The sequence below is a fragment of the Trachurus japonicus genome, chromosome 23 (assembly GCF_045865225.1).
Source record: "Trachurus japonicus isolate A0001 chromosome 23, Traja_1.0".
Taxonomy (NCBI): Eukaryota; Metazoa; Chordata; class Actinopteri; order Carangiformes; family Carangidae; genus Trachurus; species Trachurus japonicus.
In genome coordinates this window covers 13,030,566-13,144,076 of record NC_140929.1, presented here as the reverse complement: position 1 = coordinate 13,144,076, position 113,511 = coordinate 13,030,566, and the positions used below count along the sequence as shown (strand labels likewise).

The following is a 113,511-nucleotide window of genomic DNA, read 5'->3' as shown; positions in this document are numbered from 1 at the left end:
GAGATAATGAATCACCCCCCAAAAAAGCCTCAATCTCAGTATCAATCCATCAACTAAGAAACATCAGAACATCTTCCTTTCTTATTGTCAGTTGATCTGATTATAAAACTCTAAAGAAGATCAAATAGAGCTGACAGCTTGGTGTGAGGTTTTATATTTTCAATAGATATAGACCATGTGTCTTGAGGACAATGATATAATATGGGTTTTCTATATGGTTATTATTTTTTGTAGGCTTTCTGAAAAGTTTTTTAAGTTTTGTTTCAGCAAAGACACAAAACACAAAGCTTTACATTAACAAGAATTATTATGAGATTAGCACATCTGAAGGATTGACCATGTTGTGCCAGTCAAAATATGGCAACAATCATTGGATGGATTGCCATGAAACGTGGTACATATACATTCATGTCCTCTGGAGGATTTGCAACATCCCTAAACATGAACATGTTAGCATGCTATCATTAGCACTTGGCAGCACAGTGAACGCTCATGTTTGAACACTGTCACCTTATTTGACATCTCAAATGGATTACAGGTGTGGGATTAGAATTATGTGACCACAATAAAGCCCAGTAATACTAAATCAGTTTTGATTATGTTGAGTAACTAAACAAAGCTGTTGTATCAAAGGATTTCTGTTGGAAAGAAGCTTGACCTCACCAATAGGTTGATCATTTTTGGACATTTATTTATTTTTCTCTTTTTCCTCATAAAGTGATTCACACACAAACAGAAATCACATGTACATGCTCTCCAAAAGCAGACATGTACTACTTATATACATCGGTGTCATCTGGCACAGAGAACACGATGAAAGAACAGGAATTATGCTGATATTATTAAAAAGATTTAAACAGATTATTACTCTATTTGTCCTTATGGGCTGTCGAGTGACAAGTTACAGTTGTACTCCAGCCCTGTGCAGGACAGTTGTATGAGCAACACAACAGGAGGTAAACACATTACTGCTTTGGTGAATCCAGCTTTAGTGATGCCAGTATACACATCACTGTGTTTAGATCCAACACTTTATGGTAACTTTTTTATTTTCTATTACAAAATACTTTTAATTGCATTCTAAAAAAAATCCATGTTATATTTATATAGAATTATTGTTTTCTAAATTTTTTATACGCAGTCTTAATAGTTCATAGTCATACAAAGCATCAGAGTCACAGACATACACTACAATAAAGAATGAATATAAAACACGACATAGATAATATATTCCAGCTGGTAAATAATTAAGTGTGCTTATTGTTTAGGAGTGTTTACTAACTACATAGGTGTAATTAAATAGCATGTGTTTCATCAGCTGCAGAGGCCACTGAACTGGTCATACTCTCTGTAGGTCAGGTAGTTCTTCAGTCGTGGAGGAAAGGACACAGCAGCCATGGATTCAGGGTTATTCAACGTCCTCAGGCTCATGTGACCTCTGATTACCAGTCGACACAAGTGCTGCAGAGACCGTGGCTTACCTGGGGACACACAAAAAAACATACTTGTGTTGTATGTTAAGGGAAACTTAACCCACACTGGAGCATGATCTATGTTTTTCTTTCTATCCAAAAAGAGGACTTGGAAGTTTTACTCAGTATGTCAGAAATCTCATCCCACTCTGGCCTCTTCTCCAGGATGCGAGTAAGGTCCGGACAGATGGTAACATGGCCGACGTAGTCCAGGAGCATCCTCACCACACTGCCCGACAGGTGTGTCAGCCAGGACACCGACACAAACTCACAGAACTGAAAGAGAGAAACACAATCGAGGATGTGATTTATTGTATTACTGGATTATCGGCTCATCGGTTGTGTCTCTGTATCAGCTCTTTACTGTGACGATGATGGGTTGACAGTAAAGTTGGTAGGCTTGGTTGTGGAGGTCAATCCAGCTAGTATCCATTTCTTCACTGTTACCATGAAAACACTGGAAACATCTAGCAGAGACAGAGTTGTAGACATGAAATGTTTAACAACCCCCACTCACTCACATTTCAACACATGGTATCTATTTTGAGATCAATTCAGTTTGATCTGTATTACTGTGTTGACTAAGTCTGTTCAGTTTTAGTGTTTTATTTTTCATTTTACAGGAGATAGATGTACCTTTCAGCTCGATATCCACTGTTGAGCAGCAGTCGCATCATTACAGAGTCTCTGAGACAGTACTGTAGGGCTGTGGGGAACGTGGTGTTACTGATCACTCTGAAGTAACAGTTCACCTCTGCTCCATATGACAGCAACAGCTGCACCAGCTCATACCTGAGCAGAAAGGTCAAAGGTTAGTTGTTTTTTTTTTCTCTTATAAATGAAGAGACACACACACAAACACATGTACACTGAACACCTCTCGGCCCGTATAGCGACCAGGATGCATCGCAGAGGGTCCAGGTCAGTGTTCGCTCCAGCTGCCAGCAACGTCTCAGCACACGTCACATCACCATTGGAAACAGCAAAGTACAGAGGAGTCTTCCTGAGGTCGTCGTAGGTCTCTGTCAAAAGATAAACAAAAGATCAATGGGCACACTATTGCTAATTTGCTTTCATTAAGATGAATATTTTTCACACAAAACAATGGTGTGAATGTAGCTTTAGCTTATTTGCTTCAAGTCGCATAAGTTTTAGCATTTAGAGACACCATTGTCGCCTTTTTTTTTTTCTTTTCTTTTTTACAATGGACAAGCACACAAATGTGTGAGAGTGTTAAAATTGAGACATATTGCCTCTACTCATGCAATAAAATGAGCTGAGTGTTTGATTTAGGTGTTATAGTAGTATATGTGAGTCCTACCAGAGATGTGTGCATGCAGCAGGGGATTAACATCATATCCTTTCTGTATAAGCAGCTCCAGACATTCAACCTGCCCCCCGTCCGCTGCCGAGTGCACAGGGCTGTGGCCAGAGAGTCGGATAGCTCTCTTTGTGGTGATGGGGATGAAAGTCCTCAAGGCTCTGGAGGGTGAGAGACAGAGGGGGGAGGAGGAAGACAGGAAGAGAGTGAGGGACAGAAGCAGTGAAAAACAAATGGCAGAAAACAGGACATAGAGAAAAATGTTCATTAGATTGCGGTTTGAACTGCAGTGTTGGAACTGACAAACAGCGATAAACAGAGGGCTCTTTGTGGAAAGGGCTACAGTGAAAACACTGCAGAGCAGTGAGTTACAGAGAGAGACATGTTTTAGTCGACAGTTTGATCAGATCAGCCACAAAATAAGAGGAAAAGAATGTTAATTTGTCTTGAACAATTTCTGTCTCTTTGAATTTCTTGGCATTGTTAAGCTTTTGACATGAGAATATTACCATATCTATTGTGGCCAGATGACTGGCAGTTCCTTCTTTTGCTCAGTGCACAGTTTCAGTTGCACAGCTTCAGAGAATTTAAGTTAACTTGCAGTATGTGTCCTTCATATGCAGCTCTGTGGATGGGCAGCTCGGAGGCATAGCTGGCCACATTTGGTTTGGCTCCATGCTGCAGGAGCAGCTTGATACAGTCCAGGTTGCCAGATCCAGATGCATCATATAACACTGTGTCTCCGTTGCTGGCCTGGGCGTTGACATCACCACCTAGTGGAGGACAGGGACAATACAACACAGTCTGATGGGCGTGAGAAATTGTTCTGTGGTAGGCTATTATTGCACTGTACATTGCTTTGAGCATGTTACCATGCTGTATGAGAAGGTCCAAAGCTTCAGTGTTGCCGTGCTCAGCTGCGATCCCCATGGGCGTCACCCCGTGTCCGTCTCGAGACGTCACTTTGGCTCCATGTCGAAGCAGCAGCATCAGAATAGCAGGACAACCCACCTGGTGTGAACAGGGAAGTCAAGCAGGAAGGAAAGATGGAGTCGAGGAAGACAGGAGGAAGTGTAAAATTAAGCTTGGATGATGAGTCCGGATTCTGTTTCACCTTTGCAGCTTCATGCATGGCCGTCCACTTAGTCAGACACACTTGCTCCACAAAGGCCCCACCCATGATGAGGCATAAAACCATGTCATAAGAGCTCTGTCTCACCGCTACAAAGTACAGAAAACACAAAGTGACATGGTGACAAATAAATACCAATGGATGTTCTATCTATGACAATTACTCCACAGCCGTGCTACATGTAGCATCTCTGAGGCTGGACTTAGCCACAGATGCATTTTGAGCCCAATGCTAAAGTCAGCACGCCAACATGTTTGCGTTGCTAACATGCTCACAACACTAACATCCTGATGTTAAATAGGTTAAGTGTTGTCATCTTAGTTAATTAAAGGGACAACGAGGAGTTTCTAATCGGTTATAAAAAAGTCTCACGTTAATGTGGATGAATCTCCGCTACCCACACTTGTTAATGGGCCCATTTTCGATAAATATATCATTCTGTCTCTATCGTTATTTTGTTATTATTAGTGGTGGCGGAGATGCTGGTCGAGCCGACCAGCGTTTCTTTACTTTCAGTTTCGCAACGAGTCATGAGAATAACGCCGCTGAATCGCCGTTTATGGTCGGAACTACGACGGTATGTGAACCTCTTTGAACCTCTGACTTTAATTATTGATGAATGAAAACATGAGTCCGTCTTGCGCCGGTCAAAAGAATTTTACGGTGCGCGCGGAGGCTCATAAATGTAGTGTGAAAACGCTTCGCTTTTCCAAAACTCCTCGTTGTCCCTTTAATACTAAACACATATTAAATATAGAACATTTTAATAATTTGTAAAATATTTAGTAATGGTTTTCTATAATAACGTATGCTGTATCCATACATACAATACTTAGACTGTTATTGGGGGATAAGTGATAAAGTGAGACATTGGTTGTGTTCAAATCCACTACCTCACTGTCAGTGTCTACACTGTCTTTCATAGCAAGTGCTGTGCATGATGTATATTGCATGATTAGTGACCATTGATTGTACACTACTTTTCACAATGCATCATGGGATACTGTAATTCCACTATATAGAGTATAATATTCCTCACGATACATTCAGCTAGCACTAAATACCCCCTATATAGTGGATCAAATAGGTAGTAGTAAGTTATTTTTCAGACACAGCCATTGACTGTGCGTTAGTAATGTGTGTGTGTCTGTGTGTGTTACCAATAAGCAGAGGAGACTCGTTCCTGCTGTTGGTGTTGTGTGGTGAAGCGGTGTGCTGCAGCAGCATGGTGACATTCTCCACCAGGCCGGCCTCCGCCGCCAGAGTCAGAGCTGTGTCCCCATCCTCCGTCCTCTCCTCCAGGGTCAGGTCGGTGGACGTCATTGCTACAAACACACCATTATGAGTCTACCCCTCCTTTTTTATCAAATTGCAGATGCTACCTACTCTTTCCTTTACACTTTACACTTAAAGCAGTACTAAAGAACTTTCAGTTTTGGTTGAGTTTGGCGGCGCCTGTGGACCAAAGCGGTAGTGTTTTGCCTGAAGGAAGACTCCATTTCCCATGAACACTAGCGTGAAGCCCTGTAAATATCCTGCATTAAAATTAACAGAAGACATCAAAACTAAGTTTCTGTTTCCAGTGGATCATTTCAAAGTGAAAACACAAACATAATCCATTGCTAAAGTGCCGTTTTGCCTGCTCCCTCCTTGTTGTGACTCGCAAAAGTGAAAGTGAAACTTAAGTGAGAGCAGGGTTCCTACCATGCTCCTCAAAGCTGCTTAGTGCCAGAGAAAGAGATACAGACCCCCTCAGACCATGACAGAGGTGTCATTCAACTTGTTGTAAGTCGATGTATCATCACAAAAGTTATGAAAATATTTTATGAAGGTTGAAAAGTTACTTAGTGCCGGTTTAAGCCTGTTGCACTGAGCTCTCACCCTGCAGCACCACATGCAGGATCTCCCGCTGTGGGTGTACGGCTGCTGCGTGCAGAGGCAGCCGGCCCCTGTCGTCTCTTTCTTTAAAGGCAGACACCCGCGCTGACAGCTCCTGCAGCGCAGACACGTCACCTGTGAAGACCAAATACAGAGAGCAACACAAGAGCACACGCAGGGACATACTATTTGTAACATTGATGGACAACAGTGATTCATCATGAATCTACACTCACAAAAACACACATTTTTGTTTATTTTGTTGATGTCTCTGAGTTAAATAGGAACCTTACCATTCTGAATGGCCGACATTATCTTCATAAAGGCTTCACTGTTTGGTTGTTTCCTAATGAGGAAGAATAGTGGGTCAAATTACAATGATACATCTTGATAATAGTGGTAATTCACTTTTGAGTTGTTTCCTTCGGGATTTGTGGTGAATTTGGCATCAGCACATTTTCTGTAAGTTGTGTACAACCGCATCAATAAATTGATAGGTAGACAGTGACATGTCAACCGTTTGGACCCTACCTGTTTGTCTGCAGCGGACATGGAGACTTGTAGGCATCTTGAATGCTCTCTCGAATGGCAAACTCAATCAGCTCCTCGTTAATGGCTTCCTGATCAACGTTATCCATGTCTGCAGGAGGGTAAAATGATTAGTGTGGGTTTCCCTGTGAACGCTGAGCTCATAAAAAAAAAAAAAAATAGTGCAGGTAACTCAGAACATCTGTCTGTAGTTTGAACATGCAACTTGTTTATCAGTGAAGAGCTGCATGCAGGCACCGTTCATGCACAAAATGGCGTCACATGTGAGTGGATTAGTCTAAATCAGTCACATCTGATCGTATACTGCAAAATTAGTTTCATTTCATTTCGTGTTAGTCCTGTAATTTTTCTCTCACCTGTTGATCTGAGCTTGTGCCCTTGAACGCTACCGGTCGCAGCCTGTTGTGTTTTTGTTTTGTGGGGTCCTGACTGAGCCGTCTGAGTTATTTTTAGACGTGACCTGCTTTTAGACGACCTGACTCAGCTCAGAGTGTGTCTGTCATGTTTTCACTGCCAACTCCAGTGAACAAAGTACTCCTTCCCCTGATTGCTACAACATGACTTCATTTTAACAGGGTCATTTCATCACATGTAAACAAAACACAGGGTTACATGTTCGTACGTACCTGTCTCACTTGTATCTGCAGGGCATTATTGTGCAAAAAAACTCTAATGCTCATTATGTTCCCACATTAATGATAATTTACCAACTCATCTGCTCCTCTGTATTTCCTAAATGTTTCCCTTGTGACTGGTATTGATATAATAATGGAAATCAATTATGGATAATAGCTTTTTCATGGATTCACTTCATCAGTGTAAGTCATGAGAAGATTATGCAACTAAACTTCTGCACATCTACACACACACACACACACACACACACACACACACACACACACACACACACACACACACACACTCAACAATCCAATAATAGCAGAAGTGTATTTTTGAAAACATGGCCAAAATAATATAAAATGATAAATATAAAGAGATAACAAAATCAAAAAATGATAGAATGATGGAATAAGCATGGTTGATGTCTGAGCTACCCTCACTTTGGGGGCCAACACCCTCCACATAACATGGACCTGTATACGTTTTATTTTCACTCTCCAAACAACAGCTTGGGGAATAACCTTGACATATTCTAAGCGAAATATTCCCTCGAGAACAAGCTCCCACTTTCTCCTGACGAACAAATTGATACGTGGGAGTTTATGGAAAAACTCTCAGACAGCGTCAGTGTGTGACACAGTGACTCAGCCTGTAGGCGGCCTCTCCACCACGTCAAAAGACTTCACCAATCTGTCTGGAGTGAAAGCAGACTGCCAGCCCATCCTCGAGTTTCACTACACGCTTAGCCATCACACACACACGCACACACACACACTCTCACACATACACACGCACATATACACAGATGAGCTCTTGTCTTTGAACTGAAAACACAGAATTTCATGCGCTGGATTTGAGCAACCACAGATTCCTGCTCCATATGAGGAAAAAAGTAAGTAATAGAATTGTTTTCTTGTGTTTATTTACATATATAGTTGGTCTGTTTGTGTGTTATAGAAGTGTGTTGATGCAGCTATTTCCTGAAGCTCAAGTCTCACTTGTGTTGGACTCATCTTAAAGCAGAATATTTGCAGATTGAAAATTTCACATTTGTTGGTTTGTGATTTGTGCTAAGTTAGCTGTACTTTACACATGTACATGTAATATATATTATGTATTAAAATGAGTACACAAAGTACACAAACCTACCTTATAAGAATAAATGGTAATCAAGGAAATAATCCTGTCATTTCAAATGGAGTTCAATGTCAAAACGAAACAAAAGTATTCTCTCAGAATGAAAAAAAGTTAATATTTCTATATTTATTGTCCTGAAAGAGTCCAGAGTAACTGCTTCTTATACTGCTGGTGCTGCACCATTTTAAAGGATGACACATGGACACAGTTTGCTTTCACTCAATATATTGAATAAAGGAGATTAGCACGTGTTCCCCCCCGGATCTTCCAACTGCATGTTTCCTCCAGTCTGCCGCTGGAAAATATTTTACGAGAATGAAAATTCCTCTGAGGGGAACGCATTCCTGCCTGTCACACTGGCAACTTTGATGTCCGAGCGTTCATCAGATTTGAGCTCATCGTCTGTTCAGTCACTCTTTAATTTGAATTACAGCTGTCACATTAAATGTTTGTAGTTGCTCATCACTACTGTGCATTTGGTCCTATGGTGTAATGAAGAGGTGGTTATTTTGATAAAATACTTAAATGTATCCACTATTGGTATATTGGATTAGGAGGACTACAATTAGCTAAATTATTTAATTCAAAAAAACATTTTCTTTCTTATTCCTATTCAAATTCAAATTATTCAAATATATTTAAATTAATATACAATTTGCCACTAATCCGAACCCAGTCTTATTATTTTGTCCAATTAGTAGTGCAAAAGATATTCAAGATTTTGACTAAACAAACAAACAAAAACAGCAAAATGTCCACAGATGAGAAAAAGGAACATGAGAATATTTAGCTAAGTGACCAAAATGATCTATTGTTTGACGTTATCGATTAATTGGCCGATAATTGAAGCTGTATTTCAGTTGGATTAGTGAGTGGCTAATGGAGGAAATTGGATATTCAACATCTGAGGAATGTAACATCAAACCAATGTGAAGACTAATGGCAACTAATATGAAGAAATTCAAGCACTCAAACAGACCTTGGTCACTAAGTAAAAGCACTATATTAAAAATTAGATGCTCTTAGGAGGAAGAAGAATATATAATGCATATAACATTGGGGAAATGTGATGTTTTAACTGGAATTGATGCACACATTGACATCTATATTAATCTGGCATTTTTTCCTCAGAACCGCCATTTCTTCCTTTTTGCAACACAATGGATAGATATTATCAAGGGATTAACTCAGTACTATTTGTTTTAAATATGAACACTTTATCTACTTTAACATAATGTTTTTTTGGAAGATGTTTTTGACAGCCTGTATCCCTAGAAAAGGGGAAAGTATCTGTGCTGTCCTATACCAAATTACAATCATGGAACCTTGAGCAAGGCATTGTGGGTGATAGCGTGGTTTTATTGCTAAATTTATAGGTGTGAGTGCTGCACAATATCCTCCTGTCTTAACGTATTTGTCACAATACATTAGACTTTACCTGCTGTGTAAAAACTCTGTATGATGTTTATGTTTTATCTTCCTCTGTTCTTCTTCAGATCTTGAGAGCACCTTGTCTCCTCTTGAGTCTGTTCACAAGTTTGAATCTCTGCTCTGGACAATTCGGGACACCGATAACTGACGATGTGACCAAGCTGTCATTATTGGTGAGATTAGTGAGTTGCCACGGACTCTGATACCTACATACCACACACAATATGGGCTATTTTAAAGACACGGTCACTGTGATGTAACATAACAAAATCTCTCTTTTTCATTCATTTCATTGTAGACGCAGAATATCCCCTCTGATTATGAAATTCCTGTTAGTTACATTCCCAAAGAAGTGGTACGTATGAGGCTTGGAAGACACAATGTGAAACAATCAAATAGGATGTTAAACCAAAGACGCTAACTGTTTTCTATACCTGCGTCTCCAGGCTGGTACGTGCTGGGTGGTGTTAAATATCTATCCTTTAGAGCAAAGTCTGCGGAAGCTGGCTAACATGTTTGGTGCCATCTCCTCCAACAAAGAAAACATAATCGTCTTCATTGCAATGCTGAAGAGTTTACGCTTCACCTATGAACACGAGGAACTGGTAAGTAACCTGTGAGTAATTTGAATGTGAGCCAGCAAGCAGCAGGACAACTCTAAAGCACAGACTGTGCAAATGCAGCTCGGTTGTAGGCATGAGTACATAATATTGTGAACATCCAGCGACTGTTTTGCACATTTAATCGTATAATTGGGTTATTTCAGGATTGCTTGTTGTCTGATCCCCCAGGAAACAGCAATGCAAGTCTTCCAGTGTCACTACCGGGAAGGAAGCTTAATGTCTGGTGTTTACTTTGACTACATCAAAGACGTCTTACATACTGCTGCTCATGAAACATCCAGTTTCTCCTGCAAGCCGCCACCATGCCTTAATTCACAACAAACACCAGGTACGTGATTTGTTTGCATTAAAATGTTAGATTTTGAACAGGCGCCTCAAAAACTATTAGTGGGAAGATACTGATGGGGTTCAAGGCCTCATAGCTGTGGACAGGAAACATGTAACCTTGAACGTACAGAACATTACACATTTTTAAGGGGCTCTAACTTGTAAGGTTCAAGCAGTTATCACTTGGGAAAGCCTTTTTTGCCACTTGATATCTCAGAAAGCAAGGCAAACTGGAATGACATTACTGTATGTACGCCCAGGGCCAACCAGAATCCTCTCCCCTGGTTCAATAAATAAACATTAAGGGGATTAGACTACCCACTATCGGATATCTTAAGTGTAACTGTATTCAGCAAAATGTCCAATAATCTTCTTGCCTCCAGGGAGTCAGGAGGACGGTCGGAGGCACAGCTGGTCAAAGAGAACGCCCTTGCTTCTGGTTCTCATCCCCTTCGCAGCTTGTGTTATTCTTGTGGTGTGGCTGGTAAGTGCACAAATCTTTATCTCAACTCTTTAAGCTCAAATGAAAGGAAATGTTGATAAATTAACAAACAGCATCACTCAGTTAAATTTCATATGACCCAATATTTTTGCTCTATGGCAAAATAGCAGTAAACTTTGAAGATAGCTGCTAAACATTAGCTTTTGAGCATGATCATTGTGAGTATGTTAGCATTTTGATGTTGGCATCTAGCTCAAAACATGGCTGCTAGTATGATTTGATTTGACATATTTAGTCTTCATCTGTAGTATTATTAAAATACAGTTAAAGCGTTAAAAAAATAACAAAATAAATGAAAACCCTGATTTATTGCAAGTATTGTAACACAATAAGCGCCATATACAGGCCAATAATAGCTTTTATTATTGTAAAAAATCAATAATATCAATCTCACAAAGCATGAATGGTGGTGATGGTTTCCAAACCACAATAACCATGTTGATCGTTTACAATTTTCAGCGTGTTCTCCATGCTTCCGTTTCTTCTTCTTCAATTCTCTACTGGGAGCCATTTCATAATTAATTATTCAGACAGGAAGCTGCCCTATGTATAGGCCTACATCATAAACTGTACATACCCCCAAATTATACTGGGTTGTTTGCGTTTTGTAACATTATGCATTATGAGAAGCCTCCACTAAAATAGCACTAACTTTTCCATCAACTACTTTGACTTGTGTGCCTTTTGGTTTCCGTGGGTCAGTTTTATAAAGCCTGCATTAAATGTGCCCTCGTTTTAGTGAGCACTCCCCGGAAGGCAATCTTTGTAAAGTTAAGAACTGCTCATCAAATATTCAGTAGTACTCCGAGGCTCGGTTATTACCTAATGTAATGATGCTCGCCTTTGAGATGTATTATCTGTCATCTGTCCATCACGGGAAACAGGATAAAGGAACACTGTTCAGGCTGTCAGAGTGATTTCCTATCTGTCCTTTTTCATTTTTTAGGTCAAGTCTGGCAGACATTTACCACTGTGCAGTACTGAAAATAACCAAATGGCACCCCCTGACATGATCCCAAGTGTGTCTGTCTCCATCCCACTTCAAACACTCACCCACGCTGCCGACACTCAGCCAGCGGGGGAGGTGATCCCTGAACATGAAAGTGGATGAAGCACAATTAATAAAGAGGAGAAAGAAATTTCAGACAGAAGTTTAACAACTCACTTTCCAGGTTGTTCTGTCATTGGCAGGAGCCTGCTGGATAGGTGAGTGTCGGTCTGACACTCGGCTTTCCCTCATCCGAGTGTGTGGACTTTGAGCTACGAGAGAAAACTCACCTGCTGTGAAGATGGGTGTATCACAATATTCCCCAGTCATTCTAACACTTAACCATCCAACGAGATTTTTTGTTCAGACTGTAGAGGGAACTGTTTACACAATGGCTGGTTATCTGCCAAAATGGCTGGTGAAGCACATTAATTGTCTCTCCTTGGCCAGCATTTAACAGCATGTGGCCAGCCTGTTCCGAGCAGACCAAGTTGATTTTTTTTTTTTTTTTTTTTTTACCCCTGCCCATTCTGTACTGCTGCCATTCAGGGGGTTCCTAGTTTACAGTTTGAGTTTTTTTTTTTTTTCAAAGTTATCACTGGAGCTTCATATCAAAATGATATCAAACTGTTTGGAGGACGTCATTTCATCCTGAGATGGGACTGTCTTGAAGAAGTTGGCTGTGTCCTGGTGGTTACAGAGACTGTCCTTCACTGCAGTAGAATCAACACAAGAGTCAATGCAACTTTCACCATATTAAAAACTAAGGAAAGTATTTGCATTTTAGTAAACTAAAATGCAGCCACAGCAGATTTTCTTATTATTGTTGACATTATTATGATCTGTGATCTGTCACAAATTCAGAAGCTGCTTGTCACAAACAACACACTAAGCAGTTCAACAAGCGTCCTACTTTGTGTATCAAAGATCTGACCAGATGGCTGATAGCCATCGCCAGAGGCACTTTCAATCCTGTCATTGTATCTGAAAGCTGTTGCCCAGTGATCTATAGCTGCTGCTCAGCCACAGTGAGTGTGTTAGAGTTTTTAAAGCCTTATTCACTGAGTCAATCATGTTCAGTCATGAGGACATGACTCCCTGTGTGAGTGTGTGCGCTCTCGTACTGTATGTGTCAGCGAGAGCGAGAGCGAGAGACAGCACAGGCAGGATGAGAGCGAGTGAGGGAGATAGGGACAGATAGATGGATGGACGGATGAGCTCAGCGAGAAGCATAAGGAGGGCTTGTTCTCGTCACAAAAGAACTGGCCGTAGGCTGGAGGAAATGCCAGTTTCAAACACGACTGATGTCGGCAGATCCCTATGAATCAACAGGCAAAGAATCTCTCAGACCGCAGGCTATGCAGCCTCATCTGCAGAGGATGGTTAGTATTCCAATAACAATTTTCTGCTTTCGAATGATTTACTTACAAAACATATCAATGAAATGTTGAATGACGTACGTTTTATTAAAATGTTTTCCTGTTGTTGACAAATTCTAAAATTTCTACTGTTGTGTATTGTCTTTATAGTGACCAATTTACTATAGCCTACTGTTTTAATTTTTGTATTTTGTGAAAGTGTGTGTAAAGTGTAGCCTACTGTATGTGAAATGTTTAAGTTATTTTGTCACAAGATAAATACCCCTTAACAAACTTAATTAACATTTTCCACAAGGTTGTATTTTTTAAATGATACTCATTCCAGTCAAAAATGCACAGAAAAAATACAGAGAACACTCAAAATTACTGTGAAGTACATGATCATCAGGGCAAATACTTCCACAATGGTGGATTATATTAACTTGGATGCCAAGAGATACATTCACCCCCACCCCCTGTCCCTCTCACCCTCTTTCTGATTTATGTGACTTTCTTTTAAATGTGTTCCCTTTGTTTTGCCTGTCCTACCCCCTGCAATAGGAGGCAACAATTGTGCCTCTTTAGGTCCATTGTCAGTCAGGTGCTTTGTGGCTGAGTAACTGGTATTCATATGACCCACAGTAAGAGCTGACATCATTGATTGCTGTCACTTTCTTCTTTCATGAAATGTTGGCATTATTTTTTGTCTACTCTCTGCAAGTGGCCTATGAGCAAAATGGTTTTGACAGTGTTATTATCTCTATATTTTGTAAGTGTTTGTCAATAATATAAAATATAGAAAGGTTCATGTTGTAATTGTTGGAAAAACTGTGGAATACAAAAAGTTGGGCCCATCCCAGATATTACAGAAGTCATCTACTCAGACCTCCCTGACCTTTAAAGGAACATTAATTTCAAAGATACATTTACTGATATAAAATAATCATGGCATCAATAAAAAAAAAAAATCGATGATTGAATTAGAAATAATAAAACTGTGTTTGTGGTTGTCATGCATCATCATGTTTTTTTTTTCCTGCTGGATTTGGTACACCTAACGCCTTCTGACTGGACTTTGTGTGTTATTCAAACAAAATTTGCTAATTATAAGTATATTCACAGCACTCAACGTGGCAACAATATAATAAAAAAAATCGAACTAAATGTTAACCATCATAATTCACAACGCTGATTGCTTTTCTGTGTTTTTTTTTTTTTTTTTTTTAATTCCCTCACTTGAACTTTTAAAATGCTTGTGCTTTTATTTTGTATAGAAACATCCGCCGGAAGCACTCAGACTTTTGTTTTGGAAAGCCAGCTACACGGCGGCCGCCATTATTCTTCCTGGCTTGACGTCAGGGAGAAAGACGGTTAAATACTTTTAAACATTATATTAGTCGGTAAACTGCAACTCCGTCAAACTACGCGGCGTTGTCGACCGACTGCGCCGTAAAGCGACGACGCATCTCGGTCGCAGGATGGAGAAACGGTCGGACACCATAGGTAAGTTGCTAAGCTAACGTTAGCAGGCGGTGCTCAGAAAATACCAAGACGCAACATGTGCGATGATCTGCAGCAGCAAACTGGCCGCCCGCCTCTGAACTAGTGCTCAACCTGCACATATCCCACGTATTATTGGACTAAAGAGTGGTAGGCAGTGGGGTAAATAGCTTTAGCTGGCATAAAGATAGGTTTCAAATAAAAAAACCCATCCATCTTCCGGATGCATCGCTCGGCCGCTGCACCGTGTCATATCAATAGCGAAATAATAATAACTCCCGCTGGTGGAAAAACTGTACGGCCTGCTCCTTCTGCTTTAAGTTTATTCGGTAACTCGGCTGCAGTTTGGCGCTCATTCTCTTCACGACTGCCCACACGCACACGCAAACGTGCACAGACACTTTCCAAGCCCTAGTAGTCTGTAACGATCAAACCGTGTGGACAGTCGGCGCTGCACCGCCCCCTACAGCAGGTCGTAACGTTACCCTCCGCCCGCTGCTGCCTGGAAGACGGTGCTTGTCTGAATAAGCGGGTGATATCCAGCTGCAGCCCCGCAGAAGGAGGGAAGCCTCCACCGTGGCTCTGGTGTGACGGAAATGACGGAGGGCGAGAAAAGAAGAATGACATAAAAGGAGAATAAGTTTGCACTCTTTTATTCCTCCTAACCCCCATAGCCTATGAATCTGTTCATACTCAAAATAAGTTAGTCTGCTCACAGCAGGTTGTAAGATTTTTATAATACAGAATTAATTGCCCACACTCAGCCTTACTAACACTGCTGTATTGTACACACACGCCTCCAGTGCAGAAATGTGGAGACTGCTGCCCACTGTGTTGTATTGAGTCCACAAACACCTGGAAGGAAACAAAAAGAACAGTGAAGCACAGGGGTGAATACAAAATCTGCCACTGACACAACTTTTAAGTCATGTACATCATATGGAGACAAAAACTTATATAAAAAACTATATAACTTAACCTATTACTTTTCCTCACCACACAATCTTTAAATGTAATTTGGATTGAACACAATGCTTATTTCAAATGTCCCTCTTTCAGTGTCCTATTTTATTATCCAAACTTTATATTATTTGCCAGTGTGTGTGGATAAAAGTCTTAAGGAAGTGGTGGAGAAGGAATACACTGCAAACGATTAACTACAGACAGTGACACAAAGACATCTGCAGAAAACTCGGAGACTAGTGGATCGGATTTGGACTGAAAGACAAACACAAGATGAAACACTCATTTTGTAAATTTGATTAAAGTAAAGAAAATGATGATCATTTTTTCTAAATATAAAGATTTTCTAATTAATTGTGGCTTCATGATCTTTACAGTTGTTGGAGGCGGCCTTCCCCTTGCTTCCCTTCGCTTAATGACCTCCCCTCTGCAGCTGACATATTCATACATATGGCAGGTCATACGGCAGCGAAACGTGAAGCAGTACACCAAAGTGGAGGAGTTTGTGACCATGGTAACGCAAACTGTCCCCGAGCTGATGAGTTTCAAACAGACTGCCCAGCTCTTGTTGGGCCTGAGGGCGAGGGTGAGTTTCATCTTTCATCTACTACGTATGTATGAACATCCAACAACAACACTTCGAGTAAGGAACAATTATTCAAACAAATTTAAATGGATAGGAATGAAACTGATCATTCACAATAATCTGTAGGCTACTTGTCAAGACTCGCTGTCGTGTACAAGAACAGAGGAACACTTTAGCCCCTGTGTGGTCGAGCCCTCCAGCTGTCAGATAGTTTCTTTAAACACCACATGCCTCCATCACACTCAGCTTGTGATGCTGCTTGCTCTCCAGGCCTCTAAAGTGGCATTCATCCCTCCAGATTTGTGTCTTAAGGTTATGGAAGATCAAAGTGTATGGATGCTCATACCACACCATGTTGATGAACTCCATATGTTTCCTATTACAAATCACCACACATCAAGAACAAGAACATGTGACATTATGGTGTTACTCCCCCAATGCTACAATGGTATTGAATTGTTATTTTGCTAATTTATTTCTTTTTCATGTGCTCTTAGATCATTTTGGATTTGCTTCACAAAGAGGGCCCACCAGATACCCGAGCCATTCAAACGCTCATAAATAAGTTGAAGATCACTGTATCTTCAGGGGTAAGACTGCACAAACGTTTTATTTATGATAAATATAAACAATTTTACCATCATAAAGTCTAGAATCAGATCTGACTGTGAGTATTTCCTGTGTTACAGAGAGACTCAGATGTGGAGAAATCTCAAACGAACTTCATGGTGCTGGTCCAGAATCTGCTGAAAAACCCTGCTGAAAGGAAGCGCTTCTTCCAGGTATTTTTTTTACAGTCATTGGTTGTCATCACATGAAGCTATTTTTCAGCTAATTTAGATGTGATAGTGAAAAGACGCTCAATCTGTGGCTGTACTTTTGGTGATTTGCTCCAAAATTCAGCTGCATTACAACACAGTGCATGTGGAGTTATAACTCAGTAAATTCAGGTTTTCTGCTCTTAATTCTTCAGTCACCCAGCTGTTAAACTCTTACCTCTCTCTGCAGGAAGTGTTCCCTGTTCAGTACGGCACAAAGTTTGACACGGCGCTGCAGGCTCTGACTGCAGGCCTGGTGTGCAAGCTGGAGCAGCTCCTTCCCGTCCCAAATCTGTCCCAGGTAAGCACATGAACCGTTACTGGATTTTTACTTTACTGGAACATCCTTTTGTACAATGAAAACAGAAATGTGTGATCCGAAGGTAAGAGTTACAATCAAAACTGCACCGTATATGCATTCATTATTTCCATTTCTTGCTTCTCAACTTCAGCTTGGTACCATGATCTCATCTGAGCCCTCTGTCCTGGAGGCATGTGGAGGGTTCATCCCTGACACCAAGGACCTGAAGACTCTCCTCCTACACCAGCAGGCCAAAGGACTCATTGGTGTTAAAGGTAAATGCTTGAGCTGATCTAATGAAATACAGAAGAGGAAACCCCCCACTTAATATTATGACATATTTATTTTACAACTTACACCACAGATGTACAGGTGGCTAAACCTGTTGCACATTGTCTCTGTTTGTGCAGCTACCATCTCCACATCAGTGGGCGACTGTGTACTTTCCTCACTCGCTTTCCGGCCCAAACCAGTAGAACCACCAGCACCTCCACCGCCGCCGCCACTGCCGCCACCACCACCACCACCAGAGTCACCGAAAAGATTGCAGGCCACCCTCCTTGAAACAAGTTCGGCCTCCCTCAGTGACAACGAAGATTTGGGAGTGATGTCAGAGGACCCGGACAGCCCGCCACCTCCTGCTGCTAAACCGCAGCCAGGAGAGCAATTCAGTGATAAAACGGACAGCGACACTCCTGCAAAAGAAGCGAGTGTCACAGCACCGGCTGAGAGTGAGAACCTGGTCCTGGAGAAGAGTCCTACACAGGACCAACCTGCCACGACTGTACAAAGTACAGGTGAAGATGGAGCAACAACAACACCAGAGAAGTCAGACCAACAGCGGGTGCCCTTCAAAGCAATCCCCTTCAGGGTAGTTCAAGTACCGATCAAAAACACCCCCACCTCACAGAACGCAGGCAGCCCGGGAACTAAACATGGCCAAAAGCCCCAGACCCAGCGCGTCACTTTGCACCAGTGGGTGTCACAGATTGCCACCAACTCGCTGTCTCTCCCAGCCTTGCCACCACTCCCTCCACCCAGTCTGAGTTCAGGAGACGACATGAGGCCAAGCTTGAGAAGAAAAAAGCAAATCAGGCCTCCAGCCGACAGATTTACCTGCAGCGTGTGCGACAAGAGCTTCCCTTACCAGTCCAAGCTGATGGACCACGAGCGCATCCACACAGGAGAGAAGCCGTTTGTGTGCACCGCGTGCAACAAGAGTTTCCGAACACAGGCGTTCCTCAACAACCACCTGAAGACCCACAGCACGGCCCGCCCTTACGCCTGCGGCCAGTGCGGCAAGTGTTTCACCAAACTGCAGAGCTTGACCAAACACATGCTCGCCCACAGCGGCCAGAAGCCCTTCTACTGCAACATCTGCAACAAGGGCTTCACGCAGTCCACCTACTTCAAAAGACACATGGAGTGCCACACGAGCCAGATGACGTTCCCCTGCAAGCACTGCAGCAAAAGCTTCCCGACGGCGTTCAAGCTGTCCAACCACGAGCGCTGGCACACCAGAGATCGCCCTCACATGTGCGAGCGCTGCGGGAAGAGGTTCCTCGTCCCCAGCTTGTTGAAGAGACACATGGGCTACCACATCGGCGACCGCCAGTACCTCTGCTCCCAGTGCGGCAAGACCTTCGTCTATTTGTCCGACCTGAAGAGGCACCAGCAAGACCACGTGCCCAAAGCTAAGATCCCGTGCCAGGTCTGCCAAAAGAAGTTCTCCAGCAAGTACTGCCTGAGGGTCCATCTGAGGATCCACACCAGGGAGAGACCCTACCGATGCTCCATATGCGACAAGACCTTCACCCAGGTCGGCAATCTGAAGGTCCACATCAGGTTACACACCAACGAGCGACCTTTCAGCTGCGACGTGTGCGGGAAGACCTATAAGCTGGCGTCGCATCTCAACGTCCACAAAAGGACTCACACTTGCAAGAAACCCTGGACGTGCGACACGTGCGGGAAGGGATTCTCCGTCCCGGGGCTTCTGAAGAAGCACGAGCAGCTACATACAAGAGACGCTAACCCTGACTTCTCTGGCAAACGGAGGCACAGGGGTAAGCACAAGAAGCACTCCCTCAAGAGGAAGTATGACGAGGAAGACGAGGGCAGCGACGATTATTAATCCCAAAAAATATATTTTGTAATAAGTAGCTCTCATTAGGGATGATGACGATCAACGGTCTGTAGCCACGTCATGTTGAAAGTTTGATCAGCTCATCATAATGGCTTTGGTTGTGAAAACACATTTTGGATGACGTAATGACAATTTATTCTGATCACTGAATTTTAAGACTACCAATATGAGTTATTATTTGCATTATAATGGGTAATAGCCGGCTCTAATCACTGCCTGGGCCAGCTGGAGCACCTCCATTTATAAAGTACATTTAACTGTGCTGTTTCTCATATAATTAGGTGATGTGACAAAGTTAGTTTAGGTAACGTTACCCAAAGCTGTCACAATTTGAGATCAATAAAGTAGCATTTTAACTATTATCTCTTGTATTCGGGAATCATTTATTGTAATTTTCCGTACAAAGTGATGGCTTTTGAAAGTTGTTTTACTTTGTTTCCAAAAGTCATGCTTTTCAAGAGACTTCCTGAAGATAGAAAACATTGACAAGATGGACATCATGTAAACAATAAAAGCATTTCAATGCATGTGACTGTAGATAATTTGTCTGATGTGTAATAAAATGCTGTAGTGCCATAGGAAACATTTAATTTTGTTACAGTATTCTTGTGGATATTGTAGTGATTCAAAACTACTTTCACCACATGCTTTTATATGTAACCTTGAACTGTAAACATAACAATTACTCTGCTTTTGTTTTAGGCTAATTTGTGGGTGTGTGTTTTTTTAGGATCCTTTTTGTTTGTTTTTTCCCCATCAGTAGACACACTATTGAATTAACATGGGAAAATGAGAATTTTATTTTAGGTTGAACATGAGAATCATTTAACATTATGCACATTATGTGATGAGATTGTACTATGAATCTTATCTTTGCTTTACTTATCCTATTCTGAGTGGCCTTGTATAAGCCACAAAGTAATGTACCTGTTTGTTTTTTTTGTTCTTGATGTTTTTCAGAAAAATAAATTCTCTTAGCAAAGAACAGTTTTTTTAATGGTTTGTTTTTTTTCTTCTCCACTCCCACCATGAGCTCTGAAATGGGAATGAATATGGCTTTCTGTGCTGAGCAAAAGTAGCAGCGCTGCAAAGTCCTACAGTAAAGTGTCTGGAAAAATGAACTGATCCAGAGGCAAACTGGCATTAGTATTCAACAAAACACTAAAAAGCACAGGGAAAAATGTTGTAGGAGTTTACAAGAATCAAAACTAGTTGATTCAGGGGTGGGAGAAAAGCATAGCACTGGCACAAGTATAGTTAACCATTATGGAAGATGTCCTTAGTTGTCAGGTTGCAGCAATAAAACAGTAAAGAACAACTAAGCTCTCATACTTGAGAGAGCCCACCCCCTTCCCGGCCCACTCTGTGACGATCTTTCCTGGATGTGGACGCTGACAATGATGGTAAGTGGAAATGAAAACTACAAATTAACAAACTTTTCTATCTATTGTGTTCACTTATGCAATTTCAAACGTCCTACAGCAGGTGCTGCTAGAGGACACGTGAGCTGCTCTGAAGATTTTTCAAGACGTCATCAGAGGTTCACCTGTGATCAGGAGGTACGTCAACAGGTACAGTTAAGTAATGAACTGTGGTTCACTGTAAAATATTTCTAAGAGAGTGAAATTACACATTAACTAGGTATTTTCAAGCAAAATCTAATGTTAAATGGACCATGTATCTTTCAACTATTTGGCACAGCGTGCTCTGTTGTTGTCGCGTGGTGGGACAAGCTCCTCTGTTGTTCCTCTAAGAGACAGAAGGTCTGAGGTCAAAGGCAGACTCTTCAAAGTCCAATTTAAGCAGCATTCCTATTTTAACCCTCTTAGTCCCTTTAGAGGTCACTGAGGACGTCCTCCATGGATGTCCACCTCACTTTGCCCGAGGCAATGATCTTCTCATGGGCCCCATGTTGTTTAGTCTTTATGGCTGCACCTAATGGCAGTTCTTTGATTTTTTCCCTTCCTCTTTAATTCCCCTGGGTTCCCACTCCAGGCAGATTTCTCCTTGATGTTTAATTGATGTGTCCTTGCATCTGCTCCTCAGTGAAGTTGCAGGAAGTGACAGTAGTGTTTCTATGAGTTGTGCCATTTTCACAGGTCTTAATTTGATTTCCTGTTATCAAATGTTCAAATTCACTGATCATATTAATTGTTTTAGTTTAGCTGCACCACTACTACTTCCCTCCTTTATTAATTCCATCATAAGTTTATTTTCATTTTCAAATTTGTCTTTTCTACCAATGCCATGAAACGACAAATATTATTTAAAAATAAATAAATAAATAACAATATAGCAATTAAAATTATATCTCTGCATTTAAAAAAGAAGCAATGTGCTGATTCTGATGAAACTTTTAGAGTTAATGATGCATCATACAGACTGGTCAGAAAAATGAAACGTGTTTATTTTCAATTTTTTTTATTTATGTATTATTGTTCAAAACAGGCTGGTACAATCATTAAAGATTTCTGCTTGCACCCCTATACAATCTGAAACTCTCTTCAAGAAGAAACACAACTGCATATAAGTCAGTTATTATTAAGCAAAAGAAATGATATATGATATATCATCCTTACAAAGAAATCCTGGCTTAAACATGCTGTGTTCAAGAGTCTTCCTTTACTCTCATACTCTCATCTTCTGCTGTATCTGTCTGAACTGGTGCCATGTAATGTACATTTGTGTCTTTTCCAGCGACAGTCATTCCTTTCACGAGGAACTTCTCAGACAGCCACACAGTCAAGCGTGACACCAGTAAAATAGTAACAATGGTAATGAGCATGATGGCCGTACGAAAAGGGAACAAACGGTGGCGGTGACCGTCCTCTCCGATCTTGTCCCACGGCAGAGGAAGGACGTCAGGAAGACCTATCAGGGGTTCCCCAACCAGAACTCTCAGCAATATTGCCAACACAAGGCCAGAACAGGCACCGTACTGGTTCACCAAGTGGGATAAGAAGAAGGTGCAAATCACCTGGGGAGTCATCATTGAATACAGGACATCGGCACTGACGACCCAGAACAGGTAGACAGATCTTGACGTCATGGCAAGGCCTGCTCCCATCGCTCCGCAAAGAAGGATTGACACCTTAACCACCACAAGGATCATTTTCTCTGACGCCTAAAATAGAGGAAATCATTTTAAAAGCCATAAAGTTACTTTTAATTAAAAAAAAATGTGAATTACAGTGTAAAAACTTGAGGTTCTAAAATTCAGTTTGTCTGGCACCTGTTTGTAGATGATGTTCTTGAATATATTTCGACCCAGTAGGGAGGCAGCAGACAGAAGTGCAGAGTCGACTGACGACATCACAGCGGCAGTGAGTGCCCCAATACCGACCAGTGAGATGAAGTAAGGGCAAAGATGCTGAAGGGCGATTGGCAAGATCATACCAGCTTTGCCTTCCTCATACGGGCTGGGGGAACCATAGGTGGTCTGGTTCCAGTCTGTCAGATTTTGCAAATTTTAAAAAGATTAATTGCAAATAAAATAACCACTATACCTACACCAATACAACACTGTGGCTAAAGAGAAAACTGCGTACTCAGACTAAGACAATGATAAAACACATAGGACAAGTTACTGGTAGATGCCGCTGTTGCCCCAATGATGAGTGACGGGATGGCAAGAATTGGGCAGATAACTGCTGCAGCATAGCAGGCGTGCTTAGCTTGGGCATCGGTGGCTGTGGAGAGGACTCTCTGGTAGAAAGCCTGGTAGCTCAACCCGCCAATGGCCTTTAGAGGGGAGTGAAGACATGTTACATCACTGCAACAGATGTTGCTACTGTATTGGTGAATAAAAGTAGAACCAAATGACAGTAATGATGGTATTTAGTGCACTTTACTATCAGCAGTGTTTCATCTATCCAGCGACCTGCATCTTCCAGCTGCAGTTTACCAACCCATGGCTCCTGGTGCAGCTTGGTTACCGCAGCGACAGTGAAGTTAGCGGAGGAGGGGTTTGTCAGGATAAAAGGCACACAGAGCCACTGAAATACAGAGTAATGAAAAATAGTCTGTACCCACATGTCAGACTGCAAACATGCTACAGCAAGTCATTGTAACATTTACTTAGAATCAGTAATAGCAAATATACACATGCTAATGACAATGAAAGAAGAAAAATGAAGAGATGATGAACAAATACTAAGCCAAAGAACATGAAGCTGAGCTGGATGACATCAGTGTAGACCACAGAGTACAGTCCTCCCATTAGTGTGTAAATGACTGCAACTCCAGCAGAGATGGTCACAGAGAGCCAGGAGGAGAGATCCAGAACGACACTCACTGTCCCTCCTGTAACCACAAACACACACTGTTCAGAGTAAACATGGCAACAACATGGTTACATATGTCAGTTTTAATGGATGACCTTCTATCAAAACTCTGACTGCATTCATGTCTTGACTTGTACAACACATCGATTATTTTTTCTTTTGCAAATGTTGCAACAAAGTTCATTCAGGAAGTGATTGATGTCTCTGACCTACCCAGTGCACCAAGAACACATGCGATCCACAAGATATCTCCAATGAAGGCAGGGATGAAGAGAAAAGCTGTGACAGTGTTGCCATATTGTGCTTGAAATGAGTCCAATAGGGTGACATAATTCTTTGACCTCAGAGGTTTGACAAAGAAGAGTCCACCTGAAGTCACACAGAGACATTTTAACTTTCAATGTTTTTTGTTGTTTTTTTAATATTTTTGTTTCACCTCAAGTCCCCAAAACAGCCTAACAGAGGCAACTAATTTCTAGTTCCAGATACAATCTCCTGAAAGTAGCATTTGCCATTTTATAAACTGATATATATATTTTTGCACAGTGAGAGTTGAGCAGTGTGAGCAGGTTTTATTATGTTTCACCATGTTGTGTCTGTTGTATTTGACTGCACTCACCTATAATCAAATTTATGACAAAAGCAATGGGCGCAGTGGCCCATACCAACCCCTTGGTTGGATCATAGGTGACTTCTGCATTACCCAAGATATAGCCTCCTCCCACCCACGTAGCTGCAAAACATTGGGACACAAACTGCCAGTGATGAAAAACAGTGTCAATGAGGTGATGCAACCCAGTGTCAAGTGGTGTAACTGGCATTTTTTCATAAATATCTGTAGTTTACCAATGCATGTCTGGAACCAAATATCATACTTTTCTTTTAGAGTTATTTAACATTTATTTTTGTGCACACAGTCGACCACGTTCTTGAGTTCAATTTTCAGGATATCAGATACTCAATATTTGTCAATGCTGAACTGTACATGGTAGAGTCAACTGCATACATAACAACTTTTGCATTATTCAACACTAATGGAAGGTCATTTATTTATAAAAATCTAATATAATATAGGACCTAAGCAGCTCCCCTGTGGGACCCCACAGTACAGCCCTTTGCTGTCAGACAGGCTGTCATTAAAAAACACTCTTTGCCTTCTGCAGGTCAAGCAATTCCTCATCCAGGACAAGACATTAGATTCAAAACCATAACCACTGAGTTTTTCTAGCAAAAGACAATGATCAAATGCAGCAATAAAGTCTTGTAATAATTGTTGCTGTGATTATTACAGTATTACCTGTCATGGTAAAAGTGCTGACCCACATATTCAGGTTCCGTCCTCCAACCATTGAAATTTCACTGCGATTCCCCGTGCATTTTCTCTCCTCACGTCTGGACTTCCTGGACGCCCAGATCCCTATGGCCAGCACTACTAAATAAAACACTGCTATGGACAGCAGCCCGGCCCAGTTTACTGCCATCTTCCAACTGGAAAACACAGTTCAAATATTATCCAAGAAAACCAAGGGAAATCTGGCACAAAGCACCATAAAGTCTTCTCCTTGGGTTTGGCTGAAGTTTGAAGTTTGAAGGCAATGGAGTGCTTACCTGACGTCTCCTGCAATTAAGGATGCCTGAGAGAGAGGTTAGCTGTGCCTTGTCTTTTTATTCCAGACATTCCAGTTTCACTACATTTCTGCAAGAACAACACCAACCCATAGATATATGGGTCAGTGACATATACACCAGAAAAAAGTGTTTTTTCAAAAATCTCAAATAACAAGCATGAAAATGGTTGACTTTTGTTCTACTAACTCTCATCTCTATAGAAACATATGTGGTTTTTAGATTTTCAGTTGGAATCAGAATTTATGTGACAATTTGTTTTATTAGCGCCTAAAATCGTCATATGGTGTGACATGAAAATAATTGTATATAAACTGAAAATGGATTATAGCTCTCTTAAGTTACTCACTTTATCAAAGTCATTTATCATAACTAAACTGTGATCCATTATACTTTTGTGGAAATTAATTAAATTTGTGTATTATTTTCTAAATCATTGCTCAATGTGAGACCTATGCCGTCGGTCTTTCAACATATTTTCTATTTATTGTGACAAACATTGCTATAAAATTATAAAAATATTTGTGACTCTTGCTGATACTATTTTCTATGTATTCCATGAACATTTTCACATTTTATCATTAATAAGGTATGTCATTTTCACAATTTGGAATGTCACACCAAATGATATAGTGTCACACCATATGATCATGTCGCCATGTGTGAATGCAAACCATGTATTATCCAACTTATTATCATGTATTATTTTTATTATTATTATTACTATAATATTAGTTGCACTGCCTACAGTGTTCTAGTCCTATGATATTTTAGCTATCATGTATTGCCAGGCTTCAAGAAATCTGCCTAAAGGCCTTTTGAATCAACAGTGAAAGCACCCCTTAAAACCCTCCCTCAGACCTTCCTATTGGTCAGTGAATGGAAACAAGAAGTTGTTGTTTTAGGCTACTTTTCTTTTCTTTTCTTTTCCTCAGCAACTCCTCTCTCATTGCAGGGTCAGAATTCTGTCTCTCCCTGTATCTCTTTGTCCTCTCTGCACTTGTCATAATTACTGCCTCAAATTGACCAAAGAAAAGGGAATATGGTTTGAGGTGAAGACAAAACATTGTTTAGACTTAAACAGCATTCTAAGGTTTCTGTGAAGGGGTCTGCTGTGTCTGTCTGATAAACTAGAAATCTGTATCACCGAATAAAACTAAATTAAACTAAACACAATAAATTGTGGATAATTACAGCCTTTATGTGATGATGGACCCAAATAAATGTTTAAAAGGACAAAACATACATTTTACTTTGTTATTTATAGTTATAATAGCAGGAAATTACAATTCATATCATATGGTGTGACAATAAAATCATATGGCGTGACAGGCAGACATGTCACACCATTATGATCAAGTGTCACACCATGTTTTCTGCACTTAGCACAACCTTGAGTCTTGTAGCTACACATTAGCATACTAACAACATGCTAGATGTAACAAAGCAACATAGGTTTACATGAAAATATGACAAAATAATAAAATTTCTTTTGCATTTTTATGAAAAATGTGTCACACCAAAAGACATCTGGAAGTGGGACCTTTGTCAGAGTGCCAACAAGATCTGATTTATTGTAAAAATAAAAATGATGGCACAACTCAGGTTGTACAGTACTGGCAATACATTGCCAGTACTGTACAGTCTTCTTGAAGAGGGTCCTCTCCTTCCCAAGGGTGTCAAAGCAATTGCCCGTTGAAATATCCCAAAACAGTGTCACACCATATGATTTTGATTTTTGTGACAAAATCTTTTTGATTAGAATTGACTCAAAACATCATGCTTGGACATTGAAAAGAGTAGGCTCACAAATAGACATCTGTATTATTTTTCTGTATTTTTTTGAGAATTTTTGCACTTATTTTTCTTAGTTTAATTCAGATTCTCACTTTGAGAAACAAGTGTCGGACAGTCACACCATATGACTTTTGTCATGTTTGGTTGAAAATTCTGAAAGAATGAGTGATGAACTGTTTAAATGTTGAGTATGTTCACATAAAGCATGATGTTCTGCACAATATTGAGAAGGTGTTTGGCAAATATATTTTTTATTCATACATGTTTGACACTGAAGACAGCAAAACTGCCATGTCACGTCATCCACCCATATATAAGAACTAGATGACTCACCCGCAGCTGTTTCCCAATGACAAAGCGCAGCCAGTACGGCGGCCATCTTGGGACGGGCAACTCTCTCCCTCAGAGCATTATTAAGCATATGGTGCATGTTCTGCTATAATGACCATAACTTGCTCAGTTTTTGTCCGATTTCAAAACGGTTTGATTTTTATGAACGTTTATGCAGTTATGATGCAGCATATTTAGAATCACGGATAATTTTTATAATGTATTTTTTTTTTGTAAAAGTAACATTATAGTGACATTATGCAAATAGTTAAAGTAATGGCTACATACTGATTTATTTTTCACAGAGTTATGAATCGTTTTTTTAGTGCAGATGACTGGATCATCTACTGCACTGTAACTGCAGCCAGAGTCAGAGCAAGTTGCCCGTCCTCATATGGCTGACTGTGAACTACGCCTGCGTGTAGTCCGATCCACCCCCTTGCATCAACCAACCTCTGTTTTTTTTCCCATGGTATCCCAGGGTGCATTACTCGCTGTTTGATCTACCTTATTTGGGGGTGCTGAATGTTAAGAGTTAGTGGGCTGAGTAAAGTCCCCCTAAACCAAAAATTGACTTTTTGAAATTATTAACATGTCAATGTAGTGTTTGGGTTCTGCTACAAAACATTCAGCAGCGAAGTCGCTATATATCGATATATATCATCAACATTGTAGTTGAGATGGTCCATCAAAACAGTGCCATTACACTACATGAAGTGTAAACAGGACAAATGTAGTGTAATGTGATGTTGATGAAGTGCTGTGGCCTGACCCAGCCCAAGGGGGCCTCATGTATCAAAATCAGATGTATCAAAGTGTGCGTACGCATGGATCCAAGCACTTTTCCTTTGTTCATCCTAATCAACTTGGAATTGAGCGCACATGTAGAAGTGCCCCAGACAGCAAAAAGACACTGTGGCAGATCTGGGCCAGACTGTGGGTAACATCCGGTGCAGATCCGGCAAACGGGTCCGCACCGGGGTCTTTCTTCACAACGGCCCAATACCGGCGAAGATACGGATTACTGATCTGGAACGGACTTGGGCCAGTTGTGGCCCAGTACAGTCAAAAAAGCAATGACATTTGGTTCGGATCCGGCACAAATCCGTGATTCAAATTTTACATCTGGGCCAAATGCGATCCACATACAGCACAATCAGGAACAGATTTGGGCCAGTTCTGGCCCAGCATAATTAATAAAGCTAATGACATTTGGTTCGGATTTGGCACAGATCCGTTATTGATATTTTAGGTCTGGGCCAAATGCATACACATACAGCACAAAGAAATGGACGTTTGTCTTCAAAAAAAATTTATTATTAGGTTTACATTAACCCAACCAAACAGCTCTCTTTGTCAGAATTACATGTACATGGACAGCTCTCTCTGTCAAGACTTATGTTCATTTAAAACCCTAACAGCTCTTTGTCAGAACATGTACATAAAAACACAAAACCATTCTTTGTGAGAATTTCATACATGTAAAACTCAACCAGGTCTTTGTCAAAATTACATGTACATGAAAACACAAAACAGCTCTCTCTGTCAGACTTAAATGTACATTTAAAACACCAAACAGCTCGCATGCAAGCTGAGGCTGAGCACAAACCACAGAGCAAACATTACCTAGAGAACAGTTGACCTGCACTTAGTCACAAGCATGTCCAACAGTCCAGAATGAGGATATAGTTTGTTGTGACTGTTGTCTACAGCCACCGCGCGGTCGGAGGCCAAATTAAACCACCTGATGGCATGGTGGTTGATTTCCATGTCTGTTGTCTTTCCCCCCAGATGGTTCTCGCGCACAGCCCCTGCAGTACATTAAAATAAGAAAAGCACACAAAAAGTTATGGTCCAGAAACCACCGACTCAACATTTTGATTTCTGTCACTTAAATCCTACAATGCAGTTTTGTATGAAATAGTAAACTACACTTGTATAAATGACTTTGGTCATCTGTGACATTTTTGTTGATAGGATTCAGAATTGTAAGAGTTTAAATGATCAGTTCAATATTGCATCAGGTGAGGGATTAGTCAACACTTACGTGTGCAGGGAACTGGCTCCCTCCCAGACCGGCCAGCTCTTAAAGTGGGCATGAACACTTCCAAGGCGGTTTCCAACATCTCATCAAGTGGTCCAGCCAAGCTGTTAAATTGTAGAGAAAATAAGAAGGACAATATTTTAACAAAGCTTTATGGAATTTGGTTAAACAAAGTGCAACAGAATTAAAAACCACAGTTAACTTACGTGACAGTTTGGGTGGTCAGAGGAGAAGTGGTGGAGCAGGAAGTAGCAGTGTGATTTGCACTAGAGAAGAGAGGAGGGAAGGGTAGAGTTCTATTGCGCTGAAATTTGAAGTGATTAAAAAAAAAAAAAAAAGGACAGTTAAAAATTTGAATTTCAGCGCATCTGGGCTGCGGTGTCTGTTGTCCGGTCTTCCGCTGCCAGCGCGCATGCGCAAGGTTCGCACTGATACTGAGACCGACTGAGACTCGAGTTTAGTTGAATTGTTTTTAGGAGATAAATGCTGGTCATTGATGAAATCTAACAGTGGCACTGTGGCAGTCGCATTAGTTCATTTGAATGAAAAGTGAAGCTTCAGGTGTGAGTGAGCAGCGCAGCCTTGGGGCTCTGTACGTACAAAAATCACCATATTTAGGCTACTTAAATAAATAAATAAATAAATAAATAAATAAATAAATAAATAAATAAATAAATAAATAAATAAATAAATAAATAAATAGTTTTACAATGAGCCGATTGATTAATCCGTGGTCAGTTTATCCACACAATGCCTGTAAGGAAATTCTCCGACGTGTTCTGAGGAGTGCAGAGCAGCCGAGCGGCACCAGCGGCTCACAGAGGCGGCGGCGGCGCGGCCGGTGTGCTAACCTGATGCCTGGGCGGTCAACCTCCGGTTGTCACAGTAAATTGAGCACTGTACAATGAGCGTGGCATGGCGCATTTACTGTAACAGCCAAGCGCGACGTGTGTGTGTGTGTGTGTGTGTGTGTGTGTGTCGTGACAGAGACAGCAGGTAGAGGGGCTGACTGGCAGAGATGAGAGATAGTGAAAGCTGTTCTTTTTTTCTGTGAGAGACTGCTGCGGCGGACCCAAACTAAACTGTGGCGGCTGATTAATGGAAAACACTGGTATAGTTTTCCGTTTCCAATTCAGCCACATCACTGTCACAGCATCAGACAGCTGCACTGCTGTGGAGAGTTGATGCGCGCTCCCGCACCAGCTTGGCTGATGGCTGCAGTAACCCTGACGGCCGCTACGGCCGTTGTATCGCTAATGAGTTTTATTCCTTGATCTTGCCTCAAGCTCCTTTAATGGTTTTTAGACACTGTTATTTTTTTTATTTTTTTTTAATTTCAAGCTTTCAAAAATGTTTGATTTCTGTTTTACGTGATGTGAAAAAATTATTACATTACAGTCAGTTTATCCTTCATGATATGTTAAAGCAGAAGTAAGCGATCCGGTCGTTTCGGCTAATGCTGCGTTCCAGGCAGGCTTTTGAAACCGTAAATTACAGCTTCAAGTCACAACTTACGATTTTGTAGCGTTCCAGGCAACCCACTCATGTTTTTCCGACCTGTTTTACCTGTGAAAGTCACTATAACGGCCACTCGTAACTTCCGCCCCGTGAACTCGTACCAGATCGAACTGGTATGACTTCACAGGTCGGAAAAACACGAGTTACGAGTTGCCTTGAACGCACCATAACAGTCCTCGTCCCTACGTCGCCACATTCACGGCGTCCCTTGGCTGCACACACAGCCCTGAATGCCGTTCTCTACAGAGATGGGGACTCGAGTTTGCGACTCGAACTCGAGTCGCACTTAAGTCGCACCCACAGAGACTTCAGACTTGACTTGGATTCGTGCCCAAAAGACTTCAGACTCGACTCGGACTCGTGTTTTGAGACTCGTGAACAATCTTTTTTTGTTTTTGGCTCGTGCCTCCCTCCTGACAGGACGACCGACAATCTTTTCTTTTTCTTTCTTTTTTTTTTTCGCCGTTAACACACCACTAGCGGAGCAGCGCCACATGGCCGGTAACGTTATTCAGATGGAGGTTAGATCTTCATATTGAACTCCTACAGAGTGCAGCCAAACACCAGTGTCTAAAGAGAAAGGAACAGCAGAGCTCCTCTGGTGACTGGGAACTGGCTTTTTTTTTTTTTTTTTTTAATAGCGGCACCGTCCGTAGCCTACATGTGAGGTACAACGTCCGTTTGTTGTCAGACCTTCCTTCACGGGGACTAGCTGCTGCATAACTGGCACATATCAGGCTACTGTAGGCTAAATCATCCTGTTTATTAATGTTTTTGCTGCGAAATATGACTGAAGGCCCGTATGGAAGTCTGGACGTGTCGACACGCCCCCATGAGTTGACGGAGCTAATTAAAAAAATAATAACAACCAGTTCTTCTCTCAGGAACATGCGGTTCCAGAAAGCTTTTGCTGCACATAAAGATGTGAGCTATAGGTACCATCCAGATCTAATGACCTATAATTAACAGCCTAAATCATGTTCCATGTTGTTCATGGGTTTTCTGAATTCAACAAAGCAAAAAAAAAGAGAAAAAGCCAGTGCAGAGGGACAGAGCAGCCTTGATTCTTTCTTGACTCAGAATACAGTTTCCTTTAAAGGAAAGCTTTCATTGTGTGTTTTCTTCATATCGCATTGCAATATCCTGTTTAAAGTGATCATATAACTAAACAACTAATCAATACTGTATAGATAAAGGAGTGATAATAACCTACAGTAAATGCTTTGAATCTCATAGCTGTGCAGTATCCTTAGTAGACTGGATAGCAGCAGATGATAGAAGGGTCATTACAACCAGAAGAGACAGGAGACTTTTATTTTTTAGAGACTTGAGACTTGACTTGGACTCGTGACCAAAGACTTGAGACTTGATGAAGTCTCACCCCTCAAAGACTTGAGACTTGACTTGGACTCGTGACCAAAGACTTGAGACTTGACTTGGACTTGCAAAAAAAGACTTGTGAACATCTCTGGTTCTCTCTCCTCATTGGGTAAAAACTGTAGGATACGAGAAAAGTTTTCTCCTCGGCTCAGAGCAGAGCAGAGTGACTGACAGACCCGTGTTTCGGTCCAAACACTCTATGTAAGTGATTGCTGTCGGAAGATATAACTATTTAAGACTTATATTAACACAAATATATCGCTTACTTCTGCTGTAATGACGAATAAAAATGCTACCACTTTACTTGAGGTCACAGAATATCTTCATTACATTGTCATAATTGTGTCATGACAGTCAGTTTATCCTTCATGATATGTTAATGACAAATAAAAATGCTACCACTTTACTTGAGGTCAGAGAATTTCTTCATTACTGTCATAATGGTGTCATGACAGTCAGTTTTGGGTATCCTGTCAAACAACAATGACCAAGTGGTAGATTTGTTCTGTAACCTTGCACATCTAATTAATAATCATTATGTCAACTAAACAGAAAATATTTCATTAATGTCAAGTTGTCATGACAAGGCCCTTTTCTGGTAATGTCACTTTGAGTAATGTCAAGTTGTCATAATAAGGACATCCCAAACAAATTTAATGTCAAGTTGTCATGACAAAGACGACTTCTGGTTATGTCACCTTGATTAATGTCAAGGTGTCATAATCAAGACAACCAAAATAATGTCAACTTGTCATTACAAAAACGAATGACACTTAATGACAACAGTCATAAATGTTTAATGACATTGACTTAATGTTTCTGACACGTTTATGACTGTGACATGACACTGTTATGACATTGTCATGTCACTCTTATGACTCTTATGAAGCACTTTGCTTCACTGGATGATGTTTAGCCAACAAAGTGGCTCTCTAGCTGGTTTGGCTCTGACTGAGGATCATGGGATATATCAAATTCAAGTGTCTGTCAGTGTTGAGAAGTGTGATGCCAACTTTTACCTGCACATCCAAAACAAAACACTGACTGATATGGATGCAGCAAGGTAAGAAGATAAACAGTTCATGGGAACAGCAAACTGAATATCCATAACTCATCAATTAATCTACTATACTGAACACAGGCTATTATTGTTGCACATAAATTCCTCAGGCAAATTACTACATTCCTCATTAGTAGAAAGTTTTTGTGGGCTAACCTCATCCTCCAGCAAAACCCCTGCAACTCTTGATGCCAGCCAGCGTCTCCATTTGGTCACAACCTGGGCTGTTTATCTCCACCTGCCAGTCGGCTTTGTTTCCCTGTTTTCAAGAGGGAAATTCCCTTTCTTAAGAAAGTGGATGTCAGTGTCACAGAAGATATTGCTAAAGTTCTGTGGCCTGTGGGCTGTCAAAGAGAGCAAGGAGTCAAGGACAGTCTGATTTTGCCGCTAACTGGAGCACAGTGTGAAGACAAGATGGTTGACCAGGTTTCTGGAAGCTGTTGTTTTGAGATGGAGAGTGCTTTGTGCACCAGGAGAGGTCCAACGTAGAGAAAAGAGAATCTTGCATAGAAACTTTACACCAACTCTGGATAAGATACTTCCTTCTCCAGCACAGGTGCATCAGACTGTGAAACTTGATCATTCACCTACATTTGCTCCTCCTCTACAACTGGAGCCTAATAGTTTGTCAATGATTTCACTGCATAGGAATGAGAAGAAAACAAAACTGGAGCCAACACTCAAACAGGGTTTAACGGAAAGGGCTGCAAGCTCACCAAGCAAAATGTTTTCACTGCAGTCCTCTGGGATTTTTCATCTCACTTTTGATGGACATGTTTTTAGAGTAGAAGTCTTTATTGTCATTGCACTAATGCAACAAGACTGGAGATGCTACTCCTAAGGTGCACATCAACATTTCACAAAAAAACAACAACACACTCATCCATTCACACTCACGCATTAAAATTAATGCATGTGCATTAGAAATTGATGTAATGACATCAAAGACAACAATAAGACCTTTACATGAGACAATAGTGCAATACTGCATCAGGCAGCAATAATGTACAAACAGCAGATGACAGTGGTAAAGTGCAAACAGCAAGATGGTGCAAATTATGTTCATAAAGTTCATGAGAATTTAGTGCAGTAATGACCTGGGAGAGGTCTTTCTGAAACTGGATGTGTGTGTTTTGATGGACTGAGAGCATCTACCTGAACTATCCCTTTAGTGGTCCAGGTTATGTTATTGGGTCCTGGCCCACTCTGTGACGATCTTTCCTGGATATGGACGATGATGCAGTTTGTGCAGCCCGACCGTCGGGCCTCGTCGGACGGCGTCGGGAGCTCGTCTGTTTGGTGTGTTCCACTCCATCGGGGAGCGTCAGGTCTTGTCGGGACTCGTCGGCCGTCGGAAGAGTAGACAAAGATATTCAATAAATGGAAAGATACTCCATGAGAGGCTGCTCCAATGATAGAAATGGTATACACTTCCTGTCTCTCTAAATGGGCGTGGCAGAGACGTTCTAATATTGATTGATTGATTGATTGATTGATTGATTGATTGATTGATTGATTGATTGATTGATTGATTGATTCATTCATTCATTCATTCATTCATTCATTTTCAAATTTGTCTCTTACCAATGTCATGAAATGACAAACCCCCAAAAAAAGAAAAAAACCCAGAAAACAATATGGCAATTCAAATTATATCTCTGCATCTGAGAAAGAGGCAATGTGTACTGATTCAAATTAAACTTGGAATTAATGATGCATCATACTGACTGGTCAGAAAAGTGAAGTATGTGTATTTTCTATTCATTTTATTTATGCATTTTTGTTCAAAACAGCCTGGTACAACCATTGAAGCACTGGTTTACTCAAATTACTTCACAACAGATTTTCTGACTTTACTCTGTAGTGGTGTCTGGTAGATTTCAGCTTGCACCACTATACAAACTCTCTCATCCCAAAGCAAGAAGAAACACAACTGTATTGTTAAGTGAGAGAAATTATAGATGAGCACCTTTTGTCCTTATAAAGAAATCCTGGCTTAAACATGCTGTGTTCAAGAGTTTCTGTCTTCCTTTGCTCTCATGCTCTAATCTTCTGCTGTATCTGTCTGAACTGGTGCCATGTAATGTACATTTGTGTCTTTTCCAGCACCAGTTATTCCTTTCACGAGGAACTTCTCAGACAGCCACACAGTCAAGCGTGACACCAGTAAAATAGTAACAATGGTAATGAGCATGATGGCCGTACGAAAAGGGAACAAACGGTGGCGGTGACCGTCCTCTCCGATCTTGTCCCACGGCAGAGGAAGGACGTCAGGAAGACCTATCAGGGGTTCCCCAACCAGAACTCTCAGCAATATTGCCAACACAAGGCCAGAACAGGCACCATACTGGTTCACCAAGTGGGATAAGAAGAAGGTGCAAATCACCTGGGGAGTCATCATTGAATACATAACATCGGCACCGACAATCCAGAACAGGTAGACAGATCTTGACGTCATGGCAAGGCCTGCTCCCATCGCTCCGCAAAGAAGGATTGACACCTTAACCACCACAAGGATCATTTTCTCTGACGCCTAAAATAGAGGAAATCACTTTAAAAGCCATAAAGTTACTTTTAATAAAAAAAAATGTAAAATGTGAATTACAGTGTAAAAACTTGAGGTTCTAAAATTCAAGCATCACGTGCCTGTTTGTAGATGATGTTCTTGAATATATTTCGACCCAGTAGGGAGGCAGCAGACAGAAGTGCAGAGTCGACTGACGACATTGCAGCAGCAGCGAGTGTCCCGATACCGACCAGTGAGATGAAGTAAGGGCAAAGATGCTGAAGGGCGATTGGCAAGATCATACCAGCTTTGCCTTCCTCATACGGGCTGGGGGAACCATAGGTGGTCTGGTTCCAGTCTGTCAGATGTAATTGCAAATTTAAAAAAATAATAATTGCAAATAAAATGTAAAAAAAATGTAATAATACAACACTGTGGCCACAGAGAAAACTTTTGTAGTGGTGAAGAAATACTCAGAATAAGACAATGTTAAAACACATAGGACAAGTTACTGGTAGATGCCGCTGTTGCCCCAATGATGATTGATGGGATGGCAAGAATTGGACATAAAACTGCTGCAGCATAGCAGGCATGCTTAGCTTGGGCATCACTTGCTGTGGAGAGGACTCTCTGGTAGAAAGCCTGGTAGCTCAACCCGCCAATGGCCTTTAGAGGGGAGTGAAGACATGTTACATCACTGCAACAGATAAAAGCAGAACCAAATGACAGTAATTATAGCTGCTGCGCAGCAATGGGTCGGGTCCGGGCTATTTTTGGCAAATTTAGGCAAATTCTGAGCAACAAATAGGAAGAAAGGACAGTTGACCTTATAATGTTGATTTTGCACCAGTTGAGGCTTGAACCCACAATTTCTGCAAACACAGACCATTGTCTATCGCACTGAGCTAATTAGGAAGTGGCAGTTGAACAGTGGCTTCACAAACTGAGTAAGCCATCACTGTCACGCAGGCAGATTTGTAACCACTGTAAAATAAAAAATAAAAAATCAGTTTTTGAGGTAAAATTCTGATATGTTTTAGTTAAACATCATCTACCATGACTCTAAAATCTTGTACATTTGTTTCACAAAGGTAAGTCTATCTGGCATATTGATGTATTATCATTACCACCTTTGCTGGGGCTTGAACCCACATCATCTGGCACCAAGAACTAACGCTTAACTCACTGAGCTAATTGTCTGGAAGTGCAATGAGGTGTGTGTCTTCTCAAATAGACTCAGGGAGTCAGACACTAGGCAGCAGTCATGGCAGATTTCAAAAATGGTCAGAATGTCAGAAATTCTGTTATCTAAACAAAAATCTGATAATACATGGGATTTGGCATGGGGTCGGACATTTCTGTAAGGTTTGGTGAGTTTTCGCCCATGGGAAGTATGATTTCCTTGGAAGTAGAAAGAAGAAGATGAGACTGGACCTTTGTGCAAAATTTAGTGAGTTTTCGCCCATGGTCCGGTCCAGGCTATTTGTTTTTTTCTTTAATTTAGAGGCTTGCTGTGATGTCCCCATGAGGACATCTGGCATTTATATGTGTCATTATCATCACCCTTTCTGGGTCTTGAACCCACATCCCCTCGCACCACAAACCAGCTCCTAACTCACTGAGCTAATTATCTGGAAGTGGGACCTGCTATGTGACTTCTCGAATAGACTCAGGGAGTCACTGTCTGGGCAGCAGTTGGTAAAGCAGATTTAAAAAATGGTCAAAATGTCACAAATTCTGTTATCTAAACAAAAATCTGTTAATACATTAATTGCATCTAGACAGCACGGAAATGTAGTGATTTGTTTTTAACGATAAGTGTTTTGCTTCATAAGAGAAAATCAGATGTTTTAAAATACCACTCTTACATACACAATTTAAAATGTTCTCAAAAATTCAGTTTTTGAGACTGAAATTCTGATATTTGCCAAACTTCATCAACCATGACTCCAAAAGTATGATTTCCTCGAAAGAAGAAGAAGAATTCCTCGGAATACAATAGTGTCCTGGCAGCTTAGCTGCCCAGACCCTAATGATGGTGATGATTTAGTGCACATTACCAACAGCAGTATTTCATCTATCCAGCGACCTGCATCTTCCAGCTGCAGTTTACCAACCCATGGCTCCTGGTGCAGCTTGGTTACCGCAGCGACAGTGAAGTTAGCGGAGGAGGGGTTTGTCAGGATAAAAGGCACGCAGAGCCACTGAAATACAGAGTAATGAAAAATAGTCTGTACCCACATGTCAGACTGCAAACATGCTACAGCAAGTCATTGTAACATTTACTTAGAATCAGTAATAGCAAATATACATGTGCTAATGACAATGAAAGAAGAAAAATGAAGAGATGATGAACAAATACTAAGCCAAAGAACATGAAGCTGAGCTGGATGACATCAGTGTAGACCACAGAGTACAGTCCTCCCATTAGTGTGTAAATGACTGCAACTCCAGCAGAGATGGTCACAGAGAGCCAGGAGGAGAGATCCAGAACGACACTCACTGTCCCTCCTGTAACCACAAACACACACTGTTCAGAGTAAACATGGCAAAAACATGGTTACGCATGTCAGTTTTAATAAATGACCCTCTATCAAAACTCTGACTGCATTCATGTCTTGACTTGTACAACACATTGATTATTTTTTCATTTGCAAATGTCACAACAAAGTTCATTCAGGAAGTGATTGATGTCTCTGACCTACCCAGTGTAAAAAGAACACCTGCGACCCACAAGATATCTCCAATGAAGGCAGGGATGAAGAGAAAAGCTGTGACAGTGTTGCCATATTGTGCTTGAAATGGGTCCATTAGGGTGACATAATTCTTTGACCTCAGAGGTTTGACAAAGAAGAGTCCACCTGAAGCCACACAGAGACATTTTAACTTTCAATGTTTTTTGTTTGTTTGTTTGTTTTTTTTAAATATTTTTTGTTTCACCTCAAGTCCCCCAAACAGCCTAACAGAGGCAACTAATTTCTAGTTCCAAATAGAAATGTTAGAAATTGTTACAATCTCCTGAAAGTCCCTGCCATTTTATGAACTGATATGTATATTTTTGCACAGTGAGAGTTGAGCAGTGTGAGCAGGTTTTATTATGTTTCAACATGTTGTGTCTGTATTTGACTGCACTTACCTGTAATCAAGTTTATGACAAAAGCAATGGGCACAGTGGCCCATACCAACCCCTTGGTTGGATCATAGGTGACTTCTGCATTACCCAAGATATAAGCTGCTCCCACCCAAGTAGCTGCAAAACATTGGGACACAAACTTCCAGTGATGAAAAACAGTGTCAATGAGGTGATGCAACCCAGTGTCAAGTGGTGTAACTGGCATTTTTTTCATAAATATCTGTAGTTGAGGGTCTTTTTTTTTTTTTTACCAATGCATGTCTGGAACCAAATATCATACTTTTGAGTTATTTAACACCAATTTATTTTTGTGCACCCAGTCGACCACTTTCCTGAGTTCAATTTTCAGGATATCAGATACTCAATATTTGTCAATGCTGAACTGTACATGGTACAGTCAACCGCATACATAACAACTTTTGCATTATTCAACACTAATGGAAGGTCATTTATTTATAAAAATCTAATATAAAATAGGACCTAAGCAGCTCCCCTGTGGGACCCCACAGTACAGCTCTTTGCTGTCAGACAGGCTGCCATTAAAAAACACTCTTTGCCTTCTGCAGGTCAAGCAATTCCTCATCCAGGACAAGACATTAGAGTCAAAACCAAAACCACTGAGTTTTTCTAGCAAAAGACAATGATCAAATGCAGCACTCAGGTCTTGTAATAATTGTTGCTGTGATTATTACAGTATTACCTGTCATGGTAAAAGTGCTGACCCACATATTCAGGTTCCGTCCTCCAACCATTGAAATTTCACTGCGATTCCCCGTGCATCTTCTCTCCTCACGTCTGGACTTCCTGGACGCCCAGATCCCTATGGCCAGCACTACTAAATAAAACACTGCTATGGACAGCAGCCCGGCCCAGTTTACTGCCATCTTCCAACTGGAAAACACAGTTCAAATATTATCCAAGAAAACCAAGGGAAATCTGGCACAAAGCACCATAAAGTCTTCTCCTTACGTTTGGCTGAAGTTTGAAGTTTGAAGACAATGGATTGCTTACCTGATGTCTCCTGCAATTACTAAGGATGCCTGAGAGAATTAGCTGTGCCTTCCAGACATTCCAGTTTCATTATATTAATGCAAGAACAACATCAGCCAACCTCTGTTTTTTTCCCCCATGGTATCCCAGGGTGCATTACTCGCTGTTTGATCTACCTTATTTGGGGGTGCTGAATGTTAAGAGTTAGTGGGTTGAAAAAAAAATTGACTTTTTGAAATTATTAACATGTCAATGTAGTGTTTGAGTTCTGCTACAAAACATTCAGCAGCGAAGTCGCTATATATCGATATATATCATCAACATTGTAGTTGAGATGGTCCATCAAAACAGTGCCATTACACTACATGAAGTGTAAACAGGACAAATGTAGTGTAATGTGATGTTGATGAAGTGCTGTGGCCTGACCCAGTCCAAAGACTAGCTGAAGCTCAATGACTGTGTGATAAATTGTGTACAGTCTTTTGCTTTTTCTACATTTTACATTGCATTATAGGCTGCAGACTTTATGCATTGATCAATTTCAGGATGATGATGATTTTTTTTATATATATATCCAAAGAGTTGTGAAATCTTTTTTTCTTTCTTTATTTTTGGAGATGGAGAATACATACTGTAATGTGATCAGCAAACATTTCTCCATGAGCTACATGCTCTGAACACTGTGTTTTCCATTTTTTGGTGTAGTGTGTAACTGCTCAACAGTGTTTCTATTTTAAGGTAAAACTATTTTGAGGCGATGGTATGGTTTTGCAAAAAGAATCAGAGGTTTTGTGAATGTAGTGTGAAAAGAGTTTTGTGTTTACAATTCTGAGAAAAGAACATAAGGATTCGAAAAATGTGTTTCAACAATTGTGAAAAACTGTATTATAGATTAGCTGAAGTATGTAGACTTTTAATTAAGATATAGCTGAGTCCAGTGGTTGTTAAAGACCCTCTCCAATCCTTCTTTTTAGCTATTTTATTAAAGCGTCCTTGGTGGTCTTTAAATTGTGATTATGAAGTTTTTGCATTAACAGATTTTTTTGTTAGGGTTAGGGTTATAGACTTAAAAATGATTTAGTCATATTATCACCCCACCAGAGCAAAGATATTAGCTAGTTACTAATGTGCATATACAACATTAGCGCCTAGTTTCTGGTCAAAAGATGGGTGGATAAGTGAATAAATAGAAAAATGATATCTTAGTAAGAATATTGATCATTTTATTTAATTTAATTAGCGTCTGTGCTAGGTTTTTCTGCTCTACTGAATTATTGCTTTTTTTTAATAGGCCAAGAGCCAACAAACAACCCAACCTCTCATCAGGTAATTCATTTATAATGACGCCCTTACTAAACTCAACAGCCAAAACAGTCACCACCATTAGCAAACAACAGATGTTACGTAACATACAATTATCAACTCAGCAAGTTGAGCCAGTTCTTTTTTTTTTATTTAACTTTTATTTAACTAGGCAGAATCATTAAGAACAAGTTCTGACATTTCAACTTCTGTCCCCATCCCCAACTGAAATCACAAAACCTTCTTCTGAAGAGCGCCAATAGCTCATTAGCAATGTGCCTCTGAGTCATGGACGGAGACAGCGCTGCTATTTATCTTCCCCACACACACCTCCCACCCCCGTCGCTGAGAGTCTAGCATCAGAAAAATGTATTTTTATGTGACGTTAAAGATGATTGGATGCTGTTTTTACAGGATTGTCCGTCCCACAGGTGACTGACTTTTTTCATTTTTGTGAAAAAGCATTCAATTAATTGGTTGCAATCGAAGTGTGAAGAGGGTTTCAAACAATTTAGTAAAAAAAAAATGCTCTAGAATAGGATCACCAACCCAACCTTTAAAGGCAACCTTAGCGAAATTTGAACTACATCCCCCCTCCCTCCTTCAGCTATTCCCGGGTAATGGAGGAAGCACTTTGCCTCACTGGATGATGTTTAGCCAACAAAGTGGCTCTCTAGCTGGTTTGGCTCTGACTGAGGATCATGGGATATATCAAATTCAAGTGTCTGTCAGTGTTGAGAAGTGTGATGCCAACTTTTACCTGCACATCCAAAACAAAACACTGACTGATATGGATGCAGCAAGGTAAGAAGATAAACAGTTCATGGGAACAGCAAACTGAATATCCATAACTCATCAATTAATCTACTATACTGAACACAGGCTATTATTGTTGCATATAAATTCATCAGGCAAATTACCACATTCCTCATTGGTAGAAAGTTTTTGTGGGCTAACCTCATCCTCCAGCAAAACCCCTGCAACTCTTGATGCCAGCCAGCGTCTCCATTTGGTCACAACCTGGGCTGTTTATCTCCACCTGCCAGTCGGCTTTGTTTCCCTGTTTTCAAGAGGGAAATTCCCTTTCTTAAGAAAGTGGATGTCAGTGTCACGGAAGATATTGCTAAAGTTCTGTGGCCTGTGGGCTGTCAAAGAGAGCAAGGAGTCAAGGACAGTCTGATTTTGCCGCTAACTGGAGCACAGTGTGAAGACAAGATGGTTGACCAGGTTTCTGGAAGCTGTTGTTTTGAGATGGAGAGTGCTTTGTGCACCAGGAGAGGTCCAACGTAGAGAAAAGAGAATCTTGCATAGAAACTTTACACCAACTCTGGATAAGATACTTCCTTCTCCAGCACAGGTGCATCAGACTGTGAAACTTGATCATTCACCTACATTTGCTCCTCCTCTACAACTGGAGCCTAATAGTTTGTCAATGATTTCACTGCATAGGAATGAGAAGAAAACAAAACTGGAGCCAATACCCAAACAGGGTTTAACGGAAAGGGCTGCAAGCTCACCAAGCAAAATGTTTTCACTGCAGTCCTCTGGGATTTTTCATCTCATTTTTGATGGACATGTTTTTAGAGTAGAAGTCTTTATTGTCATTGCACTAATGCAACAAGACTGGAGATGCTACTCCTAAGGTGCACAACGACATTTCACATGGGAAAAAACAACACACACATCCATACACACCCACGCATTAAAATTAAAATTGGCTGCACACACACAGAGGACCGCCCCTTTATGCCGTTCTCTCTCCTCATTGGATAAAGGTTGTAGGATACAAGGAAAGTTTTCTCCTCGGCTCACAGCAGAGCAGAGTGACTGACAGACCCGTGTTTCGGACCAAACACTCTATATAAGTGATTGCTGTCGGAAGATATTATTTAAGACTTATATTAACACAAACATTCCGCTTACTTCTGCTTTAATGAGAATTTAGTGCAGTAATGGCCTGGGAGAGGAAACTGTTTCTGAAACTGGATGTGTGTGTTTTGAAGGACTGAGAGCATCTGCCTGAACTATCCCTTTAGTGGTCCAGGTTATTGGATAATGTGAAGCCTCAGGTCCTTGATGGAGTGAACCTGCTCATGCACCATTAATCCACAGTGTTGGATCTTCTCTGTGTTTTCTCCTGAAATCCAGGAGACTGGGTGGTAAAAAGAGAGGAGATCAGCTAAATATTGGATTCTGAAATTTACCGGGAGCCAGTGCAGGGTTGTTAAGACGGGAGTGATGTGAGAGAATTTGTGGAATCTGGACAGAAGTCGGGCGGCGGCGTTTTGAATTAACTGAAGGCGGTCTAGTGAGGCTTTGCTGAGGCAAGTGAAGAGGTAATTACAATAATCTAAGCGTGAGGAGATGAAAGCGTGAATGATCATTTCCAGTTCTGAGTGAGACACAATTGATCTGAGTTTGGAAATATTTCCAAGGTGAAAAAAGCAGGACCGGGTTATAGTTTTTATATGTTCATCGAAGATCATGGACTGATCAAAAATAACACCAAGGTTTCTAGACCTGGTGCGCACATTAGCAGGAAGGGCCCCTAAGCAGGTGGCAGCTTTAGAGGCCAAGGCTTCGGGGCCAACAATTAAAACTTCAGTTCTTGCATCATTTAACTGCAAATAGCTACTGGCCATCCAGTCCTTGATTGCTGTCAAGCAGTCCTGCAGAGAAGTTATCAATTCTGTCCTGTCAGGGTCAAAGGAAACATATACACGTAACTGAAGGTCATCATACATATGGTATGAGATGCCATCAAATTGAGAGATGATTTCCCTGAGAGGAAGCATATATAATGAAAATAAGATGGGCCCCAAAACTGAACCCTGGGGAACGCCGCAAGAAAAGGGGACCGACTCGGACTTATGCGGGCCAACAGCTACAGAGAACGATCTGTCAGACAGATGCAAGGATGCCATGATCCACCGTATCAAACGCTGCACTCAAATCGAGCAGAACCAGGATTGTGCATCTGTTGCAGTCAGAGGCCATCAAGATGTCATTTGAGACCCTGAGAAGAGCTGTTTCCGTGGATTGAAATTGACAATAACCGGATTGAAACTTGTCAAAAATGCTATGTCTGTTCAATGCAGTGACAAACTGATTGGCAACAACTTTTTCTAACACTTTTGAAACAAAGGGGAGCTTGGAAATGGGCCGGTAGTTACTAAGAACAGAGGGGTCGAGACTGTGATTTTTAAACTGCTTGTTTGAAGTGGGACGGGACAGAACCAGAAACCAGCGAGCAATTGATGATGGAGAGCAGGGATGGAGCAATAGTGCTAAAGACATTTTTCAACAGAATTGTGGGCAAGATATCTAGTGGACCAGAAGTGGACTTAATTTTATGCACAACGTCTGTTAATTGGTGTTACATTGTCCCCCTCTGCTGGCCTGGCAGTAATCTCTCCTGTGCTCTTTTCCCATCCAGGTGTGTGATTGCTGCGGGGCGTATATAAGGGCGGAGGTTCTGCACGCTCTCTCTCTCTCCTCCCTCTCCGGTCCTGTGCTCCACCACTCGGCCACGCTTCCTCTCGTGGGTCTGGGAGTGTGGTGCTCGCGGCTGGCTGGCAGACCTTTTGATTCGGTTTTGTTTCTGTTCAGGGATAAGGTTCTGGTTCTGTTGGGGATAGGGAAGAAGGTCGGTGCCTGGTCCGACGGCCCTGTGTGGGTTGGCTGCGGTGGCCGTCCTTTCCTTTTTTCCTTTTGTTTCAGTTTGCCTGCCAGTCCAGCCGCCTCCGTTGCTCAGCTTGTTTTATCCCTCCTGCTTGTAACAATAAACCTTTTTACGCGCATTTGTAACTCCTGTCTCCGCACTTATGTTGCCTCCCGTGAATATACATGGTGGTCGTTTGGGGTCGTAACATAAATTGGGGGCTCGTCCGGGATGTGTCTCTCCGGAGCTGAAGGACTTGACTCTGTCTCGAGAACAGTTGGGCCGGAGCCAGAAGGCGGACGTGTCACTGTCCTCGCTGTTTGAAGCCGCCGTGGCAGAGGAGTCGGTGGACTCTCTGTCCATGGGTTTCTTTGTGAAGGATGGTGTGTTGATGCGTAAGTTTACGCCGCCGAAAGTGTCTCCGGCCGATGACTGGTGTGTTTCGACTCAGGTTGTGGTGCCCCGCCCGTACCGGTCTGAGATTTTGAGTCTGGCTCATGAGAATCCTCTTTCTGGTCATTTAGGAGTGAGAAAGACCTACGACCGCATTCTGCGTAATTTCTTTTGGCCTGGGTTGAAGGGTGATGTGGCGCGTTTTTGTAAGTCCTGTCATACGTGTCAGGTGGCTGGGAAGCCGAATCAAGTGTGAGCCATTTGAAAGAGTGTTGGTTGACTGTGTGGGTCCGCTGCCCCGTACGAAGTCCGGCAACAAGTTTCTGCTGACAGTGATGTGTGCGTCAACTCGTTTTCCCGAGGTGTTTCCTCTGTGGAAAATTACTGCTCCTGTGGTTGTTAGAGCGCTGACCAAGTTTTTTTCACTGTTTGGGTTGCCTAAAGTGGTGCAGACGGACCAGGGCTCTAACTTCATGTCTCGTCTGTTTGCGCAGGTCCTGAAGCAGCTCCAGATTAAACACTCGTGTTCCAGTGCGTATCACCCTGAGAGTCAAGGTGCTCTTGAACGCTTTCACCAGACGCTGAGAAGCATGCTGCGCACTTACTGTCTGGATTTTCAGAAAGAGTGGGACGAGGGGGTGCATTTGCAGCTGTTTGCGATCAGGGAGGTGGTGCAGGAGTCCCTGGGGTTTAGTCCGGCTGAGCTGGTGTTTGGTCACGCGGTACGTGGGCCGTTGAAGCTGTTACGAGAGAAGTGGCTGGATGAGAGCACTGAGAAAAATCTGCTTGACTATGTGTGTGATTTTCTACGAGACTGCGCCGGGCTTGTGAGATTGTCAGGGGGAACTTGGAGTCTGCTCAAGCTAAGATGAAGTGTTGGTTTGATAAAAATGCTAAAAACAGAGTTTTTCGTCCTGGTGACAGGGTCCTGGTGTTGTTGCCGCTTCCTGGATGTAGCCTGCAGGCTCAGTACAGTGGTCCCTACCTGATCAAAGAAAAGGTGGGTGACAGAGATTACATTGTTGCTACTCCAGATCGTGGGCGCAAGCACCGCCTTTGTCACGTTAACATGCTGAAACTTTATTGTGAGAGAGAAGAGGTGCAGGTACCTGAGACTGACAGGTCTCCCGAGTCGCTGTCCGGTGCTGAAGCTGTGTCGCCGCGCGTCAGCCTGGTGACAGGCGCGACAGGTGGGGCTCTCCAGTGCTGAAACTGACAGCTCTCTGTCAGTGGCGTTGACGGAGGGGAAGCTGTCAAACTCTGCAGTGCTGGAGGAGCTGCCTGCCCGATTGTCTCACCTCACAGAGACGCAGTGTGCTGATGTGGTTGCTTTGATAGGTTCGTATAGCGAGTTGTTCACTGATGTTCCTTCTCAGACTCACCTGATAGCTCACGACATTGACGTGGAGGGTTCCGGTCCTATTAAACAGCATCCGTACCGGGTCAGTCCTGAGAAGCGTGCGCGTCTGAATAAGCAGGTGAGCTATATGTTGCAGCACGGTATTGCTGAGCCTAGTTGTAGTGCGTGGAGCTCTCCGTGTTTGCTTGTTGTTAAGGCAAATGGTGATGATCGTTTCTGCACAGATTTCAGGAAAGTAAACAGTGTGACAAAGCCTGACTGTTACCCGCTTCCACGCATGGAGGATTGCGTTGATCGTGTGGGGGGGGGGCCCGGTTCGTGACCAAGCTGGACCTGCTGAAGGGGTATTGGCAGGTGCCGCTAACTGAGCGTGCTAAAGAGATCTCTGCCTTTGTGACCCCTGATGACTTTCTCCAATACAGGGTCAGGGCGTTTGGGATGCGGAGCGCGCCCTCCACGTTCCAGCGCTTGATGAACGTCACTTTGTCTGGTCTGTCGTGTTGTGAAGCGTATCTTGATGATCTGGTTGTGTGCTCGGAGTCGTGGGCTGAACATGTGGAACATTTGGAGAGTGTGTTTTCTCGTCTGAAGGGGGCTGGGTTGACCGTCAACCTGACGAAATGTGAGTTCGCGCAGGCGAAGGTCACATACTTGGGAAAAGTGGTGGGGGGAGGACAGGTCCGTCCTGTCCATGATAAGGTGGAGAGTATTCTGAACTTTCCGGCTCCAACTAACCGCACTGAGCTGCGTCGTTACCTGGCGATGGTGGGTTATTACCGGGGGTTCTGTAAGAATTTTTCATCTGTTGCCTCTCCCCTAACTGATTTGTTGAGTCCCAAGGTCAGCTTTACGTGGACCGAGGCCTGCCAGACGGCGTTTCAACAGACTAAAAGTTTGCTTTCCAATGCTCCTGTCCTTTCAGCACCGCGCTTTGACTGTCCTTTCAAACTGGCTGTGGATGCCAGTGACACCGGGGTGGGTGGCGTGCTCCTGCAGGAGGGTCCTGATGGCGTGGACCATCCCGTGTCGTTCTTCTCGAAGAAGCTGGACTGTCATCAAAAGTGGTATTCCATGATCGAAAAAGAGACCCTGGCTCTCGTGTTGGTCGGTTCGACGTGCTGGCCACTTACTGTGTTTACGGATCACAATCCGCTCGTTCTTTTGAGTAGGATGCGCAACAAGAATCGCCGCTTAATGTGCTGGAGTTTGCACCTCCAAGCTTTCAATATTGACATCAAACATGTGCGGGGTCGCGACAATGTGTTGGCCGACGCGTTGTCACGCCAATGACTTTGATTGACTGAACCATGTACTGTGTTGCTTTATTATGATTGTTAATGTTATCTTGGCCATGGTTCAGTGACTTATGGTGGGGGTGTTACATTGTCCCCCTCTGCTGGCCTGGCAGTAATCTCTCCTGTGCTCTTTTCCCATCCAGGTGTGTGATTTCTGCGGGGCGTATATAAGGGTGGACGTTCTGCGCGCTCTCTCTCTCTCCTCCCTCTCCGGTCCTGCGCTCCACCACTCGGCCACGCTTCCTCTCGTGGGTCAGGGAGCGTGGTGCTCGCGGCTGGCTGGCAGACCTTTTGATTCGGTTTTGTTTCTGTTCAGGGATTAGGTTCTGGTTCTGTTGGGGATAGGGAAGAAGGTCGGTGCCTGGTCCGACGGCCCTGTGTGGGTTGGCTGCGGTGGCCGTCCTTTCCTTTTTTCCTTTTGTTTCAGTTTGCCTGCCAGTCCAGCCGCCTCCGTTGCTCAGCTTGTTTTATCCCTCCTGCTTGTAACAATAAACCTTTTTACGTGCATTTGTAACTCCTGTCTCCGCACTTATGTTGCCTCCCGTGAATATACATGGTGGTCGTTTGGGGTCGTAACAATTGGAGAGTGGACACTGGAGAGAAATTATCAATGATGGGTTGCTGTTCAGGAGGATCGGGCAGGGCGGAGTTAGAGACAGGCATTATATTGGCTTTTACACTGGTGACTTTGTTCACAAAAAAAAAAAAGAAATCACTACAGTCCTTATTAGAGGACACAGGTAGAGCAGGCAGTGGTGCACAGTAATGTTATGGTGTCAAAAATAACCCTTGGGTTTCTCTTATTTGAAGCAATAAGATGAGCAAAATAGGAGGTCCTAGCCACCTTAACCAATGGGCTCTATGCACAGCTCCACTACTTCCTGAACTTAATGCTACTCCTTTGTTTCCTGTCTTACATTATTGGACAAACTGATTAATCCAGGTGTGTCTGACCATTGTGACTATTCAGACACACCTGGATTAATCAGTTTGGATCAGTTCTCCCCTGCCACATCCTGCGTGTGTTATACCCTTTTCCCACTGGCCAAAAAACCCGTTTAAACGGCTTCTGACAACAGTGGGAAAGGGTCACAGACCCGCGTCAACCCGCATCAAACGACTCTGCAATCAACATAGGTTTTAATGGGCTTGGCTCCGATTAGCTTTCAGTGGGAACGTCAGACCTGGGTCAACCTGCTGATTTATGTGATGTCATTGCAGTTATCGAAACTGGATTTCAGCTCACAACTCTGAGAAACACATAAAGCAAACTAAGCTTCCTGCATGAAAAACCAAAGCCTTTACAGATGCATCAGATAAATGTCTCTAAGTATTTAACAACAGTCACAGCCCCTCTCTGCCACTGACCCCAGTCTCTCACAGTGTCACCTCCATGCTGACACACGAGGCCATAGACAGGGGATCGCACGCCACTTGTCTGACCCTCCGACCTCACATGAAGGAAACATCCCTCTGCACAGAATCCTACAGGGCCGACCGCACTGACTCAGAGAGTCAGGCCGCAGTGAGCTCACTGGGTAAATCTGCTGCTGTTGACTATATGGGATTGTTCTGGGTGCTTAGTCATTCAGGTCATGTTGGAATGACTTGACCTTGTTTGAAAGGGAGCCCACAGCTGAATGGAGGCATGAATGAAGGGACATATGGCCTAATGTAGTGATGGAAATATGAGATGCATGGATGGATGACATGGAAAACAAATGACTATTGTATGTCCAATTAAAGAACACCCACGATTAAAGGGATAGTTCAACATTTTGGCAAATTGGCCCATTGCCATAATCCCTATAGTCATAGCAGTAGGTTCTTTACCTTTAATTGTCGGTGCAAGCTATTTTTAGAATGGCTGAGCAGAGCCACGCTACGGAGGCTCATGGCATTTCTTGGTTTCCCTCATCAAACTCATCAAACACACAATCAAATAACTCCAAAACGCTCACGTCGACCAGTTGTGACCTGCACATTCACCACGCTATGAGATAACAACGGAACATTACAAGACAGAGTTGTTTTCGAGGTAAATTCATGTAACTGCTGATGCGTGTTCCCGTCTGGACAGTTTTTTGGCAAGCAGTCTCTACATTTGCCTCGAAAACAACTCTGTCTCGTAACGTTCCGTTATTATCTCATAGCGTGGTGAATGTGCAGGTCACAACTTGTCCATGAGAGCGTGTTGGAGTTGTTGGATTGTGTATTTGATGAGTTTGATGAGGGAAACCAAGAAATCCCATGAGCCACCGTAGCATAGCTCTGAACAGCTCGCTGTTGAACTATCCTTTTAAGGAAACCCAGGACATTAGTGAATCCAATTAATGTAAATACAGAAGGAATCATTTTATCCTACGTTGACAGATTTTTTTGTTATGGACTTTAAAAATATATATATTAAGTCATATTATCACTACAGCAAAGATATTAGCTATACTGTGCAAATCCAACAGATACAAAGCAATATTAGTGTCTTGTTTCTGGTCAAAAGATGGAAGTATGTTTTTAGAATTAAATGTAATAGGCCAAGAGCCAAAATACAACGAGCACCCAACCTCTCATCATAAAATTATAATGACACCCTTTCACTGAATCTCTCTTAACCCATTTAATCCCAAATTTTTCCCAGACATGAAAATATCCAAACCATGTGCCATTAGCAACTCTTTGAAATAATCAATCATTATTTTTTTTAATTTTCATGGAAAAATAGGAGAAAAAGTGTGTTTTATAGTCGGTCACAATTGTGACCGGTGGGATAATATGTATACTAATTTTACATATCCATCATAGCTATCAAATTGCTTATATTCCAGTCCAATTTTAACTGGGCTGTACTACAGAACTCTTTTTTTACTGTTACCAGTGCCAGCATACATAACAGATGCTTGTGTGCTTTATCACATGTTAGTGTGGCTATTTTACATATCAAAAACATGTAGAACGACTAAAAGCAAAAACGAAAAGACGCCTATCAACATTGCCATTGTCACTTTTGTGAAAAATTTAAGACATGCATATTGTAACTTTGTTATTGGATTTACAGTGTGTTACAGTTAGTGCAATATTGCTTTAGTGTACTTTTCATTTTACCATTGTAAATGTACATTTTTAGTGCAATATTGACTTATTGACCTAGGGGTCACTCAGAATAACCTGCATAACCTCAGTCTTACTTTTGTTCAGATTCAAATGTAATTTCAAAAGACATAAAACCAACATGACTACAAAATGCACATTTTAACAAATTTGATGCAAGTTTTTAAAATAGTTTTTTAAGAAAATCCATGAATTGCTCATCTTGCCAACCCTTATTTGTCACTGACCCATGTATGAGACCTCCTTCCTACAACATCTCTGTAGAAGAGGTGGCTGCTTATGAGTGCATTGAGGGACCATGTAAAGGTGGGCCCCCACCACTTCTTGGACCTGATTAAGATATGACACCTTATGAAGGTTGTTTGAATGTTTAGATTTTATTTTTGACCACCTGCAACCTGCACCTGCTGCTTGGTTGGAACAGAAACCTGCAGCCGCGCGGCCCTTTGTGGGAAGGTTTGCCCATAGCTGCTCATGTGGGTATAGGGATTTGCCTCTTCACCAACAGTGGGTGGAAGTGGGGTAGTGGTGAGAGGGAAGTTATCATCCCTAATAACATTGTTTCTTACATAATCTTTTTGCCTAACTTTCATTCAACAGCCTGGCTGGCAATTGGCCAGTCTCGCCCTTATAGTCCATATCACAGTCAATGGGGACAACATGTATTTCACTTTGAGAGATAGGTTAACTGAAATGCTTTAGGGTCTGTAAGGTCCAACATATACTGTGTTTGATTCAAATTTAAATAATAATAATAAAAAAAGAAAGTTTTTAAAAAGTAGAAAGTTAGCTACTTACACTGTGTTATCCCACCGGTCACTATTGTTGCCGTCAACAATTTTACTCATGCTGTGACCACACTAAACACAGTTGAGTGATTGTAGATGCATATATCAATACTAGACACCTTAAAGATGATGTGTGCCAAAAATCTTTCTCTTATCTTTATGTCAACCTTCTTTACTGACCTTCTTTGTTGAGGCTTTGATGCAGCCATCTTCCTCGGATGGTGCAACCAGGAAGTAATCAGCTCTGATCATGTGACAATTTACACTAAACATGTGAAACTGCACATATGTGATCAGAAGGGTTTCTTGCTTCAGTATTTTTTGGAAATATGTTAATACTCCATTTACTAACATTTTTAGGGCCTTTCAACTGGAAATATTTTTTACGGTCACTTTTGTGACCGATGGGATTAAATGGGTTAATGATAATAATGATGATCAAACAAAATATGCAAATATGGCTCTAATAAATAAAGTCAATACAGTCACCGCCATTATCAAACAAAATACCAGACACTCAGCCGTTGCCAAACATCATACTTCATGGCAGAACAATTATCAACTCAGCCGTTTGAGACAGTTGAATATCTGTCATCTCCATCTGGGAAGAATGAGGATGTGATGTCTCAGTCAAACGTTGCAACTCAGGATGCGTCATCGGCTACACTGACGGGTCAGCTGACACAGGCTGAACTGGAGCCTTCGCTGCTAACATCTTTGTTGGAGTCCTCAGGGACGATGTTTACGCCAGCTTTGCCCTCTGAGCTCAGCCTATTTAGAGGACAGTTTGAGATTCCTGATATCACAAACTTTGGTCTACCACAAATATTAATCTCAGGCATTTTACTAACTTCCCAATTATCTGAGGAAATGAGCATTGTTTCATCAACAATACCACCAGAACAACCACCTGCCAGCCAGGTCAGATCATGAGGATGAGAAACAAACCCTTGCCCTGACCCTGCAGCTTGGGGAGTCCCAAGAAATCCATTCATCTGCCCACATATCCTCAGTCAATGGTTTTACATTCAAACAAGGCCACAGTGTGACTTACTCAGTTCAACTTTCAGTATCAAAGAGCACTGACCCAGTGTCTGAGGGTCACTTTCAGCCAACAGCTCCCTCTACTGCTCAGAAGCCAGACACTACAGTATTCAATCAGAGACGTTCTATATTGTAGGACTAGAAGACTTTGATTCAATCCTCTAATCCTTCTTTGCACCCCAACAATTAAAAGTACCAACCTCGAGAACACAAGGGAGCACAGTCTGGCCTTCTTGACAACTGACTCAATCTCGATGATTTTTTCATGTTTGAATCAAGTGGACAATTCTCAATCCACACCATCATGAATCCAGGTTTAGGTGCCAGTACTTCCCTCAGTCCCGCCGCGAACAGCTGTGTTCCTACATTCACATCTGCCTCCCCCACCTTGTAACAGATCAACTCCTATCAGTGGATGGCCGGCATGTTAACAGCTCTCCTCGTTGTCTGTCTTCTCATCCTGATCGTCCTCATCGCTGCTGTAGTTCTCTATTTCTGCAGAGGTCGCAGAAGGTCAAGGGCAGCAAATGGACTGACTGACATCACTCCGAGGCAGATAGCTGAACGGTGTAAAACCAAGGATGCCTCCACTGTTTCAACCCAAGTTTCCACCACCTCCGCTGAGACTGTGGATCAACCTCTCACCAGATGACAAGAGGCCACTTCCATCAGATTATGACCAAGACCGAAAACCCAAGAGAAGACACTGCAGCCTCGTCCTCCACATTATGATTTCTCATGTATACAGTAAAAAGAAAAAACTAGGAAATCTTGAAAGAACGGCTTTGTACAGAAATCACCACAATCACACATCAAGAGATAAATGTTTTATAATGAACTGATCAGCCAATGACAAAATGACAATTTATTCTGGATTTTAATCACTGCCCACCTGGCCAGCAGGAGATCTCCATTTTTAAAGTAGGCCTACAACCCTTTGATGCACAACATATGCACACCCCTTCTAATGCATGACGTGGGTCAAAAATGACCCGCATTCATTTTCCATGTGATTTCATGCTGGGTGAGTGTTTTTTTGTTGTATCTTTTGAAATCAATTTATTTCACGATTGAATCGTCCAAGTATTATTTGGATATCTTATTAATTAGTACAGGGTATTATTTCCATTTTTCCTTTCTTATTTTATGAACAGTTCACAAGAATCAAAAATAGTTGATTCGGGGGTGGTACTGTAGTAGTGTATAGTTAATCATTATGGAAGATGTCCTTAGTTGTCAGGTTGCAGCAACAAAACAGTAAAGTACAACTAAGCTCTCATACTTGAGAGAGCCCACCCCCTTCCTGGTCCACTCTGGATATGGACACTGACGATGATGGTAAGTGGAAATGAAAACTACAAATTCACAAAGGTTGAGTTAAGCGTCTGTTATTGCCTGAAGTTTGTTATCTATGGTGTTTAATTTTTCACTTGTGCAATTTCAAACATCCTACAGCAGGTGCTGCTAGAGGACACGTGAGCTGCTCTCTGAAGCTTATTCAAGACATCATCAGAGGTTAACCTACGTCAACTAATCCAGTTGACGTAGGTTAACCTCTGATGATGAGCTGCAATGGTTTTTATCCTTGAAGGACCCTAAACTTCAACCCTATAACATCTGGTTCACTGTAAAATATTTCTAATTGAGTGAAATTACACATTAACATCTTTTAACCCTCTTCGTCCCTTAGAGGTCACCGAGGACATCCTCCATAGATAGCCACCTGGGACTGTGCCATCTTGGGGGGGAGGAAAGGAAAAGGGGAGAAACAAGAGGAGAGGGGAGGAGAAAAAAAGCAGCTCCCAGACTATGCTCCCATGTGGGGGGAGTACAGTGTGGGACTGGGGGGAAAAAACCTCAGCAACATAAGCATATGAGCACACTTCACAACATAAGAACTCAAAAACAACTTGCACTGGGGGAGGGGGGAAAGTGGGGAGCAGGCAGGCAGGCAGGCAGGCAGGCAGCCGCAGCCGCAGCCATCATTGCCACAGCCCGCGGACCCCGCCTGTCGCACTGGGGGGTGAAAGTGGCGAAGGCATCGGATGGGGGGATAGGGGGGGGGTGTTGCATATGTGCATGTGAGTAAGTGTCCATGGATGCGTGTGTGTACATAAGCCTGGAGAGTCACTTTGGGTGTGTTCGAAACCGCATACTTTCCTACTACTCATACTAACTCTGACATAATTTTGAGTATGCGAATGCGCAGTAGGCTATGCAAGTTTGAGTCGGTTTGAGTATGCGAGAAGTTCCCGGATGGCATACTAGATTCGCCAGAATGTTGAGTATACATGAGGAGCTTGCTACTCACACTCAAATTACCCAAGATGCATGACGTCACAGATCGTCTTTTCCTTACCGCGAACAGGAAAAAAAAAAACTAAACAGGACAACAGAAATGTTCCTGCTGAAGCCTGTTATTACGTGACTTTATTAAGTTTTAATATTTTTTCATGCGAGAAAGTAACTGTTGAGATCCCCAATGTGCGGTTAGTTTATCCAAGTGACGGCTGTTTAGAAGTTTGCCCCGATGTTTTTCGGAGAAGTGAAGCTCCAGGTCCAAGCATTGACCACGACATCACATGAGGCAGCAGCCCGGCTCCTGATGTGCTCTGCCGGCCAGCCTACGGTCGTCGCCCCGGGGGAGAAAACGATCGCTAATTAACTTACCCGATGGCTTTTAGAGGTTTACCGCCGGCTGGTTAAATTCTTTTTAGGGGATAAATGTTGGTCTCATTGATGAAATCTAACAATTGTGGCTGTAGCAGAAGTTTGTTTGAATAAAAAAACATGGTTAGACAGAAGAGCAGCACTGCCTTGGGGTCAGCCTACGCACAGAAAACACCACATTTACATCAGTAAATAAATGTTTTAAAATGAACCGGGCCGATCTCAGAGCTTATGGCAAGACTCTCCGGTAAGGCATATTGAACGGTTAAAGGGATAGTTCAACATTTTGGCAAATTGGCCCATTGCCATAATCGCTATAGTCATAGTAGTAGGTTCGTTACCTTTATTTGTCGGTGTAAGCGATTTTTAGAACGGCAGAGCAAAGCAGCAGGCTGCTCAGAGCTACGCTATGGAGGCTAAGGGAATTTCTTGGTTTCCCTCATCAAACTCATCAAATACACAACCCAACAACTCCAAAACGCTGTCGTGGACAAGTTGTGACCTGCACATTCACCACGCTATGAGATAATAACGGAATGTTACGAGACGGAGCCATTTCAGAGGTAAATTCATGCAAAACCGCTGATGCACGTTGCGTTCAGGGACAGTTTTTCAGCAAGCAGACTCTGTATTTACCCTGTATTTACCTCGAAAACGGCTCCGTTTCGTAATGTTCCGTTATTATCTCATAGCGTGGTGAATGTGCAGGTCACAACTTGTCCACGACAGCATTTTGGAGTTGTTGGATTGTGTATTTGATGAGTTTGATGAGGGAAACCAAGAAATTCCTTTAGCCTCCATAGCGTAGCTCTGAGCAGCCTGCTGCTTCGCTCCGCCGTTCTAAAAATAGCTTACACCGACAAATAAAGGTAACGAACCTACTGCTATGACTATAGCGATTATGGCAATGGGCCAATTTGCCAAAATGTTGAACTATCCCTTTAAATGGCGTTAATGGGACGAGAGCAGTCAAAACTGTGGTTCCAAGCTAGCTACATCGAGGGTAGGTTCGCTTCCTGTTTTCAAAATAAAAGCACAAACTCTATCGTTATGGTTTTATAATAAAGGGCAACGAGCGTTTTATTTTGTGAAAGTAACTGGAAGTGCGTTGCTCACGACGGCTAGCTTTAGTAGCGCCGAATTCGTCCGAACAAAATTGTAAACAGCTGGTATTTAGACAAATTAACGACACACTGCTGATCTAAACAGCTACTTTCTCTCCTCAAAATATTTGAAATGTTAATAAAGTGTTATTTAAAGTAACATTGCAGAGTTTTTCGGCCTTAAAATAATGTTTCCAGACTCACTGCAATGGTAGAAAAATGGTTAATAGGATGAATGGTGCTGCCGCTGCAGCCTGAGCCGGGTCGCGTCGGCTGAAACTGCACTATGTAACTTCCCTGCATGGGTACGAATCACCGAACACACCCTTCGTCTCGTCTCACAATCAATGCCTTAGTTCGCAGGGTGTCATCGCGATAACACAGCAGGTTGCCATGGAGACGTCCTTGATCGGGTCCTAGACAGAGTCAACAATCAACAGGTGTCCGTGAAGAAGGGCGGGAGGAATAGGAATACAGAGCGTCTCACTGCAGCGATCTCCTGGGGGAGTTGTTCCAGCAGTGGCCTTGGCCAAGGCCGAAATGCAGATTAGATTATGATTGTTTGGGTTAGGTACAGGGACTGGTTCCCCCGAACCCGGGCTTCTCGTTGAGAAAATTCTGTCAATTGCGTTGAGAGACCATGGATGTCCACCTCACTTTGCCTGAGGCAATGCTCTTCTCATGTTGTTTAGACTTGACTGCACCTAATAGTTCACATAGACTGTAAAAAGAATGTACGTAGCATCCGTGACGTCACCCATTGGTTTTGGGGAGTTGTTTTTGTGACTCAAATATGGCGGCCTGAACAGCGCCATGTTGGATTGGCCGGCCGAAAACCTGCCCACTGGCCTCGAAGCAGCTGTCCACGGAGCTGCTCGGACCTGTCACTCAACGTTTCCGCGCCCTAATTGGCCAGAGTTTTAACCTAATAACAGTAAAACGGTAGAGTTAAAAAAAATTCACCCCCCTCAGAGTGTGTGCGGGGGTAGAAAGTATCGATTGAGACCAAAAAACGTTCTGACACCAGGCTTTGATCATGTTTATTGAGGATGTAAAGTCGGCGATTTTAACATGGGGGTCTATGGAGAATGCTCCCTTCTGACACCAGCCCCCAGAGGAATCCGAGGGAATTGCAGTTTTTTGAACGCGGAAGTGAGCTTCAGTTCTCAGACCGACAACTGCCCCCTTGATAGTTCATTGATTTTTTTCCCTTGCTATTTAATTCCCCTGGGTCTCCACTCAAGGCAGATTTCTCCTTGATGTTTGATTGATTGATTGATTGATTCATTCATTCATTCATTCATTCATTCATTCATTTTCAAATTTGTCTTTTCTACCAATGTCATGAAAACCCAAACCCTGAAAAAACAATATGGCAATTCAAATTATATCTCTGCATCTAAGAAAGAGGCAATGTGTACTGATTCAAACCAAACTTGGAATTAATGATGCATCATACTGACTGGTCAGAAAAGTGAAGTATGTTTATTTGGTAACACTTTACTTGAAGGTGGCGTCATAAGAGTGACATGACAATGTCATAACAGACACCTCTTTCTGTATTCTGCTGATATTAGAACAGCCGAGGACGGCACATGTCCTCCCAGCCTTCCTAGACTTATCTAGAGAAGAGAAAAAGTCCACTTTTTGGCGCTTCCATTCAAACGGCCGCTTCGCACACAGAGCCCAGAGCTGACTGACTGGGAGCTGACACCGCAGTAATGACGGATGTTCGACTAACGATTATGTCGCCCAATTGGTCTATATTGAAACGATATGAAAGCATAGACTGTAAAAAGATGAAAGAGGTACAATATAGTAGGTATCTGGCAACATGAAACAATAAACTTACTTGAGTACTTCGGTCGGCCATGGTGACTGTCTCCCCGCTCACTCAGTCTCTTTCTTCTTGGGAAAGCACTGATCCAAAGTAGTGCGCCCCCTGGCTTTGACCCCCGGGTGTCACGCACCAAAATTATTATCATCATGGCATATTTTTTTAATTTTCATTTCATCATGTTTTTAATCATGCATGGTAACCCACCATCTCTTGTTAAGCGTTTCAATGAAAAAAAAAAAAAATCATAAAAATCAAATAGCATAACATGAGGGTGCCGGCAGGGCCGGGATTCGAACCAGCGGTCCCATGATCAACAAAAAGAGCTAACTGTCATCTGCCTTAACCACTGTACCATCACAGCACTTACAGGTGACTCTTGGCATTTAGACTATAAAACATATATACCGATGAACGTGGATAAAAAAAAAAAACATACATAAGGCACCCATCCGCTACTACTGCTAGTTTATGTTTATATAGCTACCTATTGTAATGAAAAGCACGGGCGTTCGTGTATTAATTAACTGATATTTTATTCCAAAAGTTGTCAAAACATAAAGGCTTTTCGCCACATTTAACAGCCTGTTGAGAGTGTGACAGGAAATGGGAGGCTGAGATGGGGGGAATGACATGCAGGATAGGGCCGTCCGACGCGGGACTCGAACCGGGGCCGCCTTGAATTACAGTGAGGACTACACCTCAACAAAGCATAGAAGTAGGGTGCTCTACCATGAGCTAACAGTACCGGTCAATTAACTATTGGTTATTCCAAAAGTTGACAGAAACTCCGTGAGCAGAGTACAGAAAAGAAAATTGGACTTTCCTCCGCGCAAGAGGTCATACACCATTAGACTGTAAAAACTCATCTATCAGACGATGTAGGCCGTGACGTGCACCATTGGTTTTGGGGAGTCGTTTTTGTGACTCAAAGTGTGTATTTTAGCGCCATGTTGGATTGCAGGCCGAGATTATACCCGCCCACTGGCCTCTAAGCACGATTCACGGAGCTGATTGGATCCGTAATCGTCACTCAAACGTCTGAGACCGCGCCCTGATTGGCTAGAGTTTTAACCTAATAACAGTAAAACTGTAGATTAAAAAAAAATTCACCCCCCTCGGGTAAACTCGTGTTGCGGGGCGTAGACAACTATCGATTGAGACGAAAAAACGTTCTGACACCAGGCTTTTAACATGTTTACTGAGGATGTAAAGTCGGCGATTTTAACACGGGGGTCTATGGGGAATGCTCCTTCTGAATTACAGTGAACGCACCCACAAAGAAGCATAGAAGTAGTGATGGATTGCAGTTTTTTGAACGCGGAAGTGAGCTTCACTTCTCAGACCGACAACTGCCCCCTTGGGAAACACTCTGCGCAGGCAGCTGTGACCAAGTGCGAGCACACAGTTTGAGCACGAGCAGGGCAAACTTGAATGCGAAAGCAAAGTTTGAGCACGAGCAGGGCAACTTTGAATCCGAGAGCACAGGTTTAAACATCGAGCACATAGTTTGAGCGCGAGCAGAGTAAATTTGAATATGAGAGCAGAGTTTTCTGAACGTCAAATCAAAAAGTAATGCTCTCAAATCAACATAATATGCTCTTGATTTATGTCAGTATTCTAATCCCATACATCTCTGTCAATATCTTCAGGTCAAGACAGAGCTGATCAAATAGACACATGATCATCTTTCTATAAGCACTGATATGGAGGAGCTGTAACCACATTAGGTTACCTGTGTGTGTGTGTGTGTGTGTGTGTGTGTGTGTGTGAGTGTGGGAGTGTGGGAGAGGAGTGTGTATGTTACCTGTGTTTTTTGATGTGTGTGTGTGTGTGTGTGTGTCTGTAACTGTAATCACATGAAGCTGGTTCTAGAGTGTGTGTGTGTGTGTGTGTAAAGACGGCAAAATTTATTTTCATAATGAAATAGGCCTAGTCTAAAGCAACTGTAAAATTAATAACTATCCCCATAGATTCAAAATTTTAAAGTATTTTTATCAAGCACTACTTATTATTTAAAAGAAAGGATGAAAATTAACAACTTTACTGCTTAAAAAAAAGTAGGCTACATCCATGTGATTGACGATGGACTGGAGTCGGGGGTAAAAATGACCCCCTCGGCGGTTCTAGGGGGTGTTGGAATGTCGGCGGTTGATAATAATGACGATCAAACAAAACATGCAAATATGGCTCTAATGCATAAAGTCAATACAGTCACCGCCATTATCAAACAAAATATCAGACACTCAGCCGTTGCCAGATGTGTCATCAACATCATACTTCATGACGGAACAATTATCAACTCAGCCGTTTGATACAGTTGAATATCTGTCATCTCAAACAAAAAATCATTCATTCCATCTGCAGTCACAGCCCTCAACAGTAGAAGAACTCTAACAACCTAAAATGACTTGCTGCTATTGTGCTTTTTATTTTTGTAAATGTTTTTATTGCCTTATTGTGTTTTTATTGAGTGTATGTAAAGTGATGAGCCCTGTCAAAGACAAATTTCTGCTACCCTTGGGGCAGACAATAAATGATCTATCTATCTATCTATCTATCTATCTATCTATCTATCTATCTATATCTGGGAAAAATGAGGATGTGATGTCTCAGTCAAACGTTGCAACTCAGGGTGCGTCATCGGCCACACTGACGGGTCAGCTGACACAGGCTGAACTGGAGCCTTCGCTGCTAACATCTTTGTTGGAGTCCTCAGGGACGATGTTTACGCCAGCTTTGCCCTCTGAGCTCAGCCTATTTAGAGGACAGTTTGAGATTCCTGATATCACAAACTTTGGTTACACGCAAACATTAATCTCAGGCATTTTAGGTCTGTCAGGTCTGTCAGGTCAGACCATGAGGATGAGAAACAAACCCTTGCCCTGACCCTGCAGCTTGGGGAGTCCCAAGAAATCCATTCATCTGCCCACATATCCTCAGTCAATGGTTTTACATTCAAACAAGGCCACAGTGTGACTTACTCAGTTCAACTTTCAGTATCAAAGAGCACTGATCCAGTGTCTGAGGGTCACTTTCAGCCAACAGCTCCCTCTACTGCTCAGAAGCCAGACACTACAGTATTCAATCAGAGACGTTCTATATTGTAGGACTAGAAGGACTTTGATTCAATCCTCTAATCCTTCTTTGCACCCCAACAATTAAAAGTACCAACCTCGAGAACACAAGGGAGCACAGTCTGGCCTTCTTGACAACTGACTCAATCTCGATGATTTTTTCATGTTTGAATCAAGTGGACAATTCTCTTCAACCCAACTCTTCTCCATAATGGCCACGCTGATCAAATTTAGAGCATGTGGTTAGCAATGAGGTCTGTAGATGGGTTGGTCGACCCTGAATGCAGAGAGGCAATGCTTCCAGAGTTCCCATCACCAAAGTTGGACCTGTGAGATTGTTATTTCTACAACTCCCTCTCCAACATCTGGCAGTTCCTAACCCTGCAATCCACACCATCATGAATCCAGGTTTAGGTACTTCCCTCAGTCCCGCCGCGAACAGCTGTGTTCCTACATTCACCTAACAGATCAACTCCTATCAGTGGATGGCCGGCATGTTCACAGCTCTCCTCGTTGTCGGTCTTCTCATCCCGATCGTCCTCATCGCTGCTGTAGTTCTCTATTTCTGCAGAGGTCGCAGAAGGTCAAAGGCAGCAAATGGGCTGACTGACATCACTCCGAGGCAGATAGCTGAACGGTGTAAAACCAAGGATGCGTCCACTGTTTCCACCCAAGTTTCCACCACCTCCGCTCTTGCCAGATGACAAGAGGCCACTTCCATTAGATTATGACCAAGGACCGAAAAACCCTAGAGAAGACACTGCAGCATCGTCCTCCACATTATGATCTTGAAAGAACAACAAAATCTCACAACTCTTGATCTTTTGACAGTCGATCATTCGGATTTTACCAATTGTAAAAACTCATATTGTTATTTTGGCTTTAATCAATCTTGTTTCTGTAACAGAGCATCAACAAGACCATGGTAACCACTTGCATGTATCACATTTCATAACCTCCGTATTCACTATAATTTCCCCAAAACCAACAGCAAAGTTCTCTATTGACAGCGTTTATTGTGTCACACAGTATGTGAACGGCATATCTACAAAATCATTGGTAAAAAAAACTTAGAAATAGTTTGTTAAGAGTTCACTGTCTATTTTTTTCTGTATGTCCTTATTGTTGTGGGGGTAGAAGGTGGCACCCAAGTCTGAAAAATACTGTGGTCCACAATCCCATCCTTGGAAAGGGGTGAAGCTCGACGTATCCAAGGAGACATCATCTGGAGGCCTTGCCATTTTCGTGAACATCCATCCTGTAAACAAGGAAAATGTCAAGTTTGATGAAATCCTGTTTGAATTGTGTGAAATATTGTCATATCGTAGCTACAGAGTTCAAGTGGAAAACCAACCAGTCAAGATATACAGTATAGCTGTAAAATCAATCAGCCAATCACAGCAGAGCTACCAATCAACAAACCGTATTACAGCTACAACTCAACCAATCAGAATAAATGGATTGATATTTCACAGCAACATACCCGTTCTCATCCTTCATGTGTTGGTACAGCTCAAACTTATTATTGACGGAGCTCGCTCTCCCGACAAACTCTTGGTGCTTCCTGGAATTGGCCGTGGTGATGCGATTGGTCCACATGCTGAGGAGCGAGACGGGACCTGAAGGGACGAGGACACAGATAAGAACATACCAAACATACCTCAAATACGATGTGGATTAGACTGATGGGAGTATGATGAGTGAGTGTCCATACCTTTCGCTCTCTCTGGAGGCTGCACCTCCTCTGTGGACAGGCGCGGCTTCTTGTTGAGCGGCTCTGGAGAGTCTGGGGAATCTTTGATCACCTCTGACTCCTGATCCTCTTTATCCAACAAACCCTTTAGCCTTGAAAACAAGAGGATGTAATGTAAACGAGCTGAGTGAGCCATCCCAACCAAAAGCCCAAGATCTCAAATATTGTTCCTTTTTTTCCAACTGTAATGATAATTTTCATCTGTGACATCCTTAACCTACTAACCTCTCCGAGTCTTGCCAGCTTTTGTCTTCTGTGTCCTTGCTGCCATTTTTCTCCGTCCTGTCTTCCCTGTCCTCCCTCTTCCTCCCTCTCTTCTTCCGCTCCTCCTCCTCGGGGGGTTTGCTGCGGCAGGCGACGATGCAGTCCAGAACCCGCTGGTGTCTGTCGGTGGCTCCGGCGTGCGTTTTCACCAGCGTTTCCAGCTCGTTCCACATGATCCGGTACTGTTCATCTCTGGAAATGACAACAATGCAAAGACGTCTGTGACCCTGCTAACATTTGCTTTCATAAACTGTAGTGCTGACGGTAACAAAAGGATAAAGGAAGTCGACTTTTTTAAATAAACACCTCTTGGGGCCTTTTCCTCTGGAGCCCACAGTGGAAATCGGAAGAGGGTCGTTCTTCCTCTCCATGTCCACCAGGTTGTAAACAGTCTTCTGACAGGTCAGAACATCCTCCTCAGTCAGAGTCTCCTTCACTATCAGATTAGCTAAAGGAACCACCTAGTGGAGAGAAACGGCAATGACACCATTTATGATGAGGAAACGACAAGCTATTTTTGAACATGAGCTGTCTGTGTGCTGCTTACTGCCTGCATGTTAAAGATGGTGGTCTGGGAGATGATCATTGGCCAGTATCGAGTGTGCCGCTCCAGCTGTGCCTTGGCCCTCTCAGCTGGCAGCTTGCCCGAGGGATTGTGGGAAGACTCTGAAACCGGAGTCAGCCGGTTCTCCCTCATGAATTCACCAAAGTCCTGAGGAAGACAGAAATTATCATCTACTATAAAGAAAAAAAAAAGAAAATCTGTGTATCTCAGCACAGTGGAGGTGAAGTGAACTCACTGTGATCCGATAGTCCGTCACTCGGCCTCCACAGCCCTCGCTGATGGAGGGCGGGTCCTCCAGGGTGGAGCGGTTGCTGTTCAGCACGTGGAGGAAGATCTCACCACCGTGGCTGCTGAGCATGTGGCTGATGACCTTTGACCCTGACTTCCTGGGCTGCTCCAGCAGCACTGATCGACCTGTGGTCAGGCAATGAGATGAGTAACCACCCAGCAAGCCAGACCAGTAGTAAGTACATCAGTTCATCATTAAAAGAAACAATGAGCAACTTGATAAATCGAAATTAAACCAATTCAGATCAAATGATTTATTCCATCTTACCGTTAAGGAGAAAATTAGTCAGACATGATGACGGACGACTGTTGACGTCTGTGGGGGAGATGCGATAGGCTCCTGTGCAGTAGTGCAGTTCTGAAAAAATGAAAAAGTTCAATAAAACCAAATCGGGCATTTTTCATAACATGATAACATCATTTATGTTTATTTTTAAATAACACATGCATGTCTTTTCTTAAAACCTCCTAACATCACCATTTTAGAAGGATACATGCAGAAACTTCAACCAAATTTAATATTTAAAAAAACTGAGAATGTGTGAGCTATCATAGAGTTAAGCAAATAAAAAAAAGACATATTTACCATTTTCAAAAATTAATAACTGATAAATAAGAACTGAAATTGACTGTGCCCACCTACGCTGTTGGTTCGTGGCGTGCACCATTTCAGTGTCACTGTCTCTTTGAGTCCATTTTCTCGAGTGCTGGTGCCTGCCATATGCAAGTCTCCTGCACAGTGGGAAGATGACATGATAAATGATTGACTATAAAAAATAAAACATAGTATATATAAACTTAATAAACATATTGAACATAAATAAAAACAGCAATGATGTCATAGAGACACTGTAGAGATCACATGATTGTCTAGTTTATTTATACCGTGAAGGATTTTGCCCCAGATGTTTTCGATTGACTACAACTTATACAAAAAGCGCCTGTGACTGATTAGCCCAATTAAAAATGACAATAACCTTCCTAAACTAAAGTTTATGATTTATAATTTCATCTCTGGACAGAAGGACCCACCACTTTTAAAGAACTCCAGGTGAGCGTCTCTGTGATGCAGCAGCTCGACGTCATAATTGGCCGATGTGTTGGCATGCTGCTCTTCCTGTCCATCCACAGAGATAAACAAAGGTCAGTGTGAATGTGCAAACTTATACTCTCACACACTCTCTAACACACACACACAGACACACAATCACACACACAAATCTATACAAACACACAGTAACACTGCTGATTTCATGTTCCAAAGGGGAAATGATAATGGGCAAAGTAAAAGCAAAATGTTTCGCTTGCTGGATGACTGAGTATGTTTTCTTCTATTGACATTAGCAACTAGTGTTTACTTTAATCCACATGTGTTCAATAGCTTCTATAGAATCAATACCTTAATTAAAACATATATATTCATACTGTATGTATTTTGCCAGTGGCTCAAAATGAAGCCTGGCAACCTCTGATCTACAAACTTTAACTACACTTGGGAGAATTACAGTTTTAGGACAGCTAAAGGTGGAATCATGTTTAAACATTTAGAGGATGGTCAGGCTTGAAAAACTAGTTATCAAGACAGCACAATGGACCACACAAAGACACTAAAGGGAGAGTGAGTGGGAACTGATGAGGGAAACAAAGACCTGGGCAAAGTGTGGACAACTTTAAAGGTGAAAACACCTGACAGACACTGACAGTGTTGGAAAACTCAGAAGAGGCAACGCTGGTCACAGACGTTCGGAGTTCAAGGCCGCTTTTATGATAATTTGGGAGCAATACTAAGTTAAAACCACCAAAATGGTTAATTTGGGAGAACAATTTGAATTTTTTTTTTTTTAAATGACAAATCTTTAATATTATTTCATCATTAAATCGTGCAAAATTTTGATTTCAGGTGTGCAGGATTTTTACAATTTTCAAGCTATAACTCTGCATTCCCAGATTGTCAACGTGAGACCAGAGTTGCCCGTCCTTCACTGGAGCCTCAGCAGCACATCTGTAGATCAACTGTCACATCAAAATAAACTAATGTGAGCCTGTTTGCAAAAAGGCTTAGCTTAAAATGTTTAGTATATACATACTACATAGTGTAAACTCTGCCCCTTCCTCACTTGCATGTGTGTGTGATAAGAGTACTAACCTGTTCGCAAACATTTAATGTGGGCTAGCAAAACAGAAAATACAGCATGAAACCAGCAGCAGGTTCACAGTCATATCAACATGCAGATGAGATAAAAAAAATAAAAAAAAAGATAAGACTGCAAAGTTTCATGGGTCATTAGAGGTGAGGAAGGGCTAACACATAAAGATTAAGCAAGCACAAAGAAAAATGTGAAGAGCTGTGAGAGAAAAGGGAAAAAGAAACAAAAACAAAGCCATCATCAAGTAAAAAAAAAAAAAAAAGTGGAAGAAGTGCAGTGCATTCTGGACATGACAACATATTTTATACTAACAAAAGAAAAAGAGAAATATTTGACAGTTCTTATGTGAGTTTTAATGTTGACGAGTCATGTGCAAGGCCAGACTGAGGGGCGGGAAGCTGCTTACCTTCATGGGGATGTTGGTGATGGTGGTGGAGGCCAAGTCAAAGTGCTGCTGGACCAGAATATTGAGTTTGGTGGCGAGGTGCCTCCCAGCACGAACACTGTGAACCTCGCTGGTGAGCAGAGGAGAGATCTGAGACCAGAGAGGGGAGATAAGTGTCATAGCTTCACATTTTATTGGTTTTTTGTTTTTTCTATAAAACTTGAGCCTCTTGTTCGCGCCCACCTCTTTCTTAGGTCGGTCAGACACCAGCGTGTCTTCACCCTGCGGGAAGATGTGAATCAAAACCAGCTCACACTGCTGGATGGCCATCAGCCTGAAACACACAATCGTAAGTTAGAAATAGAAAAACAAGTCTAAACATTTGATATTTCAGCTTTTTTTCACCTCTATTCCAAACACTCTCAAAGCAAAAATCATATAAACAGGCCGGTGAGATGTTATGTGAGGCTGACCTGTCTGAACCTGCTGCCAGCTTGTTCTGCTCTAAAATGGTCTCCTGGATGCAGTCCTCCAACATGCGCACATGAGTATCACTGCATTATAAAACACAAAAAGAATTAATTAATTAATGACATAATACATTATAATAGTTTGTTTCATAATCATCAAATAAATCATCACAAAAAAATACTGTATTTGTGAACATTTTAGTTGTTAATTCATCATTTTTTAAAGTGTTTCGGTAACCCTTTAATTTACAGGCCGCTAATTACGTGATAATGTCAAGAAATAACACGTAATTGCGTCATATTGTGTGGAAATAGCCTAGAAATAATGGTCAATTTCATAGTAATGTCGAGAAATACGTATAGCCAAGAAATAACTATTGATTGCGTAGAAATAGCCGAGAAATAACAGTCAATTGTAGGGACTTGGTAGAGAAAAATTCTGGCCTTTCCCATAAAATTCAAAGGAATAAAAGCATGCACTATCTTTTGCCTTTATGAAAAACATGACTACTATGAAATTGACTGTTATTTCTAGGTTATTTCTTGACATTATCACGTAATTATCACATAATTAGCGGCCTGTAAATTAAAGGCTTACCAGTGTTTCATCTGCATATATAAATGTTGGATTGTTTACCTTTTAGCATTGGTGAGGCAGATGATACGACCCCTATTGGCCACTCTATCAGCCGTGTCCATCAGCATTGTGCGCCTCTCGTGCTGCAGCTCTGTGATCTTACACAACGACTCCACCGCAGCAACCAGACCGTGCAGGATGCTGCAACACTCTGGGTCCTCCCTCGGGTTAGGAGGTCCGACAGCTGCCAGAGCCGACATGAGCTACCAGGCAGGAGAGACGAAAACCACAAAGACATGTTGCATGTTACATTCTGAAGAACACTTCTGCAAAAATGTTGCAAATGTCACACTTCCCCAAAACGGAAGCAAAGACACCGTAAATGCAATTTTAGTGCTCTGACTTCTTTGCGTTTGAAGAGGATTACCTCATGAGTGCTTTGCTCTTCCTGCTTCCAGCTATTCAGTGTATGAAACTCTGAATCACTGACGAGGTAATTAACCTGTAAAACAAAGAGGTGGCAGATATGTTAATGCTGTTAATGACATTTAATGCAAAATTCTACACAAAAATAAATAAATAAATAATCTCACCAGTTTGTCCCTCGGATAAATATCGTAGAGGATCCGGCAGTACTCCATGGAGCACTCCACCGCGCACGTCCACAGGGACTTGGACACAGGGGCCAAAGGAATAACGCCTTGAGCTCGGCTCTTTGTCAGCACGTCGCACTCCACCTGCTGACGGCTCGACTCGGACATGTAGGGACAGTGATCCACCACAAAGACCGTCTTGTGGGACACCGAGAACATCTTCATTTTGGGAATCTGCTGCATGGCTGGATCTGTAGAGGTACTGATAAAAATAAAATAAAATAAACACCAATATTGTGCTGTAGGTTAATTTGTCTTCCAGAAGCTGTGGGTGTTGTGTTTTTTAACTTGATTTGAATGTACATATGCTTCTTAGCCTTAATCATGGATGTATAAAAAATATCTAATCCTAATTTCTATGAATCATCCTCAATTAATGTTGATTGTCTGGCATGAATCTTTGAATCATTGTAGATTAAAGTGTGTGAGATCAACTCAGTGAGACTATATGAAGATAAATCAATGCAACAATGATTATTTTGATTATTGAGACTGATCATTGATACAACTTATACTTATTTAGACACATAACCAGCAACATGATATACATTTCACACAGCAATCCATTGGTTAGCCTATATGTAGATAGCCTGCATGAGTAATATAAATTCATCTCATTTAAATAAAAACATATAAGCTACGCATCTAATATAACTCATTCCTACTAGATTTTAAAGTAAATGTATGCATTAAGTGGTTTTGTTCAGTCACTTTGCAGTTTGCACTGATGCACATAAACATGTCTACACACACACACACCCTGTTGGTCAGAGGACGTTAACTCACCTGATTAAAAACCTTGAATGCGTCGCGGTCAGGAAATGGGCTGAACCGATTAAAAATGTGTCTGCTCTCTAAAGATCAAGTTTTCTTTTTTCTTTCTACAATAAAACTAAATATCTGTCCACTAACCGAGGGACCAGATCGGCCTCAGGACAGGACACTGCCCAGCATCATGTCGGTGCGGCGCTTTAGCCTGTTAGCTGCCTGTTAGCTAAACCTCGGCGGAATCATTTGTTTGCTGATTCACGTTTTATCGCCGGCGACACGAACATTTGTCCATCGTGGCGTCGATGTACTGTTCGTTTATTTATACTTAACCCACTTCCAAAATAACAACCACCTAACTGTGTTTGCGCTCTTGGGAAAACTAACACAGACAATAATACACTTGTTAGTCGCTGCAGGTTTGTTGTTAGCGGAAATATGTCCAATAGAGTTCCGTCACTCATATCCTTCCCCCGTCTGCTGGGCCGCACTTTGGTTCCTGCCGACCATCTATTTTTCTTTTCTTTTTTTTCTCTCCAACTTTATTCAGTGTTCTTCAATAGAGATAAATAGTAGTAATAGTAGTCACACTCACATCAGTAGATTTTGAGAACAATGAAAAACTTTATGGAATAAGAACAGAATGATCAATAAAATAAGACACATCAGGATTAAGAAATAAAAGAAAACATAACAAAACAGAGCAGAACATCTGAGGTCTGCTAAAAACTAAAATCAAAATGTTCAAATAATCAAAAATTTTTTTTTTTTTAACCAAATTATTGTTTATGCTTTTTATGTTACCAATAGTGTTCAAATATAATTTAAGGTCTGCAATTTTAAAGCTGTAAAAGGAGAGGATTATCTTTAGCCAATTTGTTTTGTGTAAATAATGTTTTGCTAAAATGAAGATCAGATTTATATAGTCTATTTTTAATCAGAGGATAAATCTGTGTCGGTGATAATAAGAAGTATCTGATTTACTTAATATAATGTCATTCATTTTTTCAGAAACATAACTTTGTAGACTCTCTGTAAGAGGTGAGGATCCCACATCTTTCCAAAAATACCCTACCAAGTCTACTACTACTACTTCAACTACTACGATGATTATGATTATGTCAATATGTTAGTAATGACAATGTATTTATTTTATTTTATTTAGTTTCATCTTGTGCTTGTAATGGGAAGACTTAATTCCAGTCTCCAACCACCCTGCCTGACCACCAGGTGTTGACCTCAGGCACTAATGCACTTTAATGTCCTTTTAGAGCCATGTGGTCACAGAGCAAACCACTGGGTTATGACATGAAAGCTTTTAAAAATCACAATACATGTAGACTACGGTATTTATTATTTATATTAGCCTAACTCTTTTTTAAATAGACATAGTAGGTTACTAGTAGGCAACACAATATAAATAGCTTTTGGCCATGTTATCAAATAGTTTATGATTGTCACATGACGTTGAATCTACTGTAATAGAGGACACATCACAAAACTCAATAGGAGCACTATTCATGAATATTTTTGAGTTTCTAAAGTTTTATTTATTTTATTTTTTTAGGTTTCTTTGTAGTTTTATTCATATTTTACCCTATAGTTTTCTTGTCATATGCCATTATGTCCACAATTATTTTCAAATGTGGGTCTATATATGGGCCCAGAAGGACCTGGTCTCTGCCTTGACCACATAGTAGCCTACACTGTACAGTCAGTCACACAACTGTATAATACATTAGGTTACAGTCTTTGTCCCTGCAGCCGACCCTGCTGCAGATGCTGCACAGAGCAAATCTAACGTTTCAAGCAGCCAATGTGAAGTGGGCGTTTCGTGATGAACAGCATCGACGCCCTCCTCCTTCCCCGCCCCCGCGGCCCCACCCGCTCGGTCCCAGACTTCTCAAGTCACAACCTGAAGCAAACTTTTATGTGGATGAACCAATGTTGGGAAATAAAGCGAGAATACCTTTGGAGGAACGGGACGGGGCTGCGCGATGAAGCCGCTGTGATCTAGGCCCCGAGCTGCAGCTGCATGTCGGCGGTGAAACTTTGAAACTTTGACCGAGAGGAGAGGAGACAATGAGCGAAAACGACATTCTCGAGATGGACTACGTATCTGAAACAGAAGAGGTGGAGGGTGATACTGAAGTTGGCATGATAGACGAGGAAGTCGGTGAGAGACAGACTTCTGCTTTTTTCATAAGACTTTGTTCAGGTCTGATGTCTGGGAATGTAACCACTGACCCATTTATCACCACACTGGACTCTGTTCCCAGTTTACACAGTGATGCTGTCATTTTCTGGGTTTAACCTTTACACTGCTGGACCACTGTCAAGTTCATTTACTGTTATGACAGGAACATTTTGTATTTTTATTTATACACACATTTCAAAGAGAAATGCTGTACTTTTTCACTCCATTATATTTATTTCAAATGGAGTTTCTAACACTTTAACAGTGTAGATGTTAAAAACAATACCCATGTGCATCTTAAAAGGCATGTTGCACTCAGATTAAAGTACCCAACAGTTAAAATTAGCTCCCACTTGAGCAACTGCCAGCTTAAAATGCAGCTATACCAGTATTTTAATAGTAGTGTAACACACTGGCATGCAACACTTTTGCCTGTGGAACAATACTGCATGTGCTGTTGAGAGCAGCTGGAAACGAATGGTTCACGTTTCCCCCGCTTTAATATTATTTTTGCATTCCTGCCACATGAAACACTAGTTAGAGCAGATGTAGTGGAAAAACATGATTGGAAAAGCAGTGCATATACAAGAGTCTGGTAAACTAAACGCTCAAAACATATGCTGCACTTTATTGTGCTTTACACCAGTGGAGGTGTGGTGTGCACATTCTTGACAAGGCTCGATTCCCACCACCATGTCCGCAGCATAAAAGAACACAGATAAAAGTTTTTTTTTTTTTTTTTTTTTTACTTTATCACCCGTTGAGCACGTGTAGCCTATCTAAAATTCCTGTTGATTTCATAGACATGGTGTGTGGGCAGTGATTTCATCCGTCTGCACTGTTGTTTCATACGTGTTTTACATTCCTCCAGAACTGACACCACCACTTAGCCATGGAGCAAAATAAACAGGCCGGCCGGTCTCTTGAAGCACACGTGAAACCACAACCGCTGTTCAGATTTCATGGTGACAGATTTCTACATCTGTAAAAGCCTTTTGTTCCACTTGACACGTGCCATTTGGTTCTTGGGGTTCCTAACAGTAAGAGTTGTCAGTCATATCTGTAAAAAGGTCCTGACCATTTGATGACCACGCCTTTTCACGCTGGTTCCATCCATTCCAGTGTTGTGAATTATTAATGCTCACTCTTTACTGTAGCCTGTGTAAACAACACACTGGGCTGGCTCATATGATACATATGGTTTTGTCTTTACATGACACTTTTCCACTCCAGACACAGATCTGACAGGAGGCTGAGGATATAGGCTATTCACCTGTATCACTGAGCCACTCTTTTAAATAACATCCTCTGCTGGAATATTATTCAGTGATAACCAATGTTACATGCAAAACAAGCAGTTCCAGCCACTGTCTGTTATTATTCCATATGCAAGACAGTACAGAGGACTTCTAACAACGGTCAGAACAAAGCCCCCCATGTTTGAGTCAGAGAGGAATTTCCTGTCCGATGGTGGCAAGGACTTGGCTGCAGTTTAAATGAAACATGACGAGTTTAGTGTTCAAGTTGCAGCCTTGACGTAAAATGCGTGTTATTGCTGCAGAGAACAATTGAAGGAATACAGTTTGGCATAGTTGCTTCAGTGTTTATTACCTTTTGTGTGAGGATATGCACTTGAGAGGAAGTGGAAGGCTGGTAAGTTTGCTGGGTGGGTCAGGTAGGATGGGGTGGTGTGTGGTGGTGGGGGGAGGAGTGGGGGGGTTTGTGGCACGCAACCAGATTTTTATCAGTGGCAGTGGCAGCACACGGGTGCAGACTCTGCTACAGGCGAGTGACTCAGTGTTGGTCACCGGGGGTTTCGAAATGTCGTTTCTGTTGAGTTTAACCCCTCAGTTGGTGCCTTTATTAAATCTAAAGAGCACAATGAGAACAGAAAAAAACATGAAACAGGAGCATTACAGCGTGACTTCCTGTCATCTCCAACTTCAACAAATAAACATCACATCCTTAGTTACCTCCTGTTTATATGTAGGCTACATGTGTGTGTGCAATGGTGTATAAAGACTACAGACTAATTAGAGTGTCGGAAACACGAAGATCCCAAAGTTATGAAGGATTATCCGTTTCTTTTGTTTCCACTTCACTGACTTTCTCATACAACGAGAGGGAGAAGTGTTTTGCTCTTTGTGGGCTGTGAAGGGAAACTCCTGTTTGATGAGCAGTGATTCGACTGTCAAGTTTCCCAGGGTGTTACTATGGCGAGTGTTTTGCAAACAACATCTGTCTTTACTTAGTTTCCTCCCTGCGTTTCCACTTCAAATGGAAATATATAATACATGACTTTCCGCATTAGATGATGTGTCCTCTGAAAAGTGAGAAATGGGACAAATATGAGTCCAAGAGTAGCAGTGTGAATAGTTAATGCTGATTTCATGATGAATTTCTGGGGAAAGACTGTATTAGCACACTGCACTCACTATAGGTGGAGGACTTATTTCCTTTTTTTCATTTTCTTTTCTGGAAAGTAGGCCTAATATAACATTGTGGTGAGTGGGCGATTGTCTGCAAGCTGTAAAAAAAAAAAAAAAAAAGAAAGAAAAAGAAAAAAAAGCAGCTGCAGCAACATGATGTTTAATTCAAGGACACAGACTTGTAACATGAGAGTCACTGGGGAAAGTCACACATTTAGGTTTGTTTAACAGTCAGTACGACTTCATGCAGCTGTGTGAAGTCCAGAAGGAGATGTAAAGAATTTGTAAGTTCAGCCGTGGATTCATTGGAAAACAAGTGTGAGTCTACAGCTGCTATAACCTATGTAAATCAGCATTAAACACAAAGTAGCTGAGACAAAAGAACACTGAGAATCACTTCTCTGAGCTGATGTTTTACCTGACTCACTTAAATAAAAAATTAGAGGTAAATATTAGACCTCTGATCTTTCTTTAAATATTAGAGCCCGCCTAAGACTATAGGCTACTGAACTGATATTTGAAAGTGACCAAAACTGACAATCTAACAATTTGAGTTTTTATAACCGTGTTTTCTATTGTCACTTTTAGCTAAGTTGCATGTTCGGACCAGTTCTAATAAATCAGGACCTACTGGGGTTTCAAACAGCTCTGTGCTAACTTAAACATACTTCCTCTGCTAGAACAAACACAGCGTCGGCTTCAGCTGAGCTGCTGACAAATGTGGCAGCTACACACAACGTGTGATGATGATGTAACCTTAAAAGGCCTGTTCCACACAGGTGACCCAGAGACAAAAAAAAAACATAGATACTGTGCCTCTCTCAAAATGGAGCTGTAAGATCTGCTGCAGCAGTCAGGAGTAGGACTCTGATTTTCCACTGCAGCTGCTCATATTATCAACTTCCAAGAACTGAATGGAGAAATGCAACCAGAGGCTTTTAAAGAGCGTGTTTTATCAATTACCCTAGATTATAATACAATCATTTTTTTATGAGTCTATGCTTTTGATACTTGTACAACACTGGCACTTCTAAGCCTTTCACTGTATGTAATGTAGTACAGTATCAGTAATCATTGAAATGTTTTTGTTTCATTATCATGATTTAACAGAAAATATCTCAGTAAAGATCTTTTACACTTCCATTAATATATTGAATACATGTATTTCAATATCACAGACAGTAAATTACAACATATTGATCTTTGATTTTTTATTATACTAGATTATTATGAATAAAACTACAAACAAAACTATATTTAATTACACATGCATCACTCACATACAAATACGCATAAAGTTGGCAGAGAAATGGTTTTTGAATTGCTGGTTTTTAATGCATTTCAAACAACATACAAGGTGATTCATCATGATCATTTCTGATGTGATGACAACATGATGATATTCACCCATGTTTGTTTTCCAGTTCATGTGTCTCATCTGTTTGTTTGTTTGTTTGTTTCCCACAGTTTATCCAGAGGAGTTTCTACCGACATATCACTCCATTAAAGAAGGAACTAAAGTAACTAAAACACAACAGGTGAGTCACAATAATTGAGGTAATTTGAGATAATGACATTTGATTGTTGCAGTTCAACCGACACACAACCCAGGGGGAAGGAAAAAGTGTTCAGCAGAAGTGTCACCGTTACCGTATCACCACAAAAAACACACTTTGATATTAAACCAGGCAGCGAGTAGTTGTATACGCCTGCAGGGACTTCATTAATACTGAGTGGTGTCACAAGTCTGATTGTGTGTAGAGAGAGAGAGAGAGAGAGAGAGAGAGGGCGGGTGTCCCAATGTTTGTTGACTCTTCCCATTTCTCCTGCATGGCCCACATCTCAGGTTAAATAGGCTGCTCAAGGTCAGTGTTTACCAGTGTCTGCTCAGATCTTACACACACACACACACAGAGACACACACACACTGGGCTTCCCCTAGCCTCTCTCTCAGTTCACCATGTATGACATTATGGAGGAAGAGGAGTATGAGTTCGAGCCGTCAGTTTTGCCTGATACGGCTTGTTTTTCCTCTAAGGCGGAGTTCAACGACAAACCTGACTCCTTGTTCTTCAACGACGGCGTGAGGAGGATCGACTTCATCCTGGTCTACGAGGATGAGGACAAGAAGGAGTTTGAGAAGAGACACACCTTCCAGCGACGCAAGGTCGGTCTTTCAGTTTTACATCTTTAAACTGGTTGGTTGGGTACAGTATATTCACATCATAAAGTTTTTTTGGGATATTTTTTCTCTCATTATCTTAATTTAATATCTTTAATAGATGAGGCCGAGTGGAGAGATAATAGATAATGTGGGAGTAAAGTTTCACAGCCAGACTCAAACCAAAGACAGGGAGATTACAATCAAATCCCAATGTCACTGGGCCACAGGGACACTGAAATACCAGTAAATCACAGTGTGATGTTGATGAGAATAAGGCTCTGAATAATAGATTTAAAGGGACAACGAGGAGTTTTGGAAAAGCGAAGCGTTTTCACACTACATTTATGAGCCTCCGCGCGCACCGTGAAATTCTTTGACCGGCGCAAGATGGACTCATGTTTTCATTCATCAAGAATTAAAGTCAGAGGTTGGAAGACGATCACATACCGTCGTAGTTCCGACCATAAACGGCTCGACCAGCATTTCCGCCACCACTAATAATAACAAAATAACGATAGAGACAAAACGATATATTTATCGAAAATGGGCCCATTAACAAGTGTGGGTAGCAGAGATTCATCCACATTAACGTGAGACTTTTTTATAACCAAATAGAAACTCCTCGTTGTCCCTTTAAAGTTTTTATACATAGATCCATCCACACTAGTCAGACTATTGTGGACTAGTGAGACCGATGCGTACGAACTGATGAAGCCCCTTGGATAAAGGCGAAACGTCTTCCTAGACAAATACAAGTCCAGTTGCCTACGATTCAATTTGAGAGAGAGAGATGGCCCTGAATAATACATTTATACATAGATCCAGCAACACATAATTTGTGTTAATCTCTCTCTCTCTCTCAAATTGAATCATAGGCAACAAATACAAGACAGATACAAGTCCAGTTGCCTACGATTCAATTTGAGAGAGAGAGAGAACAATGACCTGGATGAATGAGAATATTCATGAATAACACAATGGGAAATTTAAAGTCAGTTCTAATGTGAATTATTTGAAGAACACTCTGCACTATTAAAACATTCGTGTCACTTATGGCCAAATAGAACCTAGCCTGCTTTTTATGTTTAATACACATACAATCTGTATTGACTCATGCCTGTTTGTAAAGGGAGTTTTTATTTGTTCCAAGAGGCCGAACCGTGACATTTCATTAAATAATTGTGCCAGTGTGTGCACAGCACGGTTTGTAAAAACTTTAATATCACTTTAATATAACTTTGTCATATCCAGGAACTGGAACAGCTGAGCTGAGAACGTTTTCATAGGTCCCTCCTACTGTACACAACATTGTTTCAACACACATATTTCTGCTGTGATGTGTTCAGTGCTGCTGCTGTTTAGAGGGCAGACAGGAAAATGAGCAGCGTTACTCTTTTTATCAAATCATATCAGCCTGGTCAAATCACATCACCCTGGTCATAAGCCTCTTCAGCTGAGCCTGAACTCAGATCTAAATGTCAGTGATGGGTGCAGGGGTTGAAGTGAACAAACAGGGACGGTGAGACATGAGCCGACATATCCAGGTTGTTTTTTGCTCCCTGCGTCTTTCACAATAGGTTTACACTGAAGGTGCAATTATTAATGCTTTAAAAATACTGTTGATCCACAGACCTCAGAGTCTGTTACCGGCTGTGTTGCAACTGTGACCCTCAAGGTGTGAGGAGTTTAAGTCGTAAATCCATCCACGGTTCCCACAGGTGCTTGAAAATGCGTAGGCTACATGTCAATGTTGTGTTTTCAAGGTTTAAAAAGTGCTTGAATTTTAGATGAAGTGGTTTCAAATGCTTAAAATTGTTACCATATTTATTTCACAACAAATAGCTGTCTGACTCATTAGAGAGAGAGCTGTAACCAGCTTGTTAGATGGAGAAGGGGTGACGCATTTTGAAACATAAAAAGCACATGTTTTCCTGTCTTGTCCTTCTATTGTGTAACACAATTGTAGTTGTTTATAGCATCATACCATCTCTTTTAACCTTATTGTTCTTGAAAAGTGCTTGAATTTGGCCTTGGAAAAGCTGTATGATCCCTGTAAATCAGTCAGTGGTAAAAGTAGTACGTTGGGGTAATCGGTGTAGGCAGAAACAGAAGGTAGCCAGGAGTCTGATGAGAGGATGTGTGAGGTGTTGAAGAGCCGCTGCAAGTCAAGTCCTTGTGTATAATCATGGCAAGCCAAACTAAATCCATAGAGGAATGAGCTGAGCAGTGCAGCAGTCTCTACTGGGCACACCCTCTACTTCATCTCTCCAAAGCCAAACTGGTGTCAAACACAAGTTGCAAAACGTTTTCCTTCTCTGGGTCTTGGCTGCTGGCAGGGAGTGGTCCGGTCCAGATGGTGTTGGTTAAATTATCAGCTTCAAGTGATTCTGAATTTGCTGTTATAAGTAGGCCTATACATGTCTGAATTGTACCTATGGTATTTTCTGTGCCATTAAAACAGGTTTGACTGGGGCAAGGGTATGCTACCATTTATACTTTTAATGTTAACAGACTCTCGTTACTGCTCAGTAACTCTGGGATTCAGTTGTGATATACCAGCTACAAGAGCCTGCACAGACTTGTTGGCAGCACTTTTCTATTCATGTGCAATGTAAATAATGGCAGTGGAACGTATGAAGTAAAGAAGCTATTACCAATAAGATGAGCTAAAAGGTCATCTCAAAACAACAGTATCAATTAAATTTGATAACATAAAGGTCATCAAGGTGATAGAGACATTCTCTACATTAAATGATTGATTGAAATTCAGAATCAAAGTCAGAATCTGGTATATTGCCAAGAAAAACAGTAAAAAAAAATAAAAATAAAATAAAAGATAGATACTTTAACAGAATGGAAAATTGGAACAATAAGATCAGAGTTGACTATTTACAATAAAGATGTGCCAAAAAAGAGAACAAAATAGACCAGTATATACAAGTGTTACATTGAAAAATTGTAACATACACACATAGAGACAGAGCTCGAGGATGTTGACATCTGGTGCAGAAAATGAATGAATAATGGCCGGAGAAGAGAGAGGAGGGGGTGGCATTGAAACAAGAAGCTCATTGAGACCCTTTCCTGTCCTTTTCTCTGCAGAGACGACGCGAGTACTTTGAGGCCAGCTTGATGACGATGGGAATGGAGCTGGAGGCCACGAGATCGGTACGTGGAGCTGCACCCAACTAAACACTGGAGCGTTTCCTCTCCTCCTGCCTCTGACTTCAGCCTGAACTCTCTCTGTGCTCCGCAGGTGGTGGACGACGATCTGATGTTCGTCAAGGTGCACATGCCGTGGGAGGTGCTGTGCACCTACGCCGAGGTCCTGCACATCAAGCTCCCCATCCAGCCCAACGACCTGTCCTCCCGCCCGTCGCCATGGCGCCACTTCTCCTGCATCACCAAGTACTTCTACCCCAACGAGGAGCTGATCAGGACAGAGGCGGATTACTTCACCGCCCCCTTTGAGAAAGACCGACTGGACTATTTCTACATAAAGGAGAAGGATATCTTCTTCACTCCGTCCATGAGGAGCAGGATGGTCAGTTGACAAGTTCTTTTTATTAGCTCATTTTTGGGAATGAAGCTGAGCTGTAAATAATAGGGCTGGGCCGATATGCTTTTGTGCCAATTCGATTTAAATCGATTCTCTCCCGATTCGATTTAAATTGCGATTCTGATTAAACAAGTATTGCGATTCGATTTTACCAAGTATTGCGATTTTAAATTTCAATTATTGTGATTTTCTTTCCTTAAACAAGAGCAGGTTGAACCAAACACTTGATAATACATCATAAGTCATATTTACAAAAACGATACACACATCACATCAGTTTGTCTGTTGTGTTCGTTTGTTCACATAGATATCTATGTCTATGTGAACAAACAAACACAACAGGCCGGTTTGACTTTGTCGAGTGTAATGGCACAGAATACATGATCGTACAATAAAGATTGGTCGTGCCAAAAAAATGTAATTAAATTAAAATTTAAAAAAAAAAAAAATCGCCAGAAAAAAATCGCGATTAATATAAAAATCGATTTTTTGGCCCAGCCCTAGTAAATAAATATCTTATGCACAATAATTCAACTGATTTCATAAATATAAAAAAAGCAGCACCAGAAAAACCCTGTAGAAGTTTCTGAAATCTTGTTTTCTACTTGAATCTTATATATTTCCAACTCAATCATATCCAGATTTGTTGCATAAAGATAACTTTACCAAAAATATGTCAATTTTTTTTTTCTTTTCTCAGGCCTATTACATCCTGAGTCGAGCCCCCTATGAAATTAGAGGAAACATAAAGAAGTTTGGCATCACCAAACTACTGGACGGTGGAGTGTACAAAGCTGCTTATCCACTCCATGATGTAAGTAGTGCTGGTTAGTTTGTGTCTGTTTGTTTTGTGTGGATGGATGAATGCACACCGTAGTGTTTTGGTGACAGTGGTTTTCCTGTAACATATTTGAGTTATTCCCTGTGTTGGTTGTTGCAGTCCAGGTTCAACGTCAGGTCCACAGAGGACGGCTGCCCCAACGAGAGGTTCCTGCTCTATCAGGAATGGGCTCATCCCAAAAGCTTCTACAAGATGCAGCCACTGGACCTCATAAGGTGAAGACAATATGCATTTATGTTCACAAAAATAAACCTAACCTAAGAAGGCGTGACGACACATTGAAATTTGATTTAATCTGACATTTTCATAGAAGTTTATCTTAAAACATTTGGGAATACATTCAGGATTACCCATGCACTGTACCGTCTGTAATTCAGCGTTATCTAAGAAAATGTAAAAACAAAAGATAACAGGCCCACAGAGCTTCATGGCCACAGGCTATTTAAATGAGGTGCAATTCAATCATGCTCTGGTGCTGCCACAGTGTAATCAGTTAACAAGTTGGGAGTCCTGCAATCCTGTGTGTTTTTTAAATATTTTTTAATATTGTAATGTGTGTTATTGTTATGTGAATTTTGTGCTTTTGAGTTATGGTTAGTCCCCAGATGCCCCACATGGGTGGAAATGAATCCAAGGGCAGAGTTTCGCCGTTGAACATAACAAACAACAAGAGGAGGAATGCTGGAACAACAGTGTTTATATCCAGTGGAGCCAGGGGAGTAGTTTTCCTTTAAAAAACAATATTTTTTCCCACAGGAAGTACTACGGGGAGAAGATTGGCATTTACTTTGCCTGGTTGGGTTTCTACACAATCATGCTCACGTTCGCTGCTGTTGTGGGAGTGGCCTGTTTCATTTATGGATACAAGTCTCAGGAAACCAGCACCTGGAGGTAAACTCTTCTCGGGAGGTCCAACACAACATTTTAGTACAGTAAGATCCTCTAGATAGATAGATAGATAGATAGATAGATAGATAGATAGATAGATAGATAGATAGATAGATAGATAGATAGATAGATAGATAGATAGATAGATAGATAGATAGATAGATAAATAGATAGATAATTTATTGTCTGCCCCAAAGGGTAGCAGAAATTTGTCTTTGACAGGGCTCATCACTTTACATACACTCAATAAAAACACAGTAAGGCAATAAAAACATTTACAAAAAATAAAAAGCACAATAGCAGTGTCGTCATCATGTTAGGCCAAATGAGCTGTCTCTATGACAGTCAAAACAAACTACAATCTGCTGATTAAGACCATGAAGTGTGGTTGAAAACTTAAAAAAAAACAAAAAACTTTGCAGCATTGTTTATTTAAAAAGGACCCTTTATTTTTCTGTTCTTTCATCTTTCACCTGTTGGAAATGATTTCACTCTGCCTTGCAGCAAAGAGGTGTGCAACCCTGAGATTGGAGGAAACATCGTGATGTGTCCACAGTGCGACAAGTTCTGCAACTACTGGATGTTAAACACCACCTGTGAAGCTTCAAAGGTGAGTGAAGAAAGTGTTCATCAACCTCAGTCTATGAGAAAAATACTCCATTGTATCCTCTAAAAATGTAGACGAGGCTCTTCGAGGGTTTGCATATGTAAATGTGTGTGGATGCTGTTATTCCTCAGTGGCACAGCAACAGTTTGAACTGATTTGCATGTCAGAAAGATATATAGAGTGTGACAAAGTTTCTTTATGTTTTCCTTTCCCTGTTTCTTAGAAACTGAATATATTTGATAACTTTGGAACCATGGTGTTTGCGGTTTTCATGTCAATCTGGGGTAAGATTTTTTCTATTGAAGATGATCGTATGATTGCTGCCCTGCTTGTTTTATTTCCTACTAACTCTCTTTGTCCTGGCTGCAGTGACGTTGTTCCTGGAGTTTTGGAAACGTTACCAGGCGGAGCTGGAGTACGAGTGGGACACTGTGGAGTTTCTGGAGCAGGAGCAGCCTCCTCGCCCCGAGTACGAGGCCAAGTGTGTCTATGAGAGGAAAAATCCTGTCACAGGGGTAAATCACACACATGGGCACTTTTTTGGTTTAGTTCATTCATTTTGCAGATAAGTCTATAACCTAGAGACTGCACATTGTTTTTGAATAAACCAACCAAGAATCATATAAAAATGTTTGTTTGTCATGCAGGTGAAAGAAAAAGTGCCCTATACAACCTGTGGACGATGTGTTCGGGTGTCGATAGGGATGATGACAGTCCTATTCTGGGTAATGTAAATAACTGATATATTTTCTTTCAATTTACTTTGTGGTAACACTTTTATTTTACCTGTTTGTATCTCTGTAACACTTTTTTATGAGGTCTCCGCAAGTAAATATTGAATATGGTAGAACTATTGGCACTTTCTTTGAAATAAAAGGTCAATTTACAAGATCTTTCCTGAGAACGACTTAGAAATAGTTAGAATTTTTTGACCCATAAAATTTTCAAAATGCAACATGCAGTAAACTGTCCAAATTTTCCCGCCCTTTAGATTCTGTTGATTCTGGCATCCATTGTGGCCATCACTGTGTACCGCCTGGCCGTCTTCTTTGCCTTCTCAACTCGCCTCAGAAATAATGATCTGAAGCAGCTGGAGCCGTTGAAGGAGTATGTGACGCCTCAGATGGCCACTTCTGTCACAGCCTCCCTCATCAGCTTTGTCGTAATCATGATCCTCAATATGCTCTATGAGCGCGTCGCCATCTGGATCACTGACTTTGGTAAGTTTGAGTAGTAGGCCTACTGTATGTTTGAACTTTTCCTTATTTGAAACGTGGTTTAATCCCGAACCTCTCTCTCATCTGACACACGACAACAGAACTCCCACGGACCAAGACCGACTATGAGAACAGCTTAACCCTGAAGATGTTCCTCTTCCAGTTTGTCAACTATTACTCGTCCTGTTTCTACATCGCCTTTGCCAAAGGGAAGGCAGTCGGTTATCCTGGAAGGCCTGTTTATCTTGGGGGAAAATACAGAAATGAGGAGGTACGATATATCCATCAGACTGTTCTGTGTCTAATTCATTCACTTTTTATTCCTCAGTCCTGAGATGTGTCTTGTTTCTGCAGTGTGATCCTGGTGGTTGTCTCTTTGAGCTGACGACTCAGCTCGCCATCGTTATGGGTGGAAAAGCCATCTGGAACAACATCCAAGAGGTCTTGCTACCGTAAGTAATCAGCATCCAATCACACAAAAGAGCTCATTTCAGGGGCTTTTAATGTGATATTGGATCCCAGTGGGGCACTATTGAGAGTTTCAATCGATAAAAAACTCCATACTTATTGCATAAAAGCTGTCTGTTTACTCCTCTATTATGGCTCTTTGCTGCTTCACTATGAAACATTCGAATTGAATGCTTCTTTAAAACATATTCATAATTCTGAAAAGCTGTAAAAGCATAAAGGACCCCTTTAAACATGCAGCATGTTTCTGTGACAGTAAACATTATTGAATGTGCTGTAGCCGACCACTGGTCCACTGTTGTATGATCTCTCCTCTGCAGGTGGGTGAAGAATTTGATTTTCCGTTACTGCACCCATGTGGCCTCGGAGAAGGTGATTCCTCGCTGGGAGCAGGACTACGAGCTCCAGCCCGTTTCAAAACTAGGACTGTTCTACGAATATCTTGAAATGGGTAAAAAAAAAAAAAAAAGGTCTTTCTTTACCAGCTAAAAGTTTAAATTCTGGGTCGTCCTGACAGTTTGGTTTTACCTCGTCTCTCACAGTCATCCAGTTTGGCTTCGTTACCTTGTTTGTGGCCTCCTTCCCTCTGGCCCCGGCCCTGGCTCTGGTCAACAACCTGTTTGAGATCCGGGTTGATGCTTGGAAAATCACCACTCAGTTTCGCCGAGGCATGCCAGAGAAGGCCCAGGACATTGGAGCCTGGCAGCCCATTCTTCAGGCCGTCGCCATCTTGGCTGTTGCAACCAATGCAAGTTTTTAAATCCTACTCTTGTAAAGCAGTATATTCACTTTTTCTTTGTCAATTCGTCCATATACTGTAGTCCTGTATTAATTACACAATTACACTGACCATGATTGTATTGTAACATTTTCTGCCTTCACAGCATTTACTCAGTGTCTTTTTTGTGTTTCAACAGGCCATGATCATTGCTTTTACATCAGACATGATTCCACGGTTGGTCTACTACTGGTCTTTCTCTGTGTACCCATATGGAAACCACGTCAATCACACCATGGAGGGCTACATCAACTGCTCACTGTCTATATTCAACACAAGAGATTTCACCAACTCCAGCAAGCCCATTTCAGACAGCGGCCACATCACCACCTGCAGGTACAACGAATGATGCAGTAATCAGTTTGTAACTATCATCCATAAATGTAAATGTCTCTTGCACAGTTAAAACAAATGATGTTTATTTAGTGTGAGTTTTACTTTTAAAGTCTTTTTTCCATGTATAATATTTTGTATATATATATTTGGCTTTTTTCGCCTTTATTAGATAGTAAAGTTGAGAGAGACAGGAAATAGGGAGGCAGAGAGAGGGGGAATGATGAATGTATAATTAATTGGGAAACAAAACCGTTAAGTTTAACTTTAATATTTTGAATTTAAGTAGCTAATCATAGATAATGTTGAACATAATGGACAAAATGCAACTTAATCAGTTGCAAATACCTGAAAAGACATTTATGAATGAAGTAGGTGAGTTCAATAGATGACTAGTGTTAGGAATAGTCATGTTTGTGTTTTTTAAGAAACAATTGTATTTTTTTCTTTTGAAGGTATCGAGATTTTCGGTATCCCCCAGGCCATCCCAGAGAATATGAGCACAATGTCTACTACTGGCATGTGATCGCAGCAAAAATGGCTTTTATCATTGTCGTAGAGGTGGGTAGCCTACGCACACAACAGGAAGTCTCCCTGATACTAAAAACATGTTAAATCCAATATATTAATGGAGATGTCCTCTCATTTTCCTCACAGCACATTGTTTACCTTACCAAGTTCATCCTGTCCTACATGATCCCAGACGTCCCGTACGCTGTCAAAGAGCAGATCAAACGAGAGAAATACTTGACCCAGGTCATCCTCCATGAGACCAACCTCAAGCTGGTCACCAAACGTTTGAAACCGGCTGATGAAGACAAGGAGGCGGAGGTGAAACAGCCGATAGAGGAGTTTGATCTTGATTTCTGAGGTGACTATACCCAGCGTGTTCCCACATCTGTTGAAAGACCATTATGAACCTGAGACAAAGTAAAGGTATGGACTTTTGTTGTGGGAAATGTGCAGCAACCAGTGAGACAGAAGATGTCAGGTGTTGCTGGACAAAGAAAGGAGAAACCACTAATGTCTGCTCTTCATCACCAACCACCGGCCTCAAGCCACTGACAGCTGACACAATCAATGCAGAGACGAAGAATGGACCAAACTATTGAGCATAACCTTATCAAGACAGAGGGTGTTGCTGGTGGAGTTTGAATTCAGCACTGAATCTGAATCTATTTAGCTTTGTTTTAGGCACTCAAACATAATCAACATGAAAAGAAATAAAAACGTTCAGCAGATATGTTAGGTATTTAGCTAAATGACTAGCTTAATATTTAATGCATTTGTTTTTGCAATCTGGTTTGGATGTTAGAGGAAAGCAGGGACATAGAGTTAGTAACTTCCACTGTGAAGCTACATGCTACATTTAGTGAATTTAGCACAAAAAAAACACAAAACAATGTTGAGAATCTAGTTTTTTTGTTTGTTTTTTGTTCTATCTCATGGTCTTTGTTAACAAATGCATTTGTTGTCATTTAAGCTTATTAGCTTTCAGGATTTCTTCCATAGCACTTGTGTGACCTATCCTGTGTGTTGGCTAAAAAGCTAGTAAGTAGACCTTGAGTTAAGATTTGTTTTTTGTATATTATATTTGTATAAATTTATATTTTTTACCCAAAGTGTCATCCAGTTTCATTATAGCTTGACAACATCAGCCTATACCCCTGGCGCTGTTGATGTTGATGTCTCCGTCCGTCCACTGAGCTTCATGTCAGGAGCTCAGAGCTTTCATACACACACACAGGTTGTCTACTGCTGGATAAATGCCACTGCTGGGTGATATATCAGTATTATTACATGGAACTTGTGTTAAATCTGTGCATTCAAAGTTGATAATGAAGTGTCTTTTTTAAGAGTCATTGATTGGACACGGGCAATTTGAACAGACAAGGAAGAGCTTTTAAGTAAGTAAGTAAATTCCTTTAAAAGGTCCTCAGATTACATTCTGCACTTGAGTGTTACTTTATGACAGTTCACTTTCAGCTCAATCAATTCAGGAAGCTAAACCTCTTCCACAATTTAAAAAGAAAGTACATGCTCACAGCACTATGTGGTTTAGCTGATGATGTGGGTTAAGTCTCACTCTTTCTTTTAAACCCATGCTGCACTTCCTGTCCTGTGGCATGACCACTGCACGTCATTTTGAATGCATGTTAGTTCCTGTCGTATCTTATGATAAAGGCAGTAGAGAATTTTAATCTTCTCCTGTGTGTCTGCAGAAAACCAATGAGACCAATACCTCTACTGTATTATTGCCTTGGCTAGTGATTTAAAGAATACGGTACTATAACCACCACATATGTAAACAGTATCATACACGAGCAATATCTCTGTTGTAGTTTTTTTAATGACATTAAAAATGTTTTATAAAAAAAGTTTCCCTTGTTTTTCTGAATCCAAATGCAGTTTATTTATCTTGACAGAACAATGTTTTGGTTTGTGAGTAGCAGGATGATTATACTTATACAGGTATTTCAAGAAAATAATCAACACTTGATCTCAAGTGAGGAAATAAACAATGAAGGAAGTTATTGCAACCATGGCCTCGCTGTACTTAAATAGCTGCACTACTACACAATTCTCTCTGCAAAATAAACAATAGACTGTGAGATGCATATTTAAACAACTGTCACTGGCCAGATTATGCAGGCAGAGGTAAATGGGTGGGGACAAATTCTTTTTGACTTAACATTTCTGCTAAATGTCTTATTGCAAGTCAGTATATTATATTATATTATATTATATTATTATAATCAGAAGTCACAGTCATTCATGAGCAATGAAAACTGATATGTTTAATGAAAATTTGTCATGTGTCTTTCATGTCTTACTAAGTAAAAATCTATTTTTTTTAATGAATTTTTGAAAATTTGACATTTAGTTTTTGTTTGTTTGTTTTTACATTTACAACTCCTCACTTAGTACTTACGTACTCTTTATGTCCAAAACACTTTAGTACATACGGGTTCAGAACATAGACCTTTTTTATTTATTATTTACTGAGCAAGTATAATATACAGAACTAAGATGTACATTGATGCAGAAAAACACAAATAGTTAAAAACATTGTATAATAATAATAGAGCATTACAAAAAATAAATAAATAAGTCAAATGGGTACAAAAAGGTTGAAGAATAAAACAAAATACATAGACAAAATAAAACATCAAACGAAACTTGTGTCCCTTTTTTTGTACTGTAGCACTTTGAGATTGCTTAAATGTAAAGTGCATTATAAATAAAATGTATTATTATTATTATTATTATTATTATTATTATTATTATTATTATTATTATTATTATTATTATTATTATTATTATTAAATAAAAAGGTTAGTCAGAGGCTTCAGGGGGAAAAAATGCATACTGACTCAGTAATGTGTTCCCTTATTATGGGATTATTATTATGGTGACTTATTATATATAATAAGTATATATTATGGGTGACTTATTATATTATTATTATTATTATACTTATTATGCTATTATCCCTTATTATTCCCTTATTTTAGACAGTAGTCAGATTTAGCAGCATTGAAATTTTTGATCAGGAACGACCATGGGAACGACCCATCGTCAAACGCCGTCCTGACGTCATCAAAACAGGACGGGGTGCGCCACAGGACCCACGTTAACTCACATGTGTGCGAGCCAGCCTGAAGTGAAGCTGTGCTGACCAGTGTTGGAGGTTTTTTTTCTCTGATTATCAATTAATTGACTGTGTTTCTTCAGTATGAGCTCTCAGATCACCTGTGTCGGCTGGGTGAGGCGCGGCGCTGCCAAGGAAACCCCGGACAAGGTGAGTAACGTGCCGGGTGAGCTAACGTTAGCCGACGGCTGCTAATGTGTCAACATGGTTTTAGCGATTTAAAAGACCGCAGTTCACACGCTTTGGGGTTTAATTTCACATTTCTAGGTTCAGGTAACGTATTTCTTCAGTCTGCCAACACAAAAATCAGTAGTGTCATTAATGTGACGCATTTTGAGCAATGACAGACAAATGTTGCAGTTTTTACTGGATGGATAGAAGAGTAATTCGCCTGTTGTTGATAACACATAACTGGTTTAGTTTAACCTCATAACAGATACTAATATCGCTACAAGTCTTTATTTATAGTCTTTTCTTTTAAAGTGGTGTAGTTCTTTGCAATATTTGCACATTTGGGTTTTGAAGATCTTTTGTAAGTGTTTTCATTTGGAGTAAATAACTGCACTGTTTCTGCACACTTGGATCAGATGCAAGTTTCAGTATCTTTAATAGACCAAGCTTGCAGTCAAAAGACCTTTATCAGGGTTACAATCTTATAATCAGACTCTTTTGACCGAAAGCTTGGTCTATTAAAGATACTGACACTTGCATCTGAACCAAGTGTGTAGAAACTCTTCTTTACACTTAGGTGTTTTTATTAAAATCTGATGCATTGGAAAGTTCAGCGAGTGAGTCTTTATTAGATTACAGAGGCTGTTTTAAAGTTTTTTCTGCTCCCTTGTCTAATACTTCAAGTTAGATTAAACTAGTTCTGCTAACTATAAAAACTGATATTAAAGTACTCAATTTCCCTCTCTAGTCTGGCACATGATGAATAGTTTTAACCTTTTTTTTTAAATCCACTACAGGTTGAGTTGAGCCAAGAGGAGCTTCAGCGCATCATTACTGAAGCTAAAGAGGAGCTGGGGTATGTTGGAATCAAAAACACAGCATTTCAATCGATCTTCCTCCTGTGACAACTAGTTTCCCCTGGATATTTATTTAGATCTATTAAAGCAGAAGTAAGCGAACCGGTCGTTTTCACTAATGCTGCGTTCCAGGCAGGCTTTTGAAATCGTAAATTACAGCTTCAAGTCACAACTTAGGACTTTGTAGTGTTCCAGGCAACCCACTTGTGTTTTTCCGACCTGTTTTACCGGTGAAAGTCACTATAACGGCCACTCGTAACTTCCGACCCGTGAAGTCGTACCAGATCAAACTGGTACGACTTCACAGGACGGAAAAACAGGAGTCTACGAGTTTCCTTGAACGCACCATAACAGTCCTCGTCCCTACGTCACCACATTCACGGCGTCCCTTGGCTGCACACACAGCCCTGCATGCCGTTCTCTCTCCTCATTGGATAAAAACTGTGGGATACGATAAATGTTTTCTCCTGGGCTCAGAGCAGAGCAGAGTGACTGACAGACCCGTGTTTCAGACCAAACACTCTATGTAAGTGATTGCTGTCGGAAGATATAACTATTTAAGACTTATATTAACACAAATATATCACTTACTTCTGCTTTAACTATAAAGAACTATTATTCTATATTTATTTAGATAATCTTCTGTATTAATATTGAAAATGATTATTAGATGTAGCTGTACATTATCATTTACTTTATAGCCCAATAACTGGACCTGATATTGTCGTTAATCAGGGAACTGGCTGCTGAGGAGGAGGAGGAAGAGGATGATGAGGCTATGCCGGCCCCTGAACAGAATCTGGTAAACGCTGCAGCAGATGAAGCTGAGGTTCCCAAAGATGAGAATGAAGATGGAAAAGAGGAAGATGATGATCTGGCAGAATACGGCCTAGATAAATATGATGAAGAAGACACGGGTGAGTAGGATGACTGATGTCTCTAGACTAAATTATATCCACTCATTGTCTTTTACCAGTTAATCTATTAAAAATATTTAAACCAACCCTGACCTGCTATCTACGCTTTATTTCTCTTTAATTTAGTGACTTCTAATCTTGGCGACAGTCTTGCTGGGCTCACAGTGTTCAGCTCCAATGACGAGGATCCTTACATCACCATCAAAGATACAGTGAGTGCCTTTTTGTGCTTATGTGCCTAAGATAAGGTCACATATCTGCCATGAAATAATTGTGAAAGACTCACCCTTCAAGTCAGGATCAGCATCCGAAAGAAAACCAATTGTCCTTATTAGTGTAAATAGGTTTATTTTGTTTATTTTTCTTCCCTTTAGGACCAGTATGAGAGAGAAGACTTCCAAATCAAGCCCAGTGACAACCTCATCCTGGCAGGCAAAGCGGAGAAGGACTGCTGCAACCTGGACATCTATAGTGAGTATCTTAATATGGGACACAATAAGAGGGCAGTGGATATTGTTCTGAGCAGAAAAAGTGTCTGTTGTTTGGATACGGAATATGAATGAATATATGCTAACCACATAATGTCCTTCCTCAAACATATTGGACATTTTCTGTTATAGAATACTTTAACATTAAACTATTATTTCTTGTTTTCCAGTTTATAACTCGGACGAGGACTCTATGTATGTTCATCATGACATTCTGCTGCCAGCTTACCCACTGTGTGTGGAGTGGCTGAACTTTGACCCAAACCCTGGAGAAGGACCAGGTAAGAAAAGCCCCAACTCTGTCTCTTAATCTTTTTTTGAATTAGATTTCTCTTGTTTACAGTGAATAAAATTTCTGCTCTGTGCGTCCTGCAGCCAACTACGCTGCTGTGGGCAACATGACTCCTCAGATCGACGTGTGGGACCTGGATGTGGTGGACTGTCTCGAGCCGGTCTTCTCCCTGGGGAGCAAAAAGGCCGCAAAGAAGAAAAAGAAGAGCAAGAAGGTGCACAATCTGTTTCCCTGTCTCATAGTGGTGTGGAAACATTTGCATGATCAGAGGGCGATCGGGCGTGAGGTTGAGAAAAAAAAAAGCATTTTTGTTGTTGTGACAGAAAATCTTAAGGCCAAGTTCAACTAGTTTTTACTATATCTCATCCAACTGTGTCAAAGGGCAAACGTTTTGTTTGCTGGTAACCGTTGGAGACAAGAGTGAAAAACCGGCCACAGTTGGAGATTGTCATGCACAGTCGCCCTTTGCCTGCTCCTCTGCATTGCTTCCTGCTCTGTTGGATGTCACTAACACTTTGCTGTGTGTTTGTGGTGACACCAGGGTGCAGCAGCTGAGCCTGTCGAGGGCCACACAGATGCAGTGCTGGATTTATCCTGGAACAAACTGGCCAGGTCGGTGCTCTGAGGAGGATTCACTGAAATATTTTGATGAAGTAGTGGAAAAAATTCAATCTTAAAAGCACCTAATGATTGTCAGATGTTCTAAATTAAACTTATTTTTGATTTTTCATATACTATTGTTATTAACGTAACTGTATTTGTTTACATCTTCTCTTACTTAGGAATGTGTTGGCCAGTGGATCGGCAGATGAAACTGTTATCTTGTGGGATCTGTCTCAAGGCAAACCAGCCACAACTCTGCGCAAACACACTGATAAGGTGTTTATTAAAACACACAACAGATTCTGAATGTAATATGCTCTGTGGTTCCTGGTTATTTATAACCTCTGCGTTTTCATCTTTCAGGTTCAGACTCTAGCATTCCACCCGTTTGAGGCTCAAACGCTGATATCAGGATCATATGACAAGTAAGTGTTGTCTAATATGTTATTTTATAGAATGGGGAGAAATGAAATAAACAGTTTTAAGAGTAATATTGTATTTTTTTCAGAACGACTGTCCTGTACGACTGCCGTAGTCCCGACACCAGCTATCGAACCTGGAGGTTCAGTGGTCAAGTGGAGCGTCTGGCCTGGAACCACTTTTCACCCTGCAACTTCCTGGTATATATTTTTTACTTTTTAGTCCTGATGGATTTTAAAGAAGATGAGCTGTGAGCAGTGGTTTTAGACCACAGAGATTCACACTTTTCCTCTCAGACTAGATGTGAATATAGTTTTCAACCTCATATTCCTTTATGATTATTAGAGGCAAGTCTGACATGTGCTAATTGTAAATATGTTTACAATAATGCCTGCATGTTGGTAGCATGCTTTAATTTCAAGAAATAGACATTGACCTGCTTAGTTTGACCTTTGCTTTCATTAATTCTTTATTTTACTTCCTGCTTCTCCTGAATGCAAACTAGTGACAGATTAAACAAATGTCTGTTTTGCCACCTGTCAGCACTGTTTGTTTGAACTCTAATGACGTCTGTGGGCAGGTCAGGACATGTCAATCACTTAATATTAATAACTTGGGTGTTGTAAATGGAATTGTGGTTTTTGCAGGTAAACAAGCACAGCTATTATATTTTAATTAGTGCAGGAGGAATAATGATCACACAAAACCACAACCACACTGAAAGGCCTCCCGACAGCTGTAATGGTTGTAAATAGTAATTAAAGCCGCAAGCGGCGATGGCGGGCCCTCGCTCGCCCATGCCACCGCGGGGCCTGAGGCACGCCGGGGCCGTGGCGCGGAGCAGAAATGGAGAAAAAACCTGGAAGGAGGCCAAAAATGCAATGTTTCGTTCATCCACCAGGGGGCAGTCACCGTATGTGGTCTGGTGCGTTCAGGGGCCGCCCCTCATCACTCATGTGAAGTTTGGAGTGAATCGGACAAAGCATGAGGGAGTTATGAGCAGTTAAAGGTTCGTCCACTAGGGGGCAGTAATGGTATGCGTGCAGGTGTGTTCAGGGTCAGTCCCTCATCACACATGTGAAGTTTCGTGGAAATCGGACAAAGCATGAGGGAGTTATGAGCTGTTAAAGGTTCGTCCACTAGGGGGCAGTAATGGGATGTGTGCAGGTGTGTTCAGGGTCAGTCCCTCATCACACATGTGAAGTTTCGTGGAAATCGGACAATGTTGATGCAAAAAATGGCACTTGCGGTTTCCACTAGGGGGCCACATGAGCGACACCCCTATGAGATGGAAGAGGTCTCCACCCTGGACCTGTCTATCAATTTTCATGATGATACGAGTTCATTAAAGCCATCAAAAAGCCAAACGTATTTTCATGGCGAGGAATTGATGGTAGCCACGCCCCCACAGGGACGCCATTACTCGTAGCTTCACAGTCTTCATAATGTAGCTTCACCAACTGGTTCTGCATGTTTTAGAAGTGGAATGAAGTTGATGGGGTGAACTATGTATTTTTAATGAATTTTAGTTCACTTCCTGTTACCACCGGGGGGCGCTTTGAGTTACGTGGGAAGTTAATATATCGGGACGTTCAGGGCGGAGCCATCGTCATGTCCAGCAAGTTTGAAGTTGATTGGATGAAGTATGTGGGCGTGAGAGCCAATCGTATTACATGGCGAGCACGCCAAAGTGAATTGAGCGCTGGCAGCCACGCCCTTTGACCTACGGACTCACGGAGCACAAGATAAGCTCAGCTAGGTCTGACGATGTTGCGTACCTAATTTGAACTTGATCGGGCGAATGCTGTGGGAGGAGTTAAGTTTAGGCGGGAAAAATCAAAACCAAAATGGCCGACTTCCTGTTGGGTTGAGGTCATGAGGTCAAGAGGCTTTTTTGCATATCTGGATACAATACATATGTGTACCAAATTTTGTGAGCATAGGACAAAGTGACCCGACTTCCCTATGGGGATTTTGAAAGTTTGTAGGGGGCGCTATTTCGGCATTTCGCGTCGACCGTGTGCGACCACCCCAAAATATCGAATTTCGGATCAGGCCGGACGTCCGTGCAAAAGTAGACAACTTTTCCAGTTGGGGAAAGGGGCGAAATTGGGGCATGAAGTCGGGCAAGAATAATAATAATAATAATAATAATAATTAAAGCCGCAAGCGGCGATGGCGGGCCCTCGCTCGCCCATGCCACCGCGGGGCCTGAGGCACGCCGGGGCCGTGGCGCGGAGCAGAAATGGAGAAAAAACCTGGAAGGAGGCAAAAAACGCAATGTTTCGTTCATCCACCAGGGGGCAGTCACCGCATGTGGTGTGGTGCGTTCAGGGGCCGCCCCTCATCACTTGTGTGAAGTTTGGAGTGAATCGGACAAAGCATGAGGGAGTTATGAGCAGTTAAAGGTTCGTCCACTAGGGGGCAGTAATGAGATGCGTGCAGGTGTGTTCAGGGTCAGCCCCTCATCACACATGTGAAGTTTCATGGAAATCGGACAAAGCATGAGGGAGTTATGAGCAGTTAAAGGTTCGTCCACTAGGGGGCAGTAATGGGATGCGTGCAGCTGTGTTCAGGGTCAGTCCCTCATCACACATGTGAAGTTTCGTGGAAATCGGACAATGTAGATGTAAAATATGGTACTTCCTGTTTCCACTAGGGGGCGAATGAGTGAGATCGCCTATGAGTACATAGAAACGTTGAGGTCGTGACCCTGGACCTGTGTACCAATTTTCATGTTGATAGGAGTTCAATAAAGCCATCCAAAGGGCAAACGTATTGTCATAGCGAGGAATGTTAGCCACGCCCCCACAGGGACGCCATTACTCGTAGCTTCACAGCGTTCATAATGTAACTTCACCAACTGGTTCTGCATGTTGTAGAAGTGGAATGAAGTTGATAGGGCAAAGTATGTACATTTTCCAAATTTTAGTACACTTCCTGTTACCACCGGGGGGCGCTATGAGTTACGTGGGAAGTTAATATATCGGGACGTTCAGGGCGGAGCCATCGTCATGTCCAGCAAGTTTGAAGTTGATTGGATGAAGTATGTGGGCGTGAGAGCCACACGTATGGACATGGCGAGAACGCCAAAGTCTGATGAGCGCTGGCAGCCACGCCCTTTGACCTACGGACTCACGGAGCACAACGAAAGCTCAGCTAGGTCTGGAGATGTGGTATACCTAATTTGAACTTGATCGGGCGAACGCTCTGGGAGGAGTTAATTTTAGGCGGGAAAAATCGACACCAAAATGGCCGACTTCCTGTTGGGTTGAGGTCATGAGGTCAAGAGGCTTTTTTGCATATCTGGGTATAATACATATGTGTACCAAATTTGATCAACATCGGACAAAGTCAGTCAAATTCCCTATGGGGATTTTGAAAGTTTGTAGGGGGCGCTATTTCGCCATTTCGCGTCGACCATGTGCGACCACCCAAAAATATCGAATTTCGGATCAGGCCGGACGTCCGTGCAAAAGTATACGCATTTTCACATTTGGGAAAGGGGCGAAATTGAGGCACGAAATGTCGGAAGAATAATAATAATAATAATAAACATTACAATTTCAATATAGCAATTTTTCCCCGGGGGGTCTTCCATACCACATGATTACTTCACTACTTGATTACTTTGGGGTCACTTGCACTTTGGGGTCACTTGCACGTTGGGGCATGAACGAATTTCAATAGGGCTTTCGCCAGGCGACTTGCAGTCGCCGCTCGGGCCCTAATAATAAACAGCGCGATTTCAATAGGGCTTTCGCTGGGCGACTTGCAGTCGCCGCTCGGGCCCTAATTAAAGCCGCAAGCGGCGATGGCGGGCCCTCGCTCGCCCATGCCACCGCGGGGCCTGAGGCACGCCGGGGCCGTGGTGCGGAGCAGAAATGGAGAAAAAACCTGGAAGGAGGCAAAAAACGCAATGTTTCGTTCATACACCAGGGGGCAGTCACCGCATGTGGTGTGGTGCGTTCAGGGGCCGCCCCTCATCACTCGTGTGAAGTTTGGAGTGAATCGGACAAAGCATGAGGGAGTTATGAGCAGTTAAAGGTTCGTCCACTAGGGGGCAGTAATGAGATGCGTGCAGGTGTGTTCAGGGTCAGCCCCTCATCACACATGTGAAGTTTCATGGAAATCGGACAAATCATGAGGGAGTTATGAGCAGTTAAAGGTTCGTCCACTAGGGGGCAGTAATGAGATGCGTGCAGGTGTGTTCAGGGTCAGCCCCTCATCACACATGTGAAGTTTCGTGGAAATCGGACAATGTTGATGTAAAATATGGCACTTCCTGTTTCCACTAGGGGGCGAATGAGTGAGATCGCCTACGAGCATATGGAAACGTTGAGGTCGTGACCCTGGACCTGTGTACCAATTTTCATGTTGATATGAGTTCAATAAAGCCATCCAAAGGGCAAACGTATTGTCATGGCGAGGAATGGTCGCCGCGTTGCCACACGGACGCCATTACTCGTAGCTTCACAGCGTTCATAATGTAACTTCACCAACTGGTTCTGCATGTTGTAGAAGTGGAATGAAGTTGATGGGGCAAAGTATGTACATTTTCCAAATTTTAGTACACTTCCTGTTACCACCGGGGGGCGCTATGAGTTACGTGGGAAGTTAATATATCGGGACGTTCAGGGCGGAGCCATCGTCATGTCCAGCAAGTTTGAAGTTGATTGGATGAAGTATGTGGGCGTGAGAGTCACACGTATGGACATGGCGAGAACGCCAAAGTGAATTGAGCGCTGGCAGCCACGCCCTTTGACCTACGGACTCACGGAGCACAAGATAAGCTCAGCTAGGTCTGGAGATGTGGTATACCTAATTTGAACTTGATCGGGCGAACGCTCTGGGAGGAGTTAATTTTAGGCGGGAAAAATCTACACCAAAATGGCCGACTTCCTGTTGGGTTGAGGTCATGAGGTCAAGAGGCTTTTTTGCATATCTGGATATAATACATATGTGTACCAAATTTTATCAACATCGGACAAAGTCAGTCAAATTCCCTATGGGGATTTTGAAAGTTTGTAGGGGGCGCTATTTCGCCATTTTGCGTCGACCATTTGCGACGACCCAAAAATATCGAATTTCGGATGAGGCCGGAGGGACATGCAAAGTTAGACAACTTTTCCAGTTGGGGAAAGGGGCGAAATTGGGGCATGAAGAGTCGCGTGAATAATAAGAATAATAAACAGCGCGATTTCAATAGGGCTTTCGCTGGGCGACTTGCAGTCGCCGCTCGGGCCCTAATAATAAACATTACAATTTCAATATAGCAATTTTTCCCCGGGGGGTCTTCCATACCACATGATTACTTCACTACTTGATTACTTTGGGGTCACTTGCACTTTGGGGTCACTTGCACGTTGGGGCATGAACGAATTTCAATAGGGCTTTCGCCAGGCGACTTGCAGTCGCCGCTCGGGCCCTAATAATTAAAGCCGCAAGCGGCGATGATCGGGCCCTCGCGACTCCACGCCACCGCGGGGCCTTAGGCACGCGGGGGCTGTGGTGAGAAGGGAGAAAAACCCTGGCAGGAGCAAAAAAAACGCAATATTTCGTTCATCCACCAGGGGGCGGTAACCAGATGTAGGCAGATGAGCTCAGGGGCGGACCTTCATCACACACGTGAAGTTTCGAGCAAATCGGAAAATGCATGAAGGAGTTATGAGCAGTTGATGGTTCATCCACTAGGGGGCAGTAATGGGATGCGTGCAGGTGTGTTCAGGGTCAGTCCCTCATCACACATGTGAAGTTTGGAGTGAATCAGACAAAGCATGAGGGAGTTATGAGCAGTTAATGGTTCATCCACTAGGGGGCAGTAATGGGATGCGTGCAGGTGTGTTCAGGGTCAGTCCCTCATCACACAAGTGAAGTTTCGTGGAAATCGGAAAATGTTGATGTAAAATATGCCACTTCCTGTTTCCACTAGGGGGCAACATGAGTGAGATCACCTATGAGCATATGGAGACGTTGAGGTCGTGACCCTTGACCTGTGTACCAATTTTCATGTTGATACGAGTTCATTAAAGCCATCATAAAGCCAAACGTATTTTCATGGCGAGGAATGGTGGCCGCGTCGCCACACGGACGCCATTACTCGTAGCTTCACAGCATTCATGATGTAGCTTCACCACCTTAGTCTGCATGTTTTAGAAGTGGAATGAAGTTGATGGGGTCAACTATGTGGCATCAGTACACGTTAAGGTAAAACCTGGCCACTTCCTGTTACCACCGGGGGGCGCTATGAGTGACGTAGGAAATTAATATATGGGGACGTTCAGGGCGGAGCCGTCATCATGTCCAGCAAGTTAGAAGTTGATCAGATAAAGTATGTGGGCGTTAGAGCTGTTTGAAGGTGAAATGGCGAGCAAACGAAAAGTCGCCAAAATCCTCAAGGCCACAGAAGCCACGCCCTTTGACGTAGAGACCTGCGGAGCACAACTTTTGATCAGAGTGGCATCTCGGTGGTCTCCAGCCAATTTGAAGTCAATCGGACAAAATCCCTAGGAGGAGATAGATCAAACAGGTCAAAAATTCAAATCAAAATGGCCGACTTCCTGTTGTGATTTCACCATGACATAAGAGGCTTTTTTGTGCGTCTTGCCATGTTCTATAAGCCCACCAAATTTCATGCGTCTAGGTGACACACAAAGGCGGGGCTGATGTTTTGAAATTTTCTAGGGGGCGCTATTTAGCCATTTGGCCACGCCCATTTCCAACGACTTTAAAATATCAAATTTTTCGCCAGTCCTGATGTGCATGCCAAAATTTACGCGTTTTGGGGCATGTTGAAGGCTCCAAAAATGCGATCCTTTTGAGAGAAAAAGAATGAAAGAAAGAATAATAATAAACAGAGCAATTACAATAGGGCTTTCGCTGGGCGACTTGCAGTCGCCGCTCGGGCCCTAATTACGCCAAAAATGGAAATTTATATGAGTCCAGCTGGCGCATCATGGGTCGGTGCATCAGACCTGGTTTCTCTGTCTCTCTCTTTCTGTCGCCGGCTCATTGTTTAATTCAAGTGTGTGTTTGTGTTTCAAGGCCAGCACAGAGGACGGCTTTGTCTACTGCCTGGATGCACGTTCAGATAAACCTGTTTTCACACTGAGGGCACACGATGAAGAAGTGTCAGGTTGGTGTGTTTGTTTCTGTATTCCCAGTCCTTGCATCAGTGCAGTGCATCATATATTATACACCACAAATGCTTTGGTGCTTATCTCTCAGTAGTGAGAAGGTGTTGTGGCTTTCTTAAGGAATAATAAGAGCGTGGTTTGATATTGTTGATTTACTGGTTGGTGGAGAAACGTGGACCAACCTGTAATATGTGCTGGCATCATGCTGCTATGAGCATGAATAAAAAATACAGACAAATGGAGTAATTTCCTGTAAAATCCTGAGCACACCTGCTCCTGTAAAAAGCAGCATGACCAAGCTCCCTGCTCTTGTGCCATAAAATGTTTTGTTGATATGTTTATTTCTTTGTGGGTCTATATTGATCACATTAAAAAAATGTAAAGTCAGAGCTGAACATTTCAATTTTTCCATAGGTTTGGACCTGAGCAGTCAGATAAAAGGGTGTCTGGTCACCTCTTCAGCTGACAAACAGGTTAAGATTTGGGATATTTTGGGTAACAAACCCAATCTGGTGCACTCGCGGGATATGAAAATGGTAAGAACTTATCTGAGACTCATCCACCTCTCACTGAGGGGTTGCAGAGTTTTCAAAATCGTGTTGTCAGTGGCTGTTGTAACCATGTACTTCCTCTCCTGTAAACAGGGCGTCCTGTTCTGTGCTTCATGCTGCCCTGACCTGCCCTTCGTCTACGCGTTTGGAGGACAGAAGGATGGTTTGAGGGTTTGGGATATCAGTGACGTTGCAGCAGGTACGACTGACCCTCAAGTTGTTTTATTCTTCAGCAAAACCTAAATTTTGCAACACATCGAATTCAGAAATAATATGATTCTTAACTCTTGATTGTTTTCCTTTAGTGGCCGAAGTGTTCGGTAGCAGAGAGCGCTTGGTGTTGAACACAGGATCACAAGCATCCAGCAGCGCCGCCACAGCAGAGATGGACGTCTCCTCGTGAGCCTGTGAACGCAGCAACAACCTGTTAAACACAAATAAACTGAGCTTCCCCGGAAAGACGTCAAGCTAATCTGCTTGTTGCTGCCTCCTTCGTAGCGCAGCGCTCTGTCTCATGGGAAAGGGATTGGATCAAATGAAGCCACACTTGTGAAAGAGTTTGCCAGAGTGGATAAAACTTTCGAAAGACTTTGGAGCTTTTCAACACTCAATGATGTGTAAATAAGGCACCAGAAAATGTTTCTTATATTCATATGAGTGAATATTTTCCAGCAATTTATTTTTGACTTTTAGGTGGAAGCATTGATTCATAAATTTGAATCACTGTTCATTCAATACTCCACTCAGTTTGCCTTTCTTTGTACAAATGTTACATGTGGAGATTATTTTCACTAGAATAATACAAAAAAACGGACTTAACTCTGTATGTCCCAATCATGGATCTCCTTGGTAATGATAAATATTAACATGAAATATTAAAAGAAATCTGTGTGCAAACACTGATTGATCCTACATATTCAATAAATAAATACGGTTTTAAACATGCATCGACCTGTATGTCTTGATTCTCCAACTCTGCAGTGTGTACTGCCTTGTTGCATTATATCATACATTTTCCTCCCATGCAAAAGAAACATATTAAGTCTGTCTGAGATCTGACATCAGGTCAGATTGATTAAATTAATGGCTTCTTGCAGTTGCTCTACATTTGGGTCAATAGGTCATCAGATTGTGGTGTAGTTAATGGTGTGTTACTCATACAGAACATGACATTTATACATAATGATGATAATAGTAAGCATTTAATTAGAAAACCTGAAAAGCCTACATATTAATACTTTATATTTTTTTTAGGAATTTTTCAACAGAAGGAAAAAAATAAAGAGGGGAGGAATGACAAAGGCAAGGCGGTTAAAGTTATTTAAAATTATAGAAGACCGAAAAGGGAGGTTTATCACTTGTTAAAAAAAACAAACTAGACTTTTATGAGAACAGAAACCTTCTATTTTTGTCATATTTTTTTGTAACAGTTAGTGAGGTTGAATGAGTTCCACCATCATCAAGACAAACTTCGAGGGGCTTTTTGTGTCTCTTTTACAAAAATGGTCGCTGGTAAAGCGGAACTAATGTGACCGAGTCCCGGCGCAGACACGGAACCATTTCAGCGACGCACCTCATCATCATCACTTGAGCATGGCGTCGCTTCACTTCTGCAAATTACACAGCCTCCTAACGCGGCTTTCAACCGGCTCCACACTGCGACATGTTCAAAGTAAGAGCTGTTAATGTGAATGTAAGGAGCTGTTTGACGGGGCTCGTGTTATTGTGACTGAGTTTATGGTTTTATAACGGTGCTAACAGGCTAACAAGAGCTAACCTTGAAAATATCGCCAGTAGGTTAGCACTTGTAGGCTCTATCATCATCCCTGTTTTCACTGCCAGCACTGTATTAACTCTATGTTTTTTCGATACAGTATATAATTACTAGTTAACAGTGTAGAGGCTTGTATTTTGTTGCAGTAAGTTATAAGAAAAGTTGCACAGCTTCGTCTTGTATCATCCTCTTTCCACCGTTCATCACCTCAGTAACATAGAAATAATATGCACCCATGTCATTTTAATATGTTTTAATAAGCAAAAAACAAAACAAAAAAGTTTCAATGTGTCTATTTTCTCTGTTAAGTCTGTTAAATTAAATTTGAGTGATGTGTGTTTCTATTGCAGCATGTTTGGTGCCAGTGCGACAGAAGTCCAGTGTCCGTGGTCCTTCACTTGATGGCCCAAACTGGTATGTCAGCTGTATAGTTTAAATAATGAAAAACAAATAAATAAGAGAAGGGAAATAAGCTTTTTCTCCTCAGATGTTGCTGAGATAGGCTACATCATGCATTCGGTTGTGGTGTGTAAATGCAATTGAATGCACACCAGTTATCTGATTTATTGATATGATTGATTCATATTTTCTGTTAAATATTCGTTGTTATTATGAAGTTGCTTGACCTTTACACTTTAATCTGCTACTTAGAAGCATCTAGTTCCCTGCAGCTTTATAGGGTATCAAGTGTTTTCTTCAAAGCTTTAAAGTAGTGCTGTGCTATACATGTTTAACTGTAATCAGGATAATAATCTCCTAATCTCCTGGTTTTAGTAACGTGGACATCGGTGTGACTTCAGATGGGAAAACTGTCGTGTGTTACCATCCCACTGTCGACATTCCTTATGAATTAACACAGGTAAGGATAAGATACTGTATGTATTTAGTCTGAATATCAGTGTATCAGTTGTCTGATGACATCTGTATTTTAACAACTGTGACTTTTTCCACAAATGAGTGAAAATCCTGCAGATCTTCTGCCCTCCACTGCTGCTCACTTGTCTACCTTTGTGCCTGGAGAGATAGAGTTAGCTAGAGAATGGTTGACAGTGGTTTTGTATCGTACACTTTGCTTCTGGAGAATCACACACCCACCACTGAAGTGACTGGTCACATAGGAAGTAGTCCAGGCAGAAAACATTTAATAGCTTTTAGGGTCTAAAGTTCAAATTCACACTTGTGCAGGTGTTTGTGTGTGGTTTCTAAAAATGGAGGGAAAAAAACATAGAGTTAACTTATTACATTTAATTTAAGAATCAAACCCAGTAATTGTAAAGGTTAAACGACATGCAGTTTGCCTGCATTGATTGACTGTTATTCAAAGCACTGCCACAAGGGGGACCTGTGAGACTATAATGATCTTAGCAACAACCCACACTTACTTCGAAATACTCTGCATTTCCCAAACCAGAGAGCAGTAAACCATAAGTTAACCATAATTACTTTTTCTATCATTCATATCATATCATTGTTATCTAAGCTGCTGGGCGATCTGAATTTCCCTCCTAGGGATAAATAAAGTATTTGCTATTCAAGTCTATCCTATAAAAAACCACAACAGCAACACAGAGCAGAAATGCGGTACTGCCCAACATGTCTGCATATCGCTGTCACAGATGTCATAAATCTCTCCGTTATCAGTGTTAAAGGATTAATGAATGTTGCAGTATTGTTGTACATTACATTAAGCAGGAGGAAACCTCACTCTTGACTGTGAATCTTTACAGCCTATAGAACGACCTGACCCCGTCACCAACCCGGTTGAGACCCATGACCAGGTTTTAAAAGCCCATCTCAGTAAGGAGGTGCTGAAGGACAAACAGGGGCCCACTATAGAGGAGCTGAGCAAGATGTTTTTCACCACTAAACATCGGTGGTATCCAGTCGGACAGTAAGTACACAGATAATACACTGTATCGACAAAGTCCTTTGACATGATTGTACGACAAGCAGGTCTCATGATAAAAGGAAATTAACTAGATATTTTTCCTATGAAATTATGTATTTGCACTTAAAGCAGTAATTTTGAGTCACCCTTAAAGGGATAGTTCAACATTTTGGCAAATTGGCCCATTGCCATAATCGCTATAGTCATAGCAGTAGGTTCATTACCTTTAATTAATTTTAACCACCACGCTATGAGATAATGACGGAACGATACGAAACGGAGCCGTTTTCGAGGTAAATACAGGGTAAATACGGAGACTGCTTGCTGAAAAACTGTCCCTGAACGCAACGCGCATCAGCGGTTTTGTATGAATTTACCTCGAAAACGGCTCCGTTTCGTATCGTTCCGTCATTATCTCATAGCGTGGTGAATGTGCAGCTCACAACTTGTCTACAAAAGCGCTGTGGAGTTTTGGGATGTTGAATTTGATGAGTTTAATGAGGGAAACCAAGAAATTCCGTTAGCCTCCATAGCGTAGCTCTGAGCAGCCAGCTGCTGCGCTCCGCCGTACTGAAAATAGCTTACACCTACAATTAAAGGTAATGAACCTACTGCTATGACTATAGCGATTATGGCAATGGGCCAATTTGCCAAAATGTTGAACTATCCCTTTAAGCAGAAAGTACCAACAGAAACTGCACAGACAAAAACAGGAACCTATGGCTGTATTATTGTTACAAGTGACACATGGCTTACTTACTGAAAAGTCACTGGACAGAAATGAGAAGTGGATGAGCATTTTTCTGTAAATCAAACCTTGGCAGAACAGGCGTGGCTTATTCAGTCTCATTCCTAAATATTGATTTACTGTATGTAGCTTGGTTATCATCCTGGCAATTCACCTGTGCAGACAAGGACACTTGGTAGCTTCCCCTTTTTGTTATGTAATTATGAGAAAATATATGAAAAAACTGTTCTGTAGGTATTCAGTAATTTCCTTGTTTCTCTCTTTGCAGGTACCACATGAGACGCAGAAAGAGAGATCCTCCAAAGGACAGATAGACTTACAAAGCTGCAAATGTTTGTTTGTGTTATTGTCACAATTATGTATAATAAACTGTTAAATATTGACTCTGTTGTCACGAGTGTTGGAGTCATAGCTGCTGCACTGGAACAATTATTTGACTCTGAAGTCATACTTTATTATATTTAATCTCGTGATACTGTATTGATTTACTGCAATAGGTTTTAGGGGCTTTCATAGTTTCTCCTGCAATATATGAATTAATTAACCTAATGGTTTGGCTCAGGTATATACCATAGTTCAGTTTTATATGCTAACCAATTTATCCCCATTACTGTTTCAGCAATGTCTTCTTAAATCTTACAGTCAGTTTATGCTAGACTTGTTTGAGCTTTAAGATGTGACATATAATCTAATTTTGTTTTATAACACATTTTAGTAGTTTTTAATTTTAATAGTTTATGAAGAGTTAAAAATGAATGAAGAATGATTTTTTTTTTCCCTCTGTGTTGTTAATCTTGACTATGTCTGCAGCAGAAAAGACGCACGCAGAGCAGTGAAACTGAAATAAACATAGCATTAGATATAAAGTAAATGTAAGTGAATGCATCCTATATGTTTGACTTTAATTTGAGACAGAAGTTGTGAAGAAGTAGCGATCCGTGCCACTGGATTAGAGGAAACCACCAATGCAGCTGCAGTTCTGCACCACAAGACCTGAGCAGCAGCGGAGATGCCTTACTGTGCCTGCAGGGAAAAAATAGAACACAAGGGCATTCATAGTGTGGTGTGTTCAAGGTCATGCACATCACAAAAAGATGCAGACACAGGTTTCATTCTCCCAGTACAGTCTCACCCATAGGGTATAGCCCCAACACCCATTTTTCAGGTCAAATACTGAAACTCTGACATGAAAAAAACAACACATTTTGATTCAGGTGAGCAAACTTTCAGTTTGTTTTCATATTTGCAGATGAGTGATTCATCATATTATAGACTTATTACTTATTTACTTCTTTATTTATGTTCAATAATAAACAAAGTATAACAGCAGATACATATACAATACAAAACACAGATGAGACAAACATGAAATAAGAGACAAAAGAATAGTAACAAACAAAATAATAATAAAAGATAATGAAATAAATAAATAGGATTAATTAAATTAATAGTAATAAGAGAAGCTAAAGTGGCAGACAAACTTAAATTAGATATTCTAAATAAAATTGTTAATTATTATCATGATTATATTTCAGAGACTCAAAGTTTCCGTTCAATTTAAAACAACATAAATAATGGGGTTGTTTTGGACATCTTAGCTTTGTAGATGTGATATTGTCCCAATAAAATAAAAAGGTCAACAATGTTCTGTTGTATTATTAATTAGAGAGAAAAAATATATACTTGATTGTAGTTTTTTCTCTATGTCTCTTTCTCTATTTCTCTGCCCTTCCAAAAAGTAATACAAAATTAACACATGATGATATTTTCATGTTCAGTGTTTACAAAAAAGGTGCATTTGTTATCAGTCTCATAAAATCTAAGGAATGTACATATATTTTGGATAGTTTATTATTATTATTTTATTTTAATATTTTTATTACATCTAACAGCGTATTTCCTAACGTCATCTGAAGCCACCGGAAGAGTGAGTTATCTGCCCCCGCCCCGGCAGCTCAGTCAGTCCGAGCTGAAGAGAAGGCGAGTCCACGGCTAAAAATATAATAGCTAACACAAGATGGCCGGTCTGCCTCGTAGGATAATTAAGGTACATTTTCCACCGGGGCTGTGTATATATACATATATAAATGTAAATGAGTCCGTGTGTTTGCATTGTATGTTGAATATTTAACGCAAATGTGATATGTCCGTGGAGTTACTGCCAACCATCGTGTAGCCTGACGTTAGCACAGCTAGCTCTTATCTTAGCTTCGCTGCTCCGTGTCTGCTGCAAGTGTTTTGTTTGCCACTTCCGTTTACTCCCTTCTGCTCTATCCGTGGATCATTTTTTTTGTAAAATATATATATCTATACACGAGGTGATTTGTTGCCGTGCTACTTGTACTATAATAATCATTCTAGCTGTAACACCGCCGGGTTTGCCAACATATTATGACAAATTGTTCCCGGTCCTCCTTATGAATGGATTCGCTGTGTGAGAGAGCTAAGCTAAGCTAGCAGCAGTAGCTTTGATGATTGGTGGTAGCTAGTTACACATGTCTGGCGCTGACGGGGAAAACGCCGCCCTTGCTGTGTGCCGTTCCGCACATTTTAAAATACTCACTATAAAGCCAACAACATATCCGCAGTATTTATTTAATGTAAAAACGACACGCTATAAAAAGAGAGAGAGAAAAAAGCAGCAGCAGCATTGTGAGGCCTGTTGCGCTGCGGTCTCCTCCCTCAACCCTCAACTCAACGCGACTCCAGTCGGCCGGGCCAGGCCGCGGCTGTGGGCGCGATCAGCTCGGCAGCAGCAGCCTTTTCCGCCACATCTAGGAGCTATTTCTCAGGTTTAGCTGTTTCTTTTCTGCTTTTTTTCTCCCTTTTACAGCCAGGGACATATAACGCTGACAAAGTGAAACCACAAACAGGGCTATGCCACCATTATGGAAAACCGTGGGTTGCTTTCCCAACAACCACATCAAAGAAATTTACAGTATATTAAACAAGGTTAAACCATTTTGTTTCCTGTTGACTGCAGCTGTTTTCGCTGCACCTGCTTGAAGAAATGCTGAAAGATTAAATAATGTTCCACTTCCTTATTTCATTTCCTCCTAGTGTCGCAAAATACGTAGGCTACTTGACCTGTAATTGAAATAAACTTAAGTGTTATCATCTTTTAATTAAATTCTTATAGTGAAGGCGTTTATAAATGCAAAGTAAAACCAAAACTGTGCATTGATTACTCTAATAGTCATTTGACATGAAATGAGTTGGCAACTGATAATAATTAATCATTTACAGTGTGAATTTTCCTTTTTAAAATATTAAGAAAAAAAATCATATAGGAGCAACAGCTAATGCTGAATTTTGGATATAGATTAGACAAAATAAGTAATTTTCAAAAAAAGAATTATGATATACATCTGTCACTGTTTTCTGACATGTTGAGCTGAAACCTGTCTGGTTAATGTATAGTCAACATAAGTGATAGTTGCACATCTGAACAATGTATTTTCATTCAAGAAATTAGCAGTACTTTACAGTTGTGGAAAGTTCTGTCAGTGGTTTGATCAAACCATATCTTGTACCTGACGTGAGAACTGCTCCGCCTCAGCTGCATTTCCAGTTTAGTGTTCAACAATAATTTGTGGAATGTCGTCCTGTCTGTATGTGGGTGAGTTTGAAAGTGTGCGCGTGACTAAGCAAGGTGTAATTGAACATTGTCATCTATTATGTACCTATAAGTCAGTTGTCTGTTGACGCCTCCACAGTTCCTAACACAGGACTGTTTGTTGATGTGTTTTTTTCTGGCAGTAACATCCATATTTGAAGCTTTGGTTACTGTCATGTTTTTATCAGGTTAACATATGAACACATTAAAGGCGTTTGATTCTTCGGTACCTTACACTCCAGCAGACATGCAGCAGAACAAAAACAACAAAGCTTGATAAATCTATTTTGTACATATTCTTGTAGATGACGAATCAATGAAATACACAGAATACCTTTTTTTTTTTTAAATTCCTTATATATTTTCATTACATTTATTACTCTGGAGTCCGGACAGACATCGATGCAAACAGAAACCTCACTACTTTGTGGAGACGCACAACATCGCGGCAGTCTTTTGTATTTTAATTCAGAATGATCAACTATGGTGTTTTGTGTTTCTTTTTCTTCTTTTGATCACATTCAGGAGACGCAGCGGTTGATGGCGGAGCCTGTTCCAGGAATCACGGCTACGCCTGATGAAGGGAATGCACGTTACTTCCATGTGGTCATCGCGGGCCCTCAAGACTCTCCTTTTGAAGGAGGCACATTTAAACTTGAACTATTTCTTCCAGAAGAGTATCCCATGGCAGCTCCCAAAGTGCGATTCATGACCAAAATCTACCACCCCAATGTTGACAAACTGGGAAGAATATGTTTAGACATTTTGAAAGGTAAGAAAACCTGACGGAAAGACACAAACTTTTCATTCTCCACATCCTGCTGACGCTCTTTGTTCCTACTCCTGCTCATGAGCCACCCTTGCATCCGCTCTCACCTGTCTTTTGCTGCTTCCTCACCTGCACCAACAGTCTTTTCATCTGCAACACACCATCGCATTGACAACACATTACCAGCATTTTTATTAATTCCAGCCTGTAGAGGCATTTGCAGGTTAAAATCAAAAAGAAACTTCTCATGAGCTTTAAAAGGAAGTAGTTTGCATCCTGTGTTTTGCTTTTTTAACCTCAGCTCCTCCTTTCTCTTCCTAACCAACCAGTGCAACTGGACATTTAACATTCAACATGATCTAACTCTCAAGATTTATCTGTGTAGGACAAATGGGAGTTTAGCCATAGCTTGGAAGTCATATCACTGCGGTTTTGTCAAGTAGCTTGCCTCACCCTGTGAAGCGCTGACGATCACTCCTTCACAGTCATCTGCTGCTCTCTTGTTAAACTTCTCTCTTCTTCAATGGAGCTATGATAATCTAATGTTACCTTTTGCGTAGATATCCTTTGAAGAATGAGCAAATGACTTAAAATTGTTCCAAAACAACACATAAAACAGGCTTTTTTATTATCCATAATTTGCATAATATATTCAGATAACAATAAGCATTACAGAAGGTCATTTAAGTTCACCTCACAAAAGAAAGTCCAACAAACATCTCCTCTCTTTCTTCACCAAACACGCGTTTACATTGACTGTCTGCTGTTCGATGCTGGACAGGTAGCAAACAACAGACATGTCAAAGCTTGTTGTTTATGAGAAAAGACTGTCTTGTGACATGAAATGTGGGGTTGCTAAGCGCCACTGGGAAGCTGCTGTGCTGTTTAAATGTAGGCTGGTGAATCAAAACAATAATCTAAGAGTAGCGAAGCTCTGGGTTAATTCTCACAGGGTTTGGAAATACTCTCAAGTCTTAAACATTACACAGAACAGTTTGATTAAATGGAAAAATATTACTCTATCACAATGGGCAGCACTGTTTTTTTGAGAGTTTAACATTTAAAAAAATGATTCTGCGTGGAGCGGATCTTGGGGAAAAAAATAGGGGCTAAAGAAAATTCAGATTGGCACTAAATTAACAGCAGTAAGATCATTATGAGTAATAGGAACAGTAATGATGACAGGAGCAGTAATTTGCAGCTGTCAAATCAAACCAGTGGTGCAATACACTTAGCTTACATTTGACTGACACGTTCACACGACTCTGACACCCAGAAAGTGCCAAATTACAACATTATTACACAGCAGCAGCGTGAGGCGTCGACTCGCAGATGGAGTTTTTATTGTCACAGCCAGACCTTGCAGGGTAAAAATGAACTAGTTTTATAATATCAGACAGCTTAAAAGTAGCCAGTGATTTGTCGAAAGCACTTGTGAGATGAAGTGTCGGAGAGCAGATGTGATTATAACCGTTAAATCAAGTTTTGGGATTAAACAAACTGAAGATAATGTTTATTTGGGGAGGGAAACAGACAAAAACAGAGGTGTTGGCAGACTTTGTGAGGGTAATAAAAAGAGTAATGCAACAGGCTCATTATTATTTCATGTTTTATTGTTTTGATTCATTGGTTTTACAAGATCTGGAGTTGTTTTCCACTGTTGAATAGCTTTAGGAACATTTAGTTTTATTCTAAATTTTTCCCTTGTTTTCACAAGTTGACCAATAAACTGTCGCTGTTGTCTCCCTTTGCATCTTTTTCCAAACTTTCCTTCCTCCAGATAAGTGGTCTCCAGCCCTGCAGATCCGCACAGTGTTGCTATCTATCCAGGCGTTATTAAGTGCTCCCAATCCAGATGACCCCCTGGCAAACGACGTCGCAGAGCAGTGGAAGAAAAACGAAAGCCATGCCATTGAGACAGGTGAGGAGCAGATTCTTTTTTTTTTGTTTTTGTTTAACACTCATTCATAGCAGGTGGTTGCAGATTTTCCCTCTATGAGCAGAGCTTGGACAGATGGCAGCAACCATTATCTCAGTCCCAGACATCAGAATTACCACCCACATTTCAAATGCTGTCAAATTATTCAAAGTTCAGGTGTTGTCTTTTTCCATGGCAGTTGTCCTGGTTGGAGGGAGAAAAGAAAAACAACCCTGTTATCGCCTTCGTGGGCGGGTTGAGGCGATGACTGTAAACACAGACGAATCTGAATCTGGCACTGGGCATGAAAAATTCATGCGTTCTTAAATCTGTCAAACAAAATCATGAAGTAACAGCTCATGGATCAGTACAACACAGTTTTTAAAGGGATTTCCTCCAGTCAAAGATGTTGTACTCGCAGTATTTAAATATAACTAACTGTCAAAATAAGAGTAATGGTTAGAAGGATTTAGTGTTTGATTGTTGTGTTGATGGTAACAGAAACTCAGGGACTTGCCGTGATGACTGTGGGGGGATGGTACAGGAGCCTTGCAGTCATTTTTACTGTTGTGTAGTCATTTCAAAAATAATCAGCCACGTCATTTTTTATGAGTTTCATTTCTGAAGTGAAGTTGTGCTTCACTACAATAGTCAAGGACACTTTTTTGTTGAACTAACAGACCAAAATACTTCATGAATGTTTGATTTTAAGAGACATTTCACAGGAAATTTTTGTGCCGATCTTCTTGTTTTCTTTGCCTTGTGTGATATGAGGCTGAATATCTCTGGGTTTTGAACTGCTGGTGGAGCAAAACAAGTAACTGGAATATGTCAACTTGGCCGTTCTGAGAATTTAAGACGATTAGTTGAGAAAAAAATTGGCAGATTAAGGGATAATGAAAATAATCCTGAGTTGCTGCCCTAACTGGAACCAACAAGAACTTTTTAAACCATTAATTGTTTGTTAAAATGATTGGTGATCGATTTTTTTTTCTTCTGTGTACTGACTAACTTGCAGGCTAAACTACTTTGGGTTTCATATGTTGGCGTTTTTACTTCAGGATGCTTGTTGCTCTGAGCGTTTTATGATGAAACACATCTGCAAACGCTCTCCAACACTTTGTTATCCACAGTGCTGCACCCTCCTTAACCCACTGACACCCCCCCTCTCTCTCCCCCCCCCCCTCACCATCACCACCACCACAACCATTTTTATCTTTCTCTCTCCCCCCTCCAGCCCGAACATGGACCAGGCTCTACGCGGGCAACACTGAAGTATAGAAGAAGAGAGACGAGGCGTCTGAATGTGATCCACAAAATGTACTCCTATTCTGTCAACATTTGAATTTAACGGACACAAAAAAAGAGAAAAAAAATAAGATTATAAGTCCAAATCTATTTGAAAGAAATGACAAGATTTACTGCTGCAGACCTCTGGGTGACTTATTTTCCTCTCTAAGACGCGTTAAATGTGTGTTAGTCTTTTTTTTTTTCCTGTGTTGCTATTTAAATGCATGGACAGAGAATGACACCCTCCCCACTACAGTCTTAAAAATAACATGCAATATGTTGTCCTGACCGAGGCACATACTGGTACGTTTGCAAAATATACATTAAAGCTGCCCTTCTTTTAACGCATGCATCATTTGTCAACACATCTGTATGTCTTTTTGTGAGCGAGATGACAGGTTTTGTTATTTCAACACATTGAGAACGTAGAGCTGTCTCCCCCCCCACCCCACCACTCGTAGAAAACAGACAAGAAATAAGAGCATAAATGATGACGTTTCCCTTACTCTTTTTAGGGAACACGATGAATTGTTTTGGGAAGTAAGCCTGTGAATTCAACAACAAGGTTAGTTGAATTTCCACACCTGTGTATCCGTGCACGCCAGCACTTCACAACACTGAATATTTAGTTGGTGGTGCAGCTAATGTACTGTAGTTCAGCATCATCTCATGGGGGCACTTAAATACTGAACACAGGTCAAACCTATCACAAGATCTTCATCACATCATCTTATTACTAGAATTGGACATGAAATCAGCTCATTTTGAAAGTTTACACATAAAATACATCATGAAACTGTACTTCAAATCATATAAACTGTAACTACAGTGGAAATACTAGTCACATTTTTAAGAAGCTGTGATTAGAGACTTGCTCAACTGAAAAAAAGACAGACAGAGATGATGGTCAACCTTACTTAATTAGTAATGATAACTTATGGAAGGTCATAAAGTTGAAGACGTCCCATAGGTTGCTGTATACCTGCCAAATTTGCTGGTAGACAATAAATAGTACTTTATAGCCAACATTTAAAAGCATTTAGTCCTTGGCTTAAGTCAGTTTATGGCCCCAACAGATGTAATTTTAGCTCGTTTGGTTAGTTACATTTTAA

At 41.4% G+C, this 113,511-nt stretch overlaps 10 protein-coding genes across 11 annotated transcripts; 6 read left to right on the top strand and 4 right to left on the bottom strand.

Annotated features, from left to right (window-relative positions):
• Positions 1-1,080: 1,080 nt before the first annotated feature.
• On the bottom strand, positions 1,081-6,791 carry asb15b (ankyrin repeat and SOCS box containing 15b). Its single transcript, XM_085769060.1, has 14 exons — positions 6,709-6,791; positions 6,335-6,443; positions 6,097-6,149; positions 5,807-5,938; positions 5,086-5,250; positions 3,908-4,014; positions 3,666-3,804; positions 3,395-3,566; positions 2,794-2,954; positions 2,350-2,494; positions 2,109-2,264; positions 1,837-1,939; positions 1,595-1,748; positions 1,081-1,481 (listed from the first exon to the last, which is right to left on the bottom strand). Exons 2-14 carry the CDS (start codon positions 6,439-6,441, stop codon positions 1,315-1,317), a joined length of 1,761 nt encoding a protein of 586 aa, XP_085625186.1. The 5' UTR covers positions 6,442-6,443; positions 6,709-6,791; the 3' UTR covers positions 1,081-1,314.
• A 493-nt stretch (positions 6,792-7,284) lies between these two features.
• LOC146962671 (uncharacterized) lies at positions 7,285-14,132 on the top strand. Of its 2 annotated transcripts, none has more exons than XM_085769053.1 (7): positions 7,285-7,865; positions 9,607-9,723; positions 9,840-9,896; positions 9,988-10,146; positions 10,333-10,492; positions 10,875-10,975; positions 11,940-14,132. In XM_085769053.1, the coding sequence occupies exons 1-7, from the start codon at positions 7,854-7,856 to the stop codon at positions 12,102-12,104; spliced, it is 771 nt and encodes a 256-aa protein (XP_085625179.1). In that variant the 5' UTR covers positions 7,285-7,853; the 3' UTR covers positions 12,105-14,132. The 2 variants fall into 2 exon arrangements, with proteins under 2 accessions (XP_085625179.1, XP_085625180.1); XM_085769054.1 differs by having other exon boundaries at positions 7,286-7,865; positions 9,607-9,714.
• A 503-nt stretch (positions 14,133-14,635) lies between these two features.
• Positions 14,636-20,605, top strand: LOC146962670 (uncharacterized). Its single transcript, XM_085769227.1, has 7 exons — positions 14,636-14,842; positions 16,180-16,388; positions 16,886-16,978; positions 17,078-17,170; positions 17,397-17,507; positions 17,659-17,782; positions 17,918-20,605. Exons 1-7 carry the CDS (start codon positions 14,818-14,820, stop codon positions 19,639-19,641), a joined length of 2,379 nt encoding a protein of 792 aa, XP_085625353.1. The 5' UTR covers positions 14,636-14,817; the 3' UTR covers positions 19,642-20,605.
• A 1,656-nt stretch (positions 20,606-22,261) lies between these two features.
• Positions 22,262-25,492, bottom strand: LOC146962669 (high-affinity choline transporter 1-like). The gene is made up of 8 exons (XM_085769947.1): positions 25,234-25,492; positions 24,556-24,669; positions 24,150-24,305; positions 23,807-23,955; positions 23,505-23,648; positions 23,241-23,394; positions 22,886-23,103; positions 22,262-22,777 (listed from the first exon to the last, which is right to left on the bottom strand). The coding sequence occupies exons 1-8, from the start codon at positions 25,415-25,417 to the stop codon at positions 22,262-22,264; spliced, it is 1,635 nt and encodes a 544-aa protein (XP_085626073.1). The 5' UTR covers positions 25,418-25,492.
• Positions 25,493-36,322: 10,830 nt separating this feature from the next.
• On the bottom strand, positions 36,323-38,716 carry LOC146962668 (high-affinity choline transporter 1-like). The gene is made up of 4 exons (XM_085769946.1): positions 38,560-38,716; positions 38,258-38,401; positions 36,710-36,863; positions 36,323-36,555 (listed from the first exon to the last, which is right to left on the bottom strand). The coding sequence occupies exons 1-4, from the start codon at positions 38,623-38,625 to the stop codon at positions 36,323-36,325; spliced, it is 597 nt and encodes a 198-aa protein (XP_085626072.1). The 5' UTR covers positions 38,626-38,716.
• A 24,238-nt stretch (positions 38,717-62,954) lies between these two features.
• Positions 62,955-70,271, bottom strand: ints13 (integrator complex subunit 13). Its single transcript, XM_085768760.1, has 17 exons — positions 69,847-70,271; positions 69,001-69,262; positions 68,835-68,909; positions 68,468-68,670; positions 67,834-67,914; positions 67,604-67,694; positions 67,382-67,510; positions 65,861-65,945; positions 65,468-65,560; positions 65,097-65,186; positions 64,776-64,954; positions 64,523-64,687; positions 64,282-64,436; positions 63,937-64,167; positions 63,673-63,803; positions 63,442-63,577; positions 62,955-63,216 (listed from the first exon to the last, which is right to left on the bottom strand). The coding sequence occupies exons 2-17, from the start codon at positions 69,241-69,243 to the stop codon at positions 63,180-63,182; spliced, it is 2,124 nt and encodes a 707-aa protein (XP_085624886.1). The 5' UTR covers positions 69,244-69,262; positions 69,847-70,271; the 3' UTR covers positions 62,955-63,179.
• A 1,460-nt stretch (positions 70,272-71,731) lies between these two features.
• Positions 71,732-87,680, top strand: ano6 (anoctamin 6). The gene is made up of 20 exons (XM_085768811.1): positions 71,732-72,004; positions 75,922-75,992; positions 76,493-76,621; positions 79,721-79,786; positions 79,875-80,162; positions 80,878-80,991; positions 81,118-81,233; positions 81,775-81,909; positions 82,411-82,516; positions 82,737-82,797; positions 82,883-83,028; positions 83,161-83,238; positions 83,505-83,733; positions 83,832-84,001; positions 84,085-84,182; positions 84,519-84,649; positions 84,741-84,946; positions 85,116-85,312; positions 85,765-85,870; positions 85,967-87,680. Exons 1-20 carry the CDS (start codon positions 71,911-71,913, stop codon positions 86,177-86,179), a joined length of 2,754 nt encoding a protein of 917 aa, XP_085624937.1. The 5' UTR covers positions 71,732-71,910; the 3' UTR covers positions 86,180-87,680.
• A 1,228-nt stretch (positions 87,681-88,908) lies between these two features.
• On the top strand, positions 88,909-101,295 carry pwp1 (PWP1 homolog, endonuclein). Its single transcript, XM_085769162.1, has 15 exons — positions 88,909-89,111; positions 89,930-89,988; positions 90,725-90,906; positions 91,033-91,118; positions 91,281-91,377; positions 91,565-91,675; positions 91,770-91,900; positions 92,228-92,298; positions 92,469-92,565; positions 92,653-92,714; positions 92,798-92,909; positions 99,754-99,844; positions 100,260-100,381; positions 100,490-100,595; positions 100,702-101,295. Exons 1-15 carry the CDS (start codon positions 89,046-89,048, stop codon positions 100,797-100,799), a joined length of 1,491 nt encoding a protein of 496 aa, XP_085625288.1. The 5' UTR covers positions 88,909-89,045; the 3' UTR covers positions 100,800-101,295.
• A 628-nt stretch (positions 101,296-101,923) lies between these two features.
• mrpl42 (mitochondrial ribosomal protein L42) lies at positions 101,924-105,189 on the top strand. Its single transcript, XM_085769440.1, has 5 exons — positions 101,924-102,068; positions 102,521-102,584; positions 102,945-103,029; positions 103,898-104,061; positions 105,075-105,189. Exons 1-5 carry the CDS (start codon positions 101,990-101,992, stop codon positions 105,118-105,120), a joined length of 438 nt encoding a protein of 145 aa, XP_085625566.1. The 5' UTR covers positions 101,924-101,989; the 3' UTR covers positions 105,121-105,189.
• A 1,578-nt stretch (positions 105,190-106,767) lies between these two features.
• LOC146962663 (ubiquitin-conjugating enzyme E2 N-like) lies at positions 106,768-112,743 on the top strand. Its single transcript, XM_085769052.1, has 4 exons — positions 106,768-106,853; positions 108,948-109,194; positions 110,972-111,112; positions 112,347-112,743. Exons 1-4 carry the CDS (start codon positions 106,824-106,826, stop codon positions 112,388-112,390), a joined length of 462 nt encoding a protein of 153 aa, XP_085625178.1. The 5' UTR covers positions 106,768-106,823; the 3' UTR covers positions 112,391-112,743.
• Positions 112,744-113,511: the final 768 nt, after the last annotated feature.

Coding starts and splice junctions, on each gene's coding strand:
- LOC146962671 (XM_085769053.1), top strand. Junction 9,897..9,987: donor GTTACATTCCCAAAGAAGTG/GTACGTATGAGG, acceptor CTGCGTCTCCAG/GCTGGTACGTGCTGGGTGGT. Junction 10,147..10,332: donor CCTATGAACACGAGGAACTG/GTAAGTAACCTG, acceptor CTGATCCCCCAG/GAAACAGCAATGCAAGTCTT.
- mrpl42 (XM_085769440.1), top strand. CDS start 101,990: ATGGCGTCGCTTCACTTCTGCAAATTACACAGCCTCCTAACGCGGCTT. Junction 102,069..102,520: donor CACACTGCGACATGTTCAAA/GTAAGAGCTGTT, acceptor TTTCTATTGCAG/CATGTTTGGTGCCAGTGCGA. Junction 103,030..103,897: donor TTCCTTATGAATTAACACAG/GTAAGGATAAGA, acceptor GAATCTTTACAG/CCTATAGAACGACCTGACCC.
- LOC146962670 (XM_085769227.1), top strand. CDS start 14,818: ATGGAGAAACGGTCGGACACCATAG. Junction 14,843..16,179: donor GAAACGGTCGGACACCATAG/GTAAGTTGCTAA, acceptor TGATCTTTACAG/TTGTTGGAGGCGGCCTTCCC. Junction 16,979..17,077: donor AGATCACTGTATCTTCAGGG/GTAAGACTGCAC, acceptor CCTGTGTTACAG/AGAGACTCAGATGTGGAGAA.
- pwp1 (XM_085769162.1), top strand. CDS start 89,046: ATGAGCTCTCAGATCACCTGTGTCGGCTGGGTGAGGCGCGGCGCTGCC. Junction 91,119..91,280: donor ACATCACCATCAAAGATACA/GTGAGTGCCTTT, acceptor TCTTCCCTTTAG/GACCAGTATGAGAGAGAAGA. Junction 92,299..92,468: donor TCCTGGAACAAACTGGCCAG/GTCGGTGCTCTG, acceptor TCTCTTACTTAG/GAATGTGTTGGCCAGTGGAT.
- LOC146962663 (XM_085769052.1), top strand. CDS start 106,824: ATGGCCGGTCTGCCTCGTAGGATAATTAAG. Junction 106,854..108,947: donor TGCCTCGTAGGATAATTAAG/GTACATTTTCCA, acceptor GATCACATTCAG/GAGACGCAGCGGTTGATGGC. Junction 111,113..112,346: donor AAGCCATGCCATTGAGACAG/GTGAGGAGCAGA, acceptor TCCCCCCTCCAG/CCCGAACATGGACCAGGCTC.
- LOC146962668 (XM_085769946.1), bottom strand. CDS start 38,625: ATGGGAGGACTGTACTCTGTGGTCTACACTGATGTCATCCAGCTCAGC. Junction 36,864..38,257: donor TAGATGAAATACTGCTGTTG/GTAATGTGCACT, acceptor TCCCCTCTAAAG/GCCATTGGCGGGTTGAGCTA. Junction 36,556..36,709: donor GGCAACAGCGGCATCTACCA/GTAACTTGTCCT, acceptor TACATCTGACAG/ACTGGAACCAGACCACCTAT.
- ints13 (XM_085768760.1), bottom strand. CDS start 69,243: ATGCAGCAGATTCCCAAAATGAAGATGTTCTCGGTGTCCCACAAGACG. Junction 64,955..65,096: donor GACTAATTTTCTCCTTAACG/GTAAGATGGAAT, acceptor GCCTGACCACAG/GTCGATCAGTGCTGCTGGAG. Junction 63,804..63,936: donor AGCTGGCAAGACTCGGAGAG/GTTAGTAGGTTA, acceptor CTTGTTTTCAAG/GCTAAAGGGTTTGTTGGATA.
- asb15b (XM_085769060.1), bottom strand. CDS start 6,441: ATGGATAACGTTGATCAGGAAGCCATTAACGAGGAGCTGATTGAGTTT. Junction 3,567..3,665: donor GGACCTTCTCATACAGCATG/GTAACATGCTCA, acceptor GTCCTCCACTAG/GTGGTGATGTCAACGCCCAG. Junction 1,749..1,836: donor GTCAACCCATCATCGTCACA/GTAAAGAGCTGA, acceptor TCTCTCTTTCAG/TTCTGTGAGTTTGTGTCGGT.
- ano6 (XM_085768811.1), top strand. CDS start 71,911: ATGAGCGAAAACGACATTCTCGAGATGGACTACGTATCTGAAACAGAA. Junction 84,650..84,740: donor CTACGAATATCTTGAAATGG/GTAAAAAAAAAA, acceptor CGTCTCTCACAG/TCATCCAGTTTGGCTTCGTT. Junction 84,947..85,115: donor TCTTGGCTGTTGCAACCAAT/GCAAGTTTTTAA, acceptor GTGTTTCAACAG/GCCATGATCATTGCTTTTAC.
- LOC146962669 (XM_085769947.1), bottom strand. CDS start 25,417: ATGGCAGTAAACTGGGCCGGGCTGCTGTCCATAGCAGTGTTTTATTTA. Junction 23,956..24,149: donor ATGTGTTCTTGGTGCACTGG/GTAGGTCAGAGA, acceptor TTGTGGTTACAG/GAGGGACAGTGAGTGTCGTT. Junction 23,395..23,504: donor TAGATGAAACACTGCTGATA/GTAAAGTGCACT, acceptor TCCCCTCTAAAG/GCCATTGGCGGGTTGAGCTA.